This window comes from Xiphias gladius, chromosome 23 (assembly GCF_016859285.1).
Source record: "Xiphias gladius isolate SHS-SW01 ecotype Sanya breed wild chromosome 23, ASM1685928v1, whole genome shotgun sequence".
NCBI lineage: Eukaryota > Metazoa > Chordata > Actinopteri > Istiophoriformes > Xiphiidae > Xiphias > Xiphias gladius.
This window is the reverse complement of record NC_053422.1, coordinates 18601566-18745744: the sequence shown is the minus strand read 5'-3', so window position 1 is coordinate 18745744 and position 144179 is coordinate 18601566. Positions and strand designations below refer to the sequence as shown.

The 144179-nt window shown below is 41.2% G+C and overlaps 1 protein-coding gene across 6 annotated transcripts; it reads left to right on the top strand.

Annotated features, from left to right (window-relative positions):
- The first annotated feature begins 49877 nt into the window (after positions 1-49877).
- On the top strand, positions 49878-140711 carry nlgn3a (neuroligin 3a). 6 transcript variants are annotated; one of them, XM_040119943.1, is made up of 8 exons: positions 50007-50349; positions 60847-60906; positions 68642-68791; positions 101777-101962; positions 107856-107875; positions 117579-117585; positions 129915-130704; positions 139853-140711. In XM_040119943.1, the coding sequence occupies exons 1-8, from the start codon at positions 50145-50147 to the stop codon at positions 140709-140711; spliced, it is 2277 nt and encodes a 758-aa protein (XP_039975877.1). In that variant the 5' UTR covers positions 50007-50144. The 6 variants fall into 6 exon arrangements, with proteins under 6 accessions (XP_039975874.1, XP_039975875.1, XP_039975876.1 ...); XM_040119944.1 differs by lacking the exon at positions 60847-60906 and adding an exon at positions 51424-51483; XM_040119940.1 differs by lacking the exons at positions 107856-107875; positions 117579-117585 and adding an exon at positions 51424-51483 and having other exon boundaries at positions 49878-50349.
- Positions 140712-144179: the final 3468 nt, after the last annotated feature.

Genomic DNA, 144179 nt, shown 5'->3' with positions numbered 1-144179 from the left:
GTACATTATAGTCACTTTAAATGATCTACTGTGCTTCGTTAACCCATAGTACAATGAAGAGCAGCATGCCTCAAAGATGTATCAAGCTGTATCGGTGTTATACCTGTCCCCTGTAGGTTGATTTTTAAAAATAAGCTTATTGTTAATATAAGACAAAACATGTTTTATAGTAGGTCATAGTACCATATAAGCAATAATGCTTGGGGTCAGTGCTCTGGTGATGTAGGTGTTTTAGAGGATCCTACTCCTTCTGCCATTATCTCTGCGTAGATGTGAAATAACTGGCTTGGCATTGCTTCATGACGCTCTGGATCTGTGAACTCAGGAAACCACTGAGCCATTCACTGTTCATCAGAGTAATTATGTTTTGTTGTGCCCACAGAAGTGAGTCACAAAAGAACAGCTGCACATGTTGTTGCAAAATTCAGGCTCACACAAAACAGACGTGCACATCCGTGCTCCATCCAAATAGCATCACATCAAACAATGTGTAAAACCATTAGCAAGCTTAAAGTGCAAATGGAAATTAAAGTTAAGATGTGTGGAGAAATTTATATGAAACTCAAAACAGCTAGATACTCATTCATTGCTGTTAGACTTAAAAAAAGGAAAACGAAATAAGGTTTTGGTCAAAGGTAAGATGAGAACCCAGGTAAGAGCCTCATAGAAATGAGGAAGGCACTGCCAACAGTACACTGACGAATGCAGTATTCATATGCTGTAAGGAAATAATATTAAAGTGTCTAAAAACAACAAACACACATGCGTTGCTTTTGTACACTGAGGAAGGCACTCAAAGAAAACGAGAAGCAATGCATTTTTGCAAAGAAACGACTCATAAATTATACATGACAGGTTATTTCCTTTTATATTTTAACCACTTTGTTGACACTTGACTAGGTACAGTAGCAATGAGTTGCTTCAGTGGCTGGTAACAAAAAATCCCTCAATTCTCATCGTTTGCAAATGTGTTTCATGATTACATTTCCAGCTATTGAGTATTGTTCAGTAAAGTGCATCTTGAAACATCACAAAAATATTTGTCAGCAAAAGCTTAATAAATGGAATCAGCAAATTAGAAACTAAAACTGGTTTATATTTGCTCTCTGACTGAGAAATTAAACTTGCAAATGCATCACTCAGCGGAAGAATTTCTACTGTGAGAGAATTTCTACTGTGAGCAAGGGCAAGGCTTTTGCGTGTTGCTGAGATGAATATTCTAAATGAGGAATTGATTGACTATTATGAGAACCTAGCACTCTTAATTTGTTTGTAGAAATGTGTCAGGAAATAAATTTGCATATATATTACAAAAGCATGAAGATATAAGTAGCTTGGGCCGATTTCAAACCAGTTTAGCTACAAGATTGAATTACATAGTAATTGAATTCATCACTTATTTTTTGAATACATGAAAGATTGAATTGTTTTTCTGAGTGGCCAAAAAGTTTGTCAAAGAGCCAGTTTTAGACATCTTTTAGAAATAATATAGTTCTTATTGTACTAGATGTTGTGGTAATTTTTTTTTTTTTTTAATTTTTATTTATGAGATTACAGCAGAGCTATCAAACATCTGTGATTCTTTAGTTTGGACAGAGACTATCTCACTACCCTCTTTCTCTCCGACGCCATCTCTCTCTCTCGCTTTTCATGTTTCTTATCATACTCTCCACCGCACACTGTATTGTTCAGCTGATGATGAATGACCATGGTGCTGGAAGCCAAAATGAGTTCGTACTGAGACCACACGAATGCCACACTTTCAGTACCTCTCCAGAAAGATTCATTACAGTAATTAAAGTTCTGTTTTCTCACATTCTTCCACAGAAGTCACTCCTCGCAATCATTCCAGACTCTCAACAGAAACAAAGCCCGCTGTAGTTCTGTTGGCATTAGAAGTGGTTGGCTAGACTGGTTTTCTATTTTTATCGAGGTGGACATCACCAGCTTGGATAATCAACTCCAACAGATTGCACTCTGAGAAACAAATTGCTTCATTTAAGCATGAAAATGATTGAGCAAAAGGATGACAAACACAGCGGAGTGCATTTATCAAAGCTGTTTACATGAGACACAAATCCCGGCTGCTGGATCCACTTGAAAAATTGCTTTGTTATAGTTACAATTTATCATTGACATGTTTTATTCACGAAAAACAAATCTGTCAGATGGTAGTCAAGATAGATTTAATATGTCAATTATTATCACTGAATAGAATTACAGAGAGATATCATGTCTGTGCTGCACAAACTGAAGCATTGTAGCTAGAGGCATATGTTCCCCACATGTTATTGTCTAAAATTTGAGGAGGAAAAGTTTTGAGAGAAAGCAGACTTGCACTTGTGCCCATGTCCAGCTGGATATCCATTTAATTTGACATGTTCTGTGTTTGCATACAGATGGGTGACAAATTAAAGGAAGAACCTGAATACTTGAGTGGAGAAACAGAACGAAAGCAGCTGCACCCATGCGGGGCATGACAGGTCACTGTATGGTTTGACGAGTATGAAAAAATACATGACTCATTTGCTGTGGCCTTCACAGTCACCAGGTCTCAGCTGAGCGATAATGGAAGATTGTGGAGTGACGTGTAAGACAGCGCTCTCCACCACTATCAAAACACCAAATGAGGGATTAGCTTTTGTAAGAAGGTTGTGCATCCCTCCAGTAGAGGTCTAGACCTGTAGAGTCAATGGCGAGAAGAGAACTGAAAGTGTTTTGGAAATCCGTTTGGAGACCCCATCCCTACATAAGGATATTATCACATTATTAATGTGTTAGTAAATTGGGAATTCTGCAATACATTATATAGAATTCATACATATATTATTCTACCAAGCAATATTTGCTACGAATCTGAATTTATATTTAGTAACTGAAAATGAAGAGAAAAACGAAAGAGAAAGCCTGTAGCCAAATACAAGGAAATTGCAAATGTATTTTGACTATATCGTTAATAAACTGCCTCTCTGAAATCCACCGAGGAAACTGTGAGTTGATTTTGAAGTCAGAGCTTGTACAGCCATTGTGTCGCTGTTAAGCTATGGCTTTTTTTGTTTTTCTTTGCGTTTTTTGGGGGGGAAAAGCAAATAAAAATTCAAATTTTTCATCTTTTATAACTCACAGCATTCAGTTTAACAAGCCTGTTAGTCAGACTGAATTGCTGTTCTTTTAATGTATCCATTCCTTCACTGTCATTTTCAGTTGACATGGTGATAGCGGTTGCCAGGAAGATGAGCATTTTTCACGATGATTGAAGAAATTCTAGAGTTTAAAGGTCAATCCACGTATAAAGCGTTTTTGACATCTGTCCACTTGCCCGTCTCACGAAACAGATATGCTTCCATTTTATCAAAGCCAGTCCACACTGATTCCCAGGTATGACCGCATGTGTCTTCTGGCATTCCAGGTCTGTTTTTTCTTTTTTTTTTTCCTATGGTGCGCTTTGTGAAGCGCGATCTCCACAGCCAGAAACTCACACAAATGTTGGTATATGTAATGACTGATCAAGGCTCCCAGTGTTGCTAACGTATGAGCCTGCTGGTGTCACTGTAGGCAGAAATAAATATGCTAACATAACCAGTACATAAAGTTAAAGCCGATTTCTTGCTATGGAGTCTACATGAAAACTACTTTTGTTTTGTTTAATAAATTTCTTCTGTTAGTCAGCCTGGTGAAGACAATTTGGCCAATCACTTTCCTCTCAGCTCCTCAGGCCACAGTTTCACTTCTGTCCATTCAAATTTCAAGAGTAACTTAACACCAGGCAAATAAGTAGCATTTCAATGCCTTTTCCCCCCGACCACAAACAGCATCACTGTTGGGTGTGTGTGGTCAGAAGTGTTGGGTGTGTGTGGTCAGAAGTGTGCCTTTTTACACCTGTAATCACACCCAGCAGTGATTTCATAGGTCCTGGAGAACACCTGTACACCACCGCAGCAAGGCGAGGAGTTAAAACCACTAGAGGTCAGCAAAAACAAGGTTTTCAGGGGTTGTTCAGAAACTCTACAAAGAGATCGTCTTCAGACAACATTGGTCTTTCGTTCAAATGCTGAAAAACCACATATGTTTGCACTTTCTTGGAAATTGATTTTTTGCAGATAGTGACTGTTGCAACTATGAATTATTGAAATATGTTTGCTAAAGTAACAAAGGCAGAAGTGGTATGACCACAAATCTGTGGAAGAGGTTAGGGTTGGTGGTTTGGTTAACAATGCATGTGATTTTGATTAAACTGTGTTTTCCACAGTGGATGTTTTTAACTGTGAGCATATTTCTCAAACCTTTAGCATAAATCTTTAGTTGTCTAAATTACACGATAGAGTTAACAGATCAGAAAACACTCTTTCCAGTGAGTCAATTTTTGTAAACGTCTTAAACTGTAGGTCATTTTGGAAGACACTCATTATAGGTTTGTTTTAGGCACAAAAACTGGGTAAATCTAAAACACAAAATTCAAATATCAAAAAAATGTTCAAACTCAGAACATACAGTACCACAGCTCTTATAACATGAAAGAAAAGCTACTGAAACAAACCCTTGCACAGAGAAACAAAGCTGGAGAGATCATTGATCTATTCCCTTGCTTTGAAAAGAGGCTTAACACCATGAAAGCCCAATGTCATCATTTTCCCATTATGGCTGCATTAAGTATCATTAACCACACAGAATTCTACTCACACAGTATACAGTAACCATAACAATTGCTGGGGGCCATTTCAAATCAGAGATGATGGTTTAATCAGAGGAGAGTTTAGCCTGCTGCTCTCCGATTGTCTTCGACCTGATCTTCACGCCACACAAATTTTCCCTCCACACTGGGCAGCCTCCAGAGATGATTATTGATATGTGTGAGAGGTCTCGGTTTCTTCTACCTGCCTTTGTCCTTGAGTTTTTCCAAAGGTTTTAACGCCAGCCCACATAGGCAGGAACCCCAGGACCCCGAATCCATCAGAATTTACATGCCAGGCTTAGGTGGCTATAGAGACACTGATGAAAAGAGACTGACGTTTGAATTAGATCTGTGCTGTAGTAAATTCGCTTCAAGGGCTGAGTTGCCGGATAGTTTGAAACATTTCACCCAACAGTGAGATCTGCAGTTTGCAACAGCACCAATTTGCGGTCAGACAAGGCTAAAACTCTTCTGTCTGATAATTAGCTCATCCTTTGGGACAGGAGATAAGGGCTTGGGGGAAAGAGTATCTGGCTCCAAGATTGTAAGAAAACTTATTTAGGATTATAATGTATACATTGTACTGTACAATATTGTCCCAAAATTCAGTTTTCTGTATTTCTCAGTAATAAAAATCCACATCTTCACCAAGGTTTTGCTAAGAGAACCATACTACAAGGTCCACAAACTTGAAAATTGACATTGGTTTGATGCAGTTAACTTTTCTTGTTTATCAGAGCTTTCTTGAGAGTTTACTACCATCCTCTGCTCGAGTGAGATTTCATGAAACACTGTCTGTTTTCAAAACAAAAGCTTAGGAAATTGGCAAGGAGATCAAAGAATGAAGTCTGTGATTTACAGAGTGGTGTGTATGCTTGAGAGATTTCCACACAAGTCTCTTCATTTCCCTGGAAGCAACATTAAATCCTATTCAGCCAGGCCAGCCATATTTTTTGGATTTTGGTCCAAACAAGAATTTGGAAAGAGCCCAGTTGTAACCCTCATCCGGATTAATTGGCTAACTGCCAGATAGTTTAAGGTGAAAGTTGGTAATCTTCTCATCAAAATTAGATTCATCGTTCCAGCCACCCCAGATGGCACTAAATGCATACAGTGCTAGTTTCTTACATTAGAAATGCGTAGCGTTTTCCTACAGCCTGTTTTGCCTTTTGGGGTGATTTAGGATGCGGATTAATTCATGAGATATTCATACTTAATGGCACTCTGGTTAAATTAACTTTCCTGTAATGTTTTTGCAACTGCAGAACAGAGCAGTAATACTGTATGATAGCAGCCACTCTATGATTAATGAACTTGTGGAGAAGAGTGATTAATAGAGTCTGCAGGAATATTGACTGCGGAGAAATATCTTGGTCTTCAAGCATTTGTTTACTGCTCTTTTCCTGCTTTTAAGCTTCTACCAACCTGAATTTCTTATGCAAGCAGCATATTTTTTTCTTAGCAGAGAGTGTTATGGGCCTCAGGTAGAAATCTACAGGCCTGACACAGCACAAGTCGTTGCAGAAAATATTTGACACTCATGCCGAGACTCTGTATCCCTCAGACCTCAGTGGGCTTAGCTATAAATTGCTTTTTGTGAGACAAGACCCAAGCTCCATTACCCTCAGTGGAAAACCATCTCATGGAAGGAGTTGTCACCTTGAGGCCGATCTCTTCTCGAGACTGACTGACAGCGCTCCCCCTCTCCGTTTGTCTCTTTTTCCTCTATCTCCCTTTTCTATCCCTCCAACGCTTGCAGTCTGTTTGGATCAAACTCCTCCTGCAAAAAAACTCTGATTTTCAATCAATTTCAGTAACTGCACCTTTCATTGTTTCACTGCACCCACTGCTGGAGGGAGTGGAAGCTGAATCCATCAGGGACATAAACTGATAGCATTAGCATTTACATTTAAGTCTGAATAACACTTCAGGACCAGTGCCATCACTCCTCCCCCTCAATACTATTTTAAGTACACTGTATATCAAGCTTGGTTGTATGCTTGAAAAACCACCTAAAAAGCAAAGCAAGTAATATCAGGCTGTTCATTTTATAAGAGGTATTCATCCTACTGTGTCTTCAGCACACATGTGGTATGACGTTACAGCAGTGTCCAGCTCTGTCTGCTTAGTAATCACATCTCTCCTGCAGTGTGATTAGATGCCATGTGAGCAGCACAGTGGCCCTTGATTTATTCATGCATTCTGTTCATCCTGACCAATTATAACAGATCACCTGCTGGAATCGCTGGGGCAGCAATGCCAAACAAACAAACAAACAAACAATCCCTGATTATACCTAAAAAGCATTGACAATTTAAAAAAAAAATGACTTATACATACACTTATACAGTCATAAATGCATGTATTAGTGATTACTGTGCAAAGAATCAGTTTTCTCAGAGTAACAATGTGTTCTTTTATAGGGCTGCAACTAACGATTATTTTTATCATTGATTAATCTGCCTTATTTTTTTCAGTGGGATTGATTAATGGTTTAATCTATGAAATATCAAACAGAAGCACAAAAAAAAGGAACTTTCTGTGCCCCCATGCCTGTCCAAAGTGACATCTCCAAATGTCTTGTTTTGTTAGACTGTACAGTCTAAAACCCAATGATATTCAGTTTGCAATAATAGAAAACAGAGAAAATCAGAAAATCCTCACAATTGAGAAGCAGAAACCCAGAGAATATCGGGCGTTCTTTCCCTAATTTTGCTTGAAAAATGACTGAGATGATTAGTCAATTATCAAAATAATTGCTTTTTTCTGTTCATCAACTAATCAATTAATCATTTAATCACTTCAGCATTTTACTTAGGATGGAGGAAAACCTTTACCTTCAACACTTAATATATTTTAAGATTGTATCCACTAACAGAAGTCTACAGTCCTGTCAGCAGGACTGTGTGTCTGTACTTGGGCAGAGTGCTGCTTTGAGCTAAATGGAAATGGTCATAATGGTAATGCTAACATGCTGCTGTTTAGCAGGTTTATTGTTTATCAGGTTCATCAGTTTAGCATGTTAGCAGGCTAAGGTTTAGTAATTAGCACTAAACACAAAGCACAGCAGAGGCTGATGGGAATGTCATTAGTTTCGCAGGTATTCCATCATAAACGCGCTAGAGGAGAAGTCAGGGGATCCCCAAAGATATCACAATTTACCCTGAGAGGGACATGAATGGCTGGACCAACATTTATGTCAATCCACCTGGTGTATGTTGAGATATTTCACTGGATAAGTGGACACGACCTGCTGGTGGCAATAACTGTCACCAAATTCATTACCCTTCATCCTCTGTGGCCAATGAATATCTGTACAAAATATCATGGCAATCAAGACATTATACCCCAAACCACAAATGTGAACCTCATGGTGGTGTTAGAGGAAAAGTCAGGGGCTCACCAAAGTCAGAAGAATTCATCAGCTGATGACCATGAATGTGTGTGCAAATGACTATCTCTCCAATAGCTGAAATATTGGACCACAGTGGTGAACCAACATTGCCACCCATAGAACCATACTGCTAACATGGCTAAAAAGGCCTATCCAAACAGATAGAGTGACAGACAGGTATTGAATGACAAGTGTTGAAATGCAGATTAAAATAACAGAAAAAATAAAATTTGAACAAGTTGTTGCAATTTGTATTATGGATTAGCTTCGCCAACTGTGTGAGAGTAGGCAAGAGCATGCAAAGTGATAAGTAAATGCACACCTGTTCACACAGGACGTGAACATCATGCAATGTAAATTTATTAAATCCAAAACTGAATCACACAGTTAAATATCACTGTGCTCATGTAATTGGGGGCATTTTTATATGTTGCTTTTAGGTAATGTCAGAGTAGTTAGCTATTTAATCAACCAGGCTCTGTGTCACATTAATAAAGCCCCAGAGAAGTAAACAAATATGTTTTCCACTCTCATTAGGACTATTTCCACGCTGGTGGAGCAGGAGGAAGCTGCTGGGTAATGATGTGTATATCACACGGTAATAAATTAGACACAACCTAGAGTTAACAAACCTTGATATTTCATGAACAGTATATTATGACTTAAGGGTGAATGCATATCCCAGTCTCATCAGGGTACTTAAGGAAAAGCACTTTGTGTGTAACAAGGAATGAGCAAGAAGAATGGCGATATGGGCTTGGGTAACAGATGAGTAATCACTAGTAAAAAAATACATTGAATGTCCTCTGAGGTTGGAGAAAGGAAAATGTAAAATATAACAAATAAGAGGTGTGTTGCGGTTGTCGTCGGCATTTGATAAAAGCCGGAGAAAGCACTGTAGCGAGAAGGTTGGAGAGGAATATATGGTCACATACCATCCATTTGTTAAATTGGTACACAGTAGCTAACGATTTTCAGTTTTTATTAGAGGCTTATAACTAGATGAAGGGGATTACGAACTGAATCCTTTGTAATTAGGTCCACTGGGTGAAAGTCTTAGAAACAATAAACTTCAGAAGAAGCAAAAGTCAAGGTGATTGGATGTGGAGGTAAGGCAGAGGAAGAAAACATGTTTACATGATGGAGAGATGAGTCTGTATTTCACATGTAATCTGTATTGTTGGCCTTGTTACAGCAATACCCTAGAGTATTACAAGTTTATCTTTATAGTATCTTGTAATGGAGAGGAAAATCAGTCCTCCTCTCTACCTTTGCAGACATCATCGTCTTTATTACTTGTCTGACATGAATGAGACGTCTTCCTCCCTGTGCGCGGTCTCCGTCTACCTGAACCTTTGTGCCTCCTCTAAAGTCTTCCTTCTGGTCCCTGGCTTTGGCTTGAATATCTTCATCCTGGTCTCCATGATATCCTGTTTGCTCAGCCGGCAGAGCAAGATAAGGAGCAATGTGGCCATGTTCATCCTCGGAAGCACCAGCTGCAACCTCGTCAACCTGAGCCTGTGGCCCATGACCATTCACTGGAGGCAGCATGGCCGCTGGCTGCTGGGCTCTCACTTGTGCGAAGTCATGGTGAGCGCCAAACACCTGACAAGTTCTGCTTCCTTCCACTACGTCTCCTTCATTACCCTCTCTATTTACCTGACAGTGGTATGTGGCTGCAGGCACCTGGTAAACAGCAGGGTTTTCCTGGCTCTGCAGCTTCTCTTCCCTTTCCTTCCAGTCGGGCTGAAGGAGCTCAGCCTGTGGCTCTTAGGTGGCCGTGTGGATCACCTGGATCCTGTCAACCTCACTTGCTTCTCCTTCATTAATGATAAAGTCATGAGAGTCCTCTTGCTGGTAAAGACTGTCGTGTTTCTGCCGTTAAGCCTGTATTTCTATGCTCACGTTCTGCACACCATTGTCCGGAGCGCTAAGCTGATGCATAGGAGCCAGAGAGTCAACGTTCACCTGGCAAAGGTGTTCAGCCTCATATCTCTCATTACCTTCACAGCACATATACCTGGTAAGTACAGTACATCACCTTACGGGCTTTTAGGGTTGCTTTGACTCACTGTATTCACTTAAGTTTACTCACACTGCTGAAACCTCATATTAGGTTCAGTAAACTTCTGGAAGTATTTTTACACAGATGGAGAACTGTGGATGTGTATGTACTTAGCATGTACTTTATACATATAAATGCTGTACTATATACAGTACAGTGCCCATTTTGTAGCAACACAACTGCGCAAACAGAGCTTTTTATGTATAATTTAGATTATTTAACTGACCGGCATAGGAAGTAACTGAACAGTATGTCTAGTAATGAGCTTCAGGGCTTTGTGTGTACAGTAGTTTCATTTCAAAGGTATAAACGATTGCATTTTGAGACATGAGTTATAACTTTTATTTCTATAAATGCAGATTTTGAAGAATGACAAATAAATACAATGAATAAATAAAGAAGCTGTCCTTAGCGTAAAAACATCCAGGACATAAATAATACTGCATAAGGTCAATTTTACTCTTCACAGAACACAATTATTTATTATTTGAAATAAATACAATTTCTGCCTCTTTTTGCTGACTGGATCATACTAAAGAAAACCAAACTTTTTGGCTAAAACAAAACCTAACTTTTATTTGTTTCTTTTTTTTAATCATAGAGGGTGTTAAATAGTTAAATTATACACTTTAGGGAATGTGATACAGGCCGTTATGATGTATTAATGTGTATTTGAAAATAAAAATAGTTTTAAAAGATGTCTTCTTGGTTCATCATTTTTAAAGCATTGCAGTAATTCTTAGCCATTCTTACACTATTCTTTATGTACTATAGGTGCTGTATTTGCACTGATGGAGCACCCCTCCGTGTGTCAGGAGATGGTCAGAGATTTGCTGCTGGACCTGCCTTTGCTCTTCAGCCCTGTAATTCTGCTCTGTATGAATAAAGAGCTTAGGAACCAGTGTCTGTTACTGCTGCAGCGAAACCCCACCAACCACTATATGGAAAAAAAATCTATCAGCAAGACAGACGAGCAGCACAAGAACCTGACTACCGGAGAAACATACACACTTCACCTTTAATTTATAAGATTATGATTTATACGTTTATAAAGTCAAACATAATATGATATGCTTACATTGTACGTCTATGAGATCAACCTCAAAGATCTCACACTGCGGTGTATTTCAGAAAGCGATACAGACATGAGCTGGAGCTGAATTTAAAAAGAAAAAAGATTGAGACTTTGTTGACTCTAATTTGTCACTGAGGTTGATAAATGGTCAAGTAGAAAGGACAAGCAAACAGCAAATAAATGTATCAAAGAACAAGTAAACACAAGGTTTTGTTTTGTGGTGTGTTTTTTATGCCTACACATGCACATGTGGGTGTGTTTGCTGTGGGGTGAATGTAGGTCAGATTGTAAATTTATTTCCTTCAAAGTCGCAGTGAGACCAACATCACAGTCCACAAGTCTGGGATCAATATGTCTGAGTTGCACTGTTTCATATGCAGCCGTACATTATTATTTACTCATAATTTACATCCACTGGGTTTTGCAGCCATCCAACTGAAACTCCGCTCAGACTTGACTAATGGTTATGCAGTGGCATCTAGTGGTGAATCACTAGACTGTAGATAATTCAACACTGGAGGTGTTTGATCTAAATATTAGGTGGAATTCACAAAATCCATTTTAGTCACTCATCCATTTTTTTTAAATCACATCTATTTTGCATGTATTTCTGATATTTACGGTTGTTGTAGCAGCTTGAACTGTAAATTGAAATTAAATAAAAATGATGAGATATAGAAGTTGCAGCTAAAGCTACTATTGCAGAAACAGGAACGTTTGCTTTAAACATTCATTAAAGAACTTTTAGGCCTGATACTTGCAATTGAAATGGAATGAAAGATTCCTTCAGTAAGCAAGCAGATTTCGGCTGCTGAGTACCGCTTAAAGTCAGTAGGTGGTGCTCTCTCCCCACATTTGAAACTGCTGCTTACAGTAAGTCATGAATGACTGAATAATATTCATTAATCTTCATGATAGATTCAGTGAGAGGGATGCAGCTCTGATAATGAATATGCATATTTATGAGCTTCTTCACTCATGACTTAGATAATCCAAGCACACACAAACTACGTATTTCCCTGCAGCCAGTTTGCCTTCGTTTCCTAGAGGCATCTCTAGGTCACCCACAGCATGAAGCTCCCACCGCTCGACCTTTAACCCTGGTAATTTCCCATGGGTCTCAGCATCTCGGAGAAGCATATAGAAAATGGTAATTACTGGTGTCTCAGACTACCCACATATTATGTTAACTAGATGAACCACAATTAACATATTACAGGAATGGTCTTGTGTTTTGCACAGTGGATCACTGGTGCAGTGCAGCATTGCAGCATTTGTTAACACAAGAAAACTAACATGACAAGAAGTGACAGCTTGTGTATCAAATATTTTTAAATGTATGGAAATGTGAATGTATGGAAACATGGGGGATCGTTAGAAACGCACATTTACATAAAAACATAAGGGTTGTGTCCTCACAGTGCTTTGATTTTTCTCTGGCCTTAAACAATGCCACCATCTGCACATATGAACTAATTATTATGTGTTTTCCTTTGCTTGTATTAACATCTCCTATTCAAGTCATATGTTAATTGCTCCTCTAGTTAGCACAGTATTCGGTGAATCATTATCATGAACTGTGTATGTGTTTTCTGCAATTCCCATTCCTAATGGTGGGAGTACTTCATATAAAGCAACTAACTTGAAGGGGAATACATTTCAGTGAAGACTGTTTCAAGTGGAGTGAGCTCATGTTGTTACTCTGTATGTTGTGCCAACTGACATAATGTTACATTCATTCTAATTACAAAGACAATGTTTATGCAATTATATAAAATTTCTCCCCTGTAAGGCATTATATAAGATCTTTCCTTGAATCAAAGAATCATTTCAGTCTGCAGCAAGTGTCTTCAGTTGCCTAGCAACTCCAGCCCTGCTGCGGACTAATGCTGTCTGGTGTGTGGAGGTAAATCGGGGGGCAATCTGATTTCAAAATACGTTGCATGTGGGCGGGGGTCAAACTTTGCTGTTGCTCTAGGACAGTTTTCCCATTGGGTTGCTGGATTCTTGTTGTGCTGGTTGTCTTAAAAAACAAAAGAGCAATGCAGCTCACAATGGGGGAAGTGTGCTGCAATTAAAATAAGATTAAGAGACTATAGTCCAAGGCTAACAAAATAAGATAGTATCTGGTGATGGGAAAGTAACATTTAGCTGCTGACCATGTAGGCTAAAGCTTACAAGTTCTCCCAAATGGTGAAATTAACCATGCCTGCCACCTGAGCTGCCAAGTCCCCAGGCAAGCTGTGGCTCTGTTCAAAGCATGGAAATTTGCTCCGTGGATTGCAGCCATGTCCTTACTCAGTGGTATGTATAATTGCAGTGGTGGCTCTTACATCCACATGTGAAATGCAAATGCCTATAGCGATTGTACCTCTTCTCCCAGGTTTCTTGCTTCTTGTCCGTTACGCTTCACTAAAACAATTCCACATTGCCTTCAGCAGATCAGCTTCTCTTTTGCACTGCTCCCTTTATTCCTCTTGTCATTAAAGTTTCATGCCAGATTTTTACTTTGATAACATATGCATATTGTATGTGATGCTGCTTGATGCAGGTAGCATCACAGGGGCTGAAACAGTCTGAAAGAAGTCCACAGCCTTTATACTGAGGCATTGTTAACTGTCATATGCTTTTGCTGTTTTCTTCATAACTGTACAGATGTGTCACTGAAAGTTAGGAAACATTGTGACAGCAAGAAAGGACATTTTATTGTGATGTTAAAACTCATCCATCCAAGTGATCAGACAGTTATGAAAGAGCCTGCGCGCGTTATCAGGTATGCTATTTGAATTTCCATAGGTTGTCATGCTTCCCGTCCTGTCCGGTGATGACAGGCTGCATTTCCGGAGCACATGCAATCTTTGATATGCCATCTCAGAGTTTTGATGAAGAGAATAAAGAAAGAGGAATTCTATATTCAGACAGATGGGAAATGCCATTTCCACACTCAGCAACCATAGGTTCAGCGTTTTCCATGTTGATCTCTGGCTGAAGTTTAATTTTGTTGGTAAAAGACCATCTCGTGAAACTGGTTGCACCTTCGAGATCATTTTGAGGACAGTTAAGATAGTTCAGGATAGTATTTCACTGTATGGTCACCCACCCCAACCCACCTGCTTCAGAAAACAAATTAATACAAAAAATAAAAGCAGAACAAAAACTTTAGAAATCTGCAGTAAGAGCCAGGGATCTCACAGGGCTCTAGATTTCCCATCGTAAAGAGAAAGTAGAGTAGCATAGAAATTATTTATAGCACCTGTAATGTTAAACAGTTGGTTAAAATATATTGTTGTGTACCAGCATATCAGGCAAGACCTGACAGGTTAGGTCATTTGATGCTGTCAAACTCAGTGGGAAAAGCCCCAGCCTCTATCTTTCTCTCGCTCTTCTCTCAGTCTCAGTTTTTTGTCCTAAAGCTTTCTGATGCATTTGCACTACTCTCTCCTTGCCCCGAAAAATCACTTTGTCACATAGGGACGCATCATTTCACATGCTAAATTTTTAAAAACTGGAACTGGAAATCCTTTCTCAGCATGCAATATCCATTAGAGAGAAAATTATTCATATGATTCCCCTACATTATTTATCACTTAATGAAGAGAAATATGTGCCCCTCACGCTCTCACCATTGTTACCCGCCAATACTTTACTTCTCAGGATTTCAGGTTCGTCTTTACAGGATCCCACTGTGCCTTCGCTGGATAATCTAGAGTGAGAAATGACTTTTGATCACATAGTAATGGGATTTAAAGTGCCCTCATTCCTCCATCACCTCTGGAAGATTCACTTCATGGAGGTCCCATAAATCTCCTCTCTGGAGGTTGTTGGGGTCCACATTGCTGCTTTTTACTACACATTTGCTTTATTGTGGGATTGTGAGGAAGGTTTTTTGGTCTTTAGGGCAGACATACATGAATAACTAATACCGTACCAAAACCTACACTCACCCTCTTTCCTCTCCAGCTCTGTGTGCTGCACCATCTCTTACTGATGCACTGCAACCCAGCAGCTTGAGAAGTTAAGATACAATATAAAACAGGGGCAGAATGTAATTTGGAAAGACAGAAAAATATCTTAGAGCGCCATTGAATGCATTTATTCTGGAGACAATTGTAGCCGCTGAAAATAACTGCAAAGCATCAGGCAGATATGCCTGTGTCAAATACAAACTGTCAAAGGATATTACAGTCGAGGTTGGCTTGACTGTGCATTGGGTTATGGAGCTTTTTGTTGTTCTGCTGTGCAGGGGGAGCAGATGGAGACTTTGCAGGTGGGAGAATCAGGCTTCTGTTCTCGGTAGAAGCAGGGAGAGGAGGATGTCTGTTGCTTATATCCCAGCCTCTCTGGGGTTCCTCATATCACAGTATTGAGGGTGATAAATGGACCTGCAAGGGTGACACTAACCAAGTTCATGGTTCAACGATTTGGTCACTTAGTTTTCCTTTTTTTTTTTCTTCTTGTACACATTCAAACAGAATAGATAATAACTGTCGAAGGGATCCATATCAGACTGGAGCAAATTTCAGTATATGTGCGTGCGTACACACACAAGTGTTAGTATATGAATCTTGTCTCAATTAAATTTTATGGATGCAAACACAGGACTGTATATGTTTATAATACATAACAGTAAATGTAATAAAGTTTGGCTGCATGGTGCGTATATGCTTACATGTTTGCAAATTGAGGTAAATACCAGAGACATTGTAAATGTTGGATGCTGACCTTTTACCCCAAATAAGCAATGCTACTGATGCTACTGGTTCTCTACGCCCTACAGCTTTTGTGGTTCACAATGAACACTCAAAACTGTATACGCGTGTAGAAGCACCGATGCTTTTGGCAGTAGCGTGTGGTTAAACAATCAAAAGAAAGATGAATAATTTAAACGAGGTTACAGAATGACTTGAAATTTGATTTTGTGTCACTTTTAATATATATAGGATATTATATATATTCGTATTGTTCTGGTGTGATCTGTAGACCCTTACCTATGTTTATGCATCTGCCCCTGTGGATTTTCCTCACATTGATAAATAATTGACATGCTCTTCTCCTTTGATATGTACTTTAATGCTTTTTTCACCAATCTTGTGATAGTCTACTCTCATAGTGCTCTTTTCCTGCTGAGTTTAGAGTGCACCTCAGCATAGTCAGTAATTTCATGGTGACGGCCTCTTTAATTTAATATTCACATATAGTTCAATCCATTTTTCATTTTCAGAGAGAAAAAGATAAACATGGAAACACCAATTGTGTGACACGAGTATTGCTAATTTACAAAAAAACTGGATAACTGCTTTTCTCTGAACTTCTTTTTGTACCTGGTACATTGCATTGTTGTCAGTACAAAGGCTTTTTATGTGTTTCGTGGGATGTTGTTAAACTACATACTGCACATCTACAGCTCATAACATTTAGTGTATTGTTGACAAAAGTTATATGCTCCAGGCAAGAAACATTTCAAAGTGAGAAATTGTCTTTGAGAAACATTTTTTTTTTTTTTCTGGCAAGTGCTGTGTTTTTAATAGAATTGCTTGACATACACACTGCATACCCTCAAAACAATGTCAAAACAGTTTGAGTGCAGCCTTTAAAATGTTTAGGTTGTGTGATTTATAATCACATTAAGGTATCAAAGTCTGGGGAAGAACCCTCTCTATCTTTTATTCAATTAATTTCGCGCCGCAGAATGATTCAGTATTACACTGTGGCTCCATCTATATACACGGGTATTGGTATATTTGTACATGTTTATTGTTCTCTTATTTGCATTTAACTGTTCAAAGGATAGTAACACCTTACGCTTTTTAGCAAGCAGACCATTTAAATGAGCACATGATTGAGATAAACACAGAAGCTCAGAAAGCAAAACTGTGAGGGACCAATAAAGAAAAAGTACAATTCTTTGCTTTCTTCTCAGACTGTGAGACCTTGTTTATGCTCATCTGGTGGCAACGATGACAGGAGGAAACCTGCTAATTAGTTCCTCCTGTAAAGAGGTGGGATGCCAAGAGACCCCCCCCCCCATCATTACTACCAATTATAAAGGGGGGAAAGATGGCCGCACAAGGGATATGATGCTCTAATTTGTCCTTTTATAATAGGAGAGAGCAGAATCCATTTGGAATGGTTCATCTCTGTGAAACATATGATTGAGCTCTAAAATGACTCCTTGTACAGCACAATGAGACCTACCTTTAAGTCTGGACAGCAACGAAAATCGCCTATTCATTCTTGTTACCTTGTGTTTAATGAGGAATATAATTCATAAAAAAACCACATCATACACTCAAGGAAATCCCCAAAAGAAACAAGAACACCAACTCTCAGCAAAATTCTAGGAAGTAGGATGGAGGAAAACTGTTCTCCACTGGCATCTTTTTCTGCTTATTACGACACAATGAAGACAATTTGACACAAAAGTGATTATGCATCCAGGTTAGGAAATGTGAAATAGGAGCACCACTGGGACGCAGATTCATAAACAGGCAGTGAAAAGTGATATTCTGTTGAAATGCAAATTCTTTGAGGGTTTTGTTCCAGAGGCATGCAGGGTGAAATTGGCCTTTAAACACATTGGCATACTAATGTCTTGAGGTGCCTTCACCTTCAGCCTGTTCAGAATAAGCATGGCAATATAATTGACTCATAGTTCACAATGGCAAAGCATACATTTGCATCAGATAGAATTAGACATCTCTGTGCTCTAAGGGGTGTCTGTGTGTGTTGAGTGTGCCTACATGTGACTGTGTCTGGAGGTGTGGAGACAACAGAGGGACTTGACGCATCCTTCATGCTGTGTTAAGGGCGGAAATAAGTTTGCTTTGAGGATCTAAGTACGGTGGCGCTGCTAACCCCGGCGATGTTCAGCAGGTTAGTTTGCTTTGCCTGCAGCTGTTTGATTTACTACACGTGCCATTTTTCCCTGCTCGATCTGCTCCTCTCTTTGTTTTTCTTGACAGATTAAGAGCTATATATTAAATGAAACTGAACACAGAAAAAAAACATACGTTGTCCATAAACATACATTCTTGACACAGAAGCTAAACCACTTATGGTATAGTATAGGGCAGACACTCCTGGTCACTCTTGTATTTCAGTGGTTTCCAACCTTTTTGGCATGTGACCCAATAAAACAAAACAATGTCTACTTGTGTACCCTTACCCTCAGTGTCGTTCCACCAGTTGTAACCAATTCAGCCAAAGACATGTATTTTTTTTTCCTTTTTGGAGTCCAGAAGATTTAAAAAAGCTTTAAAAATTTAAAAGAAAAAGAAAATATAAGTGGGAAGTAAAAAAAAAAAGTGTAACCTTAGCTTTGTTAGCATACTGTCACTATATACATTTTTTTTTTTTGCTGCTGGTAATTACTTCATGACGCCAGGTGTTCTGATCACTGATCTCACATCAACCATCTAAGGAAATAAGGCAGGCTAAGTCAATACTATCTTTGAAATCTCTTATCTCTTAAAGCATGCTTTAATCTGAGATTTCATCCTGATTTCACTTGATTTATTTTGTCTTACATTACTGAAATTTGTTTTATCTGTTTTATTACCTCCACCAAGGATGTTATGTTTTCATCTGTGTCTGTTTGTTTGTCAGCAGCATTACACAAAAAGTACTGAACCCATTTGCACCAAATTTGGTGGGGGGATGGTGCATAGGCCAGGGAAGAACCCATTAAATTTTGGGGCAGATCCAAATCATTTTCTATGAATTTTAATTTTTTTTTCCTCTGTAGTCTGTTGTAGGTTGTTTGACATTGGCATTGGCGGAGGTCTGTGCTCTACTGAGTGCCATTCTAGTTATAAAACACAATGATTTTATGATTAGATTTTAATTTGCTGCTTTGTGTGAAGCACTTTTTAACTTTGCTTCTGAAATGAGCTCTATAAATAGAGAATATTATTACCATTGTTGTTGTTGCTGCTTGTCGTTGTTGCAGCATTGAAAGATCACAGCAGCCACTGAGCTGTATCGCCATTTCAGCGCTGACACAGTGAGTTACTTATACTATAACATTGAACTTGAAAAGGTGGATTTTAATCAATCAAGTGTCATACAGTATGGGGTCCGTGTTGTAGTGCGCAGGCTGCAGATGCACATTTGTCTCAGTGAGTCAGCTCTACGATTGGCATTCAGTTGAACTCCCTGCAGGATCTCAAGCAATAAATATGGAAATCTGAGCATGAGAGCCAAGCTCTTGTCTAGCTGCTTTTTGCCTATTGCACAGTTTAGTCAAGTATCGCTTCAGCATAAACAGACTGATAGCAAACAGTAACATTGGAGCTGTCTCAACTGGCAACTATTTACTTCAACATGATCACTCGGAGAAGATTTTACACATAAAAATTAAACATTCCCAATTGGCACATTCCTGGTTACTTCCACTACTTTCTTTTTTTAGTAATTATATGTAAGCGATATGACGATAGGTAGAGGAGACGGTGAAATCATCTTTCCACAATAGATTTTGCAGGTTTGATTTAGCTTTTTTAAAGACTTGTATAAGGGAAAGACCCACACAGCCCTGGGTGCTTGGCACAAAAATATCCCTAAATCCCCTCTCCCACCCTGGCCAGTGACACATGCTGTGACTAACCCTTTTCCTTGATAATGCCTCTAAGATTCTTCTACAGAAAAGCATGTCCTAATGAATACAGTGTGGTAGTAAACATTAAACAAGTGAAAAGTGTTTCTGATGAAAACATTAGTATTAAGAGCATGCATCAACAGCTTAATTAAAACTCTTTATTTCCTTGACTACTGGGTTCCTGGGGAGATCTCCTGATTTTCGAGGCTACCTGGGAAGTGTCTGATGTGGGATGCTGTAATCAGCCTCTGCCTGAGACCCAATCACTGCAAGAGAAGAGTGTCTCAAAATACCATCAGTGTGCTCTGAAACCACAAAAAGCAGTTCAACGAAGCTGAAAATGGATGTTTACGAGGAGAAAAGATGAAAAGGTATATACAATTTACAGGGGGATTAACGTGAGTTGACTGTGGACATGTGCTGTGAGTAAGACCATGAAAGCATTACAACACCATCAAAATTCCCTGGAAGTCTGAAGACTAAAAAGCTGAATTTTCTAACTTGCAAAACAAACTTTTTATGTCAGCTTGGAAGGGGGGAAATAACCATCTTTGTGGTTGTAGTCACTTTGTTGACCAGCTGCTGCATCACCATATTTTAATTTATACACTTGCCCTGGTAGATCCTGAACATGTTGAAAAAAATGTGTTTGACTGTGTGTTTACCCTGGGCTGTTTGACTTCCACTGAGGCAAATATACAGAAACATCAGCATCATTCGATCACATTTTCAGCCCTAAGATGAAAAGATTGTGTGTTAAAGTGGAAATCATACATTTCAATAGTTGTCCATATATACAGCTAGCATATTTTCACAGCGAGATAAGTACATAATATGGCTTCAATTCTCTGGGTTCAAATCCATGCCACAGTTACATCTGCCCGCTCTTCACATTCTAATTTTAATATTCAGTCTGCAAATCAAAGGTTGAAGGGCATGAAAGGTGCTGAGTAAGTTGGTAAAGCTCTGACATTGATTACTGTGCTGGCCTCTGGGGTAAAGCTACAATAAAAGAAATAAACAGTTTTCAAATTACTCAAAATAAAGCAAGAAGTATTTTATAGTGCCCATATGAGAGCTGCATAATTCTCTGCACTGGACATCTGTTACAGATAGAACTGACAGAATCACTCAGTTTATCCGACTGTGAACAACAGAAAAGAACAGAAGATACTGATTAATCTGTAAAAGGTTCAGATAAAATACACGTTGTCTACTTAAACTGTCAACAAGAGTTAAATTTCTCTTGGGATAGATTTCATATTATAGTTTTGTGCATTGTTTGATCCTGTAAAATACCACACAGTACACACAGCGTGTAATTGTATCATTGTATCATCATCATATTTATAATTGTATCTGTTATTCGTGTTTTAGATGTTCGTTTATATGGTGTGGAACTGTGCAGAGAGCATATTGTTGGGTGATCTTTGTTGTTCTCCTGCCGCAGATAAATATCTGCAAACCCTGTATCGATGCATGTAGATGCTGTATTTATGTCTACAATGTACAGCACATACACTGCAGCCATGTATTACTACTGTCTGTATGAAAGTATAGAAATCATATCAGAAATGTTAGTAGTTTTTCTAGGTGTCAGACTTGATTCTGATGAGCCACCCGAATCCCTCAAAGAGGCTGGAGCACCATCATTGACAAGGTTTCATTTCGTTTGTTAACATCATACAAGAAGCCTATACATACCCCAGGCCGCTGCATCCATACTTTTTTCAGAGGATTGCCCATGCAGGACTGTAAAAATAATGCTGAATGTTCTGGAAGTAAATGAAAGTGGGGTTCAGAGCCCTTAATGAACAGAAAGTCATGGGTCAAAGATTTCTCTTTACGACAATGTGCCCCACAGGCTCTATGCGGCCCATCTGCACTCGGCTCGCCTTGCCTTGTTTTTGCCTATTACTGTTATCCAATCATTTGGGGCTTACATCTGGGATCAAAGAAATCACATGTGCTGATGAAACAAGGCAGTGTGACCATACCATGCTGAGGAAGTATTGGGCCGGGGATCCATTTTACTCATAAACTACAGGCTACAAGTGACAATAAGTCAACATAATATACAGTAAAAGAAGTAAAGAAGTGCAATGACCAGGTTATGATCACATCTCTCCTTGGTGCTTTCATCCATACACAGAGTCTCCTCATCTTTGGGGGATCCCCAATATATTACTTAATTTTTGAGAACACATTTGTCCAAGTCCATTGAAAGTACCTGACCACACAACAGCAAGAGCCCAGAGCTTTATCTGTGATTACAAGAAATTTGAAGCTGCGTTATCCTGCTCATTATGTAGCCACTTACATTAATCATTCCACACGAGATATTGATTTTAATTATTTTATTATAAGATGAAGTAAATTACGAGCTTCTGGGGAAAAGGGAGTCTCACAGAACTGAAACCAGAGAAAAACCAGAGGCTACCATCCATTTTTTTTTTTTACAGTTTATTAGATTGTTTTCTCACAGTCCCTGTAAAAGCCATTTCTGAATGGTTGTGCGTGAAAATTGATACATTTATTAGTCCTTTCAAGGCAAGCACGTCTGTATTAACTATTCAAATAAATGTCAAGAATGTAGAGTGAGGACACTAACACAGAGAGACACACAGAGACAGATAGATGTTTAAAAGTAAAAGGTTAACTGAATCCAAAGACATCACAAGACCCAGGCACAAGGCTGAGCTTCAAACAATAAGGTCTATTGCTAGATTAGCAGGTTAAACTCATCATAAACTCCCTACAGGCCTATAAACACAACAAAATAACACAAGTGTACACTAACAGCGATTCTATGACCAAGTCAAGTAATAAACAGAAGGGCTGAAATAGTTTGTAAAACAGTTGAAAAATAAGAACCAATCACTAAATTAACACAAAGAGGCTGACTCATGAAATGGCATTAGCTGGTTAAATTTTTGTTTTATTTGGGCATCACAATGATGGTTCACCTTTAACTTCGGTCGATCACCATGGTGATCTGCTGCTGGTTAAGTTCGGAGCAGATGTCAAAATATAGGAAAAAAGCCTGCTTTCCAACCAACCAGTTCTCTAGAAAAAAACATCATAATTCCTGCAGGACTTTGATCTGGATGAAGGCACTGCATTCACATTATAGTGACAAGAAGCCCAGAGCAGTGGGTATTGTAAATCAAAAATTGTAAAATCACTTTGAGTTGGAATCACTTTGCTTTCCATGATAATTCATCAGGAATGTAATAAATGTCAGATGAACAGGCCCACTCTTACTATAAAACACGCTTCTAGCAAATAGCAGATAGTTGACCAAAGCCTTTTAAGATTCCACTGAAGTTTTCTCGGCAGTGATTAGTTCACTGTAGCTGTTGCCCTCGTGCTCCATCACTGTGCAACATGAGGCAACTTTTTCAAAGAAATCTCTTTCTAGACAGCTGATGATTGTGCTATGCCCAATGTGTCCTAATGATAGGCGGCAATAAAGGGGGAAATAATCAGCAGGCTACAGTGTTTTGATCACATAGATGCCTTTTTGAAGTGAATTATGATTTTGTTCATTAGGGATTTTCACAGTCGCAGAATGTTTGTTCTGGGTTTTTGCAATACGTACCTTTTGTAGTGTCGTTTTTCCTCCTGGGGCCTAAATTCAACACAGACTGTCTCTGCATTACCTAGCTTCATTAAGGCCAAATCTGTGAACCCAACGCTGGTTTACAGCTAGCTTTTTTCATGCAGAATTTTCAGTTCAAGGTCACCGTTGAATGATATGCAACAAACTACTGATCACCTTGATGGAGTCATGTTTCGGCAGCGAACGAAATTAACCCTGGTTGCAGACAAACACACTGTAACTGAACATTACAATAGTTAGAAGTAAAAAAATATTGCTACAAAAGCAGCCACTGACTGAAGAACTCAACTGCAGACAGAGTAAATATGTGGCCTAAATTTACCAGCTTGATGTTTTGTGCAATACTGGGCAATTTATATCACATTTTCAGGTTTCCAGTTTCTTCTAATCTGAGCGTCAGAAGTGTTGAGAATGTCTGTGGGGGTTAAGACATTCAAAAGAGGCATTTACTAACTAAAACATTAGAAGGCTGGTTAAGAGAAAGTGGTATGATTTAAGTAACATAGTGATATTACTGGATATCATGTTATTGCCCAGGTACAGTTTTTTTTTTTCTTCCTGTGGAGGACAAAGTAAGGGCACGGCCCCCATTAGAAGACACTATCAAGGTGCCATACAAATGGAATTAATAGTCTTAGTGCTAAAACAGCAAATTCTTAATACTCTAAATATGTACTATTCCTTTATAGTGTAGCTGAAATGATTATTGATATACAGTTGTGGTCATCAGAATGTCAGTTGTCCTCTTCACTGTTCTGCTGACTCTTTGGTCCTGCTAGCCTGTCTTGTTTATTTATCTTTTCCCTCTTGCGTTTCCTGCTTGACATTTTTCCTTAATCTTGACTGTACAGTATTTGACAGATCTGAGCTATGATGTTCCATGTATGGCTTTTCTTGGTGCTCTACTTTTTTAGTGCTCTGTGCATCCTGTAGTTTGTGTTGCTGTGTACCTTTGTGCTACATGACTAGAGTTATAATTTCTAACGCACATTATTTTAATTTCCTTTTTAACATCTGGCCACAGACAACTGAAAAGATGTGCCACTTAGATCTTATGTAACTCCGACTCATTTTCATTTTCGTTTTTCATTAATGGCCATTGTCCCCCGTAAACAAGCTCAGAAATTATAATAAATATTATCCATAATATGGAATTCTTCTTTAGCTAACAAAATTATTTTCCTGGTAGTTTATCCTTGTTTACCATGTTATTTATAAATTGTAATGTGATAAAAGCACTTAAAAGTAAGAGCATCTTCACCATCAATCAACCAAAAAACAAAATAATTTCCAAATATATCCAGTATTGCACCGTAGAAAGTATTTTGCATGTTTAATCAGTTCCACCTGTTTTAAATGTTCTACCCTTGTGGGTGTTGTGTTGATTGCTTGAACATTATGAAACAAGCTATTTTTTTTAGTTATATTTTTTATGATTTATTATTAAGGTTTTTTTCTTGTTTGAGCTCATAGATCCCTGTTCTCATTTTCCTCATGGGCAAATTAATTTGGGATTCGTGTACAGCAAATTTAAACTTTGAAAAAACAGTATTTTAGACACCATTCAACGTATATTCTGAAATATTAGATTTCAGAGAGGTTGTAGGACAGTGAATGGAGAGCTGACGCGCCTTCATTTTGACATTGTAATGCACACACTGACCCCTGAGGCATAAATATTATTAACCCATCTAGTTGCCTCAGGCACGGTATTCATCTGTTTGCGACTGAGCTGCCTCTCTCCTTGGGAGAAAAATTGTCCTTGTGAGTATGAACGACTGTACCCACCTGTAAAACCTGAGCCTTGACACGTCCCACATGCTGCTTCTTTACCCCTCAACATTAGGCATCAATGGGAAAAACCACTGCTGGGACATCCTCACAATGTTGGTTTTTCTTTTTTGTTTGTTTTGTTTTGTTTCTTTTGTTATTGACAGTCAATAACTCCTAAAGAATATGACTAAACTTGCTGCTTTAAGTCAAAGTTTGCTTTTGGCCGACTAGTTTGTAAAAATAATTGTGTGCCATGATTGCGAGTCTGGCTGCATTGCATCCTGGCCCGTTTGATATCAGTATCTCTGACTTCTTTATGATATATGTTCCGCTGTATGAGTTTTGGGTGTTGGTAAGACAAATTGCAGCTCTAGCATCAATCCCTTACACTTCGGCTGTGACACATGTTAACATTTCTTTGTATAAGTAAGTAGTCTCTACACAGAGTGCAATTAACAGTCATAGAGATTTTAATGTGTATAATGACCCAAACACTATTGATTTCAGTGATTGACACCTTTAAAGGAGGAGCAAGCGCTTACGGCGAAAGCCTGTTGATATTTGAATTCAACAGCAAAACAAAAACACCCCTCCCTTCAGTGCTCCTTCAGCTGTTAAGATTGTTTTTATAGTATATATAGCATTTGGAATTATGCATCCAACCCAAATAATCCCACTGTGCTAGCAAACATGTTTTTTTAGGTCTTTGTGGTTATAAAACACCTTGTATGTTGTACGGACAAATACCATAACATAGAGCGAACAACATGACAGCAAGTAATGTAACTAATGTTAGCTAGGTTGTGGGTCGGCAAACTGTCTCTGAAGTGTCCCAGAGCTAACGCACCAGCTGCAGTATATTTTTATATAAAGTTTAGTGTGTCCAAACCTTAAAGCAGTGCTGTTATTTGCATTTAAAGAACTTTATTTTATTCAGATCTTGATAAAGAACTCATTTTCGTGCTGCAGGTAATTTGAAAGGCTGCTGTGTAAATTCACAGCAAAATTGATATCATCTTTATACATAGAGGACATTGAAAAACAATGTCAACGAAAATGTTGACCAAATTGCTGACAACTTCAGTAAACAGATAAAAAAAAAATAAAACACATACCAAAAATATATTAACATTGACAGAGCATACATGAAGACAACAGCGGGATGAATCAGAAAGACAAAACATTAATGATACAGTATTGATCTCAATTGTATTTAAAGGCCAAGGGGAAAAGATGGGTTTTCAACCAAGATTCCAAAATGCCGCTTGAGGAAGCAGACCTATATGGAGGGATATGTTCCATAGCCTCATATGACTCCTACAGGTCTAAAACTCCAAGTTACATCATAGAAATTGTTACTTTTTTGTGTCATATGAGTATTTCCATAATGCAACACAGTTCCACAGAGCTATGTTCACAAATATTTGAGAGCTGTTTACAGAAAAATTACTTAAGATGTTTCTTTACTCTGTATATAATATGTCTCTTGCAAATCTGGCTCTTCTGAAAGAGGAATCCTTTTTCCCCCGTTCAAGTTTTTTTTTGTTGTGAAGTTTTTCCATATCTGAATCAGGGGTCAAACGGACAGAGGGTGCCATTTATTGTACAGACTGTAAAGGTCTCTGAGGCCAAACTGTGACATGCGATTTTGTTATATAGATAAAATTGACTTGGCTTGAATATTTCAGCTAGAAATAGCTGGTTTGAGGAAGTTTGGCTGACCCTGTTGCCAGGCATGAGGCATGAGGAATTTAAAGACATGAAGAACAGTTTACTAGTCATGTGGAGTAGCACTCACTGTATGAAAACAAGTGTATAATGACGTCTGTGGCTCTGGGGAAGCTATGTCAAGTCTGAGAAAATTACTCTGATGATTTGTTGCACTGTGGGAAATGTAGGGTCCAGTTTTTTTGGTGCCTGACCCCTACAAGGGACTAGAATTCACAGTATCTCGGCCTCCGCTGCTTCGACTTCGACTGCTCTTTTCCTAATATGTCTCTCACAAGTCCCCCCAACTTTATGGAGGGAAAATACTAAAACGGACGTGTAAGATGGGATGAAAATGCCTTTGAAATAAAAACTCCTTTCTATTTTTCTCACCTGTACTGTTGAGCCTTATGTCGCTGATGAGGAGTGGACTGTTGTGAACCATCAGGCAAACCTCTGGTAACTTTACATTTCTTTACTGGTGCACGAGGTGCACATGAACATGGAAAATAAAAGTCGTGGAGTAGCTTTAATAGTGCGGAATTAATTTGTTGAGTAAAGAATGCCACATCAACCTCAAACTTAATTCTTGCAAAAACTGCTCTGTAGCTTATTAGGCTTCTAAATGGCTTATTCAGCATCTATGGAACTATTCCATTGCCTCTTTTTAATTCATTAATTTTCTCAAGCCTCATAAAACTCCTCCTCTCCGCTCCACCTTGTGTCATCTTTGTAAATAGCTTATCTTCAGTAGAATTTATTAATGGGAATTCTTAGAAAATTTGGTACCTGAGAATTTCAGAATTTCCCCAAAAGACCAACTGTCGTCCTCGAAAGGAATGATGCCTTTAATAGGATAATATTGTTTCGTTTTTGTGTGTGTGTGTGCTATAGACACTAAAGCGAGGCCCATCATTGAAATATCAAAAACGCCCATTGTTGATGAGCTGTCAAAGAAGGCAGAGGAGAAGGGCAGAGCATAGTCGGAAGGCATAAATCCTCCGCTCCTTCTCATGTATGATGCGTGTGCCCTTGGTTACCTAGTAACTCTCTTCTCCATCTCAAAAGGGCGCTCCCGACTGCACAGCCGGGATCGCGCCGCGCGCTCCCGCGAAGCTCGTGTGGAGCTCAAGAGTCACGGCAGAAGCATCCAAACGCACCAGGACTAAGAGGAGAGCTTCCCGCTGAGAGAGAGAGAAAAAGAAAAAGAAAAAAAAAGACAACAACACGGGAGAAATCCAGTGAAATGACAGCGGAGCGAGGATAATGAGAGCCGTTATCGCTTCACAGGAAGGTCGTCCCCGAAAAACATAAGCAGTGCGCATACTATACGGATATTTGGAGTACATACCCGACTGCAAGTCAAGACCCCGAAACAGTGAAACGTTGTCCCGGCTTTTTATTTTCAGAACACAAGGCATGGGGGGAATTACATCTCGACAGGGCAGGTGAGTCATTTCACGATACTTGATGAGCAGCTGGGGGGGAAATCTTAAGGCTGGCTGCGTGGTGAGTGATTTAGGAGGTTGCGGGATAAATGGGCACATCGGGCTACTTGGATTAAAATTACGAGACTTGTATTTCTGTTTTCCTTTTTTTTTTTCTTTTTTTGCGGCGCTAGAATCGACGCAGCGCTGTAAACCGGCACGAAGCACGTATACTTCCAAAACGCATTTGGATGTTGTGACTTGTATTTTATTAGAGGCAAGGATTTGGATGCTGGATAACTGTGTGTGTGTGTGTGTGTGTGTGTGTGTGTGTGTGCGCGTGTGGCTTTTGCCCACACTGGCATATACAACACGTTACAACACAACCGCACTGCAAACGTCGGTGTAGAAAATAAAAGCTTATGATAATTGTTCAGGGCACTTGTTACTTGGGCATAAAGACATCCTGTGTGCGAGATGGAGCAGTGACGCGCAAGCTCTCTCTCTCTCTCTCTCTCTCTCTCTCTCTCTCTCACTCTCTCTCTCTCCCTCTCTCTCTCTCTCTCTCTCTCTCTCTCTCGTTGCCCTCCCTAGATCAAAAATGAAATCGCCCGTGGAGTCGCTTTTGGGCAAATGAAACTGCAAGCTCTAAAGTTTATCGGAAATGAAAGGACGAATGGCTGAATCAAATCGGCAGGGATGACACCATGATCTTAGACTTTTTTCTTTCTTTTTTTTTCTTTCTTTTTTTTTAATACGAGTGGGATCTGCTGCCAGTTTGTAGCAATATATACCTCCATCTGTTGTGGTGAGGAGGATAATAATAATCTGCCACAGGCAAACGTGGGAATCCCCATTTTTCTTCAAAATGTATATTTTGCTCATGAATTAATTTCTTTCGAAGTTCATGGGTGAATGAAATGGCTCGCTCAATGTAAACGCCTCATCGTAAGGTATGAGCCTCAATGAGGGTTTGCCTGGTTAATTTGAGGATATTTTTTCCTGTCATTTAGAGTGACAAAAAGAGTAAACCCAACAGAATATATTTATTAATCCGGTGCATGTAGGTATTATTTCCATTTGCATCACTGAAATTGTTTATTACGCAGTAGCCTATAAATCTCTTTTCATTACATGATGGCATTTATCTTTTAGACTTATTCCCTGATTCCGCTAAAAAAAAATTTTTTAGTAAACAGCCTCACTTTTCCATCTTTATAATTCCTATGAAAGCTGTGAAAACCACATGCAGAAATGGCTTGTGAAAGAAGAGAGTTCAGCGCTAAATTTAAAACACTGTAATCATCCCGCAGGCCACTCGTGTCTACTTTCTCGCGTTATGAAATGGACACATGGCACAAGCTTAGAGATAAATAGTCTCATTGTAGTCAATGTTAGAAAGAATAATGAACTTTGAGAGTTGAATTTAAAAAGGGAAGAGGGTCTAAAAATGTAAAGCTGTTGTCATGGTGATTGGTGGAATAAGCAATGTGTCCCCAAAACCTAAGCACTTAGGAAATGTGCCAGCGTTTTATTTGGCATGCATACCACACAATTGATGAAAGAAGTCCGTAATGGGTTCTAATAACGCAGACACATAGAATTCCTAGTTTTTGTTCCATTAAACTCAATGGAATTTTGATTAGGACTCTTTGGATTTTGAGTTGATTTGAAGGCAAACTCTGTTCATTTATATTGTATGTGTGTCTTCGATATCATGTGAAGGATTATGCATGCTGCTGCTGCTGCTTGTGAATTCTCTCTCCGGCCCTTCAGTGTTTGCATTCCAGTCCAGCAAAGTGATATTTTTCAAGTTCCCCGCTGTTTTAATATCCATTCTTCACTCTTTTTTTCCTGCAGTTTTCTGGGTTGCGCTTGAGCTGTCTAACAATCATGGCAGCTTAATTTACGATAAAAACGCTGTTTGAGAGTAATTACAGAGAATGCTGCCTACTGACTGTGTTCATTTGCAAGCCAGATTAGATTGTAGGGGTTGGGCCATTAAAGAGGTGGTCAACACACGGTCACTGACAGGCACCACATGCTAACACACTCCCAAACACACACACGTTTCAAAGTGCAGCATTGAGTCTGTTGTTTACCCTGTGAGTCTCAGCACTGCTCAAGAAAAGCTCCATGAGACTCCCTGTCCGCTGCAAAGGTCAGCAAGGCTTCTTCCTGACCTAATGTGAATTCACCTGAGTACGTCTTGGCCTGACTTAACATGGATGAGCCAGTCATTGGTCTCTGGCCCAAGAGGCCTCTTGTTCTTTAGCCTTCAGTTCCTCTTCCAGCGTGCCCTCGTTATTGCTCTCACATCCAGATGCATGGGCCGAGGTGTGTGAGAGTGTGTGCTCCTCTGTGTATACGCAGAGGTGTATTGTTGCTTTGGAAGGTTATTTATGTTTTATAATATTCTTCATTGTGTTTGACACGATGTCTTGAAGCAGCAGGAGCGGGAGCTGAATAATTTCCCAAATGGATACCTCTGACCTTCTGAAAATACGTCCTATCACTGCCTATCCTACAACTGAGGAAAAGCCTGTCATTGTTCTAGCATTTTTCACAACTTTGCAATGTCATACACACAAAAAGAAAAAGGCAGTTGTGGAGAATTTTGGATTTAATGTGGATAAGTTTTCACCACATTACCAAACAAACAAGATGATTGCACTGGCAGTGATGGCTAATGTTAAAAAAAAAAAAAACACAGTTTAGAAATGTTTTACCGAACAGCCATATACGGTAGTTCACAGACTTGTTTTTAACTATCACTGCCTCTGTTAGCACAAGAGAAGAGATTAATTTAGAAAGAGAATTCAGTCTTCTTGTTATTACCACTTACAGCGCAAATGATTCAAAGTCCTTCAGGTTTTTAATTGCCGTACACAATAGCAGCAGTGCAGAGAGCTCTGGAAAACTGATGAGGCAACAGACAGCAAAATCTTTTAAACCCAAGTCAAACTGTGTTTCATGATGTGTCAGCTGAGCTCTTTCATAATCCAGCCATCCACAGACATAGATGTACAGTGACTAATGAAGGAGGATAAACTTGTCTCTTAATTTACACAGGAGGACGTGCTTTCATCATCATTAAATCACACCTTCGCTGAAAGAATTGCTGAAAAATACCTTGATTGTTTTGGAGTTTTTTTTAATATTATTAGACGAGCGACAATTCACTAGATACACTTCTGTCATATTCGTTTTAATAATGAATAAGAAATATTTGTTAATTTTGTGAAAGGATGAAAGTGTCTTTGTTTGACTAACAAAATAGTTTTGGCCTGAGGCACAAAAATATGCCTCAAGTCTACTGCACATAACATATTTAACAGAGATTTTACATTGTTCATGGCCCAAAAACATCTCCCCTGACTAACAGGTTTCCCTGCCAAAGACCAATGTCTGCTTAGTAAACAAGCTTCTTTTGGACATCACCATTCTAACTACAAAGCAGATGTCACACAGTATGTCTCCATTCAATGTCTGCCAGAAGTTATATATTTGTCATTTATTTATTAATTAGACAATTTACATTCATTAACTCAGAGACCGAGGACACAGCCAACTGAGTTTAAATCAGGGACGTAACCAAATATGCAGCAGCAGTCAGGAGCTATTTTTGATTGTTTTCCTCTTTAAGGGAGAATTTTTAAAAATGCATCACATGAAGAGAAACGGTGAGAGGTGGGGATGGGAGACTGCCATGACAGGGAGAGAGAGCGCCTCTCAGATGCAAAGCTGTACTTTAGACTTACATAAGCTTAGACTGGGATAAAACTCAACATTCATGTGCAACATATAAACGACATGAATGACCTTATTAACTCTGGCATACAGAAATCAATTTACTCAAGCAGTGTGTGCTAGTTTATTTACATTTATTGATTTTTATTTTGTGAAACCGTTGCCGATATTTGTACACCATGGCTATGAGTTGCATACCTTGGTATTACTTGCTTTGCACTTTCACATGCAGTATGTAATGACAAACAGATAACTCTCCAATTTATGTACAGATTTCTGTGGATTTGACAAAGTCCTGTACTTTCTGTCCTCTAAAAGTCCATATCTGTGGCTTGCCAGCGCATTTAAATTTTAAAATGTCTGTCAAAAAAATATTTAAGGGAAGTCTGACATGAACAAAGAAACAGTAATTCTGTCCTTACTTTGTGGCTGACAAGGGGTGAAGCCCTGTCTGTTTGTTTTTGAAAAGTTCACCTTAATCCGCATGATTCAAATTGCATTTTATTCCACCTAATCCACCCTGAAAATATACAGACAAGTGACAGGGAAGCCACACTTTTTAAATCCTGGGGATGAACGTTACTGTCCAGTTAAAGTTGACATGGCAGAGTGTGCCTTTCGCCCGTCAATTCTCCAGCTCCTTATCCAACTAAGCAATCGCAAAGCCCTTTTCTCTCCTCATTTTCTTAACATGGAGTGAGTATTGTGTGGGTCTGGCAGGACACAGAAGGGAAGGCCCGTCTAATTCATGGGGTAAATTAGTGGAGATAAGGCCTGAGTCAGTACCTCCAGCCTACCATAGATCCCCTGGGGCAGGCTCTTAAGGAGCTTAGTAAAAGCCTGTCGTATGAAGACATGACATGGAGCTGGCTAAATGGGCTACGTTGGAGTGTCTTCCATCAACCTAATATTCATATATGGGTCACTGTCGTTCAGGCTTTAATCCCATTCAATTTATTCATTCTTGGTTATTAATTCAGAGTTTTAGGAAAATATGGCACTATGTGTAAGAAAGGTGAATGAAAGGTGTATTAGTGAGGCTCTAATGCAGCTGTGCACCAAACTGACAAAACACTTAGGCCCACTCATAAGACCATGTTGTGTAAGACTATGAGTCTGTGCCACCAAATCAATAATGAATGTTAGTTTACCGTAGTAAAAGAACAAGGAAGAACTCCTCCAGAGTCACTGGGTCACATACACAGGGGAAACAATTAGAAGCTTCCTTGTGCTTCACAGTGCCAAAGCTTTTTTTCTCTTTTTCAGCTCCACACATTTCCCATAATTTTTCTCTTGGGTCCACCAACATGTCTCTGCCACTGCTGAGAAATTACAGACACCAGCCGCAAAGTCTTTTCCAGCCAGAACCACAAAAGGCCATGTCAGGTCCTCGTGATATATGAGGGGCCATGTGAAGTGGAAAGCATAGTGACGGATAGGACACCAGTCTTGCGGGAGTGTGTTAACCTCATAATGCTGACAGATTACAGATTTAAATATTTTAAATCTCGCAGAGCACACGCTACTGGTGGTAAAGAGAGTGGAAATGACTGCAGTAATGCAAGAGATTAGTAGAGATCCATCCTCTCTTTCCCACACACACACACACACACACACACACACACAAACTCCACCAGCTGGCCATCGTATACTCATAGACACTTGTGCCACAAGTAGACCCTTGTCTTGAATTACAGTTGCTCCTTTTTGTATGGTCTCTTCTTTCCTTTGTCTTCTTCTTTTCTCTATGACCTTACCTGTATGTCTTTGTGTTTGCACACAGACACACACATCCACCACCCTGTTAAACAAATACTGAAAATTGTTTATATTTAAAATTTAGCCAAATGAGTGCTGACATTGAGTCCAGCGTCAGTGCCATGCTGCTTCATCTTTCTTTCAACCTCAAGGAGAGTTGTGAATAATGTAGAGGCATTTATTTATAACCTTTTTTTAAATCTGTTTTTAGGTAGACTGGCAAAACACTTTTCACCTGTATCTGTGAAAATGCGTACACAGATAAGGCATTAGGTACAGTCGTAAATTGTTCAAGGCTCTGGCTGACTGAGGTATTGCCTAGCATTTTTTATTTTATTTTATTATTTTGGCCACTGAGGATCCTGGAGATCAAATAAAATATTATGTGTATCATAAATGTAAAGCACAGTATTACGATGGTTCAGTCATTTTTTGCCTCTATGCAAAAGGGCCTTTGGTTTGTCCCTGTGTGGATTACACTCTTTTTTTATTCTGGGCTGTACCCAGATTTTCAGAAATACCCTATCCCCTAAGAACTTTTGGACGAGCCCCCTAAAAAAGTGAATAATGTTTTTCTTTTGTTCATTAAATGTTAGTAGTTTTAGAACCTTTTCCTAATGCCAGGGATAAAATTCTTGCAGAAAAATACTAAAACCCTTAACTTTAGCTTTTATTTTTTGGCCTAAAACAACAAATTCTAGACTCATTCGGGAATGTAGACCCCTCCTCAGGACATTAACTCTCCCAACTTCCCAAAAACAATAGTGCGGACATGTCCTTCGTGTCTTCATTGGCACTTGCGGCTCTACTGTCTACTACATCTCTACTAGTGCTCACATTTCCTCCCACATTCCACATACGTGCAAATCAGGTTGAGTGGAGACTCTGAATTGCCTGGAGGTATGAATGTGAGTGTAAGTGGATGTCTGCATGTTGGCCCTTTGATGGGTGTGCACTCTTTCCTGTTATAGTTGTAATCAGCAACCTGAATAGGAATACATGTTACATACATTCAACATATGAATCAGCAAATAGTAAGCAAACAAATTTAATCAGATTCTCTTAATAGCGTTACTGTGTTTTACTCTGTGAATGTTTTTTATTTGTGCCTTACTGACATCGTAGACCCTCTGGTGCTTACATGTAGACCTGCTCCTGACTGCAATCTATTTATGTCTTTTGCCAATTTGCCAAAGTTTCCTGATAGCCTTTGGGGACAGAGAAATTCCTCCATCAAGCTCAGGGTCCATCTGTGCCCATATTCTTCCCAAAAGGAGCCATCATCCACAATTATAGCTTTCTTCCAGTAATACCATCATCATGCCATCACTCTCTGTAAGAACAGGCTCCAGGAAATTGACTTGATATTAATCAGACAAAATTACCAAGAAAGGAAATTAGACTGGGGAATTTTCCCTGGCATTGATTGTGTTTTAAAGGCGGGATGCACACTCTGCATGGCTGCTGGATTAACAATAGAACATTTTGCGTATTGATTATTTGAAATTTTCTGTGACAGTGCACGTCAAGCTTTAAAACCCATGCTAAATTGTTCATTTGACCCAATATGTTCTCTTTGACTTGCTGCAGCTCATTACATTGATACGGATCCAGATTCACCTGAAAATCTGGGTCATTACAGAAATAGCCTTGTTGCTTACTGTCCCAAGATGGCAGCTCTGATGAATTGGTGGCTGTGGGTCACTATGACAATGGACTGAGTGGAAGAAAAAAAATGAGCGTGAAGGGAGCAGCTCAAGGTTATGTTGAGTTCCCTTGTCGGTTTGAGGTCTTTAATCTAGAAAAAGTTTGGTTTCTGGGAAGCTGGGAGGTGATGTGGGTGAACACATAAGACTAGAGTGATCCTCTAGGCGTTTTTCTGATCCTTTAAGTAGCATAGATTTGAGGGGTTTGCTAATACTGCCCAAATTCTGTGGCGAAAATCCGTAATCGCGTATTATTTGTGGAAAGCTGTAACTACGTGGGATGCTATTTGACCCATTATCATTAATATACTGTAATTTCATGCGCTAAAAGTGACATTTTTAATTCAACTTGATGTATTTCTTATCCATTTGAATCCAGGAATGTGACACATTTTGTCTCTTGAGTCTAAACAACAGGAAGATAGATTCGGGAAGAGAGACTCCAGAGTTGTAGTTCCTCTCATACGTCCTTTCGGCCTGCGATCACTGTGAATTTCAACTGAGTTTAAGAACAAGTGTTGAATGACATAATAGTGGTGGGCAGTTCAGTCCTGAAGCTGAAGAGTGAAATGATACTGTTAGATAGGAATGGTTCTCTGAGAGCAGCAGGAATGGAGAAGGGATCAGAGAGGATAAGAGCAAGGACAGAAGGAAGAGGTGAGATTGAAAAGAAACAAGAGGAAAATGGTTAGGCTGGAGAAAGGTAAGCCTGAATAAGCCATTTCACAAGTGAGCTCTGGGTTGGAGAAAGCCAGTCAAACAAAAGTCTGCCAAGTTTGTTTTATTCATGCTGTGGACAACTACAGCTTTACTATTACTTTACTACTACATATTTCTTACAGCGAAACACAAACAACAAGCAGAATACAAATGCCACTGAATTGTATACTGGGGTTTTCTGCGCTCCCTCTTTTATGTGAAGATTTTTGATTTAGGCAGATCTCCATGCCATGTTGAAAATTACTAAATGATTCAACGTTTTCTGACACCACAGACTTTACTGGCATTCTCATCTCTTATTCTCTTTAATCAAATCCTCTTTCAATCCAAACCTGCTTCACACACATTTCATGCATTTAAAATTCTACAGAAGCCCTAACTCCAAAGCAAACAGCGACAATAAGCATTTATTGTTGAAGCTTTTTGGTAGCCTGGCACCCAGTAATATGTTAACTAATGGGTTGTCGAATGGAGTTATTTGCTATTGCTGCTGAAGAATAACAATTCATAAAACAGGATATTGAATTTACATTCTTTGAGCCTTTTCTAGATTTGTATGACCATGCTATCTCCCAATACTACATCTAAGATAAATGATTGAAAGGAAGAAGTATTGTGTATTTTGCAGTCCAAAAGGCATCAGAACTACTAAAATATATTTCAGTAGGACTGATAAACTGCTGCATTACACATTATTTGATTGGCTGTTGAAAAAGTACCTGAGGAAAGTCATTAGCCAGGGTACACACACACTTGCGAGCTGCACCCGAAGACTCCTTGGGGTTGAGTCTAATGATATCCATGTGATTTATGCAGCAGATCCATGATCAGCGTGTAAAAAAAGGAATCCAGAACTGACCTAATAAGCCGTATCTTTGTCTTTGTTTCCCATTGTGCTTTTTGAAAGGAGACGTTGGGAAGCACAAATGAGGAAACCTTATCACAAAAGACGTCAGAAATGTGACATATTTCCTCAGGGATAATTGTGCTTTGTGTCTCAGTGGCCCACTTTTCCTTCATATTGATGCTTTGCTGCACACGAATGACAAACAGCTGCATCACATGTAAAGGTCTTTCTAGTCAAATCCATTAGCAAAGGTCCAGAGCAGAGGCCTTGAGAGCAGAGTATCCTCCATTGAGGAAATGTTTACCCTTTGCTTTTAATTGTTGAGCACAGTGTGAAAGGACTTGTCAAATTGGGTTAAATGAGGATCCTCAGTTTCCCTTTTAATCTGAGAATTGCACCCCATACCCACGCAAAAACAAAACGCTGCTAAAGATAAAAAGCAACCAAAACAGTAGAGAGTAGAACAGCTTGGATATAGTGGTGAATGGTTCATAGAGGATATTTATATAATCTTGGGGCACCAGGGCTGACTCAAACCCGACTCAGAGCCCCTGTTGCAGGGAGAGGACAGTAGCAAATTTTCTAAATCCCTGGTAGACACGGAAAGTTAAGACAAGCAGTGTTGCAATTAAACAAAGCCCAACCCATTTATCGGAGCATCCCACACAACCCCTGCACCAGATTTACAGCCCCGGGCGTCCAGAGCTACCAAATCTTCTGGCAGCCACTGCTGCAGATATTGATAGGAAGAGCGAGAATCCCAACAAGGAATTTTGAGCTGGAGGGGCCAACTTCCCAAAACGCGAGCTGTCCCTTAATGATCCAGAATCACACACCAAAAGAGTATGATATAAAACATTATATACTATGATCATACTGTAAATTGGAATAAATTGTTCCTCATTGATTTTTGCTCCTCTCCGAACTTGTCTAGCAAGTATCTCATGCGATGTGGCATTAAGAGTTTATGGCTTGTTTGACAAAGCCAGATCTTTGATGAGCATTTGTACCCTCCGGAGACAGAAAACAGCCGCTATTCCATCAAGAGCAAAATGCCTGTTTGAAAACAAATAAAAACAGGCCCTCTCTCATCATTAGATCTAAAGCACTTAATCCTGCACAGAGGCGGCTCCCCTCCTCCACTGAAAACCTTTTCTTTGTATCTATCACATATGGATTTCCTTGCTGGAGTATGTCTGCATACCAAGTTGCTGATGCTAACGAGGTTGAGAGCAGTCCCTGCCATCATGGCCCTCTTTAGGTTGTCCCCAGGGTGCAGCTACAGATACTTCTTAAAATATTCACAGGATTGAAAAAAAAGTGCCCTATGGATTACAGTGGTGAAAACGATACTAGCACTGAGATAGCACTGAGATAGAAAGCATTCGTTGGAGTAACAAATGCTTTTGTTCCTGAAAACGTAAAGGATGGCAGCTTGGTAGAGGCATACTGTATGTACCAGCTTTGAATAAAGGCTGGATTTTATCACTGCTGAGTGAAAATTTTCTCTTGAATTATCTCATCATTTTTTCATTAAAAGTGTATAAAATACAGAAATGATCATAAAAATCACCTACACACACATAGGCACAAACTGAGACACACTAACAAAGGCCAGTATTTATCCTAGCCATTCTTTCTGTTCACCACAGGGGTAAAAGTTGGCAATAGGTGATGTGCCATATTGGGTCTGAAGGCTTTAATTTTAGTGTCTATGAAAATTGTGGGAAGGCCTTGTTGTCACATGAAATTTTACAGCAGGCATAGAGGCACTTTTATTGTTGTGTTTGCTCCTCGCAGTAGCTCCAAGGCTCTTCAGCCAGAAAAAAAAGAGAAAAAAAACAATGGCCCCGTTGTTCCATCTCCTCTACATTCATGCCTGGTAAAAGGAACATAAAATTCTCTTCCCTCTGCTAGTTGCACTCGTATCGGCACAGTTCAGACACAGAGGAATAGTTTTCAAAGTGTCACCATTTAGGGCATGGTTTGGATGTCAGCAGTTAAATGAATAAATAATGTGCCTTCAAGTTGCATTTGATGTAGCGCGATCTGATCTGATATGACTATTCACTCAAGCTAGCTAACATCCAGATGTTAGACGAAAACCCTTTTTTCCCCCTCAGGTCGCTAATGAAACATGGAACAGGGAGGATGTTTGTAGTTGTCCCACCGACAAAAACATTAAGAGGAAGGATGAAAAAAGGCAAATAAGAGCAAAATTGATTTGGAAATGTTGCACTGCGTGCATGTGTAGATGCACGATCACAGTTACACTGCAGAGTATGAGTGCATGTATAGTATCTACAGTATGTGTTGTCATTGCTCTGGGCTTCTGCGGTGCAAAGTAGGCACAGAATAGGAAGACAGATACGGTAGTAGCTCGCAATGCGTGCTGTGTGCAGTTTTTGAGGAAGTGCAGACAACCGGGGGCCACATTTGCCTGCAGTGGTTGGACATGGCCTACTTCTAAGCATGCAGTTATTAATGTGGTCTTCTACTCTGTTTAAAGTACACAAATGGGATTTTAATTCACACCCAGAGATCCATATGCAGAGTGTCTGTACAGTGCCTTTTTATTCCGTTAAATTCAGTGCTGTAGTTTAAGATAGTGTATATAGATATGATTTGGATAAAATATTATGGATTTCAGAAAGCGGTGACATCCTGTATGTGTGGGGCCTCACTGTATGACCTTGAATGCTCACGGAAAGCTGCAGTGTCTGAGGATGTGTGTGTTCGGTGTCGTAGTGGCCTACTCTTGTCTCATGGACTTTGTAGTGCCTGCGTGTGTTTGAATAATGTCCTGCAGGAGACACTCTAAGTGCAACGTCTAGGTCTCAGGCGTCAGCAGTAATATCAGGGCAACCTCTCCCCTCTTCTCCTCTGTGTGCAATGGCATGGGGGATATTACAGCATTAGAACACATGAATTATGGCCAAATTGTTAGCTCAGCGTCAGGTTTCCGATACCACCATGGCATCAGTCAAAAGATAGAAAAGGAGAAATGGAGATTATGAAATGTGTTTTAAAGTAACTATATCCCTGTGCACACTGTTTTGGGCTGTGTTGATAAATTTAAGCCAATTTCACTGAAAAATGCTGTATTGAATTAGAATGCCACATTTGTCACAAACTGTTGTGAGCTCCCTATTTGATCCGAAGGCTGCTGTGCTTCCATAACACCAGGTGTGACTGAGAATTCTATATCATAGTAAATGGATCTATGCGTTTCCCAAAGACGGGCAGGGGGAGAAAAAAACCAACTGGTGCAATAACAAAGGATGCATTACCTAATAGATTTGGCAGAAATACAGAGTTCAGGGCGGTCTGATAAAGCTGGGTTACACTACTTTAATCAATCACTAAGAACACGAGCCAATTTAGGAAGAAGCCTGACATTCAAGATAGGCTTTCAGACAGGATTAGAAATAGTGAATGGAGAGTAGACGTATCCGCCAGGGCAAGCCAAAAGGACTGCTGTCAGGGGACAGTGTTTCCTCCTCCATGTGTGATATTGAGGCATGTCTCTGCCGCCATCCACACACCCAACCAATCCGCCCCACCCCCACCCCCAACCCCTTTATATTTGAAAAGTCACACTCTGTCTTCCCATCCCTGCCCCTCAGTTACACTTGTTTTTTTTTCCACGAATGCAGATGAGTATTAGTAACAAGACAGCGTTGGTCGCCTCTGTTGTTTACTCTCTCCCTTCAAGAAAGGGCACTGTCATTTAAAATGTCCCTTGGAGCTCATCATCAGCTGGATTCTGTGGCCTGACTAATAATATCTAGAATATCAATGTGAACATGCAATGAGCAGAGTAAGACGGCTGCTTTACTAAACAGACAACTGGGAGATGCACTGCAGGAAAAACAGCTGCTTTCTTTCCCTCCAGGACATCTTTCTGGTGTCTCTTTTACCTAGTCACACACAATCCAGCCTGTTTATCTAGTCTCTAGCACTTTCAAATAACTGGACACCAGCATTTTATCTGAATTTCTGATTAGTTGTTTTCAGGATGTAAGGATAACCCTGACTCTATCCTCCAATTTTGAAATGAAATTAGTTATTTTCTGAAGCTTAAGGATCCCCTGAAGGGAAATCCTAGCCTTTTGCTCCACCTCCAGCCCCATACCCTGCGCTGGATCAATGGGGAAAGCAGCCAGGGACTGTGATGGTACTGGATAAGGGAATGGTTCAGCTGTGGTGATTGATATCACCTCACTAATCCCTCTACATCTCTTCTAAATCCACCCGGCTGTAGCTTTGAATCAGCATGTAATGTGATAAATTAAGATTTAAATGCTCAAAACCACATTTACATTTTTGATTGTCATATTTATAAATGTAGATTATTTATTATTGAATTGAAATGAAAGAAGTCAGAATTGTTTCTGATATCTAGTAGATTTTTATTTACATTCACACATATGGATTCAGGCTCTCCTGATGCTAAGTACAATGCACCTTTTTTCAAGATCTGAATGCATTCCCCAGCAAATCAGGCCTTCTCTGAAATGTCAAAGACTGAATGTCATATAGTCCTTCTCAATATTACAGGACTATTAATTTCTTAAACACCTCTTATTAATGGCTGATAGAGGCCATGTGGTGCAGCATGTGTTTGTTTCGTCTTTGTTTACACTGAAGATGAAGGTCACCCCCTCATTACTGCAGCAGCATCTTTTTTTGATGTTGTGATATACACAGTAATCAAGAGTGGCTCACATGGCTGTTTACTGTTGACCTTTAGTTAAAAGCACATCACTGTTGGGTCGGTTTGAAACTTAATTATGCACCCATAAAACTCCAGGCATCATGTACAGTGGACAGACCTCATTTACTCTGTTGTCATTAGGCTACAATAACCCCGTGCTCCCTCTTTAAATAGGGCCCACACCATAATGCTCATGAATCCATTATGTCTTTTTTTGTATAAAAAATAGATGATGTGGGTTTTGCTGTGTCAAATGCACTCGTGTACATCTCGGCTTTCAGCTATGTATTCAGAAATCCTGCTTGTCACACAACAATACACTTTGGCACCTCTCACTTCTCTGCAACTAGCAGGCATTTGCATGTCAAAAGCATCATTCTACCACTGTGCTTTTGGCATTTGTGAATTCTCTGCAAGGAAGCCAAGTAGTCGACGTTTTTGAAAAGAAACGTCAGAATAATGTGCAATGCTGCGTTCTTTAACATGTTGTTTTCTCAAAATCCAGCTCCGCTTAATTGATCATCAATTACAATTAAGGACTCTTACACGTACGATTCGGACCTGTTTTAAATGTACATGCAACATTTAAGCGCATGCCTCAAGGAAAAAGGCGAAGCTACAAATCTGCTGTATGGGATGCATGAAAGTTCTGTTACAGAAAAGACACGCTGTGATACTTTTAGATCAGAACAAATTAATTAATTTGTGTTCTTACATGAAGTCTAGAGTCTCACACTATATTTTACCTGAATGTGGAAAATCTCTGTTTGCACATTAGTGTAACTGCTAAGGCACCAAATGCATTATTAGCTCATTAATTTTACAAGCAGCATCTGGGTCAAGTCTCTGCTTGCTATATGTATGCTTCTGTGGAGCCCTTTCACACCGAATGATAAAGCTGATCTTTCAGTTTTCAATGAAATCTGCAGCCTACTTACCGTAAATTAGAGATGTTATTTAGCTTATTAGGCCATGGAAAAATAATTTTCTCAGCATACTTACAGTATATATTGTACATGCCCACACATACACATGCACAAAGCTATTACATTTCAAGTACAGCCCCATCAGCTTTAATTTTATTGTAAAAAATTTAATTAATTTCACATTCCTCTGGACAAGTTGATCTAAATTTTTAATCTTTGTCTGCAGAAAACGTAATTCAAAATGCAGTGGATGAAAGTGGTGAATTACATGCACTCAGTGCAGGGCTCCACTGCTTTTTGAAATGATGCATAGTTAAGTGTTGTCCTCAGGATGATCAGCTCTTCAAAGGTCTGGCTTTGTATGGTTTATGAGGCTACTTCTGTTTGTGTTTTACTCTCTGTAATGGGTGTGGTGTGTGGTAAGGACATCATAACTGCAAGAATTAATTTTCTCTGTTCGTAACAGGAAATCTCCACCAAATTGTGGATATTACTGTATCTTAAATTACCCACATGATTCCAGTTATAGATGTATATTGTATGCTATTCATTGCAAACAGAATCTAAATCATGATATCATAAGAACCATTCTACAGGCCCAGAGGAACTGTTTTACCTCTTTGATATAATTCCTTACCAGTTTGGGGTACTCTTAGTTGCATATCTGCATTTGATGCTGGCTCTGCAAATGGTTATTCAGGCCAAGGACAACTGCATGGTCCCTTTAACCCAGAGTAAAAGAGTCAATACTAGCCATAGGAGCTGATCCATCGAAGATTTTATAATCCAGTGCCAACGAACTTGGAACCCTGATTGTGAGAGATCAAATCCCAGTTGTAATTACCAGCCAGACCTCAATTAACTTACAGCAAACCTTCAGCTCAACTCTATATGTTTGTGATGTTTTAATAGCTGCTTTAAGAAAAATGTTTCCCCCACTCCCATCCCTGTCAGTTCTTTGGTATTTGTGATCCACTTGGATCAATGTTCAATGCACTGCACATTGTTAGATACATTACTTAAATTTGCATACTTTAAGCATTCAATACAGAGTTTAAATTGGAAATAACCCAGTTATCCCAAATAATATCCTCATTAATCTCAAACTATAATGATTCAGTGTAATTGTAAGTGAGTTTCTTTTCAAGCAGTAACTCTGATAACTGGCAGGGAACTCGATGACAAGCAGCATTTAGACCAAAGAGTCCAGCAGGAATAGTACACAGCAATTCATATTTGAATTGATTGTCATAAAGTTAGATTTGCTTTATATACATAGTTCCATGCCAGTGCGGGTCAGGTTCCTTGCCCTTGCACCTGAATTATATTAGGGATGTATCCCAGAAGGCTAAAAATCCATCCTCCTTTCCACTGCAAGCCAGAAATTGATGTTAGTGCTGCCACGTTATACGTGCTGTCCTCACAGTGGAGGAGATGAGAGGAGCTGCTTGAAATATTTACTGAATTCTCCTTGGTGGGCTCGAGTCGATCCTCTCTAGGAATTCAATCATGTTTCACATGTGCTCACCAAGTCCGATCAAATATGTTGCCACTTCATAGATGTAGGATGATTTGACCGACAACGCAGCTTTCAGAAAGGGATCTATGTTAGTTGTCCATACATCCAAGATCTGATTCAGCTGATAATTGACACGCGTGGCAATACATCTGATAAATATGCTCTTTTAGTGGATATTTATGCAGTCATAATGCTGAATATAAACCATGCAGAAGCCATAGAAATCATTGTCTTCTCTTCTTTTCTTTTGATCTTTCTTTCTTTTTCCTCTAATTTGTCATGAGCAATATTCTTAAGTCTAAAGCCACGCTACTAGCTCTCTGAGGCTACACTTAAGCATGACAGTGCCTTAAGGTAAATGCTACAGTCAGCTTGCTAATGTGCTCATGATGACAATGTTACTATGGCAATGTTAAGCGGGTGTAATGTTTATCATATTCACCATCTTAGGCTGTTGGAAACTGTTCATTAGTTTTGGATTCATTACGACTCAAATTTGATGACAATCCATACAGAAGTTGTCATGACGTTTCATGAAATAACAAAAAAGTCAACCGAGGAACATTAATAGCTGTACAAAATTTCACCGCAATCCATCCGGTAGTTGTCGAGGTATATCAATCTGGACCAAAGTAGTGGACCAACCATCAGATCAACAGACAGACATTGCCGCTCTAGGCTACAAATTCTGCTGTAATGGATGATGTAAAATGTGTAATATAAACAAATTTACCAGACTTTAATTAGCTTTGTTTAGGGTGAATGATTTGGCTGTTTCTGAAGACAGATGCCATTATCGTCCTGTGCTCTTTGGTTAGCAGCTCTTTGGATGTGTTGGCAGGGTGATATAAATTACACACAAAACACTTCGTCAAGAGAACAGATCCCACCCTGCAAACGGCATCTGTGGGAGCCTGGATAATGAGTATATCATGTGTAAAGCCTTAATGTGTTTACATACGGCTGGATTAGAGACGGACCCAATACTTGCCCCTGCGGTTTCTCAAAGAATCCCTGTGGGCTACTTGAGTGATTAGCTACTTTGAGTTTTTTCAGTAGGATTGCCTGGTGGGACTCTGTAGTGAATCAATAGGAGTTTGGATGATGAAGTGTTGGGGAAATTTCTTTTATTCATCATTTTTTAAATGTAAGCTCCTCAGTATTTTTCCATCTAATTGAGTCAGTTAGCTTTGATTAAGATGCCTGTACCCCCACATATTGTTGTACGTATCATATTACTGCCGAAACTGTATCTGACACTCAGAGGCGTACACGCTCAGTCATGAGAAAGAGAGGCAATATACTGTAGATTTAGAAATGGGCCCATTGCCTCGACTTGCAGGTTTAGACTTCTAGATCAAATCTGTCCCTATCATTTTAGTCAAGAAGAGCAAACAGTTGTTTCAAGCACCGTCAGCAGTTAGCAGAACGGCCATTATTTATTTACTGTGCAGTCACAGAATTCATCTCAACATGTGCTCACCTGGAATCTGTCTTTATTTGGCCTGCCAAGCGCACCTCTCCATGTTTCCTCGGCCGTTTGGCTGGTAATGATACTCATGGCAGCCTTTATCCAGCAGCCAGGAAAAGAGGTCGAGACACAGCTTAGCAGGCAGCCACAGCAGGAGTGCCGTCATTCCTCGCCATCTCCCTTTCGCTTCTTTAAAAATATGTCAGCATCACCACGGTGATTAGCAGTCAGAATATGCTGCGTCTTTGTCCTTGATTTAATGCCAAATCTCCTAAGTAATAATGACTGCAGAGGATCTGAGCCTTACGAAAAAGGCAAAGAAAAAGGAAAACTGGGCCCTCACCCCTCAATGTTATAGTGGCGCTGGTTCCCAGCAGGAGCCTTATGAAGCCGCCGTTTAGTTTTGACATTTTGTGAATGTTGTTTCTGAAACATGCCAATCTCCTTGATTTGATATGGTGTGCTTTTCTTCATCAATCCCAGGAGCTTATATAAAGAGTGTTCCTGCGAGAGGAGACGTGCAGTATATGTGTACATTCATTATTGATTTTTTAATGTGCTGAAATCCATGTTTGCCTTTTTTAAATAAACACGTGTAAGCACACAATTTACCACATTATTTACACAGAAACCAAAGAGCAAGCCTATCATAAGTTGAGCTTGTCTCAAATTGGAGTCTTCGTACTGATTATAGATTGGAGTCTTTCTGGAGCACAAATGGAAGGCGAAGACACTAAATTAAGTTTTTGTCTTTTGCCTCTCACATTTTAATGAGTTCAGCAGAGGTTACTGCCCGAGTACATAGGTTTCTGTTTTTTGGTTCCCGTCTTGTTGCCTGTCTCTTATCATCTCTATAATGGTGCATTCAGCCTTGGTTATAATGTAACAGCACTAGAGGCATTTGTAATCAGTGATTACACTCTCTCAGGTCAGGATAGCTCACTTCATTTGAAGTTAGATGTTCTAGAGGACTAATGCAGCTTTGTGAATGCTTTTGTTGCAGACTAGCTACTATAATAACAGCGTGGGGAGAGGCAGAAGCTCCATCTACTCAGAACTCTTATTGGTTCCTTTTTTATCAGAGTCCATTCAGCCTCTCTCTAAGGGATGTCGGGGTGTAGGAGTACATTTGGCTCTGTGCTCAGACTTTTATTGCGATGCAGAGATCTCTCCGCTGTAGGAGAACAAAGGGTCTTCTACACTATGTTTACACGGCTGTGGGCTCGGACCAAAATAATGAGGAAGAGAGTCTATGTATTTTCTTCTAAATATGGGATTTTTTGGGGATGAATCACGTATTCTATGACTGGGGGGGCTTTTGAATGATGATGAAGAGGGATTGGACTTTCAGAATTTAACATACATGTCCAATGAATCAGGGACCAGGGAAATGATGAGGACGGTGTTTAACAGCGTGTACTTGGTGAAGCCCCCCCACACACACACACACACACACACCCAATCCCCGTCTTTCTCCTCATCCCTCCCTGCCTGCACCACCCCAGTTGTATTTATTACAGGCTGCAAGGCCACGGTGATGAGACGATCAATATTTCTGAGATGATGAGGGAGAACTCATGCAATCTCTCTCTCTCCTTTTCTCTCTCTGTTCCTCCCTTGGCAGCGCTTCAGCAGGTAGAAAGATCAAAGCAGAGAGGACCTCTGAGATGGTGTTGGAGGGGAGACTGATGAAGTCTTCTGTGCTGAGTGTCCTCTAAACACACACACTCCATCACACTTTCCTATGTCCTTGCTATGTCCTGATTAAAAAGTTTGACCTGATGTATTTTATCTTGACTAGAATTAGTGTTATCACATTTATTCTAATGCTGTCTTCACAGATGTAAACAGAAATGGCTTCAGTTAAAATTGAAATGGAAAATCATGTATATATGTATCTAGACGGGGAATTGTAAGGTGCCCTTTTGAAAACCTCCATCGAACAGACATCTTTCTCTGATAAGGGAATCAATATGTGGAACTCTTGAACCATAGAACTCATAATGGATCAATTGCAATTCAAGATGTAACTGTTTTTGAAGAGGGCATGGGCTTTCATTAGATTTTAATGGTACTTTTGCACTCATGTAGTTAAAACCAATGCAGTCCAATACCACAGTTCTGCGAAATATCCCACCTTTATGAAGGTTATAATATAAAGGTCAGTTTTTGCTAAATATTAGAATAATATTTAGTTACCGTTATACTATAAAGGGGATGATATAAATAGGGCGGACAAAACATTAAAAACACCTGTTAGTATAACACAATACAATTCAACGGCATCCAAACTACAGCCTCTAAAATTATCAAAGTTGAATCAATATCTACCAGTTTCAAGAAAACTGAAAATTAAAACCCTTATGATAGTAGTACAGAGTGCAGGGCTGTTGTATTAAACTGAATTCGTTTTTATTGTATTTTTTTATTATGGGTGCTGGATGTTTTGTGTTATTTGTAGGTGGTTTCTTGTTGAGCTGGATGGATTCTTGTAAAGGACTATTTAGGTTCCAGTGTTTCACACTAGCTGAGGCTTTAAATTTTTCTGGTATGTTGCACTGGTGGATGCTATGTAATTGTCCTGTATAAAAAACTATCAGAAACAAAATATTTTCTAACACTATATATGGCAGTAAGGTGTGCTAGGTTTTTTCTGCGTCTGCTAAAGGGATCCTAGTGAGCAAGGAAGGGACTTTGTCAGTGTGACTTTTTTAGCATAGTGAAGCCTTTGCCAGCCCTTGGCCCCCAGCAATGCATGCCTTTTAGTCTCCAGATTGGATATAGATGGCTTTTCGTGTATTATCACTTAGCAGGTGCTCAGTGTGCCAGAATCCCTGAGCAGAATTGTCCACCACACACGTTCCCATTTGCACACGTATTTGCAAAGGTGGGCTCGTCTGCAGTATTTACAAAATGTATGTATGTGTTTTTGATATGAAGTAAGGGCCTCTGTGTACACATATGGATTCCACCAGCATGCTTTCCGCTGATCCACGGCTGTAGCAGATGGGAATAGCTGCCTAGCGATAACAGCACCTTGAGGAACATCAGGATTGCTTTCTCTCAGTGGTTAGTAGCCCTCCAACGGCTGCAGATACATTATAAATCATTTACACAGTCATTTTGGATTGCAATATCCTCCTCTAAATGCTGGCTTTTCTTCTCCATTGTTATTAGGCGCACACGGCTGAGGGGGCCCCTAAGCCACAGAAATTGAAAATTGATCAGGCAGTGTGGGAAGGTGTTGTTGCTGGCACCACTGGCTCACCCAGGGACTGTTGATTAGCATTTATAGCAGTGTCACTGGAGGCACCTGTTCTGATTGTAGCTACATCCTCCTCTGCCCCTTCTTCTGTTGATCTCAAAAAGTTATCCCTTCCCTTGTAAACAACGGAGTTGAAATTTAAATTCTACTTTGTTCATATCGCTACCAAAGGGAGATGTAGGGAAAATGCTGCATGATATTAAGCAGGACATTAAACTTTAATAATGTTATTATGTTCTTGTGTATAACTCCTGTCGCTGTTTTAGCAGTGCTATTCCTGTAAACTTTGCTATTCTTTAACTATTAATGTAAACATTGGCCTTTGAAGTAGAGAGTAATTTCCTACTGACAGTTGATGCCTTTCACATTTCCACTTTCCTATTAGCATTATTAGGTACATCTTGACAAGTTGACCAACAGTTGATTGCAATATCCAAGTCAGAGGCAGGTTCTAGATTATGTGGATTGATGATAGGACTAAGAGCTCTGTAATATTTATGTGAGCTGTTTTATTTCATGTCAGAAAAGGACTCTACAAGTCAATAAAAATGAATGACTAAAAAAGGGTGTAAACTGGTGTGCCGTCAGGGAACTGTCATTAATTTTCCTGTCCTCTTCTGTTGCAGCACAGGCTAGAAGATCTGACGAGCGGAAAGAGGACTGCGAATAAGGACCTCGCTGCGGAGAGGAACTGCATAGCTGTGACTGTTTGTCTTCGTCTGTAAGCCGGCAGGCTCCATTATCGCAGCTGATGACTGTCCCTCAGGTGGCTGGACTGCAGGGCTGAGTGGGAAGCCTGTGTGTTTGCTGAGGGGGTGCCCCGGCTTGTATGTTGGTCACTTGCAGTTGCACTCGCTCACAAGGACCATGTGGTTTTCTCCAAGGAGAAGTCGTCTCCCCTCGCAGAACTGGAATGGTGCCCACAGTTGCACCGATGTCAGCGTGTCCTTGTGGGTAATAAGTTTTTGTTGGTGCTTTGCAGCTGTGAGAGGTCAGAACTACCACCCCACTGTGAACACGCAGTATGGGAAACTCAGAGGGGTGAGGGTGCCACTGCCTAGTGAGATTCTGGGGCCGGTGGACCAGTATCTGGGGGTTCCATACGCCGCCTCCCCAGTGGGAGAAAAACGCTTCATGCCCCCAGAGCCTCCTTCTTCCTGGTCAGGTATCAAAAATGCCACCCACTTTGCTCCTGTCTGCCCCCAAAATATTCACAATGCTGTGCCAGAGATCATGATGCCAATATGGTTCACCTTCAACCTGGATATAGTTACCACGTATATACAGGATCAACACGAGGATTGTCTTTATCTAAACATCTATGTTCCAACAGAGGATGGTGAGTGTGTCGAGTATCCAGGATGAAACCAAACTTCTCCTCCTCCTCTTCTCTGTCTCTGCCTCCTTCTCTTTCTGTCTTTTCTCTAAAATTTTGTGTCACCTCTGTATTTTGCGCGGAGCATGACCTGTTGTCTGGCGCATGCTGTGTCCGTGTCCATTATCTCAACCTCCCCATCTTGACTTGATCTTTCATTTAGTCTTTTCATCAACTCTCCCCTTCCATGCCACTGTTAGAGGTTCCTCTTTTGATGACTAAATGACTTATTGATATGAAGGGAATAAAAAAGAAAAAAGAAATCTAATCGTACAAGAAACAGATTGGAAATACTTGGTGCACCTTCCTACCCTCACTGTCTTGACTGTTCTGGGAATATTAGCCATTAGTGATTAGTAGCTTGCCTCATAAGTGATTGATCTATTTTAGGGTTGGTGAAATATTCTGTCTGGTACACGAGAGGCCTGTGGCATCAGCCTGACCTATGTAAGACCCTTTACTCTCCTGGCTTTATCCAATTTGTCCTTGCACAAAGCTGAATACAACAGTAGGTTTTGTGCGAAAGGCAAACATAAATTGGGCTCTACCTGACTAAAAGTTTTAGATTTTTAGATGTTGAGTCTCTTAAATCACCCCCAATTTTTTTTCACCTCTTGAAGGAGACCCACACAGGAAAATGGGCCTTGAAATGTTCAGTGCTCTGAGAATCAGATGGGCAATGTCAAATAACACTTCCACTTATCAGATAAGAATTTGAACTGCAAAACTCTGGAACTCTAGCCCCTATGCCTTTTGTGTGGCTGTAATGGGTCTTAAATAGAAGTGCATGTGAATATGGGCTTCCTGTGTCCCAGGATGCAGCAAATTCATTCCACCTTTTTGGAATATTTCTGCAGCAACACCCCAGTTACTTTCTCAGCAGGTCCTCTGTTGTTCTTGTTGTTGATGACTGGGAGGGTGGGAGGAGGAGGGAAAGAGGGTGAAGAGGGGGTCTGACTCAGTCTGGGATGTTGCATGTCACATGCGATCTTTTCCAGAGCTCTCTGTTATTTTGTAGTTTTTCCATTCATTTTACAGTCAAAAGAATATCCAAGGAATGTGCCAGGAAACCCAACAAGAAAATGTGTAGAAAAGGAGGTATGTAAAAAGAAAGAAAAGAAAAAAGCCAACAACAAACAAACAAGCCAACGAAAGAGAGGAATTGAAAGAGTGAAAAAGAGAGGAGAGTGATGGGGGCATCCTCCCAAAGCCGCCAATATCACCACCTATCAACTCCCAAATCAAAGTGCTAATTGGGATGAACATGGGACTTGTGACTCAGATCAACCTTGACATGAGTGTGAGAGATGAGTGAGTGGTTGTGCTCTGTTGCGTGTGTGTGCCTGTGTGTGTGTGTGTGTGTGTGTGTGTGTATGTGCCTGTGTGTGTGTGCGTGCTGTAGTGTGATTTGACTATGAGAGTGAGTGAGTGTCAAGGAGTGAAAATCCAGGTCCCTAAATCATGATGGAGCTTTGTAAAGCAAAAGATCATCATGTTTAATAATAACATGTATTCTATTAATTTTTCTATTTTATTGTATGCCTTGTTCATGTTTATGTGTAAGATTCTAAATTCAAATACAACTGTTGATTAAATCAGAGGCATGAGCACTACATTGAAATGCTAGAACATAAAATTTGACTTGTTATGCAAAGAACTTAAGTCATGTTTCAGACTGCTCTGACAGCACTTAAGACACCAGCTTATTGGAGGTATTTGTCAACCACGATACCTGAAAGCGTCAGAGCCTTAGTTGTTGTTTAAATTTACACTAAAAGTGGAGGGCCACCTTTCTCTTAAATTTATTAATCACAATTGTTCAAATACGGGGTTTTGGGGGTATTTTTTGGGGGATGACAGCTTTCATCTATCCATGTGGGAAATGCTCAAACACACTGTAATGGAGAAACATAGTCCAATTTCATTAGCAACAGCTAAAATCTCACAGTTGGTAACAACAGAGGACTAATTTTCTAAGCCTGCAAGGCACTCGAAGACTTTCTGAGTAGCCTTAAGACTGTGATGCTGAGCATATCTCGCTCCACAGCAAAGATTCAGTTTCAGCTGGGACACCTCTGCTGTTAATTTCCACAGAGGCAGGAGACAGCTATTGGCCTCACTCTGTGTGCTCGTACATTCTGCTTTGGTAAACCAATTTTGTTAGAGACAGACTGGCCCTCCAGGCACTTCTGCTTCTGAATTAGTCCCAGTTGTAGAATATACACAGAGATATCTCTTTAATATTCCTCTTCCACTTGGAATTTTTCAATTATCTTCCCCATGTTTGGTAATGAGAAAATGGTTTATCATGAGTTTCATATGTTAGTTTTGTGACACATTATTGTGCAGCAAGGTGATCGTTGCATAGTTCCTCTGTTGCTATAAACATGAAGGTTGTAATTTTCAGTGGAAACTCTCTTTTTCTCTCAGTTGCACCTTTTTTTTGAAAACTGTTCGTACTATTCTTGGCTTATGTTGAATTAGCAGTGCAAACGAAGCATGATTTATCCTTCTTAGGCAATGTAGAAAACAACCTCTGCAGTATACTTTGGTTCTGGTTAAATGTTTCTAACAAAGAAGTTAAAGTCTCATTTGACAAATTCAGAGTGAATTGGGAAACAGTTTAACAGTCATCAGTCCCCTCATTAAATATTGTAATTGGCATCATTTCAATTGTTAGATCTGTTCCATGGAGTTGTAAATACTAATGGGGTTATATGTTTTCTACTTACAAATTTGCAAAGCTTTCAACAGAGACCTGTTTAATGCAGTAGAGTCATACACACTGTGCATATTCAGTACTAATAATATCTCCACTACCAAATTTAAAATCTTTATGAATGCGGTTCCTCTGGAGGAAAGAGTGATTATTTAAAAAAAAAAAAAAAAAGTAAGGTATTTGACTCTTGATAAGATGGTTGTGTGATTGTTGCCAAGCAACAGTAGGCAGTTGTGACAGGGGCAGAGAAAATGGCCCTCTTACCTAGTGTGAAGCACATTTGTTGCAAGGGTTTGGCCGATCAAGTGAGAAAAATACATCACCCATAACCCTGTAAAATGCATCACATGTGATCTTTCTCAAATTCCTGTGTTTTTATAGGGCAAGAAGTTAGTATAATGATTTGTACAGTGTAGAGCATATGTAAATACAGAAGACAATCTTGAAGTTAGAAGAGTGGTAGTAAGAAAATATTTATAGAATTGGGTTTTAAAGGATTCATTCTCCTCTTTCAACTGAGAAAGTCTCTCCTATAGTTCTTGTGCTAATAGCATCCTACTGGGCATTGTGCAGGGAAACCACTTGATTAACTGATATCAAAGATGTGGCTCATTTTCCTCCATTAAACAGGAGGAAAGCATCACAGGCCTAAAACCACACAGCAGGGTCCTGGCAAAAGATCAAAGACAAGAAAAAAGGTTCAAGACAAAATTGTAATAGAGTTACATTTTTTTCCGTATGGTTGGTTGTCATTTAGAGTTAGTGTTGATGTGTATTGTTGGTAATTTTGACTGTGCCAAATCAACAGAACATTGGTCGTTGTTGAGCAACAATTTGCTGTTTACACTGACTAAAATGTAATTTGGAAAATGGCTGTACCTTTCTTTGGCTAGACGAGTGCAACACTGCTTGTCCAAGATGTCCGAGCAGGTAGTGGCCGAGGTCATGGGGAGGTGATCTAATGTGCAAGATCAGCACTGTAGCCCACTGCTCTCTCTGGAGGGGCCTCATAGGGTGCACACATAGCACAGAGCAGTGACAGAGTTAGAGACAGTTTGAGCCATGGTTATATCACTCAGTCATTCTCTCTGCCCTGAGTCAGAGTGAATGGAGTGAAGAGAGAGGTAATGATGTGCAGGGACACAGCTAAGCACTGTTCAGCCTCAGAGTGCTAGATTGGCTTGAGATGGGTCAATTTTCGTGAGGACAAACCCTGATGAGGTCAATCTTATCTTTAAAAGCGGTTTACATTGTTTAATTGATTGACAAACTTTAAAAGAGGTCTATAAAATCACATGCTTTTGATGAGATCCTCATTGAGGAGTTCTGATAATAAGGTGGACTCACTGTGCTGCATGCTGCCTGTTTATACAATATGTGCATTATTTTCGATGCGGTTTTATAGCATTTCTCTTTCACTGCTCGTAACCTGCTTGTAAAACCTGTCCTTAGAGTCCTTCACACTGGTTTCTCTGAATAACACAGCTTCTGAGCGACACTCTGAGATCAACCTTCCTAACTCCTAAATTCATCCCTCATCATGAGTCTATTTGAGATAAGTGCAGCGAAATCTGTTGTGCGTTTTGGCTTGATTGGGACCACTCATCTATCATTCCTATGCAACCCTCACAGCCAGCGGGCTGCCATGTGTTATGCAGCCCAGTGCCAGTAGCGAACAGCCCGTGATCAGTTGCCAAACCTGTAGATTAACTACCCCAGCAGAAACACTGGTCATTTTTTCCTCTTACCAGATGACCTCCAGATTCTAGAGAGCTGTGAAATCTGCGAAAGAGCCCCAATCCTGGTTAGACTGCGTCTGGGCCGTGGCAGACAGTAACACACCATGGTAATCCCGTTGGTTGGCCGACTCAACACTGCCTCAGGGTAGGTGGGGCTACTCCCTGAGCGCTGCTGAGGAAATCTGTACACCAAGCAGACAGGGCAGAAACTTTCCAAGACGAGCAAATATTGGCTTATGCGATTATAAAACAGAACAGATGTCCACCTTTGTTTGATAGAAAATTACTTGTATGATCTTCCGTGATCTGGGACAGTTGATGACCCCCGTGAGTGAAGGCCGGTCAGCAGTGGATCCAGTCACACTGAGTTGAGATGCAAGACGCAACCCAAGCAGGAAGTTCCTATTCAGAGGCCTCAGGCTGCAGCGCTGTCCAGCTTCCACAGTCAATTCAAGGCTCAATATCTCTGTTCTGTTCTTTGTTTATCGCAAACTAAAAAGGAATAGAGGACACGGCCTGTGGAGTCCTAAAGCCCATTTTAAGGGGAGAACGCAATTTGATGCATCTAATATCTCTTGTTAGTTTAGACCAAGCCTCTTTAGCCCCGTAAATTTGCCTAAAGTGGGATGAATTATTAGTAAGTATCATTTTATACACATTTTCTTATTATTCAGCCTGACATACTATATTCTGTATTTTATAAAGGATTAAGATTTTCAATCTGTGGTTTTAAACAGTGCTCTGTCACACATAATGCATTTGTAATGATACACTTGTCAGTGCATTTGGCAGGCATCAAGAGGTTAAAGGTGTCCTGTGAAGTTTTCTTGCAAACAATCAAAAAAGATGTTTTCATTCAGTATTTCTCACCAAAAGGCACTGCTTGTGTTCTTGAGGTCTAACAAACGTGTTTAGTGCATTTTATTCCCCGTAAAATATTTTCAGAGATTATTTTTCAAAATATTTTAAATATATTCATGTTTGCTTGCTTGCAGTCTACTTCTTCACTGCCTTTGTTGGCGCTTTGCCACATTTCTTGGTGTGTAATTGCCACCAATGTAGAGCAGCATGTCTGTCCTCATGCACTTGCAGGATGCAAACAAAATGGGGACCCACTCATAAAAACATGGCTGCATAGCACTAATAGTGGTAAAAAAAAAAAAATCCACATGATACCTTTTAACCACATCGGTGCACTATTGTCAATTTGAACTTTAAAGCATTTATGTTTTAAAGATTTAGGTTCTTGAAATAGTTCTGCTGGTTTAAGAATTAAAGGCTACATACCTGCATCGTTCTGGCTTTCAAAGGCTTTGAATGAGTCTGAAATCAGCAATGATGCATATTCAGCTGTGGTGCAGCACTTATTTAAATAACTGTTGTGTCTGAAAGATGCCTAAGAAGCTTAAAGCCTGGTGAGTCTTGATTGTTTTTGTAAGATATTTGTGCAGTGTAGGCTTTTTCACTTAATATGGGGAATTAATGGTTCATTACGGATCAAGAATAGGGGTAAGAGGCCCCAGTGTGAAGCCTGTGGTCTCTGTTAAACATGTCTCTTTCCATTATCGAGCCGTAGACAGGCAGAAAGACAACTTGGCTGCCTTTTATTTGTTTTTTTTTTATTTTGGGAACAGCTGAAGCGCAGTGTGAGTTTTGGCTGTCCTTTACTGCAGGATTACAGCCTCCTTAACCTTTTAGCTGCATTCTCCATCATTCTCTCTTATGTGTCCCTCCCAAGCTGTTCCTTAACCTCTACACTGGTAGACAGATTGAGAGAGATGGAGATAGACAGAGAAAGAAGACATGGAGAGCAGAAAGACAGGGGGAGAGACAGATCCAGGCACTCTGAAAGAGAAAAATGGCCACCTGAGGATTAGAGACTGAATATAACTGCTCTAAATTGTCAAGGCTGCAACATTTCACATTTCACTAAGTCCCTTTCCACATTCTGACCTTTCTGATATTTAACTCCAAGGCCCATCTATTGTCAGCGAACCTTTTTCCAGCAAAGGAAAGGCAGTTAACATTCAGACCATCCACAATGTATTTAGTGAATTGTGGATTCAGTCAAGAAGTCTCTAGAGTCTGAGGGCAATCTATATCTGTACGCATGTGTGTGTGAGTGTGTGCACGTGTTTACATATGTGTGCCTAGTTGGGTTTATTCATGTAAAACTCTACAGCCAACTACTAGACTGTCTTTTGTTTGCAATTTCATCCTGTTGAAATGTAAAATGTCAATACCCTTTATGTAATGAGTAAGCCCATCAAATGCGGTTTCTTTGAACCCGATTTGATAAATGCGGCAGGTTTCTCTTTTGCTTGTAAAGGAACACAAATAATAGCTGCTATTGTAGATGCCGTCTGTTTTGATGCAAATGTCGACACCTGGAAGCCAGCTTTGCAAAAAGAAACTCGTTAGTTCACTGTAGTTTTATTTTAATGTCACGCTCTTTTGCTGCAGCATCACTTTAAAAGATTCAAGGTCAAATATAGGCTGGCTTGCTGAGTCACTGTAGATGTCACATTTGCAGTTCCCATTATAGATCCAACGTTTGACACACACAGGCTCACAGACAACACGATTCAAAGTGACAGAGCTTCCCTGTCGACACCTGCCATCCAATCTATGGCTGTCTGAAGCACTATCACTCAATAACCTCAATGTTTTACCATGTCAACAGCACAGTGAATGCTAGAATAACCGTAATCGCTAACAAGCCATAAAGAGGGCTGTTGAAGCAGGTGAAACCCTTTTGTCTGGGCGCTGGTATTTATTCTGCTGAAATATTTTTGTTGGTTCCCATGAAGCCTACATGAGAGAGATGTGAAGGAAAATGTCTGTCACTGACCTGGTGCTGCAATGAAATTTGTTCAGCTATAAAGTGCTATACCTGCTAAACTCTTATGGGCTCTAAACTCTGCAAGAATAACTGGAGTCCCTTCATTCACTTCAATGAGTTTGTTGTGTTGGCATCCTTGCTATGCCAACACAGAAGGCTCCCACGAAAAGGATGCTCTGGCCATGATAATTTTCCAGAACTGGAAAAGGCATCCTCAAACTATTATAAACCACTTTGCAGTGTTTTGGCATCTGATAAGCCTTCATATTCTTTCATCTTTCACTCAAACTGGTCTTGATGAATAATTTTTCATTTTAGCCCCTTGCATTGTTTTAAACAGGGGTTGTTTTCAGATTAAATTTACAAGGTACTACAACACAACAACACAGCAGAACCAATTTACCCACTAATTTCAACATGATGGATATCTACTATTTTTAAAATATTTGGAAAATACATTTTTTAGCTTGCCATTTAGCCAAGACAATATCTGTAAACAAAATGTTTTGTACTATATGTTGTTGATGGTTTCGAACATTTCTTTTTTTTAGAAATTTCGATTACATTAGCCAATGACTTTGCAAGAAAGTGTGGCCTACCCCACCTGGCAAGCCTATCACTTTGCCCTATCCAATAGCTACCAAGTCCACTCCCATTTCTGCATAACCCTACACAACAGCTTCCACAGCTGTATTTCAACATAGGTGCCATAACCTCTTATTGAAGAACAGTGATACAAAAGTTATGCTTTTAAGCTTGAAGTTGTTATAGTCATAAGATTATGTTTGCATATCTAAAGCTCATATAGCAGCCCAGCTCATACAGACTGCATTATTCTTTGTATGCCATAATGCCAACATGATGGACAAACCAAAGGCTGTGGAAATAACAAAATCAAATGGCCTCTCCACTTTAGAGCTTGAATGTTCTTAGTAAATGTCATGACACACAGGCTATTACATTATGTAATATATTGCATCTATCAGTTAACAATGGATGAGGTTTTCAAACATTCATTCGATGCATTCATTCAAATAAAAGCTTTTTAACTGGCGCCTAGGCTAAAGAGATAATTAATGCTTCTGACTTCTGTGTAGGTACTGTATGTGTGTTATAGTGTCCTTCTCTGACTCTACCCGACTGACTGGTTTGCCCACTTGAACGACAGAAAGAATTTCTTAACAAGAGTCTTTTTGACCTCTTAGCAAATTTTGGATGTTGAGGTTGATATTGTGATCTTTTGAACTGAGCGCATAATGTGACTTCCGGTCCGGAATTTGGCCACTACACCAAAAATTACAGCCCTGTTTGTGGACACTTGAATCATCCTCTAGGGACCATGAACATCCAGTATTTCCCACACATTTACTTGGGCGGGTATATTAACGGCTGGCAAGGTATATCTGATGACCCATTTTAGCATTTATTATTTTTATTTTTTATCTATCCGAGAGAACAACGCCATCCACAATCAGTTAACCAGTGGACAATCTCCCCTTGCTCCACCCCTCTCATAAATATTATGAGATTACATATTTTGTAATGATTAAAGTGGAGAGAACCCAGGAAACTGTTTAGCCATGGAGGCAACTCACCCAGATCCTGATGTACCTTGTCTCATGATCAATTGAGTAAGTAGATGACGACTTAAAACAACAGCCACATTCATGATGTGTTCGGCATGCGCTGCGTGAATCAGCAGCTCTGCTCTTTTCCCTTGAAAGATTACTGCTTTATTTCATAAAAAGTAATAATGATAAGTTATGACGTCAGCAGAGGTGGTGTTTGTTTCAGGTAAGGGTCAGGCTTCGCTCTGCTATAAAACACCCGTTAGATTTTGATATTAATTTGTATTCATACTGGCCTAGTGATTGCACTAAAGGAAAAGCCCAAGGTCACCAGAAACATTAGGGTTTACTGTATCGAGCACTGCTCAAGAGGAAAATCTGAACTGACAGTGGCACTATATGAAAGGTCAGGGTATCACCAAAATTGTGAAAATCTTCAAAAGATAACATATTTCTGTAAAATCTTGTCAGAAGATGATGGACTATTGAATGGACGGACTGCTGGATAGACCAACTTACTAACCATCATTAATGGCCTTAGGCCCTGGTGCTGGTGGGCAACAAAAATGATTTTACATGGAGATCAAACTCTAGCTGTTTTGAGTACCTCTGTGTAAGTGGTAGGTCAAGATAGGGCTTGTACACTATATTTGTACATGGTGTTTAGCTGCCCTAGGGGGCTAGATTTTCATATTAACGTGTAGCACAAGGACAACAGCACATTACCTCTCTGTTTAGGGCAAAGAAACATGCTGAAGTAACTGCACAAATCACTGAGTCTACGATACATGTAATCTTGCTATTTATTCAAATCTCACAACCTCTAGGGAAGTTGCAATTCTACACATTTATTCATTTTACTTGTAGTTTAATACCTGTCCTTTCAACAGTTTTCTGCATCCTGATTTTTATATTCTTTCGTTTGCCAGTAACCACATTTTCTGTTAATTTCATTTTTATTTGCCTTGTTATGGTCTCTTTAAGTGGATGCCCAAGTTAGAAATTGAGGTTAGGTGCATCTTCCAGAAAAAAAATACAATAAAAAAAAAAGTCAGAATCATATGCTGTACAGCAGCTGTTCTTTTCTGGAACAATCCTTTAAGCTATCGTTACCAAAACATATAGGACTGAATTCAGAGGGTTTTCCTGCTCGATCTAAAGGTTTTTTTCTGAAAATGCCAGTGGTGTATGACTCTGCTCCAGATGATAACACTGGAATTTTAGTAACTTACCTTCTGCAAGGTATGCTTTGATTTTTGTTACTTAGTGTAGTGTTTTGTGTATGTGTGTGTGTGTGTGTGTGTGTGTGTGTGTGTGTGTGTGTGTGTGTGTGTGTGTGTGTGTGTGTGTGTGTGTGTGTGTGTGTGTGTGTACATTAATTTAAAATGTTTATTTTACTTTTATTGTACGTGCTTTCTGTGTTTATATTATTTTTTTTAACAGAAATTATGTATTTAAATTAACGTTGTTATTCACATGTGGTCTCAAATACTGCTTTTTATTGAATTGCCTCTTTTCCCTTCTCTGTGTTGCCAAACATGCTATTTTGAATTTCCTTGTGCCTCTTTATGTCTCTCCCTGCTTCAATAACAGGGGCCCATGCAAAAAAACAGGGCGAGGATTTATCGGATAACGACGGTGATGAAGATGAAGGTACTTTCCATGGTGAAAAAAGATGGTGCATGATTTTTTTTCTTAAAATGTCACTGTTTTCTGATCACTTATGTTTTTTGTTCAATTTAGTTTTGTTTCTAATTGCAAATGCAATCATCACGCACCCCTGTCACGTTACAATGTGTACAACAATGTTGTTATTGATCAAATGTAGAGTGTGTGTGAGTGAATGTACGGTCTCCTGTTCCCAAGCATCGAAATTCAAGCGATGAGTAGAGCGTTTGGCTTAGGAGTCAGATGGGATCTAGGAGCTGTCTAGATAACCAAGCCTGGGTTGGGTCATTTTAATATCTCACACAGTGATTGGAGAAACTGTTATTACAAGGGCAGAAGCAGTGGTGAGAGCCACTTCTTAAGGTTCGGCCAGCAGCTGTATTGGTGGCGATAATGGCAGAGGGAAAGTGAAGCAGCAGTGTAATATGAGGCTGTTCACCGAGCCTGCCAGCAGATTTAGATGAGGAGCGGCAGTTCAGGAGTGCTGCTGGAGAGGATTAGAGGCAAGAGGTGTAGAAAATGGGAAGTTGCTGCTCAGCAATCGCATTGTTCACTTTCCATATTTATCTTGGGATATTCCCGGCTCAGGGTGGATCTCTGCCGAGATTAGAATGAGAGATGATTCTTGTGCTGCAACAGAAACAGCTAAAGTCTCTGAATTTAAATCAAACCCCTGATATTGCTCCGCCCTTGTCTTCCTTCACCAATACAGGTCAGGTGATGCAAGCATGATGTTGGGTATCAAGGTAAAGCCCCTGATTTATACTCCATTCGTTTGTTATCGATAGATTGTATTTTTGCTCATTATATGTGCATTTGATGAACAATTTTTAACTGTATGTCTGGAGCGAAACTGTTTGGGACAGCACGTGTTCAGGGCATAGGGCCTTCTGTTTGGCAAGAAAACTGAGACGTCACACCTAACTGCCATATCCTTTCACTTATTTGTCTTGAATGTTGGCACAATGAACGGCAGCTTTGCAGATGGTCATGTGTTGGGTTTTAAACAAAGCTGAGGCCAGCTGGCCAGGGTTCTTCCCAGATGTTTAAGGGTTTGTAGGGAAGGTCCTTCCTCATTGCCAGTAGAGAAGCCTCACGCTGGCCTCTATCACAGAATAGGAAGCATTGCCATGGCACCACTTTGACACACAGGTGTTTCCTCATTCAAGCCCGGAGCGAGCTGTTGCAACTGAAGCAAAACTGCTTTCAGTCTTCGGCTTTACTGTGTGTGTATACATGCACATATGTGTATGTTTTTCTCTTTCTTCAAGCAAGCCCACATGTGTCAGTGTATGTATCCCTAAGTCTGTTCAGAATTGCTGACAAGCGCCAATCCCTTTGTCTGGCAAGTCTTTGCATGCGTACACAGTGGCTTGGTCTCCAAGCTGTTGTGCAAGACTAGACTCACTGAAAATGTGACAAGTCTATTCTTTACTGAGCGCAACTAATGCTATTTACAGAGCATCACCGTAGAAGCACAATGCGGTCCCAGCAGAATCTCTGCCACAGCACTATAACTAATGCATGTGTGACAGAGTTGGCCATCAATCCCTAAACATGATCCAGAAGATTTTCATTGTTCTGGTGAATGTGTCTGTTTTGAACTTTCATGGCCTGACATGCGAAATCAATGTTCAGGGACACCCCTCTGTTTTTCTGTAATTCCCACCAAAGAGAAAGACTACCTCTGTGAAAACAAGACTTTACACACTGAAAGATGGTTGAGTACAGTGCACAAACCAGAAAGTCCTTGTAAGCTGTCTTACATACTACTGCTCTCACAAGTGGCTGTACTATTAGTGCAGGTAATAGCAATCCTTTGTCTACAGTAAATGTACTGCATGCATTACCAATGAAAATCAAACATTTGTAATCAAGTTAAAGGGCACGTAGAACCGGAACACAAGCAGAACTCCCACTCTCTCACTCTTTAGCTGATGCACCTCTTATCCACATATTCTCATTCAGTTCAGAGAGTTGCTGTCTTGTCTGGTTTTTCTGTCTAACCCCCTCCATCTCTCAGTCTGTTCATCCCGGCATTACCATGCTGTCTCAGTTGGCAGTCTGTCTATCCTGGGCTAATTCCCTTCCTCCCTCCACCATATTTGAGCTGCCCTCCTCCCTGTTATAACCCTCCAGACACGCTCTTACATTTTAATTAAAATAAGTTTTATTGGAACAACAAAGGATTTCTCACATTGCCAAAGAAAATGCAAGTAACATGTGTAATGGAATAGTAATATATACATTTACAATAAAAAAGGCTGTGAAACAGCCAATAAAAACATTCAACTGAGACGAGGAAATGAGCAAAATGAAATATGCCAGAAGAATATAATGACCTTTTTATCATGTATTTCTCTTTCTGTCCGAAGGCTTTCCCTGAGGCTCTCCCTCTTTGCCTGTCTGCCTGTTTCTCTCTTCCTGTGTCTTGCTGTCTTTCCTTTTGTGTGTCCACCTGTCTGACTGCGCAACAGTCAACCCCCTGGAACCCCCAAAGTGCATTCAAATTCTACGCAACACTCCCTCCAGCAACAGGAGTGTGTGGGCCAAGTTGCTGTGATTTACGCCGGCGCACAATCAAGACTTAATTTTACAGAGGCTGTTACTGCACTGTAAAAGGGAGCGCAAGCTTTCAATCACCTACCTGCTGTTGTTAGATAAAGGTGGGCATGTAAATAGAGGAAGTGAGGCTGTGTAGGGGCTAAATCTCCCAGGTGGAACATGGCAGTGGTGCTGAGCTACTGTGCCCAGTGATAGGCAGAGAGAGGCAGCCATCCCCACTCTACCTCTAGAGTGTCTTGCGCCACTGCTGCCTCTGTCCTCTCCCACTGATGAAAAATAGATGTGTGTGTGTGTGTGTGTGTGTGTCTGTCATTTGGCACTTTGAGACTCTAGCTCTAATCAGGAGGAATGCTTCCACCCAGTGTGAGTGTGCACACACTCAGACATGTACACCCACATCCATTAAATCAGTCAAGCATGCACACATGCACACACTTGTACACATAAACAATGCTTGCTTCCAAGCTCTAGAAGCAAGCACTGAAGAAGACACACATTTACACAAACACACACACACACACACACACTCACACACACACGCACACCCAGAGAAGCTCTCCAACGTTGCTGTGCTAGGGAGCAGAGCTGAGCTCCACCTGCCTGGGCATTACCATTAATTCCATAGCAGAGGCCTGACTGGATCCCCATCCAGCAAAGCCCCTCAGCTCTTCTCAGGCAGCTTGGAGAGTGGTGAATCGACAGTGGGGGCAATTCACACACCATTCTCTCCCTTCTGCCACTATCCTACTCTCTCTGATGTGGCATGGATGAGGAATCATGCCCCTTGAAGCCCATTTATGTAGGGATATTTGGAATGCTGCTGCTCAGCCTCTTTCCAAAATAAGCATTGCTGTTAATGGCTGATCTATCCAAGGGTTATCATTTGAGCCATTTCAGATGATGAGAGAGTCGGACTGCTCCTGTCATCAATTTTTTTCTTTGTCCTTAACTCTTGATAATTGGCAAAGCAAAACATGTAAAACCATCCTGTTGAAAAATATGGAGAATGGAACAAGATTGTATATAGGCTTTGAATTAGTTCACTGAGACACTTTGACAATTTCCTTATGAAATGCCACAGCAGGTCTGATGAATTTTTAGCTTTGTGCACCTTTTTAAAGTGTTTATTGGTGTGCTGTCGCCAGCCCTTCAGTGTATTTGTACAGTATACCGTCGGCTTATGTAGCTTGCTCCAAGGACAGCAGGCTTTCCTGAAAGACAAAAGGGTCAGTCCTCTTCCACTCTTAAGCATGACAGCACCTCTACAGCTTCCTCCCCCTTCCCTTTTATTTTACTCATCCGACGTCTATTCCCGTCTCTCTTTTCTCTTTATCCTCCACATATACACAGCGCTCTACGGCTGCTCTGTTGTCGACATCATATTAAACACACAAACACACCAGCAAGGTCATTCCTCCCATTTCATTTACTTTAGCAATGTCAAGATTCATTGTATAGGCACACACTTCTTTTCATATACAGAATGCTATGTTCAGATTTTCTTTATATATAAAAAGACATATCTCAGTTATTCTCATAAATGTCAAGTTTTGTGGCAAACACTGTGGACTCTGACATACTCAGACTATAAGTGCTCTTTTCCTACCCATCCCATCACTCCTGATGATGAGCAGGCTCTGAAAGTCCACTGGCTTAAAATAGCAACAGCTATACAACAACTTTTTTTTTTTTTCATGGTCCTCCTTCCACTGTCTTTTGTGAGTCCAAAATAGAAAATGTCTTACTGTGTCTTCCTTCACTTCAGCCTTTTTCCCTCAAAGGCCTAGTCTCACATACAGTGCCTGTTCATTTGATTCCTTGCAAAGGGAATATTAAGCAGACATCCGGTGACATTCAGAATACTGTCACTGACTTGTACAACGGCACAAGTTGCTGTATAATTTGGTGTAATTACACTGACTGTTTTGCAAAGAACTCCCCAGATAAATTATATGCAGTTCTTAAACATGAACATGGCCAGTAATGGACTTGTCAGGAGTGAAGCGTTAAGCTTGGCCTGACAAGAGCACTACAGTGGGGTGCATGTCATGTCCTGCCACATCAAGACATTGTCACCCATTCCCCCCCACCTCAGACCTCACTGATAGCCACTGACAGCCACCATGTTTCACCAAGTGTTGACACAGTGAATGCAGACACTTATCTCCACTCGCCTTTGTCCTGTCCCACTCTGGAGTGTCAAGGCCGGTTCTGGGGGCGCTTAACGTCAGATATATGACTGACTGTTTTCAATGGAGTGAGAGGCAAAGGACAAAAAGGTTGAGGTACAGGGGGGAGAGAAAATAAAATAGAGGAGGAAGGAACAAGTGCTCCTAGCCCGCCTGGTGGGTTTAACTTGCAGCAGCAACACTTAGAGGCTCAGCTCAGACCTGAGTTATGCCTCCCACTGATACTCCAATCAGTCTAGAGCCACTGCGATGCACCTATGAGAGGTTGTAGCTCCTTAGAACCTGCTAAAATTCGTACCGTCTGATGTATTTGTAGGTGTGACCATCCACAGCCCTTCTATTTAGCCGGAGTGAAGTGCAGCAAACTGAAAACCGTTGATTTACTGTATTTATTCCACGGGCAATTTTCAATTTATTTTCTCTACTGTGATATAATTATTTGCTGTTTGGTAGAGTATATGCTGGGAGTGTACGAGTGTATGTCACTGTATAGTAGATGCTGCATGTTCTCGTTGTCTGGGTGAGACAAATATGTGAGAAAATGAAGTGCTACTGTGCATAAATTATGTTTCTGTTCAGCTCACTTTTCATCACCCTTCATCTAAATTTCTATCATGCCCTTTTTTTTTTTGTTCATCTCCCAAACATTTATTTTCACATCATTGTGCATGGAGTTCTACTGTGAATATACTTGTATGTGCATTAATAAACATGTCTCTGTTTCTTTTCTAGCACAGAGCTCTGTGCTACATTTTGATGCTATGAACATGTGTGTTGATATAACAATATGTTTGCCTCGGAGAAGCAGTGAATCAGGAAGCAGCTTTTTGAGGTAGCCACTTAGTCACCTGTTTCACCAGATTAGGCCATCCACAGCAACTGACAAAGTTCTGATCTGATTGGTTATGAAGAGCTACTCACCTCATTACTTCCAAGTCATGCCATGCTGCAGCCCAGATGTGGATGTATCCAGAAAGGATTATTATTTCGCACTGTAAACCAAAGTCCAATTGGGGTCTGCTGCATGCATGTTTTCCTCCGACACAAACCATCGTAAGTGAGAACTGTATATCACATCTGTGTGACACCTCCCACATCAGATCAAGTCAATAAATAGATTAGAACAAGTGGAGCTTCGATGTCTTGTATCGCTCTCCCAAAGGGATTTAACTGTTGTCATGGAGACACGTTGTGAATCAACAAAAGAGGTGACTGATAACATTGACATGACTAATCTCTTTTTCTTATTTCTGCCCCTGTTCCTCTTTGTCATTCTCTTTGTATCTGTGGCCCATTTGTTTCAGTAGTTTGTGAAGGATATCATTTTGCTGTTTTTCTCCCTTTAGCCCCCCTTTCCCTCTCTGACCGTACCTTTCATGCTTCCTCACCCCATGCATCCCCTCTTCCTCTTGTCTAAGATAAGTGTGTGCATAGAGAAGTGTCAGCTATAAATCACATTTCACTGTGTAGCCTTCTCAGATACCAGCAAGATGAACAAAGCCATAAATAAGGGCACATCATATAGAAGTTATTGCTTTGCTTTTAAACGTAACGGGGCCATGAATAACCAAGGGAATAATGAAAAAAAACTGTGAATCAAGGCTGAGCTCTGCTATAGGGGTTACAGAAAAAACGTGTCTCTACAAAATGCATCTAAGTAGTTGTCCTCGGTGTTGAGCATGCTAATGTGATTGGGTGCATAACGATGAGCAGCGCCTGCAGATGGATGCAGATTGGGCTGTGCAGGATGTGGTCTGCGATTAGCTGTTCTTGAGGATTTTGAATTTTGGCTCTCAGTCACCATAGCAACCAGAATACAATACCTTCCTTTTAAATCTGAGCCAATTGCTTTCTCTTTTCTTTCTTTCTTCGTTTCTTTCTTTTTATTTTTTTTATTCCTTTTATTCCTTTTTATTTTCTTCCTCTCTTTCTGTCTTTCTTCCCTCTCTCCTTCCTTCCGGTCTGTCTTTGTGTCTCTCTCCCCCTGTCTTCCTCACTCTTTGCCCTCCCACCCCCTCTCATTCTCACCATTCTCAGGGCACAAGGGAAAAAAAGAGAGGCAGGGAGTTGGACAGAAATTGAGGGAAGGCGGGAGAGAAACAGGGAGAGACAGGGGAGAGTCTGTGAGGGAAAGAGACACAAAGTGAGGGAGGGGAAGGCGAAAAAGTTACACAGAACGCGGGGGGAGCAGGAGTGAAAATGAGAGAGAGTTTCTTGTCTTGTCTCCCAGCTCTAGCTAGCCAGTCAGTAATTCAGTCTATTCCTCAGACAGAGGCTTTTTTCTTCCCTCTACCTCTGGATGTGCTTTATCTGGCTGGAGAGTCGCTCCAGCTGGGTATCAAGCCCTGGTCCGGGAATAAAATAAACAACATTTTACCAAAACTGAAGCACAAATTTAACTGCCTGCAATGCCAAGCAAGATCGTGCAAATAAATTGTTGCACAGAGATAGGCCTGTGTAAAAAGGAGGCTCATGGTAGCATTGTGTAATTAGCCGGTGCGTTTTCCCTATCACTGTCGAGCCAGATTAGTCGTCTCCCTGGTTGGGAGATGTGTCAGAGTACCTCTCTCTTTATTCTCTCTAATAGCTTCCTGTGTGTCTATATTGGGAAGTGGGTCTGCCTTCCGGAAGGCAACACAAAACCAAATACAACCCTAATAGTTGGGTTGATATGAGGTAAATGACAAGCAACATTTTCAGCTGAGATGACCAATTACTATAATAGAGTTGAACTCTAAATCATGAGTGGACATTAATTGGTTTCTCATAATGCAGAATTGATAGAGTACTGCTTCCATTTCCAATAGTAGGCCAGCAGACCTTACAGCTGGTATCTGGGAGGTGACCGTCAGCTTGTCTGTTTGTGGCCACCATGTGCTGTATCTGCTGTATCTCAATCTGAGCTGACCCTTGATCGGAGTGGGTGGACGAAATTGTGAATGTGTTAATGATGGCCGCTCTTGCAGACATACGAGATACCGGAGCCAAGCCTGTGATGGTCTACATCCACGGAGGATCCTACATGGAGGGGACGGGCAACATGATCGATGGGAGCGTCCTTGCCAGCTACGGAAATGTCATCGTTATCACTCTCAACTACCGCGTTGGAGTCCTCGGTAAGCATCTTTTCCTCTCTTTTTTCCCCCCTCACCTCCTCCTTCAAGGAAATTTTTCTCTGGCATCTTTGTAGGGCGGCAAGGTGTAATGAGCACTGCTGATTGCCACATGCACTCCAGATAAGACAGAGGGAAAAACACAGTGCTGTAAATACATGGACTGGTTCCTCTGCTTCTCATTGATGTGGTGCTTGTGTATCAAAATCACAGTAATTGAGTGTGCTGAGTGTGGGTTTGTTGTTGTGACTGGGGTTTTGAATAAATGAAGAAATTATTGTAATGAGATTGAAAAAAATGATGAGATGGGCGTGATGCTGGAAAGATGGAGGAGAGGAGTCTCTTAGATAGAACGAGGGGTTCTCTCTCTGAGTTGCGGTTGGTTGCAGATTGGCTCACACAGCTGAATCCTCTTTCAGACACTTGCGTGTGTGTGTGTGTGTGTGTGGGGTGCTGAGAAAGAGAGGGAGAGTGAGCTCCATGGAAACAGCTGCAGCAACACAAAATGGAGTTTGTTAGCACACTACCCAAGCTTTGTACCTTTTCCATCCATCTCTCTGACACAGCTGATTTCCCTCAAACACTTTTTTACATTTAGAGTGGTTGTGTACCGACTACAAACACATTGAATATAAAATGAAATTTCCATGTTGTTGCTTGCATTTATATTCATTTGTTTTCATCCAAATTGTTGGCAGCTGTTAACTTACAGGACGCTTAGGTTATTCTAAATGTTTCTTACTGTCAACAAATCCCTTGATAGACCAAAACCAACAATTTCTAAGTTTGATTCTCAATACTTTCAGACTTCCCTACTTTCTCAGTGGCACTTATCCCAAAGGTCATTGGTTCCAACTGATGATATACTGTTAATGCTTAAAAACCGGTCAGCAATATATATGCAACTATTTTACCTTAAAACAGCTTCAAAATCAATTTGATTGTAGACTGACTTGTAATAGGAAGAATGCTTGCACTATGTAACTTGGGTTGAATGGGTACAATCTTCCGTGAGAAGCGCTTTATGGCACTACATCACAACCACCAACTATGGGTCTTCAGCTAGCTATAAGGAGAAGCTAGCTCGGCATTTTAGCCCGTAACTGCTGTGTGTTCCGATGTTTTCGGTCAATCAAATTAGCAGAATGGTGACATGACATGAGTGGACAACATGATTGCTGGTTTGTACTGAAATGATGATTTTTTTTACTTTAGAAATTGATCGGCTTTGTTTTCTGTACATGACCTGTTAGCTTCTAGGGGTACACTGCTTCTAGTACCCTTTACCGCTCGCACTCAGATATCAACAGAATTTAATGTACCTGCGACCTGTAATTAAGTTTTGTGGCTTTAGAGGCTTCTGTTTGCACTGCTCCGCAAAAGTTAATCTTGATTTAAAAGCTCAAGTGATTAACCATAAAAACCAGGTACTGTAGTTTTTAATACGGCTGATCCGAATGCCTCGAAGCTTCGAAGCTTATACCATGGTAATCGATGTCCAAATCAATATTCAAGAGGTGTGTTTTTTTGGAGGGTTTTTTTTAATTATTATTATCATATATATGCATAACCACAAAAATCCCAAATAGCCCATGAAGTAAGAATTAGTAATAAATTAAACGTTAGGCATCAATATCAGTTATTATTAGCTATTTTCAGACAAGAACATTTGATCTTAGTGACAGTTTTGTGCATCACAGCTCTCATCTAACGTTATCGGCACTGACACCAGGATAGCAACACGTGACCACGCGAAAACTGTGGCTTACAAGTTAGGGCTTCATTAGCAAGACGTTGAAAAAGTCAAGCATCTGGAAGAACTTCCAAACTTGTGAAAATGACCCCCAAAAAGTTGAGTGCCAGATATGAGAAAAGGAAACTGGCATATCACAAATCTACAACTGCATGCTAACAAAGCACAATGTTGAAGTCCGATTTTGTGATGGGGTGTCATAACTAGACATGGCTTTGTTTTAAGGGGTCAAAAGTAAAAAAGATTTGGAACCACTAAGCTATATCAGGCTTTGTTTGGTCTTTTCATGGCTACTGTTGATGGTAAGAAAAATACAGAATTTAACAAGCGTTATCCTTCAAAGAGCAGTGTGCCTCAGCTTGCTGCTCTGAGAGCTCCACATGTCAAGAGCAGGGGGTGACGGCGGAGTGGTGCTGTTCTATCCTCCAGGACATTGAGATGACTGGTGTGGTTGAATCATGGAGCCACAACTACATTCATCCTGAGATTCTCTTTTTGATGGAGATGAGAGCGCTACGGCCTATCGATTTTGTCATCAGGATCACTCGCCGTGAATGCGCTGTGTTTTCCTCTGTCATTTCTGTGGAGTATCATTTTGAGCGTCGTAATCAGCCTTCAGGGTGGTAAGGTAGTTGGAGTACTGGCTGGGCATGCTACCTCGTGCTCCTGCAGCTGGTTTAAAGCTGAGCACGTAAGCCTAATACAGATTCATGATCATATTTCTTTCATGGCACTTCAATTATGAGTCAGATGTTTCTTCTCTCGCTGCCACATTTCACTAAATGTCATTCTACATGCATGCACACACACCCCCAAACGCCACATATGAGTACTCTGAGCATTGGCACACTCACACACATGCTAGTATTCACACACACAAACGCACTTTGATTACAGACAGTGAAGCACAAGCAAAAACAAACCACACTTACACGTACAGATATGGTTTGCTGACATGCACAAACACACACGCATACAAGTGCCCACACACTCAAAAACAGCTACACACATACGCACAAATACAGTTCACACAGCCGCTCTCTTGGTGAGCTCCCTAGCAGCCATTCTGAGAAATGAGCAGAGAAAAAGAGATGCATGTAGTTGAGCGATAATGTCCATCGCTGTAGCATGGTCTGATAATCTCCCCATGGTACGGCTTTAAACTGTTATTACAGACACACTCGTATAAACCAAATAAAACCAAGGCCAGAGAGAAATCAGACCATGATGGGCCAATTAACACTAAGCTGTCTGAAGATTTTCAGTCATAAACTGTGAATTGCAGTACTCAGAACATGAGTAATTATAATTACATGTCTTCATTTCATTTTTGTTTGCAGTTTTTTATTGAATATGGTGGTCGCTAACAGTTTCAGCATTAATCTAGTCTAAACAGCATTAAGTGGAGTAGATTAACTGTTTGTATTGTACATTAGCCACTGCACTCATACAGTAGTTGAAAGCCATACACTTGCAGTGTAATATCAGGTCATCTGACAGCAAGATGAGAGAAAATACTCCAGTTTTCCTCTTGTTCTCTGGCTTCAATTCAAGTGCTGTGCAGCAGGAATCCCTTCATTTAAATAATGAAAAAATCTCTGATTTAGATTCTACACAGGGTGACGCAGTTTCATGTAGAAATGCAGAATAAATAAATAAATAATAATGAAAAAATGAAAGCTCTTTTAATTAGGCTGCTTAAAGGGATGAGGGAATAATGGAGGCAGAGAGAATTAGACAAGATAATGAGTTTAAAGTGAAAGCAGACAAGGCAACTCAAACTACGCTTTCTGACACTAATATAGCTCTCCCACCATCCCTGGGCCATCTGAATATGGCATTAATAATGCACTAAACACCTTTGAAATACACACAACAATCTGAATATTTAACTCATTTCACAGAAACAATAGCCCTCACTAACAAATCTGTACATTTTTAATGTGGAGAAAGAAAAACATTTTCACCGGCAAATTTCAACAAATTGGACAGCAGCAAACCTCAGTAAATGTCAGTGATGAATGTTTTATTTATATGTTGCGTTAATCTAATTTTCGCTACACCATTTTTGCAGTAAAATTATTTCCATTTATATGGAGCTTTTGAACATTTCACTCAAATGGAGCAAAATTATTGAAAGATGGTGCTCGGTGTGTTATGAAATATAGATTTAGAATTTGTTGGGTGCTTTCCAAAAGCCAGGCCGCAGTGGATTTAATCTATATTTCAGTGTGGTTTTATAATATGTGCACGGCAGCTGCAGATCCTACAGTGAAACACAAACTGAGAATACACTCACAGAGAGAGAAAAAAAAAAAAGAAATAGACTGAGGAGAGAGGAGAAATACTGAAGATAAGAAGAGGTAACACGGAGGAGAGTTGTACAAATTCTATTTTGGAGACACTGTGAGTCGAGTCGCAGCCACTCCTGTTCCAGTTAAAGAGGAGTCCACTAAGTTTCTAGTGCTGTTCTATCATCCCCCTGCAGCTCTTAGCCGTACGCTGCTGTAATGGTAATTATTGCTTCAAAGGGTGGACCACAATCCTCCTGAGGCCCCATTTGGAAACTTTCATATCTCAACCTTTGACTATTTAGATGAATGAGAATTCATTTCAGATTTAATCTCTAATTACATATTGACCCACCGCAATATGATTATCAGCAGATGAGCTATGGAGAATAGAGTCTCACACCGTCCAGACTGTCCTGTCAGGACTCGTCACACACTGCTCAGGTCAGGGACATGAAGAGCAGAGTATGTTTACCAAAGAGAAACAGTGTTTGGATTTCTGCTCATGGATCTGTATGTGTGTGACAGAGAGAAAGAGACAATGTGTATGTTGTGTGTGTCTCAAAGTGTGTGACTTGTCTGCCCACGTGCATGCGGGGGTGTGCGTGTAGTCGGTGCACGTGGTGCGCGTGCATGTGCCTAGTTGCCGCGCCTCTCTAATGATGTGTAATGAGTCCCAGTCAGAGGGGAGTATCTTGTATCACTGCTCTTTACAAATATAATTACTCACTGGCTCTCCAGAGCATGTCAATTTCCCAGTCCATTGGGGGGGGGGACTTAATTACTAGTTTCCAAATGCATTAAAAATTAACAAAGGCTGCCTCTCTTGCCAAAACCCAAGGTGAGACTCTTCCTCTCAGCCAACTGCTCTAAAAAAGAGAATGGTCAAGTACAGTCTGTACTTGTGCAGAGTTTTCACCTCTGACAGGGTTTATTTGTGACCTTTGATGTCTATCTCCCATATCGCTCTGATCACAGCCATTTTGTAGTGGGGCCGTCGCAGCTGTGGACTGTCACCTCCGTCTCCCCAAGTTATTCAGGTTCTCAAAAGAATAGTTTTAGATCCAATCAAAATAACCTCAACCTACTTTATGAGTGTACGAGAATGCAGCACTGAAGCAGCAGAACGGGTGATTTAGCATTGATTTGTTGAGCTGCCAGAGTTATTCTGTGCGCGGTAAGTGACTCTGCCTTTCTCTGTTATGTCCTTCTCCTAAACTAAAGATGGTGGCGGTTGGTAATTTAGCCAGGGATTTGGGGAGCAGTGGACATTTGTGGCTGTGTGTGCACAATATTGTAGGGCGAAATACAGTATCGTCTATCATGCATGTTTGTATAGTGATTTTCACTACAGAACAACTGCTGAGCTCCTCTGAAAGCTGAGCAGCACCCAGTGTGCTCATGGCCTCATGACCTAGACGCTGTACTCTGCTGGATGTTGTAGTAACAGTAAGTAGTAACATGCTGTCATCTGGACACTTCTTTCTGAGGACATGTGCTAAAAAAGCATTAGGTCCATATATACTTGTCATTTCAAGTGTCTTGTGTGAATAAAATCTAGACTATATACACTAGACTATATACAGTTTTTGCAAAAGTCTTACGCATTTTAGATGTTTAGATTCTTATCCATTACACAGTACCATCAAGGAGGCCTCTGATCAGTCCCAAATTCATTCTGCAGCATGGCAACGTGCCCAAATGTACACCCAGAGTTATAAAGAACTATCTTCAGAGACAGGAAGAACAAGGGGCCCTGCAACAGATGGTCTGGTCCCCACAGAGCCCTGATCTCAACATCATGGAGTCAGTCTGGGATTACATGAAAAGACAGAAGACACCGAGACAGACTAAATCCACAGAAAAACTCCGGCAAGTTCCCCCAAGATGCTTGGAACAACCTACGCACACAGTTCTGTATGTTTCCACGCTCAACTCACAAATTTGATTGCAATCCATCCTGGTTTTCCCAGGCTACCGGCAAATCTGGATCGACCCTCCTCCAGTCCAGAGGGTGGTGTTAATGCACCTGGAGCTGTTTGATAACTGTGAAAAAACAGTAGAGGAAGAATGACTTCTGCACTGTAGCAATTTAGCTACAGAGGTCAGCAGTTAGCAGAAACAACAAATGGATGAATTGCATTTATGAACTACAAGCAACACAAAAGTTTTATGGTCTTCACAGGCTCTCACTCACGGCATTCTGTCACCCATAAAGATCAATGCTCTATCACCCACACAGATCATTCATTGGTCAAACTGATCAGAGATCAGATAGATGCTACAACAGCTCAGTGCACCTCCTGTATGATTGTCAGTGAAGTGTATAACAATGCACTAGGCCTAGTAACCACAGCTGCAAAATATTTGTAGTGAAGTGAAAGTATGAAATTTAAATACTCAGATAATGTACAAGTAACTCAGAATTGTACTTAAGTATAATAGTTGAGTAAATGTTCACTGTCAGGGTCAATGTACAGGGGACAGACCCCATGTGTGGCTATTTCCACAGAGCTTAAGATTTACAATAGTTATACTTAAAGATGACATTTGTCTTACAGAGACAGATACATATAGAGCTTTTCAACATCCGGCCAGAAAGGTCTCAAATTAATCCATCTTGAATACTTCTTGGTTGACTTTATAGTTAATGCCCAAGACCCAAGACAGGTGTAAACAGGGTCCATGGGATTGTTGTGGCATATTCGTCTTTGATCATCTATGATTTTATTATATTCTTGCAGCGCTTTTATAAAATGATGAGCATGAAAATGACATTTTTTACAACAAGTTCATGTGCGGTATATATTGTAGTCTGACTGGGTGCATCTCATTTGTCACATCGGACGTCTGGGATCACAACAATCACTCTCTGAGTTACTACGGAATAAAATTTGATATGACAACCTCCTGTGTGGCGAGGGTGAATCGACTTAAAATAAACCCTTCCTATAACACGAGCCTCCCTCAGTAAGTGTTCCCAGTCTCAGTCATTTCAGTTATCATCTGATATATGAGCTCAGCATCGAGCAGAGGAATTCTCAAACAGTAGGTGGAAGAAAAAGCGAAGGCAGAGTGAGTTCTCTTTGTCTTCTATTATCAGGAGGGGGGCTGAGATGGATATTTACTTGTTTTCATTGCCATTTGGATGGATTCATCCAAATTAAGCAGAGAACAAAAACATTTATTCATCCTATTAATGTCAGGGAGTGAGGGATTGAAGTAATGGTTTTCATGCTCCAGTCTGCAGCAGCTTGTTGATGCTGCTCTCCTACAAATCACTGCCAGGAAATTAACTCTTAAGCCGCTCTTGCCAGACACACTGCAACAAACGTCTGGCTCTGCAAAACAGGGCCGAGAGGGGGCCTATTGTTTCTCAGTGCTCAGCTTTTCACTGTCCCAGGAAGATGTTTCCTTTCCAGCTTAAAACTCTTGAAAAGTATTGATAAAAACTGAAAGGGGATAATGCTGACAAAGACTGAGCAAAGAAGAATAATGATGTAATTGACGTCAAAAGGCACTTACAGAGCAGGACCGAGAATATTCTTCATGTATGATGATTTTAAATATAGCACAGCTCAAATACTTAAAGGTTCCATGTTGTTAACTTTTCATGATTGTTTTTAATTATGTTGTTTCTGGGGGGGTTTAATGTTTTTATAATTAATTATTCCTGTATTTCTTCATCACATTTGAAAAGTTCTCAGTTGCAGCCTGGCATTGGGTTTCGATAGGCACAAAGTACAATCTCCACCTCATTCAGAGTGTGTCATTTCAAATGCTGGAGACCTCCCTGATAGAAAGAATTTAGTCAGTTGTTAAGGGAGGGGAACCAATCAAGACCAATTTTGCTTTCACATACTGATGGGAAAGTCCAAAATCTCGAACCTCCAACTGTGTTGCCTAGCAGCATTGCCTTCGTGCAGTATTTTGTTGGAAAATAAAACCCAGGGAGAAATGAAACAACATCCATAGACTGACATTTTGAAGCTTAACAGGCCAATATAGTTAAAGTTCTAATCCTTAAGATTTTTCATGAAATCCTACCCTGTTTTTGATGCTATGTATGATTTTGCTTTTTTTCAGCAATAGTCATTCAGTGTATTTATATTCTGTAATTATCTCGCTATATAGTAGTTTACATTGTTAGTGGCACGGTGCGGCATTCAAATTACCTGCCCACGCAAAAGATACACGGGAAACAATTCAGGCAAGTAATCCCGCATTATTGTTTTTAAATGCAAACTAAACATTTTCTACTGCCACTAGCTCTCATTAAAGGCATCTAACGGGAAAACCCGGGGGTGGCTTTTACGTGAAGCAGTCACAGGAATTGCAATATATTTGTCACCTAGATTAGCGTTGACAGTGATCACTTATCAAAAGTGCACCTACATAACAAGACACTTTTGATAGGGGATCAGTTTCAAATATGGTCAGGTAACATGACAATCTGCATATTGGTTATTCTAGGTTATTTTTCCACAAACAGTTACCATTTGATCATTTTGAGAACAGCTGTTGAAAATTCATTTGCTTCATTTGGTCTCATTTGCTACATCTGCTGAAAACTCACAGTTACTAAATTAGAAAGTGGAATATGGATAAAGCAAGACAGCAGAATTAAAGCAGTCTTTTAGATAACTTCTTTTTTTTTCACCTTTGATCACACAGGATCAACGGTTTGGGCTGAGTTTATGGATTCTGACTCACTTCCAAATTTGACGCGGTCAGCCCAGCCCCACTGCTCACAGATACAATACTTAATTCATTTTTTCCGTTTTCCATTCTCTCCAACTTTCAGATTCTGCTTATGTCCATTTCAAATCAGGAATCTATTTTTTTTAGATATATCCAGGTGCTATGAATCAGAACCAGCTATCATAACCATATACCAGCTCTTAAATGGCTGGTATATGAAATACCTTCAAGATGTTTTGAGGTACTGCTACCTGAAGCCTAACCACCACCTCAGAATCATCATAGCGGCATTGTATTAAGATGTTCTACACTGAATGAACAACAAATTCCCCCCTCGCTGTTGTGACTTGAACTCAGATCGCTGGTGTATTGTTAATGAGAATTTTCATCTTAACAGCAAATGGAAAAAGGGACAAAGCTCATTATCTTTCATAAGCATGACATTTCAGAAAACTGTGACATTAAGAAATCAATTTCTTCGGTACAGTAGTGCTGTTCAGTATGCAGAACAAGCTTTGCTGTAGCACTGCCCTGAGATGAAAACATGTTTAGATGATCGCAGTACTTTCACCAAAACAGTAAATATGCATTACAAAGACATCAAAGAGCTAACCTGACAATTGCTTTCATCTGGTCAAGGGGTCCTCTGCAGCTTCTCATGTAAAAATGGAACACTTCATCCAAAGATGGCAATATGAAGTACATAGATGGCACGGTGGTTCACTAAAAGAAAATGTCAACCTTGTGTCAGTGTTTGTGGTTGAGATGCTTTATTGCTGGATGTTTGACCTTTAGTGTTAGTGATGGAGGATGTGCATCTTGTGAAGCTCTACATCATTTCTATTCAGTCTAGTGGTTAAGAAAAAAATTAGAGTTCTGCTGGTAGAGATTTGAGTGGCTCCTCAAAGACAAAAGACTAATATTTACCAAGCCGCTATCTCGCCCACACTGACGTGGCATTGTACAGAAACAAGAGATGGCATTTCCAATTCCACCTCAGCACAATCTGACCTAATCCTGATTCAGGGCTAGAGCTGCAATTTCCAGGTATGCAATTCGCTGCCAAATCTTTTTTCATATTTTCAAGTGGCCCTTAAATTGAGTTTATTTGAGTGTGAGACTCCTAAGTATCCAACAGGCAATTCACAATGCAGTGCATGCACAGTGGTAGGTGTTCCCAATGCAGGGATGAAGCTGCTCTTTCACCTTTGGTTTTTGTGGCAGAGGCTATTATCTTGCACAAATAGATGTTGCAGAGTTTTGTATGAATCCCTGGTCGGCCTGTGGCCTTTGCTTTCAGAGCCAGATGTCCTTTTAATAGCCACAATAGTAAATCCCAAACTATATTCACACCAACAGGGGCTTTTGTGTGACCCTCTATACTTAGTCTTGTGTGGACTGGTGTATTGCCCAGCAACTGCAAAATGACCTTGGTTTCTCAAGGATATAAATTGAAGGTCCCCTCAACCTTTAGTGCGTCATTGCATAACATATCAAACATCACATCTGTGGAACATGTAGCTGTTATAATAGATGTGTTATCGTCTAGTAAGTCCCCCTGGGTCATACTACACGAACTACATGAAAACTGAACTAAGATTTCTGCACGTCTGAAAGGTCTAGATGCAGATAAAAGAGTAAATGGATCAAACTGTAGCACTAAATAATGCAAAATCATTAACATTACCAAACTAAAGTACATTGAGGGGCACAAAATGCCATAGAAAAAAACAGCGCAGTCTGGGTAATGGGAACTGCAAATTACTGTTTGTTTCTCCTCTGAGATATTGACACAAGGACCGAAAATCAATTAAATGAAAACAGTACATATCGCAGTAAGAAGTCTTTGAACAAATATCACTCTGTCAGAAGATGGCATGGGCAAGATATATTGTATACCCAAAGGTGAATATTTGTATTTCTGAGACTTTTATAACTTCTGTCTATTCCCAACTCGTATTGAGCTTCTTGTTTATGGTGCCTGAAAGATCTATCTGTGGTGATACATTGCTTGAATGCTTTGTTATGCTTTATACTCTGCTCTAGGAGGGAATATGGGCTCCTAATGGCAGCACAGCTTTTCTTCTTAGTGCATTTGTCCTTGAGGGATTTTTAACTTCACAACGCAAAAACACGCAGGTGCTTCTTCTTCCTCAGGGCAAAATACATACAGGTAACAGCCTTATCGAATGGAAGTCAGCATGTACACCTTCCAGATGAGCCCAGTGCAGCATGTTTGATCATTCAGAGAAAAAAAAAAAAACTATGCAAATCTAAAACTCCATCCTTTCCAGTTTTTTGAAGGGGGGGGGTTAAAGTGCAGGTACAGCAAGAGGGAGGACTGAGGTTAAGATTTGTCCATCATCAGGTGTGTCTTGAGACAGGAATGATGTGTGTAAGGAGATATATATTGGCCAGGCAGGTAGAGGTACTTGCTTCTTGTCTTGTAGAGGCATTAATCATAGCAGCGGCCAAGTCTAACCACCAAGGTCAGCAGTCTTCGTGTGTGTGGGAGGCAAATTCCACAGCTGCCACCACAAAGAACTGCTGCAGAGAGGCTAACTGAGGCAGGAGGCAGGAGTCCGAGGAGGGTGAGGAACAGGACAGTGAATTGACAAGGTGAAAGTAGGAGGAGAAGAGTGGGGAGGAGAATAAGGTTGGATTAGTGACCACCTCGATGGGCGTGGTTGGTAAAGAGTGGCACTTGAGGTGGTAGTGAAGGGGATTGCTAAGAAAAAGTAGGTGGACATTTTGGAATAATGGATTAAAGTAGGCAGCAGGGCAAGGGGGGGGTAACAGCATGTAATGCATTGATACAGTGGGTGGAACTGCACCAGTCTGAGGGAGGAAGGTTGGGAGGGACAGCATGTGAACAAGATCTGGTCACAATTCTTTTAATCACACTTTTCGAGTAGGAGTTTGGTATTATTAAAATAGGACAGAAGTGAGAGTTAAGCCCGTTCTGGAGGAATTGTGACTGCTTGGAGCTTTGAGAAAGATGCCAGATGATAAAGGTGCTTTTAAATTAGCAGAATACAGAGCCAGATATCCAGTGTAGTTCTAAAACTTAAAACAAAGTACCCACAGAAGGACGATAGTAAGCAAATCTGTGGCAATATATCCATGACAGGTTATATTACACATCAAGCAAGTACCATCTTTCTCCTGTGAGAGCTAATTTTATAGGGTCATATGTGGTTTTGAATGTGTTGTAACCCCAAGGAGTCTATTGAACGTGTGGGAGGGCATTTCCACTCAACCACTATGAGGAAAATACAATAATTTTCTTCAGTGTGAAACAGAGGTGCAATATATCCTCGTGGCTGCAGTCCAACTGAGTCCAACTTCATCTCCCTCACTATTTTTGTGCCCAAATTGGTATAAAATTGATCCAAGTCGGAATTTCCATCGTCTCCTTTGCCCGTCCATTATTTTCAACCCCATGAAGGAGGAGATACTCTGGAAGGAAATATAGAGAATTAGAACACACTGGAAGGACTTTGTTGTACTAAGCAAGTGTACAAGGTATTCTGCGGGCCACACCTTTGCCTGACTGTCTTCCGCTTATGTAACTTTAATACAATTTTAAGGGGTCAGAACTTCAACCCTTACTTTGTTAGCATGCAGGTCGCACTAACATTAGCCATGGTAGAAAAAAGACAATTTTAGCAGTTGCAAGACGGCTAAGCTGTTACTCACAGCTTTCAGGTGATTTGCCAAACTCGTTGTAGATTTGTTATATGCCAGTTTCCTTTAACATATCTGGCACTCGACTTTTTGGGGGTCATTTTCTCAAATTTGGAAGTTCTTCCAGACGCTTGACTTTTTCAACATCTTGCTAAAGTAGCTGTAACTTGTAAGCCACAGTCACGTGGTCACTTGTCACTGTCCATGTGTCAGTGCTGGTAACGTTAGATGAGAGCTGTGACACACAAAACTATAAGATTAAATGTCCTTGTCTGAGAATAACTAATAATAATTGATGTTGTTGCATAATGAATAATGTTGGATTACTATTTCTTATTTCATAGGATATTTGGGATTTTTGTGGTAATGCATAAATAATTATAAGGGAAAAAAAGACAGCATTCAAATACCGATTTGGATGTTGACTACCCTCGCAACAGTAGAAGCGCTGAAGCTTGGAGGCATTTGGGTCAGCACTACCTACAGTATTATTTGCCTGAACTTTCCAGTGGAAAAAGTGGATAGAAACTCTGAATCTGGCTTCCAAAAAAGTCCTCATGCCTGAATGACAAAATAGGTTGTCTGTCAGTGCAAAATGAACCATATGAGCATTTAAATGACCTGGCATCACCATTGGTAAGACAAAGCCACACTAAACTGCCAAGTTAAGGTTAGGGACAGATTGTGGTTATAGCTGATACATTATGATTGAGGTATAGTTACCTTTAGACAAATAAAACTACGTGGTTAGGGTTAAGGAAAGATAGTAATCATGGTTAAAAGAGACCAACATTGACTACTGATATGAGACAGGACATGAACCATGGTGTCCAGTGTTAAAATCACGCGTTTTGTGGTCCAACCATCCACCTTCTCATCTCAGACTTATTGCTGGAATATAACAAGATGACAGTATTTCTACTTTTGCTATTGAGAGAGGTTATTGACCAATGTGCTCTTTTTTAAGGTGAGGACTGCCTCCTTTCGATGTACGCCTACACTCTATAAGGCTCGGAGGTCAATGTGTAAAATTATGAGGGGGGTCTTGGCTGCTGAGGGGAAATTACTGTAAGAAAAAAAATCCCAGACAATCAGACACAGCAATCCTTTGGGTACAATTCAAAATTACCATGTGAAAAGGACCAAAAAAACATGTAGATAAAAACGGACTTACTACGTTTCAAATTTTAGTGGTTTAATGTGGCACCAGATTTACATAAATTATGATTATGGATATACAATAGAGAAACAGAGATACAGACAGACAAAAATGTACTTGCATTTGATGCTTTGAAAAGGTCAGTGTTAAATTTTTTTGAGATAGTTTGAATTATTTTAAGTTTTAAATATGCAATAATCATGAACAAGAGTCAAACTGTAATTTCTTTCATTTCAGAAGATTTGAAAGATAAAAAAATGTTGATTTGGAAACACAGCACTAGTGTCCATTTTCAACTACAGTAGAAAATCCTTGTGTTTGATAGCAGTGCACAGCTACACACCTGAAACTCATCCTGCCCGTGGTGCTGCGTGACCGGAATTCAAAATTTCTCATCAGTGTATTGCTGAGGATTGATTTGTTTTGATTCTAATGTAAGCAAACAACAACAAAAGAAAGTTATGTATCAACAGCAGCCTGGAGGCGCGAAATGAAATTACAGCATAACAAAGCAGCTTACAGAGGAGGGGAAGTAGTGCAGATGGTTGATATCTAACAGTTCATTTGAAAATTACATATTTGCAGAGTAAGTCTGACATGGTTTGCCTGTAAATAACCTGGGAAAAAAATAAAGAGAAATGAATTAAAATGCCATCAAAACATGCAAAGGGAATCAGGTTAAACTAAGGAAGCATTTTTCATAAAGTATTTGTACGTGTGCATGTGTGTGTGTGAGTGTATGTAGGGAAAGTAAAGACATACCTATAATAAAATGGAAATTTTCCCTTTTTTCATTGAAGTGAAATGCACACAAGCTGCACAGTTCTACATTTTTAGCCTTTATCACTTAATTTGATTCATGCTTATCAAGGGTTTGGGTCTCCAGCAAAAGAGGCTAAAGGGTTGTTCACCACAAATACAACTTTCCGTTTCATATATCAAACTATCACAATAAAGGAAAAAAGTTTGTTGATGAAATTATACTTATTGAACCAGATATTCAATTTCAAATAAAAATAAAATGCACAAAGCAATTTAAAACAGTGAATTACAGAAGTACGATTCAACTTAACGGAAAAAAGAAAGACAGGTATGAAAAATAATTTCATTCAGACCTTTCTGTGCACAAGGTACCTAATCAAAAACAAAGCTTAATTGAGATTAGTCTACTGAACAGAGAGAGGCTTTGTTCCTCACAGGCAAAAGAAGTTCAAGAGATTCTTGTAAATATCATGCGGGACTGATGTGAGCGTCAGGTGCTGCCGAATGCCAGTTTCCTCATGAATAATAGCAGTGAAATGTGTTGATAAATCCTGAATGTCTGGTTGGAGTTGCATAGCTTCAGGTGTTGGCTGACATTCTCTCTGTGGAGCTGCCTGTCAAAACCAATGCTGGGCCTGTGGAGCACCGTCTGTGTCTCTTTACCTGATATTTCTCAATAGCACAGTCGCTGCGCTTGAATATCCTGCCTCTCTTCTGCAATGTGAGTGTAATACTAAAAATCCACATCCTCACAAGCATACTGTACCAAGATTGCTCTCCTCATATTCTGAGGTCTCATCTGTTCCTGTTTTGTTTACACAGATATGAGCCTTGCTGTGTTTTCCCATATCAAACTGTATTAGTTTCTGTCATTGCAAACAGGGCTTGGCAGGCTAATAAAAACATCAGTGAATTGTGCAGCACATGGCTGCCGCTCTGGGAACGGTCGCTGTAGAGTAGCAGCTCTCATCTGGTTTTGGAGATCTGTGGGTCCCGCACCCATATATTGGCCAGGAGCCCATGTGAGTTGTGACCCCATGCCACTTGTCCTTTACACTCACTGACTGCATGCTGGCAAGTTGACCTTTATCATAACCCTGCTGTGTGACTGTCATTTGAAGTCTTTATTATTCATGCCTCCCTTTGGGTATATTGTATATGGGATCAAGAAGCAGGGATGCAGAGCTAGTTAGCACATTTACACTCAGCAATTACAGCACTTAGCTGCTGCTGAGAAAAATCAACACACGCTTTTCAACACATAAACATGAGGTACAAAAGCAGTGCATTTTCTACCCAGTTACAGCCACCTTTTACATGTGACAACACACCAGGACAAAAACATGCTCACTTTACTTTATCTTGTTTGCCACTATACACACCCACATGCATTGGCTTGAGCACAAGATTGCAGCATGCTTTGAAAAGAATACAAAAGTACAAACAAACTGAACCATCAACTGAGTATTTTTTTTATTTTATTGATTAGCTTCATCTCTTTATTATAGTCACAGTTTCTTTCATACAACATTTGTTCCTTTTTTTGTCTTTGATGTTTATAGCTCAGCCAGACGAGAGGCAAACACTGAGACTGAGACACTGTTGATATTCTTTGGACACTCGTCTTTATCCGCAGCAGCGTTAATCAGCAGCCATTCTAATTAAACTCAGTTTGCACTTGAAATGCTTTAAAACATGTTCAAACACTTCTGAACGGCAACTGTTCAATAGGACACATCGCTGCCTCCGTCCTGTTCGCAGGCGATAAGAGCAACGTGTGCAAAAGGAGTCGGCAGGGATGTATTATTAAAGTGCAGATTGTCTGTGCGTAATCAGACCAAGTCAATCCACATCACACACCTTCCCTATGATATTACTCATAAATGTTTCTTACCCCAATCCGACATCCATTACATCTTTATCACAACTATTTTCATTATCATCCAGCTCTGCCACTTGCCTTCACTCAGCCTCATTCTGCAGGCGTGCTAAGTCAGCAGCCTCCTACAAAAAGTAATCCACTGCCTTTACTGATGGGCAGTGATATAGCTCTCATCGTTTCAGTGCTGCAGCGACGGCTGCAGAACGTGGCAATCAGACAGTTGACACCCCACTTCTGCTCTGTCAACTGTTCAATTTGAAGAGACCACTATCAAAATGAATCCTATCAAATTACCTGATTACATTATACATCCAATTACAGTGTTTTGGTGCAGCTATCACCAAAGCATTTCCCTTTGTAAGGGAGGTGAAATATCAACTTTGTACTCGGAGCCAAAAGACTAGTTGTGCATACTGTTTGCATGTGTACTTTTAGTCCTGTCAAAGCCCTAACAGTCCTGCGCACCATATAACATAAACGTTAGCCAGAGGACAAAGTACAAAATACTTTCGCCTCGCAGAATTTTCTATCATTAAAAACAGGGCCGGAGAATGCTATTCGGATTACAAATGGGAAAATTTCAAATGCATGGTTTTTTCCCCCTCCCTTACCCTGTCTGAATCAATTGTACAAACCGGCATGATATTTGATGGCCTGTGAGCACCAATTATTAGAACAATATTATGGCTGGGGTAAATCAGGGGCACTCCAGTGGAATTCCAATAGTGTTTGGAAGCTATTTGTATTGGTGCTAGTCCTTTGGGGCACGGAGAAGGGCATACAGCTCAATAACTCAATTCTTAACAATTAGCCCCTGACATGTCCCCCAGAAAACATATACAGGGGACTCTAGTGGATAATATTTTCAAAAGTGTTGAGATTATTGTTTCAAAAGCCCAAACAGCATTGCAAAAGAAGTTGTGGCTCTGTTATCAAATCATGCATGCCACCTGATAAGATCAGAGTTGATAAGTTCGTAATTCTTCATCTCTAAACAGTTTAGGTGGCTAGTATTTCGTCAGCATCAGCATGGATCTCTGCACAAGCACCACCGCCTCCTGCTGTACTGTGAAAAAAGGCTGCCTGGTCTCCTGGGTCAGTAATTATCAACAGCACACTGGCAACATTTTATATGGCACAGTCCTTATCACACTCAATTATAAACATATTATACTGTAATCGGAGGGGCTCGGGGATCTGGGATCCCATCTCATCTAACAGGCCGTGTGCTCGCCACTCCCCTACCCTCCTCCTCTGAGCACACCTCCTCAGCAGTGGACCCAGCAGAGAGTGACCTTGGACAAGGGCCGACCTTGCTGCATCACCGCAGTCTGATGTTATTAGATTGTCGAGGAAGGAGAAAGGTTGAAAAAGCATACGCAGTCCATCTCGCCTGCGTTTGGTCTCCGGTGCACTTTCAAGGGGATAGGGAGAACAAATAGAGCAGTCTGAGGGTGTTTGACTTTCGTGTGTGTGGGTGTGTTTGTGTCTCTGATGTTTGATTGAATCAAGCGCTTGTGTCTGTGCAACCACATAAAGCATGACTCGCAGACAGACACAGAGCTGGCATTTGGAGTCGTCTGCTCAAGGGAGAGCTCCCATGCCTGAGGGGACCATGCTCACTCGGGCTCTCCTTTGGGTTCTGATGGGCCGTGTGCCGAGGTCTGATTGTAAAGAGGTCATAGCTTTGTGAAGGAAGCCCCTGAGGCCAGCTAGAACAATTAGAAATATGTGTTTCTGGGTCACTAGAGCACAGTTACAAGTCTCTTAATAGTTTTTCTATCTCCTGACAGTGGAGGCAGAGGAAGTGGCTTTACTCGGGCTGTAGTCTGATTCATGGTGCGATATCTCTGCGCTGGAAACACCAGGCACGCTACTGCTGTGTTTGAACTGGTTTACACTTGCAACAATACCGTAGATTTTCAGGGTTTTACTCTATACTGTAAATTCTAATCTTTCTCTCCTAAACTCAGTAGTCCTTAAGTCAACACCAAGCTGTGCTGCAAACACAGCAGTGACGAAACCAATGCAGAAGCAGTAACCCAGCTACAACTGAGCTAGGCCTAACATAGAAATGGCCATTTTTCCACATATGCACAGTAAAGGATGTACCAATGTAAGTAATATATCCATGAAAATAAACCTCAGTATCCCTTAAATATTTGATGAAATCAAAAATACAGGGTCTGCAGACTACTACAGAAGAACATGTGTAATTTAATTCATTTTTCCTGTAACACTGCTGTGAGCCTAATGCTTTCATTGGAAGTAAATTGCCATGGGCAACATACCTCTCTCTGAGCTGCATATCTGGTGCTTAATATAGCAGTAAACAAGTTAACAATGCTTGACAGGGATTAAATGGATATGGATTCCTAAGTGGCAGAAACTCAATGACACAGATCATATTAGTTGAACTGTTAAAAGTGTCAGACCCTGCAAGTTGAATTCAGATTTTAAGTTGCATTTCACTGCTGTTACTGACTCATGCAGGAACCTAATCCTTTGACTTGAAAAGTCAAGATCACCAGACCTGGATTTACAAGGTTTTCACCTGACATCAACAATATATGGAGAATGTTTCATCTTTAGATTTTCAAAGGGCATTGGCAGCACGACTCAAGTTGTGCCTGCGATCAGTTTATCCAGCTGTAATGTGCGTGTGAGAATATGGAACGATAGGAATTATCATAAGTGGTATAAGGGCTGCATCAAAACAGATTATTTCCCCCGACTCAATAATTTTGCAGGGTTGTATCACATCAGTCTAACTTGATCATCGAGCCCCTTCATTGTAGACATGACGTATGTATCAATCATCTACCCAGCTCATGCAGACTGGCATCTGAGTACATCCGAGTATGATTTGGTATCCTAGTTCTGGCATCTAAATTCTGAATGCCTCGAAAGGTAACATTTTTCATGCAGGATTATGAAATGGTTACTGTTTGCTCTGCATACTGCACGCTTCATTTGCATTTTAATGTAAACCCCCATTTACATTTACTAACAATACCACTGTGGTCAAAATTGTGGTTAAATTTATTATTAACAGTAATACCAGCAATTGGGTGAGAGTAAATTTTTTTTTTTTTTTTTTTTTTTTTAAATGCCCATAAGGCTTTTAAGAACAGGGGGATGTGCAGGTTTTTGAGATAGAAACCTAACACATTTTTCTGTGCAAACAAGTCAGGGTCTAGTGGCATTTGCTGGTGGCACCACTGCTCTAATGCCCATTTCCCCCCATGTTGTAAAAGGCTAAATTAGCCTCCTCTGGAGCCAATTTAGCCGAATTAAGGAGCTTAGAAAGGTCATACTTACATTTCATTTGAACTTAATAGACATTACAATAAGACTGCTTTTCTGTGTTTGCCTACATCACCAGCACACACTTTCAAATTTGATAAGACCAAATATCCAGGCATTATTCCTGATCCCTCATCATCCAGAAGTTTTACAGGTGGCTAGGGCAAAAACCTCAGGTATCCAATATCGTTATGGCATTTTCCCAAATTAGGCCTCCAATTCACTGTATGTTTGGCCACCGAGCTACCTCGTTAAGTTAAATAATGAATGAATTGCATGGGTAATTATGAAAACTGCTCACAAGCGGGACTAATGCTTCTGCCGGTTTAATTAGAGCAGGAGCCTGCCACTCAGGCTGTTCCCCATGCCAGTCCGAAGGACAGAATCACGGATTCTCAGGCTGGGGGAGATAAGGCTCAACTCAGGAGCTCAGTATGGTACAAATCTGCCACCATTGCACAGGCTGTGCAAGATTTGCAGCCACAGGTAGGAATGTTACCGACAGTGAGCCACAGCACATAACCTGGTCCAGTTATCCTAAGAGCAGTTAACCACCTGTTTCCAACATGGGAGCTATTGCAGCGTGGTTAACCTGTCAAAGACAAGAGGAAAGTATTGTCATCAGCATATGTCTTGAGAGCACACCAGAGAGCGTTAAGAGGCATTATCCATAGCACAGCCAGTTAGTGAACACTCAAGTGAAGGAATAGATGTGGGGTGGTAGGACGGGGGGTGATGCGATGAACACAATTGGCTTTATTTTTGTTCTGCACCTGCTAGCTGTTTGCTGCTGATGCTATCATAGAGCCAGAGGGGCTGCTGGAGCATTGACTGAAACAAGATGTCCTGCTAATAAGATTCAGAATCTTTCCTTCCATTAGAACGTGTCTGTTTCCCTCCCATTATTGGCATTGTTGTTGGGTCAGCAATCCACCCTTGTAACCTCTAGGCAAACTGACTCTGAAGGATACAAAGTTAACAACAAAGTGCATCAGCTCGGCAATAGTGAGCAGGGGCTGCAAGATAGGCAGCGATGCCCGTTCACTGAGGCCAGACTGAGGAGAGGTGACATTGGCCTTGACTGCCCAGAACCACCACAAAGCAATCTGTATAATGAGTGGTTTCCCCTCTGACTGAGATGACTTGTCATTTCATTCATACATCGTAGCTCGATACATCCTTCCCAACTCTAGTCAGCCCTCTCAGCCTGAGGGGAGAGGAGAAGTCAGTGGGGATGACATAAACACAGAAAGAAGATGAAGAGTTCACCAGGGGGAAAGAGAATATACATTGTATGTTGAATGAAATAAATTACCACAGTGATTCAGTTTCTTTGATTGCAGTTACAGAGTAAACGTGTTAACTTAAATATGAGAATTTAGCGTTGGAATCCTTGTATTAAGTTTTTTCTCTAAAATGCTAATACAATTCCTTTGGCACATTTGGCAGAAATTGGTTACACTGATTTACATCTTTGCTGTGTAACAAATGTCTGAGCTCATGTTGTTGTTTACATTATGTCTGTTTTGAAAAGTAGGAGCATGCGCCCCAGATAAGCCCCTAGGCTTATGCAGCACACAGCCACGGTTCAAACATATGAACTCTGCTATCAAATAAAGCAAAAGAAACTCAATTAAGGGAAGAGATCTGGTGGGAATTGCATCAAATTAGGTGACTGACAAGCCCAGTAATCTGGAGCGTATAGCATTTCTCATCTAATAACACTCAGAGATGTCCTTGGAAAACGGAGAATGTGGCGATGCTCAGCTGATAGAGAGGGAGGACAGCAGAGCTGCCGGGGCAGGGGTCATGTTTGAGTAGAGTGACAATTTCTTCCAACAACGTACCATCATATTTTTTGCTTCGTCAGCACACTCTTTAAAGCAAGGATGTCGTATTTAATCAAATTACCTGCGATAGCTGCTCCTTCTTTTATTAATTTATTGAGGGAGGGGGTGAGGGGAGTCGGGGTGGGTGAAGGAGCACAGATGAGCTCCTTTGGGATGGGTGTGTTTGTGCTTTCTGAAACGTGAACCAGAGAGGGCTGAGCTAACAGGAGCTGACAGTGGCAACCGCCCTAGTGCTCGGCTGTGAGAGGACCAGTTGGCTTTATCGCTCGAGCCTCGTTAGGGAAACAGCGAAAAGAGTCATCTGAGGCTCAGAGACAAGAGCTGGGTCTGGTGCTGCTGCTGTTCAGAGGAAAATGGGTCAGGTTTGACTCTTGATTTCAAGAGTTTGAGGCTGAAAAGCTGTTATGTTAAGCGATGGCAACCATTTCTTGTCCAATCACATCTCCTTGTAACTTAGAAAGATGCTGAATTAGCACTGCTGATGAACCATACATGATTTATTTGAAGTTTAATCATATAGCTCTGAGGTTAAAATCTCTAATCTAATTGTTCCATCAAACCTGATTTTGTCAATGAAGATAAAACGCAACCAGTTAACAAAATGTGGTGACAGCATAGGCAGCAAAATTAATAAGACTGGATGCTGTTCAGTCTCCAAGCCACCTCTTTCACCCTACTCTCACTCTCTGCTTTGGCCTTCGGGCGCTCAGGTGTACAGTGCGTCTGGCCAGCCTATAGGGCCCGTGGAACAAAGCCATAGTGACATTTTATCTGACGGTAGCTCCTGTGGGGCCTGAGCCATGCTGCCGAACTGTCAGGCAGATTTTAGCGCGATGAGGAAGGGGGAAAAAAGCCAAACAAACAGTGGCCTGGCACAATCTCCCATCACCAAGCAGAGCAGATGAGCACAGAGAGACATCCCTGGGGATCGCAGGAGACCGAGATGAAACAGAAAGCGAGGTCTCACCTTTTTGTTGTTGCTGGAACCTATAGTGCAGCTAGATTAAAAGGAAGAACAGCGAAGTGAAATGAAAAAGGAATCACTTCAGCTGTTTGAACGTGAAGACCCTTACTGGAAACAGGACTTCAATATCAATGGAAAGTGAAGAAAATAAAGCAAATATTGTCGTCCTTTGTAGGACATGGGTACAAGTGTCTTTTGTATAGTGCATGCCCTTTGTTTTACATGCAACAATACATGACAGGCACACCCCCTCTATTGCAGAAGTGTTATGGTAATCATACGCAATATTTCAAAAGCTTTTCATCCATTTTTCATTTCCCACTGTTCTCGGGGTGAGAGAACAGGCATGTTTCATCAACAAAGGAATATGTGAAGCCAAGCAAGCCAAGCACCCTCACAAGGTTGAAGGTAATAAATTCTGCATATGTAGAAACCTGGTGGCTTCAGTTTCTATGAGCCGGAAAGTTATCCAACTGCCGAAGTGGACACATTAACTATGTTAGGTGTTTGTTATCATTGTTGACAAACCACACAACCCCAGATTCACATTCCCATGTCACCAAATTTGATTGCTTAGTAGGTGGCACTCCAGTCATACATCTTCTTTCGATTATATAATGAAAACATGTCCTCTTGATAGTTCACAGAAAGGCTGCTCCATTGACACACAACTGTCTCACACAACAGCAGCAATTATGGAACTTTGAACATGCTTTGTTGTTTTTCTCCAGCTTCAGACTTTGAGGAACCTTCAAAGTAGTTTTAATGTGCTAAATGCTGGTGTGGAGGGGTCTAATTAAATATGTGGCACAAATAAGCCCCCCCTCTCGTTGATCTCTATAGGGTTGGTATTAACCTCCTGATTCTTTCACGGGCAGATGAGGAGATACCCACCACTGATGTTAAGCTGGAACTGGAGCGGGAGCCCCAGGCGGCTCTGATCAAATCTCCAACTAAGCGCTCCACTGTGCGTTGCACAGCCCAGTTCAGCCTCACATGGCCCGGGCTGCCCTAGCTTATACCAAAGTGATCCTCTTGCACCATCCCCCTGGTGTGAAAAAGAGGAGGATCGCAGTGGAGAGAGACAGAGATCAGATGGAGACGAAAGGAGGAGGAAGCAGAAACTGAAAAGGTGCAGGAGGAGTAAGATGGTGATGGAAAAATACTTCAGCATGGATGGCTTGGAGGAAGGAGGTCCATAGTATAGTGAAGTCCTTCAATGCCAAAGTTCACTCAAGTCAGGCAGAAGTTTCAAACAAGGCTTAATGCCTCTGCTTAGCAGCATCCGTTCTCTGAAAAGAGGGTTTAACACTTCTATAATAGGTGACAGACACTTTAAAATCAACCCTAGTTCCATTAGTGAGTGGTGTCAGGCTTTTAAGAACAAGGTTATAAACAGTTAGTGAGGAGCTTTTATACCTGAACCCACTTTGTCAGAACTGCTGCTCACTGTGATGGCTGATACGGATCTTGTAGCTTTTTCCACATCAGAGAGTAAATGCAAAGTATTACCATTGGCCCTCGCAGCTGCTCACATTGCCATCGTTCCGGCACTTCATTAAATCGATATTGTGGGAAAACACGCGGGCAGTGCCCAGTCTTTACATCGTAAACATACCCAGACTCATGGCCAGGTCCCACTGGTTAGTGTGCTGGCCGTACACCTAGTCAGTGCGCTTTGCTGATAATATGAATGGTAATGAGTGACTGGCTGCTAGTATTGAAAGCAAAAGTGCTGTCATAATTGAGTTAGATTAATTAAAGGAGCTCAGCTGTATTCTTACAGATCAGTGCATCTTATTAGAGAGCTGTTCTATGGGTTGAGGCACCGGAGGGGGTGTGTTTGTGGCTAAAGTGTATGTGTTTGTGTAAGTGTAACCTGCAGATTGTGGGTTAGGTGGGTTGTTGTGTGAGGAACTAATTGAAATGAGAGGCGATGTGCGAGTCTCAGCCAACATGGCCGGTCCATTTGTCAGGGTGACATCACTGCACTCACACCCCATCCATCTCCGCCCAGCACCACAGAACCATGCTCCTCCTGGTGATTAATATCCATACCTCCCTCACCGCACTGCCTACCCCCCCCTCTCCCCTCACACACCCACCCCACCCTCTCCGAGCTCTTGCTGCTCCACACCTGCACACCGACAAACAAACAAATACTCACACACACTCTGTTGGAAGCCCACCTCTTCACTTATGCACACAGTGGCTGCGTACTCACCCACACTCAGTGCCATGGCACTCCCATTTACTCTCTCATGCACATATGGCCAGAGCCAAACCAGTTACCCACATAAACTTCCTAATTGTTCCAAAGACAAACTGTCTTTGCTCTTTGGTAGGTTTGGGTATAGATTGTACTGTTTCAAATTATTCCTCCTGGTTCAGATATTTTTAGCTCAATAGAAACCAAAATATTTAGAAAACAAAAACCATTATTATTTGATTTATTTGCTGCTGTCATTACTTATGAGGTTTTAGGTGATTCTTTTTAGTTTCCTGCATTAAATAATTTTTAAGCAGTAATTACATTTTGCTGTATCAGTGTACTGTCTATGAGGAGCTTAAAGGATAAGGCTGGTGATATTCTGTATTTATGCTATTGACAACAAATCCTATGAAAATGCCAAAATCAACAATGTGTTAGTTTATTTCCCAATACTTTGTCAAGACTTTCCATCCCCGTCTGTGGCATAAGCCTGTTCGTTCCTACTGAAGATGTAACTCTTTAAGAAGAGGTCACTCGTACAGTATATACTTTCCTTTTTTTAAAAGGCTAAATAATTTCCTAAAACAGCTGGACACTAGTTTTTAGCAAACGTTACTCAAACAAGAGTATTGTATTTGTAGGGGTCTATTTTCTGCTGCGGATTTGGTACACTAGTGAATATTATTGTCAGTGTTCATTGTAATGAAGGAACATGTATCCCAGTGCCACATTGTGACTGGTTTATGAGTTTTTCATAGTTTTTGAACAACAATGGAGGTCATTGGCAAAAAAAATTTGCTATAACCAGCTTTGGCCCCATAGGAAATACATAGAATCAATTTAATGCTGATTTTGGTCTTTCCGTGGCATTTGTTGACAGACAGAATATCATCGGACTTATCCTTGACACTTTTTGAGTGTTTATTATGGTCTGCCATATTAAACAGGTACATTGACATATGCGTGACCAGCAATGTAGGCAAAAGTGGAGCAGGTCCAAACGTTTCTTTCAGTATGTGATAAGCAGAATCAAAAAGCAGGTTTCCTAACAAATCCTTGCTTCTCGTAGATTTGGAGCCAGTTCCTAATCACAGCACAACCCCACTGGCAGCTGCTATACTTTTTGTGGCCAAAAATATTATACCCTTCTGCAGACAAATAAAAAATCACTCATACAGTACACACCACAGTGCTAAACCTGAGGAAAATAGGTCTTAATTTAAATTGCTGCTGTTGATGTACAACCAAAGTTGGCAGAGTTTTACAAATCAATATTAAAGAAGACTACAGTATCAGGAATAAAAGGTGTAGACTTGGATGCCTGGGCTTATTTCACAAGTTCTCATTAGGAAGGGTCAACCAAAACTAAGCTCATTATGGCCAACTATCAGAGCTCCTCCAACCTGAGGAGAAGAGGAGTTGGGCTTTGAAGAACCTTTAAATGATGACCTTTCTCTCCTTCTCTGCTCCATTGATGTGCTTTGATAAGGGGGGCTCTGATCTCTTCTGTGGTATCACAGCGCATCACACCAGCACACTTCCCCATCCTCCCTGAGCTGGGTGGTGCTAAACTTTCTCACCACGCCCTCAAATTACATCACCCAGGCTCAAATTCATGTTTCACACCATGCCTTTGAACTTGTGCAGCCACGGGCCAAAAAGGGAGACAGAACACCCTGCATGCAATGTTGTTGTTTTTTGTTGTTTTTTTTTTAACAAAGGATGGTGAATATACTGTAAGAATAGGTATTTCTAAAATATCAGACTAAAGTAAAGGCAAATTATTATTCATGAAATTTCTCCCTACGATGCATGTTCCTCCAAGTGGAAACAAAGTGCTGCTTAACCTCACAGTTGGGACTCTCCAACACCAGTCTCTCCCTCTCCTTCTGTGAGAGCATGCAGGTTCGCCTCCGCACCAGCTGTGAGATGCAAAGCTTCCCTTAATGTGAAAGCATTTTGCTGTCTTTGAGAATCCACTGTCTTTGGATATACACTGAAAGGAAAAATGTTGAGAGATACGGAGAAGAAAGAAGGTGATAGGTAGTGGAAAAAACGATGGAGAACAGAGAAAGACACTGATAGCACAGGGAGACAGGAAACATGACAGGGAGAACCAGCAGAGAGAGAGATAGTAAAGGGAGGGTGGGAGAGAGGCAAAGGGGAGCAACAAAGCCGAAAGCCAGCAGCGGCTATAGCCGATATGTGATTGATTGAGTGGCGTTCAGATGCCAGGGGTCATACATATGCAAACTGCTCATTTGTAGTCGCTGCCAGGGCTGCTGTTCGCCAGAGCCCTTGAATAGTGTCGCCTGACCACCGGGACACATCACACAATCAGATTAAGCATCCCCGAAGTCACATGCAGGACGACCAACAGCTGCAACGTGCACCACCAGCTCTGACTTACAGTGTCTGTTTTTCATCCCTGTCTGCTATAATAAGGCCCTTGTCTATCTGTTAGAGATCTGGGTTTTAGGGCCTCAGATATGTGTCAGATGGGTTTCGGTGTTTGTGTGGCGCAGATTTTCCCTCTTGCCATTTTGTTTCTTTTTTTGTTAGTTTGTTTTTTTCAGTGCTTTGTGGCACACAAACCACATTTTCCATTTGAGTGGCTCAGTCCGTATAAAGCAGCACAGTATGCATGATGCTCTATCTTCAGCATCATGCACCAGACTATTCAACCACCCTTCAGCGCACAATATAGTAGCAGTGTTGGTTCATGCTGCACACTCTGCATCTATCTGTGTCATGATAGATGCAGAGTGTCTGAGACTAATACTTGAGCCAAAGCATTTAGGTTTCTGTTAGTCATCGGTCTGTTCACATTTTCAGCAAAGACCTGCAGTTTAGTGAGCGTGTCATTATTCAGTTTGAACTCTCCCAGAGTCGAGGAGCAGGCCCCTGAAACATCAGGTGACTTTGTTGTAATTCTAGGCGATCTGATATTTTCTTTAATTATTGATTTGTGATGAGGCCAGCAGGAATCAGGGGCTCATACATAAAGTCCTTTTCCCGATTTGAATCTACAATCATATTATATTCATTCATATGGAACCAGTCATTTGTAGGGGTGACAATCAAAAAGTTTTTTTTCCCCAAGTCTTTATTTTCTTTTCCACCGGAAACAAGGATATGGTGTTGGGTAAATGGCCTTCAGTGTTCAGGCTGCCATAACGACGCTTTCTTGCGCTTGTCTGCACTTCTCGCTTGCTCTCTCGCTCTCTCTCTCTGTTTCTCTATCTCTCTCGACCTCCTGCTCTCAGATCAGAGCTCCAGCCATACTATTGGCCAGTGAGCTGTAAACAGGAGCTGTACACTGATCCAAGCGGCAATCACCTTCATTCAGGTCCACACACATGCCCCCTTCTGCCCCGATCCCTTCACCCAGCTTTTCATTTTTTATTTTTATTTTGAGTATGTCAGTGAGCTGACCCGGACCCCCCCCCCCGATTAAAAAAAAAACGGGAAAATGATAAATCTTGTGGGACTGACTTGCTGTGCAGAGGATGGACGCGCTTGGGTATGTCTCTTGCTCATCATGAGCCTGACACACAGGCCCTTTATGTGGCTGTGTGGAGGGTGGCCCCTTTCCTCCTCTGCTTCTCATCCACACCCCAGAGGCTCCCATTCAGCCCAGGCCTGGCTGGGGGGAAGTTTGAGCTCTTTTGTAGTGGGGGATTCTTAGGGGAGGCTGTCAAGGCTGCGACTGTGTGGGCCTTTATTTCCCCAGAGAAGAGAAGAGGGGAGAAAAGACAGAGGGAGAAGGCAAGAGGGAGACGGGGGGAGTACCAAAGGAGAGTTTGGACACAGACGGCCTTGTTAACCGGCAGCCCCAAAGAGAGAGAGGATGAGAGGGAGAAAGGGATAGGGAAAAGGCGAAGTAAAAGCAAGAACAAATCCAACAGAAAACCAAAAATCTTTCCCTCTGTTACGTCACCGATGTTATTTCCATCCTCCTTCTGCTCCTCCTCCTTCTCTTTTCCACTACACCTCCCTATTTGTTCCCTCCATCTGTCCATGTGTAAGCTCACTCTTCAGCTCAATAACGAGTTTTTGCCCTCCCCCTCACCCTTCCTCGCCCCGTTCTCACCCTCCGCCATTACTTTACACACATTCCATTATCTGGGAGACCAGGCTAAGAGAGATGTCTGGGGTCGGAGCGATCATTATCATCACCTCTTTCCGCTAGACTGTGAGTTATAGTCCAGCGTATAAGAAACAGACATTTAAATCATAATCAATAGAGCAATAGCAATGCTGAGAGGCATGGCTAAAGGAAATCACTGCCGCGGCTCAGGAGGAAACAGACACACTCAGTTTAGACTGAGATAGTGGCGTGTGCTTATTGACAAAATATTATCAAGCCACAGAATGCAGAATGTGGCAACACGCTCAGCGCTGGCTTTTTTTGGGAAATTTGGATATTCAAGTGATGCAATAATTGTGGCTGGTGTGGGAAAATGTGTGGAAATGGAGAGGTCCTAGATTTAAGCAGTGATCTCCTGGTCTCGCGTACTGCTTCCGGCAGGATGGCTGAAGCTCAAACGCCGCAGAGGGGGGACACTGTCATGCTGTATACATTAACGGACCCTCTGATCCTGTTAAGGTGACAAGGGCAGCAAAGTTTCTCACAGAGGGAGCTGTACTACACACACACACACAATGTTTCATCCTGCAAGGACGATGCAAGGTGACAGGTGCGAGCTGACCCGGCTGCGACCAGACCATGGTCACCGCTGCCACTCCGACTGAGATCAGAACTGAATCTCTGACTCTGTGCTGCCACAAAGAGAAAATACCAGTCCTTCATACAGCAGAAGTTCACCACATCACTGTCAAGGAAGAACAGCTTTGAGACACAATACAAAAACACACCATGTAATCAGTCAGGATAAATTAAAGTTCTAACATGCAGAGAAAGAGCACAGAATCACTGTTATCAATCCAAACAGCCTGGTTGCTGTGAATAAAAAATACTCATGCAGATTCCACATCTAATTCACCCAGCATGTGTAGACAGGTTAGATTCCATATTTGGATTTTTTTTTTTTAACCGTGACACGACCTATCACAAGTGATGCTTATATATCCCGTTTCCTAAACAGATCTTAAATAAATACAAAAATCAAATCAGTTATATGATTCCTTTTCTCCAGCGTAGTTCAATTTCAGGGCATTTCTATTAATTCAAGGTGACAGAAAGTATTTTCTTTGGAAAGCAATTAAGATAGAAAAATAATTGCTTTTATGCATAGTTATTTCTATATTTATATTTGTATTTTATAGTCTGTTGTCTTTATAAATGTACTCTGAAGGTGTTTGGACTTTTTTGTTTTATGGATATTTCTTTACGTCACCTATGTTTGTTTTCAATCTGTAGATATAAGGCTTAGGCTTCGCCCCAGTTATGGAGAATGAATTGAAAAATATCCCACATCTAATCTACAGTTTGTTACAGAACTCACAACAGGCAAGATTAATAATGTCACAGAGAAAATTAAAGTACTTCAAATTAATTTGTACGCACTTTACTTTCAAAGTATCGGATCAACTTGAGCTATTTACCATTTAATGATTATTTTATGAATGTTGAATTAACTTGACTGGGAGACTGTAATTGTGTATACTGTTTGTGCCAAAGTTAATTGTTCAGATCATTTAAAAGCAAATTTGCATATTGATTTGAATTCAGTTAACAAAGATGGATATTATGTGATTACCGTTCATAATTAAATGCTTATTGTAAAACAGCACCTAGTTTGTATTAAGAATCTCAGTTGAATGTTAGGTTGAGCAGCACTGTCAAGCACATAACCGGCTTGACCAAATAGTTCTGAAGCACAGAGCTGCAGCCCAGAATCCCAAGGTCCTGTGTAGGTGTGAGCTGTGAACAGATAGTGCACTGCACTTCACGGTTCATGTGCAGCCAAAGCCCACGCAGTTCTGATCAGATGGGGATCATCTGCTAGATCTGAAAATCTATAACCCAATCCCTGGTTAGGAGGGAGAAATTTACATAACTCAAACCAAAGATAGAGCAAAATACTAATATTTATTCTATGGCATTTTTTAGGTAATCAGAGTGTGTGTTAGGTTGATGTTTATGTATGTTTTTCTTTACATTGTTTAAGTCGAACCAAAGGCCAGAGGTGATGCATAGGTGATGGACGCAAAGAAATATCCATAAAACGAAAAAGTCCAAACTCCTTCAGAGCACATTTATAAAGACAACAGACTGCTATAAATATAAATATAGAAATAACTATGCATAAAAGCAATTATTTTGCTATCTTAATTGCTTTCCAAAGAAAATACTTTCTGTCACCTTTCCAATTAAAACATAACCAGCAGCTATATTAGATGTACTGTATTTTTAAATGCTGCCTGCAGCATGTCTTGTCTGAGATATTGGATTCCTCGTCTACATTTTAATGACCAGTTTCATTTATAGATGCAGAGGATTCAATGTGGATAAACAAAAAGTCACAAAAGACTCGAGCACTGAGCAGTGTTTTATTCTGCTAGCTGGGGATCCAACTCTAATGATTTACATTTTGTCATAAGTAAGGCTTCATATTACAGTGCCCAATGGATAATGTTTACTATATCTTTTCAATTAGGCCAACAGTTGAACAGAATCCCTTTTACATGCCAGTGTACTGACATTTCTTAACCCATCTGACATACACTTGGTGAAGTGTGAACCATTTCACAAATGAGGGTTATTCTGGGAGAGTCACGTCTCCTCTCTCCCCACAGCACCCGGGCGAGGGTTGTAAAAGCTGTTGTCCTTTAGTTGTGTTGGAACACGAGGTTCAGCCCTCAAGAGAAAAAGGAAAAGAGGAAAAGCTCTCCAACTGGAGTCTTCCTTTCTCCTCTCTGTCTGTGTCTGTCTCTGTTCCTCTGCCTGTCTCTTTCGCTCTCTCTCTGCATGTGCCCTGCTGCTCTGTCATCCTCAGGGATGCGTCTGAAGGAGACCATCTGTTGATCCATTTGTCTCCTGCTTTGCTTCCTGTGCCACCGCCTCTCTCCTATCGATGATCAGGCCTGGCCTTTCCCCTGCCCACCCTCTTTATTGCTGCCAACAAGCACCCAGGGCGAGGCGGGTGTGCTGTTGGGGGTGGGGCAAGAGGTTGTGCCCTCTATAGTCTCTAGTCGTACAAAGTCGTACAAAGAGGAAATAATAGGCATTGGCAGACATGCATCCTTTTTTGTACATACATACCATAAAGTTAATGAGCCTGGAGCAACTGCTTTCTAATCTTTGTATCTACAGAGAGCATCGCTGTGCTGACCAGAGTAAAAAAAAACACAGATTTGATTTTTTTTTTCTTTTTTTTTTTCCCATTGCTGATATCAAAACTATTCCCTTTCCCCCCTTAGGACTTAAACACAGAGAGCTCATCATTACATGGAGGCATAGACCATGAAATAGATGTTAGAACAATGCTGAAAGACCAGCACTGGAGGCTTGCGAACATTCACCAAAAACACATTTCTTGCTTGTGAAGTGTTTGCCGAAATTGCCGCTAAAGAGAGAAGGGTCTTGGTTTCCACGCATGTCTCCTAGCTGTCACCTCATATGCATGTGCAGGGGTTTGATGGACACTGAGTCCACCATGGGGACTTCAGGGATTGCTTGCCTTTGATCTGCTCCCGCGACTCTCGATTACCCATCATTCAGCAGGGCTTAGGCCCTGGAGAGCACCTGGGAGAGGGTGGTGTGTTAAACATGAGCTCTGATGTACCCAGGAGAGGCTCACTGTCCAATTCAGGCATCATATAGCAGATTACACAGGCACAGAGGAATAGGTGCCCGGATACTGCCTGTTGTGAATGTTTAGACTGAAAGTATGTGGAACTACAGAGTGTGAGAGAGAATCCAGACACTGTCAGAGTAAGATCATTACTCTGATAGGAAATATAATGAGGTCGCAATCCATATAGAGGTGTTTGCAGCGTCAAAATGATTGTAAATCTTATTATTACGTCTTTTTCTCTCTCTAACTGTGGAGCTTACACAGATTCGTAAGGTTTTCATCAAGACTGCTCAATATATCTGATGATAGGTGTACACCTGGGGAGACATGCCATTGATTTCCCATGAGGGGCAGATGATATGTGGTCACACACACTCCTATTTTACCAACAACTCCGTCATCTAATAAGTCATGATTTAACCTGTTGTGATGGTTCATCTGACAAAATCCGGGTGGGGTTAGCCATTGCAGATCATATTTTGTGTTACAGGTGCACGTGGAAAATAAATAGCTGTATACATACTGCATGTGCAAGTTGCAGACTACCTACTTATCTATTTTGGTCCGAGGCTCATTTCACTATGTAAAACGATATTATATATTTGATTAGCTTTCTCTGTGTGAGTTTTTAATCTCTTAATCCCTGTATGTGTTGCAGGCTTCCTCAGTACTGGTGATCAGGCTGCTAAAGGGAACTATGGGCTCCTGGACCAGATCCAGGCTTTAAGGTGGATCAGCGAGAACATCGGCTTCTTCGGCGGAGACTCCAACCGCATCACTGTGTTCGGTTCTGGGATCGGAGCCTCCTGCGTCAGCCTGCTCACCCTCTCCCACCACTCTGAAGGTACAGCACAGCATGGAAGGGGGGATGGGTGATACAGTTGTGGATCTCATGCCTGCTGGTGTGCAGGCTGCTTGATATTAGAAACTGGCGAGGCAGGTCACAAGTTATTGAGTAATGTATTCCACTGTACTGTGCAGCATGGTGAATGTTTAACAGGCAGGTGTTTGCCTTTAAATTACTGTGACGTTCATTCCCATTGGGAAATTGAAACTCCACAGCAGATTTCAAACCACATATGAGTCTCGACGCACTCTGCTGGTTTGCTATAGTCATTTTAGTCGGAAATAAACACGCAGGTATAATGTGTCTTTGTAAGCAAGATAAAAGGGACAGGGTGTACCAGGGAGAGCTTTTTAGCGGCAGCCACAGTCATGCTAAATGACACATACGCACTCACACTGTTCTCTTTGTACGCACTGTTGTTTATCTGCTGGCTACCTTAATGCTACTTCATGATGATTTACTACCCATGTTTTCCATGTCTTTAATACTAAATGCAGCGTCCACGCTTACCCTGGACATGCTATAAACATTCCTCATACTCATGCTCCTCTAATGTATCATTGAATGCAGATGGAGCCCCACTGCTTATACATAAGTTCTTGCAGGAAGTGCTTTGGCTCATGCGACTGAACTGTTGCTTTGAGCACCAGCCATGAATGTCAGCCTCCAACGGCAGCCTGCAGAGCCAATGGGACACTTGCATAATCCATAACCTGGAATTATCACAGTCATTCATGTTTTTGTCCATCCATTTAAAAGCTGGCTGTTTTCTTGCATGTAATTGATAGCAGCGTTGTGTACACAACAGGCTATCAGGATATTGCGATGTTCTTGTATAGCAATGTTGATGTTTTTCCACATTGCTTATGTCGTGGTAATTTTCCAAATGAGAAATCTTTACATTCACAACTCACATAACCTGCTTGTGAACATGTCAACAAGCCACAAACATTCTGCTTTGGACACACATGGCTGGAAATATTTTACAGGGCTTTTACTGTACATTACATGGAAGTGAACTGCATTAAAGAAATCACTCTTGCGTTAAGAAAGAATTGGTCTTAGGCAATGTCTTGGTCAGGAAACTATTAAGTAGCATAGCCGCAAACACCACACACACTAACACTCACTAATACAAACACACAATTCTTCTTCTTGACACTAGGCTGAGTAAAATCTTTGTTCTTGTTTTTTTGATTAGTAGATCAACGTGCATTTGAAAGAGGTCATTTGAGCTGCTCTTCCCTGGGCTCCATTACAGCAACAGGGATTTGTGATTTGTTTTGCGTTCTCCAATTTGCATTAAAGTGTTACTAATTGCCTTGATTTCCTCCAATGACTGATGACTGCTTTTCAATTGAATTTTTATCATAAATGGCGTTTTTATTCATACTCCATAATGCTACACTCCATGTAGCATGTTATTATACTGCCAGTGAAAACTATCTCCTCTGCCTCCAGTAAATTGGATATTACCAGGTCTGTTTTTTCCCCTGAATGGAAATGTATGCCCCACTGATGGGATAAAAAAAAAAAAGAGTAAAACTTGAGGGATCCTAGGAAATTGAAACAGGAAGCCTTCTATCACGCCAGGATTCTTGCTGTGAATGTTACCAATGGCAATCAGATTTCACACAGTCTCTCTCGAAGCGCAGATTGTTGTAATTATATAAAGTTTAGGACTGGAGTGGGCTGCAGGATGTGACAGGAAATTCAAGTGAAGAAATGTCTTTTTGCACCTGCTTTCACAACCTCCTCTGTACTCTGCCCCTCCTCTCCTATAGTCTGAACTGTTGGAGTGAAAGCTGGTAGCATGTTCTTGTTGCCAAGATAACACAGTAAACAAGAAAGGAATCAAAGTGTCTAGATCCGCATAGCGGTGAAAATTGAAGTAAAAATCTATAATCAAATGAATTATACACTGTGGCATGTACACACCTGGTTTCAGGTGGCCTCTAGTAATGGATTTGTGTAATGATTTCCTATCCATGTTAGCAGACTGCATCTCAGGAAAACCGCCTTATATTGAGTTTCCTACTCTGCACCCTGAATGGAAATTAAGCCAGGAAACAAAATTGTAAACAATTTATCATGGCTCCTCCCTCATCTCCTGATTTGACTTTTTCACAAAAACAAATGCTCACAAATGCTCACAAATGAACATTAAATTGAAAATGAAATCACATTGAATGTGGCGTGCGTGAACTCTGGTGTCGAATAAGGTGGGCTATTATAACATGGGATGGAGTTCACATTTCTACATGTACACAGATGCAAAAACATTTTCCTTCACCTGCTGCTCAGATGTAGGAAAGCGAGGCCCAGGTAAAAAAGAGAAAGTAAATCAACAATGACACACTGTTCTGGAGCTCCCTGGTGTGTCTGTGTATTTAATGACAGTATTCCCTCTCTTACTGTACACAGACTGTCATCACTGCCTACAGTGCATAGACTTTCCATCTAACAGAGACTCCTTTTATGCCTGTTGGTGGCAGAGTGACAACTTACTTCAGATGCTCCAGGCTCCTCTCGAAGCCTATTTAATAAGCTGGATCCTCCTATATCATCCTAGCCCTTCGGCCTCTCTCTTTGATTGCCTGCTCCTCTGGCCTGGCCTTGGTGGCGTCTCCATGTGGGCGTGCTGAGGGCTCCAGTCACAGGGTACATCCATCACTGAGCCTCCCCCTTCTGCCCTGCGTGGAGGCTAGCCTGGACGCCCTCTCGTGAGGGCTGGATTTTTTAGAGCCCGGTCCGTGCCCTGCCTCCTCCATCTAATCTCCTCCTCACTGCACCCATCTGTCTCCCTGCCTTCACAGACAGTAAAAGGATGCAAGGGACACATGCTTTTTCTCCACGTGCCAGTGTGTCTCTCTCCCTCTCTGCCTCTCTGGGTTTCTGCTCCCTAGTCTGCAGCATGTGTGGTGCGTTGCTATTAATAAGATGGCTGCCTTGTCTGCTATGTGGCAAGCAATCTAGCCGCACATCTGAGACTTTGGAAGCAGAATGGTCATTAAAAGCACAGTCTCTCTCGGCAGGAGAGTGTTTTTGACCAGCTTATTAAATGTAGCTCAACAGTTGTGTTCCCACAGAGGGAAATCTCTGTCCCCATCTTCTTTTTCTCCAGCTTCAAACAGAGAACGGCACAAGAAGTTCAGAAGCAAGGACATTAGCCAGTCCCACGTATTATCTATCTGGCATCGCAGAGGCATTAATTGAACATGCAGATTTGGCTTTTCCCCTATCTCCTAATAATCATTATGATATAAAAAGTGCTATGGCTTTCTCTGTGCGTCAACAGAATAGCAAGTAGCCAATGATTCACATGTATTTGTACATATGTGTATAGGAGAGTTTATGTGTGTTTCACAGTACGCAACCTAGAGCAATACTGTGTCTACACACGGACCTGCATCAGTGTGCGTCTCCCAGCTGTCCATGTATGTGCAAGTAGGGATGTCTATCCAGGAAGCACACATGAGGGAAGGGCTAGTTGTAGAGGCGCTGAAGGTCATTCGGTTTCCTTTTTTTCCCCTCTCTTCCTGTAAGCAATCAGGATAAAAGCTCCGCTTCTGAGGAAGTGCTCCCCTTTTAATGGAACGTCTTGGACATTAAAGACAGCTAGTGTGGAGGATCCTTCATGCCAATGTCAGCTTTCATTTTTATTAAGACTTCTGGGTTATTGAGGACCATAAATGTGCATGTTAAATGCTTGGGTTTTATTACAGCGGTGCAATGAGTACCAAGGCTTTTTAATGCAAGACACCATCTAGCAAACACTGAAACCCCTTGAACCATGAGTATGAAGAGGGCAGTGTGACAGTTACTCAGTTTTCAGGAAGGGGTAACAAGTTTTTGAATCCATTTAGTGTGAAGGATGGCATAGAAGGTGATTAAGTGAAGGAAGGCATTGTGGTATGTGTAGACATAGAGGATCTGAGAGATTGAAAAAAATCACATGGCGTGGCAGGACTTTTTTCTCAAATCAAATCTGAAATATTAACTTTATTAATGGCTGCTCTTCATAGTGAAGTACGTGCTGTGGATTTCCTGACGAGAATTTATGATTCATGTAGTCTTGGAAAGGATGTGACTTAAAAGTCATAGTAGCTGATGTATTACTGTCCCATTTCCTTCAGCTGATTGGGTGACAAACTAGGGCTTCTGTTAGAGTGACTTGATTGTGATGTAATGATTACGCCGAGACACAAACTACCAACAGTCTTTTATGATCAAGTAAGGTCAAGTATGTACAGTCGGTGAATCATCTGAGGGCGAAGAAATGGCTGGCAAAGAAATACTTTAATAACCTAAAGTAAAATGACACACACATCTTCGTGAATGTAGCAGTAACTTATTACTGTACATTATAACACAGAAATTTACATCCGTGCTTATTAGAGGATTAGTAAATTAAATGATAAAATGACTTGATGAAAATGTGATCCATTGGATACATTTGGTCTAACATTTTAACTTGATAAATACTTAATTTAATAAACAGACAATGTTTAGATGGATTTGATTAACCTTATAATATGTATCACAAATACATCAACATTTATCACTGAATTTGGGCTGGTCTGAGTTTGTTTTGTGTTTTTTGTTTTTCGAAACATCTGTACTGGTCAGTCTTTCAATCATAAGCTACACCAAGTAACACTCATTACAGTTTTGTTATTTCTGTTAAAACACCTTTTATCCCCACCACCACCCTCCCCGTGTAAGACACCAGACTCCCTCCTGTGTCTATCTAGAAATGATAATGATACACAGAGGCAACAAGTAAGTAGCAGCAACAACAACAACAACAATAAAAAATGATAATAATAATAAATTGTAACAAATTAAATAGTGGCTTTTGGTTAAAAATTTTATAATATGAACATCTCTAACTGGACTTCAAAAAAAATTAATTAAAAAAAATCATGCTGATTAAATTGTGAAATATGATTTTTTTTTTCATCATATCGTATCAATTGCTTCATTAATCCAAAATTTGCTTCACTATCACATTGACCTGCGAAACACATTTGTGTAAAAACACCAGAGAAGCAGTTTTCAGATACAGCCAAGTCTGATGGATCTGGTTCAGCAGGTGAAAGTCATGCATCAAAGAAGGATTAATAAACACATTTCTATGTTTCATCCCTCATACCTCGATTACTGGGGAAGATAAAGTAGAGTGTATTTAACTTGGTCATTTTTTATTTATTTTAGTCTGTTGTTATTTTTTGGTAAGTTATGTCCTTTTTCTCCATAGTTTCATAAGTAGGATACTGTAGACACACATGATTCTGTATATACATACAGTACATTGTTTCATACAAAGCAGTGTTAGTGCACATTACTGTGAGCACTGCAGTACCGATAATGTTTAAAGCACTATGTACATATAATGTTTACAACATGTGTGTAGAGCTGAAATGTCAAGAACTGACACAATTAGCCATTTTTTTAAGCAAAAATTACAAATAGATTCACTGATCCCAGGTGTAGAAATGGTTATTCAGACAAAAAACGAGCAATCTGAATATGTCAACTTTTTTTTTTTAGTATTTTCTTATATTTGATGGACAGATTAATCAATAATAATAATAAGGATTAGTTGGAGTCCTAAACATGTGTTACTTTCTACACTACATCCTTCATGCAGGGGTAAGTTATTCTTAATCATTGAAATAATTATATTGGAAATGCTCAACATTTGGAGGATTAATGACATTCAGAGTGACTCCACCTGCATGACTTCACCTACAGCAGAGGAAGGTTAGGGAGCAGACCGCCTTGTAAGGTCTTGTCTGGGCCCTCTGGTGATGTCACTGCACAATCTGTGCAAATGAGTACTGTGCTGTCTCTGGCATTTATTTAACTCGTGGACCTATAGAGGAAGGAAATAAGACTGACAACACTGTTTATTGGAGCTGGAATCAATCTGCCTCTGTCAATCTTGCTGATACAGTGCCCCCGTTGTGGGATTCAAAGCCTGCATTGCCATGAGCACCTAACCTCTAGTCTGACAATCACTTACCATGTACATGCAGGCTTGTAGTTATCCTTAGAGGGAACGACACAGAGTCTGTTGTACTGCTGCTGCTGGGAATTGCAAAGATTTGTTTCACTTGAGAACTTGTGCACTCATTCGTTGCTGTATCTTCAAATATTGAAACATATTCTAAGGCTAATACAAATGCTGCTCCAAATGACCCTATCTTAGAGATTGGAGAAAGAGGCCAACGGGCCATATAGATGAAGAGTCTGTGAGTGTTACACTACATTACTGCTTTAGCTGTAATTTTACATCTGGCTATGACCTTTGAAAATAACGTGTGGGTTTCCTCGCTGAAACGAGACCCATGGGAGATTTTCCTTGTGGAATGGCCTTACAGGCCTGCATACCCCAACTCCATAATGTCCCTGTACTGAGCTCTCACTGTGCAGATCTTCAGATGCAATCCAGCCATCGTCAGTGTCAACCTCATTTTTGTGGGCTCAGGCATCCTTTCATCCATCGCCTCTGGAGTTTAAGCATTGAATAAAGGCACCTTGCAAGAGCTGGAATATGAATTGGAGTCACTGGGAAAGATAGCTGCATAACCACATCCCGGGGATGTTATTCATACAAGAAGCAGCTGTCATTGTTGTGCAAATGCCTTGTGCTTGAGAAAAACCAGGGACAATTGTCGAAGTTGAATAGACCCCATTTCTGAGGTGTCAAAGGCATTCAGCAACTCGACACTGTAAAGTTACCTGGGTGTTTGGGGCAGGTGCCTCCATCTCAGGGTTTGATTTGGCTCTTTGCTGAAGGGTGTCGGTGCATCTCAGGGTGTGAGAAAGGCCCATGCGAGATGAGAGAATGGGGACGCGCCTTGTCAGGTGCCATATTCTTCCACCTCGATTGACAAGAGCGATAATTAAACCAGGGGGATGCTATCTCTGTGGAGAAAGAATGCTTGTATTTATTTAGGCTGCCTACTCAGCTTTGTTGTTTGCCATATACTGTGGCCTTCATTGTGTGGGAAAAGCAAAGTGATTTTAAAAAAAGGCCTATGTGGCATTTTTTCGTCATTCTTTCAATGGCAGTATCTTTGGCTTGTATAGCAGAGGACAATTGCTTTATTTTTGCAAAACAAAGATAGAGGATTACCCACCAACTAAAAGGTAATACTCTCTTTTGAACTTGGATATGGCCTATTTTAGGCAGGAAATAGGTTTTTTCTCTTCACTTCTCAGCGATGGGAAGAGAAAATGAAGCCAAAGTTGTATTAAGGAGAAGAAAAAAGGAGGCCATGCAGAATAATTTGAGCTGGGAGGGGTGTTATTAGGGTAAAGATGACTCCACTGAGGTCAGATAGCAAGTTTGAGGTAACACTCTAGAAAATAATATCCAGCTGGGCTGTCCATCAGAGGGAAACAGCTTTACCTATCCCTAGCCAGAAGAGAGCGGAGGAATGAGGAATTGACAAATGGCCTGAAAACAGCAAAGGCAGTTCATTCAGGTAGTCCAGCCATCAGTCTGTCTCTGCTTGCAGCAGGTAGTTGAGCCTATAAAGCATGGAGTTATAGGTGGTAAAGAGCCAAACAGCAGGTCGGAGAAAGACGCAGGGGATAATTGAGTACTTTAGTAAATCCATGCCTCCATCAACGAGGGTAATAGCTCAGTGCGTTGCATATACCTGTAGCCCCAGATCCACAACTGTACCAATGGGCCTCGACAGCTTGAGCGACATGTGGCACACATGGGCTGTCTCAGCAATATTCTCCAAGACAATACAATGAGACCCATCTGGTGATGTATCGCTGAGATTGCTTTTGGAATCTAATCGTAGCTGATGAACGAGGTGACTACGGAATATGTCATCTGTTGATGGCCCACAATCCCCAGTAAAGACGCTGGCAAGGCATTAGTTCAGGTAGATGCTGTCTATGAATCCTTCTTGATAAATCATTGTCAAGGGCACACTCATACACCTCCTAATGGACAGTGACAGTCAGTTATGGTGGACAGGGAACGGTGGGTGCAGCTCCTGGCTGTGCCCTGCCATTGTTTGATCATGTTGGACTTTAGATCAATTAAACCCATAGCTGCATCATATTGCTCCCAGACTGTCTGGTCCGTTTCCTCTCTTGATTACTATAATGACTTAATGGAAGTTTCTGTCTGTCTGTCTGTCTGTCTGTCTCTCTGTCTGTCCATTTCCCCACTACACTTGCCTCGACTCCGCTGCCTTAATCTCTTAAGCATTTTCTACAGCTCCTTTTCCCTGTCCCTCATAGCAGTTTCTTTCTTTTTCCAATACCCGCCCTCCCCCATGTCTCTCTTTCGTCTTCTCACCATGTCTCCCTCTCTCTGCCTCACTCTTTCTCTCTCTGGCACCAATGTAAAGCATCCATTATAAAGTGATGCATGGGTGTCTGTGTGAGTGGGAGAGAGGGACTTGGCACTCCTCCTGCCCCACCTGCAGAGGAAGCACTGACAGCTGAGCACTGGGGGCTCATCTCTCCCCCTCCTCCTCCGCCCATCTCCACATCTCCACTGACCTCCCTCCTCTTCTCACACCTTCTCTGTCTCTCTCTTCCTCTCACCCTCCCTTTATTTCCTCTTGTTCCACACATATTGGCCCAAATTCTGCCACAACTCACTAGTTTGCCTTACACTATTTTCACATTTCAGTATGTCCATCCATCTTTTCTTTTGCAGTCTTTTCTCTCTTATTGTCTTCGTCACTGCACATTTTTATTTATTTTAATTATTTTTTTTTACCCGTCACTGCGTAAGTTTTTATTCATTAGGCATTCCAAACCAGGCAACACGGCAGGCTAGATGTTGAACCGTGTGTTGTTAAATAGATTGTTGTTTCCGTGTTTGTCTGCCAGATGAACAACTAGGGTGTAATTAGCTGAACTTTGCCCTTTAGTGATGACCACAAGCACTCTCTGTTCGCTTGTTGTTGCTGACAGCTCACCTCTGCGGCTAGCTAGGTCAGCCCTTCAGTGTCCGTACATCTGTTTATCTCTGCTGAGAGAAAAGCACTCAATGTCTCTGCATGAATAACAAACAAATACTGTGGAGCTGCTTTGAAGCCACGCCATGATTGAGAGCACCATCGCATTCCTCATCCATTTCACAGGTTTGCATAACCCGTGATTTCCAGAATATACTACATCTTCTGCAGCGGGAAGGGGACATTACCAGGTGTTTCAAACTTTATCGGGTGATGTTTTTGAAACTTCCAAATTCTTTTTGAAACAGGAAATGTATAACTTTGTATAACACCAAATTCTGGTATAACCACTTTCCACAAATTCTTGTTTACTGCATGATTATAGGCATTCAAGGTACTGTATGCTTCTCTTTATATAGAGCCTGTTTGCTACAGTCTGTGTTTACCGACGGAATTATTTGGAATGGAAATAGTTTTTTTTTCAATGTGTGATAAGAAGTGTTGCATTTGAAAAAAATCAGTCCAATTACTTTTGCTGTAGGACTAAGCTACTGTGATTTGCTTGCTGAGAGCCTATGACAATGTGATACAGAGAATGGTATTCAACTAAGCCATCTGGATCCCTATCACTAACAAAATGCATTGTAAGTGTATATTTTAACTGTCTGAACGGTGTGTGTGTGTGTGTGTGTGTGTGTGTGTGTGTGTGTGTGTGTGTGTGTGTGTGTGTGTGTGTGTGTGTGTGTGTGTGTGTGTGTGTGTGTGTGTGTGTGTGCAAACATGTGCACATGTAGTCACAAGCTGTAGCGTGCCTACCAAGACGTTCAAATCTGGGCAGTGCAAATGCATTAGCCTTAGCTGTGAAAATTTGCATAGTCTGAGCACAATGAAATCCCCAATGAGAGGAACTTCAGCAAACATGCTGACAAGTAGAAACCTCTACTATAAAGGGCCAACATTGTGTAACCTGACAAAAAGACCAAATCTATAGCTCTCAGGCCTGCAAGACTGCAATAGATTTTTAGCTTAGAGATGTAACATACAGTAAAGCTATAGATCCTTTTCAGTGGTAAAAGAGAGTGACTCACCAAATCGAATGCAACTGTTAGAGAACAATATGTGCATTTTCACAACTTGATGCATTTACCTATTGCTACAGACTAGCATCTGCATGTTACAAATTAAGTATTAATCGCAGGCTTCTTCATGCTTTTAACAAACTAGCTTGTACAACATATCATCCAACCACATGTTACAGCAAGTCATTCAGATCTAGCTAAATTGAAGGTGGGGTGAGAAGCTGTCTGACATAGAGAGGTGTGGGATTATAAACAGGAAAAATAATGTGCTGCTCTGGGGTTACTGTTTTTCCCTTCAAATAAAAAAATTCACTATCATCTGTCTACAAAGAAATAAACCAAAAATGCCCAATGTGTACAGCATTAACAATATTACAAGATCAGTCCAAAGTGGCCAACCTCTCCACCACAATTTTATTTCTTTCAGCGGGGAGAGGGCTTTGAAACAGCCCTTTCCTGCTGGAAAACCCCTTATTTTCCAGAAACTTTCATGGAAAGAATTATGTCATTTTGTAATAATTATTGCGAAAATAGAGAATGTTTGCAGAAAGTTATTTTAGTTTGAGTTTAGTTAATTGAGTTAGTCAGCATATACTGTAAGTGTTTTGGTCATGATTTCATCACATGATTTCAGAAGAAAACAGACTCATGAGATTGATACAGATTGATACAGCAATCAAGCAACCAAAAAAGGGTTTCGGCTAGAAAATTGAATTTGATCCCTGAGCAGCTGGAAGGCTTTTATTGTGAAGCAGTTGCAGGAAGTGCTGAGGAAGTGATGAGCAGCAATGTAGTGTATCAGAAACCAGTGAGGCTTCTATCTGTTAGATGAAAAGACGAAACTCCCAGTGCAACACCTACGTTATCCATGAGCAAACAAATGCAGATCAAAGCAAACACTAAAACGAAAGTTTTTCCTCAAAGCTGTTCATGATGAGCAGTTTAGTATTCAACACAGTGGCAGAAGTAGCTGTATAAAGAAGGAACAGAAAAGAAATTGCACAGTGCTCAAAAATCTGCCCTTTTTTTTTTACACCTAATCACACCTGGCTAATAGCTGCAAAATATATGTGTAGACTTTGAGAATCTGGACACCTCCCACCTGAGCTTGCTTTCCATTTAAAGCAAGCAGCAACCTGGAGAGCTAAAGTGACTGCTCAACAAAGGAAAAAACAGAATACATGCAGAGTAAATCTTAACCCATGTATCATTAGAAGGTGACCCAGGATTCAGCAGACAGTCAAGACTTTGACAGACTCAGTGTTTAACTGAAAAAATACTGCTTTTATAGCCAAACATAATGCAACGTCGTGTTTTTATAAAAATGAAAATTAGGCATCACTCCTGAATCATTTGTCCTTGTTTAAGTGAAGGCTGTTTGGAGAACATGCATCCTCCACAGTAATTCAGATGTTCACAAATCCATATGGCATGCCACTAATCTTGATCGATGTGCAACACTGTTAACACTACTCACACTGTAGTGGATAATGATATATAGCAATGCAACATTTCACAAAAATCCTTGCAGTGATTTGTTTATTACCCATTATGAAAGGCATCATGCAGGTTTCCACTTGGGAAAACAATGCAAAGGCATGTTTACTTTCCAAACTCAGAGCAGCACAGACTGCTCATAAAAATGCCTGTGCTTGCCCAGTGTGCTATTCTTAGGGTTCTCCTTAGAGCCATTATCTAATTGGAGCCTTGCTTGTCCTATCGGTGAAGCTATCTTCCACACAGACTTTTTATGAGGCCTGTGAGTAACTGAGAATCCTTGTCTGGGTATCTGTGGCTTTCTCCAGCATGTCCCGGGACTCCTGCTCATCGGTGGGGGCTTCATTAGCCAGAGATGGGAGGTGGCAGCAGAGAGAGAACAGCTGTTTAGCTAACCACTTGCATTGTTAGCCAGCCCTCTCCGTATGCCTAACTGCCTAAATCCATCCCCTAGCTGCTAATAGAATGCTCATTAGGAGAGCAGAGGCAGACTCGATGGGAAACAGCGCCACTGTGCTACAGCCCTACCAGCCTCTGCTACCCCTCCTCTCCCTCTGGTCCCTATTAAAGAGCTCTATGGAATAAACCTTCCCTCTGTGGATCAACTACCTATCCAGCCCATCTTGACCTCTGACCCTGAGCTCCTGGGAAAGACAGGGGGTGTATGGGTACCTTAGGTCTACATTGTGACAGCCACAAGACTCAGTGATACCAAAACATGCTCCTCACTTGAGATACAGAAAGATACGAGATTACAAAATCCCAGAGGACAGATGGATGATGCCTTATGCTTCAAACCCTGAAGAGAGAAAGGGTTAGTCTGGTTTCTTAGTTTTTTCTTTATTTTGTTTTGTTTTTTCTTTTTCGTTTTCTTTTTTGTTGTTGTTTCTTTTTTTTTCCAAATTTCCCCCAAGCAGTATGGTGTTAAATTATTCGAACAGTGTAGATTGTGCTGCCGTAATTTGTCAGGGACCCAAAGCACAAGTCTGTTACTCTGTGTCAAAACTGATGAAGCTGGCGAGGAGGATGGAAAGCTGCGACATCAGAGATGGCACTGTGAATATCTGATGGTGTTCATGGGAACAGCTACAGATCAGAGCCAAAAACAGTGCACCCCCGTCAAAAGCCAAAACGCATCCCTGGCTGAAAAAGGGTGGCCCATGTTTGATTAAAATGCAAACAGGAAAACATGTTGCCATGGAAGTACTTCATTGAATTAACGCAGGCCAATTGCAAACGTTCGCCATGCAGAAATGCAGGCAAACAAAGTGCACTGCGACATGGGGGGAGACTGACAGAAATCAATGTGTGGTAGAACTGATATGCTCCAAGCTATTTACAGTAAATGACAACAACTGTAGACACTGCTGTCATGTGGAAATGTACTCGGGAGTAGTGTACACAGAATACGAAAAAATGCACACTTGAATAATAATACTTTATTGGCCAAATATAAGACGACCATGACAATAAGTCAGTGCCCCCATGTGCAAAACCTTTTTTAAAGATAAGAAGCCTTCTGAATAAGACAAGGTAGACACATTTATATGTCTTGCATCTTTTAAATTAGGGATGGGGAATATAATGATAGACAAACTGAGAGACAAACTGTCAGAGATGCAATTTTGCAATTCAAAAAAGCAGGGTAACTTTCTGTCCAATTCGATTTTTATATAATTTTTGCATCCATTTGATGAAGTACCTTGATTTGTCAGGTATTTAATTTGCTACATAACAAATATTCATGTCTGGCTCTTTTATTTCTAAACAGTGTCTCAGTGTAGTCTTTCAATGTACTATATCACAATTAATATCAATATGACCAATAATTACATACTGTAATAGCTGATTTTATTATCCACTGCTATTTTTCACATTTAAATGAAAATAAAATATTGCATATCAGTAGAAATACATTAAAATTGAGTTTTTTTAAATTAAGTTATTGAAATCAAATGCAATAAATATAAAAAACTATAGCCTACTGGCTGACAAAACAACCCCAACTCAGGGTCCCCTTACTAGCTCTTTCTGAATCTATCAATTGTTTTCATCAGTATTTGTCAGTGGACATGGATTTTTTGATATGTTTACTTCAGTAACTGTTAAGGGCTCATCCATAGCACTTTAAGGACGTCTCATCTGCCCGTCAATGAAGACAGTTGGCCTGTATGTCATCAATGGCCCATATACTGTCAGTACAAATTAGGTAAAATAAAGGATATTTGCAAGTATTTATATAAAGAGTGAGCACTTTATAATTAAATAGCTCCATACATTTTCATTAAAACTAAACAAAATATGCAAACATCTTGTTTGTAGACCTTTGCTATAGGAAAACCAACACCCGACAATAGGCCTATTTACAGCAGTGTGACAGTGGGCCAGTATGCATAATACCAGGACTCTGAAACCGAAGCAGCTAAATTAATTCAGTCATCATTAAATTTGTTATTTACAAGTGTTTTTCCTACTGTTTTGTGTCAAAATGTCTGCTGTGAAAAAAGCCTATCGCAATAAATTGTATAAGACCCAATGTCAGTACCCACCTAACCCACATGCCCTATATACCTACCAGTATAATGCAATGACAGCAGAAAAGAAAGAATAAGATAATGCTCAGATCGTGAATGTTGTCAAACAATTTTCATTCCCCTCTAATAATTTCAAACATTTAAAAAATATAAAAGTAATTGAAATTAAAATAATTTTTGTGGAAAAAATGTTACCTTTGACCTTTAAGGCCCAAGTGAGTTGTTGGTATTTTGCAGCTAATATAAATTAATAGTTCCAGACCAGATGGGAGGTGATGGGACCTGACAAAAGACATATGACAATGACGTATTCTATAGTAATGACAGTAAGTTTACCAATGCCACTGTGAATGTGAGCTGGAAATTAATGTCTCTGGGTGAGTTGTGTGTCAAGTGTTGTGACATTAGCTGCTGTTGAATATGTGTTAGCTTGACATTGAGAAAGTGGAGCGTGCCAGCATGCAGCCCAACTGATAGACGAGCACACTGAGTCGCGCGCACACGCCCGTATACATATAAGTCATCTCAACAGACTCACATCAATACTTCTCAAACATGAACCTACGTGCACAAATACTGGCATACAGAGTCCGAACACACAACAAGCACACACACACACACACACACACGAGCTTTGGCTATAGTAGGTCCAGACCCATGGGATTGACTATCGTTAAAGGTTGGCCTGTGTAAATATTCCTCCCCATGCTCAGCTCACCTCAGCTCAGCTCCACACACATGCACACATACACACACAAATACACACACAGGCACACACACACACACACACACACACACACACACACACACACACACACACACACACACACACACACAGAGTCCATGTGTACATGTAAGTCCACAAACTCTCCCACTCCAGGGGATTTCATGTGGTTACAGCTGTGTGCCTACTGGCACTGGCAGCAAGAGACACAACAGAGAGAAGAGAATATAGGGGAAGATATGAGAACAGACAGATTGCAGTGAAAGGCATGTTACCATGAAAAAGAGGACAAAAACAGGAGAAAGAAAACTGTGCACTCTCTCACACGACCATAATATTATTTCTTTCCTTTTTTATTTTCTCTCCTCCACTGCCTACAGCTTGGTTTGAATGTAAAAGACTGATAATCTGAAGTGTGACTGCCGAGGCGGAAAGGCAACTATTGAATGCCTTTCTTACCTCTGTGAGGCAGTCACACGGCTCCACAAGCAGCACGAAAAGTTCACCGGGATGCCGGCGTGTGTATGCGCACAAGGACCCACACAGCATAAGCGAAATAGAATGGCGATGGCGAGCATGGGCAGCATGCTCACACACACACACACACACACACACAAATAAATAGTGAATGAGGCAGCCAGGGCGGGGACGCACTGTTTCTCACCAAAGCTCAGCTCACAGCTCTCTGCCCTTGTGCCGAGACCTCGGCTTGTCGCTCTGTATTTTACTCCCTGCACCACCACTCCACTGTAAGCAGCCAACACAATTTTGGGTGCTGAGGTGGTGAAGAAACTGTCCACCACTACCCATTTGGCCTTTTCAGAGCTTGACAGGAAGACCAGAGGTAAAAATACACTGCAATCTGCCCTGCCAAAATTGAAAACTGGCTGGACTGCTGCTGTGATAGGGAAATGCACTGTGTATAGCCCTTGTTATTAGACCAGCCAGTCTGAAATGAGGTTGACATGGTGCCAGACATTGAGATGTTTTCTGTCACTTCGTCTTTTTGTTTCATCTGAAATTCAATATGATACATTAGTGTTCCAAATGGAGACTGTGCAATAGATATTAATTACTTGTCCATTACGGTTTGTGACACTATCAATCTGTTATCAGCTGGCTACACCAATGACTGAAATTAACTGTCACTTCTCAATATCAGCCAAGTCATCTCCATGCTTTATTGCCTTCATTACAATATTCAGTTCTTAAATGGTATCCTCATGAGATTGGACAGTAACCAAGGCGTTGGCAAACACTAATACAAAAGATGGATGTCACGCCATGTTTATCTGCGCAAAGTGAGTAAGTAATAAAAGTAAATGTCATTGTCAGTATCAAACACCTTACAAGGAACAAAAATGTGTTGTGGACTTAAGGAAATAATGGGAGTGCAGCCATATCATGATCTTCTTGAGGTTCATGTATATTTGATAGGGCCTGCCAGATGTGGATGTGTGGATGTGTATCAGCAAGCAATCTCTCTCACTGAGCTCACAGAAATTAGATTTCATCTCGGGCCCCAAATCTAATACGCAGGCTTATATTTACTCTCAGTTGCAGAGCATCATAAGCCAATATGACCCTATAGAACGATGGCAGAGCTGCGCAAAATACAGTTAAATGAAAATGCTTTGAGCAAACTGTTCCGAAAGCTATCAAATCTTCGTAGCTGTGGACTAGCTCAGAATGTAGTTGTTTCTCCACCACATGGGCTTAAATGCTCATCAAAATAAACTGCCGAAAGCCTATTGATAAATAAAATAACACAGTTATTTTAGATTTTCTTACTGTCTTAAGCTCAATAGAAATCAGATTGCTGTTGAATATATCCGACAAATCTACACCAGGAAGAAAACAGTTGTGTTCAATTGCAGTGATGAATGTTAAGTATTTTTCCAACCTATATAGAAATATCTTAGTGTTAAGTAATTTAACTCAACCAAATCACACTCTGAAATCATTTCACAGCCCTAGTATTGAGCTCAAGAACAGCGCACATTGGAGATGAAATTGTTGCATGAGTCATCTAGTGCATTGAGATGCCTGTGTCTTCCTCACAATGAATGCAAAGTCACAGTTAGCATGCGGAGTGCCATTTTCCTAAGCAGAGAGCCTTTGCCTGCCTTGAATACTCTCCAGGGACAATAGCACCCACCGAGGAATTTTAAGAGTCTTCTTGCTTTTTTCCTTTCTTTCCCCTCCTCTCTTATCCTCCCATGACCTCCCCTTTTTTCCTCCCTCCTTTCTCCATCTGTGACACAATGAGAATGGATGTCGGCAGCTTAGTTCATCCATATGTCTGTCTGTTTGTCTTGCTAAGATATATTTTCTAGTTTGTAACACAGATAAATGGTGTAGTCAGTGCGCTTTTGTTCAGAGGAGGCAGAAATGAAGGGTCTCAGATTGATGAACCCTTTGGTCACCACATTTTTAATCTCTATTACTAATTCAACATCTCAGCAACTCATTGTATTCCCTAATCAAAATAAAAACATTTGAATGGATTGATTTAGATCACTTTTGCAGCAGATCGATGCCCAGTGGCCGAACGCTGAGTCCAGATAGGCTGCACAAATGGCTCTTAATTGTTGGGATTTCCAGCTGACTTGATTTGTTCAAGTAGATATTCAGGCAGCTGCTTCTGCCAGTGGAACTTTTCCAAGCCTTTTTTAAGGCAAGACATGTCGTAACCCAATTGTCTCAACGTCCACTTACAGTAAATGGCCATGGTGGCTAAAGAGTCTGCCACAGCAATTGACTCGATGGGAGTTTACACTATGAAGCACGAGGCAGAGAAGGCAGACATAGTGCTCTCCAGGGACGGGCTGTTGTGACAATGCTGCTCTCTCTACACTGTGTTTCTCTCAATTCACAGCATACAGGCCACTCATACAAAGCAGGCACAGATGCACATATAGAAGCATACACAAGCACACACACTCAATAAATGCACAAACACAGAAGCCTTCCTCAGAGCAGGTAATTCCACAGTCGTTTGTTGGGATCACGTTCGTAGCGTCGTCTTATCCCGGACCCGAGTTTTGCTCTCAATCTTTGATGTGCGCCCAAGAATGAGGGTGAGGCGAGGGCGACGCATATCCATCCTATTTTAGTCTACTGTTTGCATGGTGTGCCGCCTTGAATTAGACTGAGCTTGTGAGGCTCCTGGCTGCAGGGCTACTGGCACAATGGGCAGAGCAGGGAACAGTGGTGTCAGATTCTGTGAGAGAGGAACACACAGAGTGACATAGGCACAGCTAGAAGAATATGTTTACGCTGTCGGAGCCCGCGCCCAGCCTGGCACATTCATGCCTGGTACAATAGTTAATCAGCTCGGATGCTGCTGCTGGTGTAACCACTGACCCTAAAAGGCATCAGTAATAGGGGGAGTCTTTCTAATAGGAAGAGCACTATAATTTAAAGTGGGGCGCAGGAATTACAGCGCATCCAGGGGAGTATTTTTTTTCTAACATCTCCTCTGGTTCTGGTTCATTAATGGTGGTTTAGATTAAAAGAGTTGTTGATGTTCTTGGTCAGAGAATAAAGCTTGCTGCCTACTAGGTGCTCTGTGTGTGGTGCCTAATGAGCTTCCTGAATTATATGAGTGTGTTTATGCGTGTGTGCGTGTGTGTGTGTGTGTGTGTGTGTGTGTGTGTGTGTGTGTGTGTGTGTGTGTGTGTGTGTGTGTGTGTGTGTGTGTGTGTGTGTGTACATGCACACTGGTAGCATTTATGTAGGTTGGTTGTATAGTATACATACATTATACATTGCCTGTAGGTATTTTCTGTGTAAGCCGTTGTAGGATTGGATTTCCCTGAAGAAACAGTTGATATTTAAAGGATGCACATGTGTAGCTAAGCCAACGTGTTTATGCTCTGTGTCTGCATGAATACCATGCACATTGTTTGCCTTTGTGTGTGAGCTACAATCAGATGTAATCGGGGGCATATCCTTTACTGAACCAGACTCAAAGGCTTGTAAGCTAGTGATCTGCTGTTCTGGAAGACTGTGAAAAGGGCTAGGGTAAGTAGTAAGCTTCCAGCCATCTCCTGCGTTTAGCCGGGATGTGCATATCCATCTCAGTTTCACCTCCCATACCCCTACAGCTCACAGCTAATTTGTTTCTGCAAGACTTAGGCACTTATACTGAGGTCTCTCTCTCTCTCTCTCTCTCTCTCTCTCTCTCTCCCTCTGTCACTCTTTCTCTCCCTCTGTCAGTCTTTCTTTCCTTCTTTGCTCTGAATCCCTCTGATTCCCCTCAGGGGGGTGTACACCCCTTGCAATAATTTGTCTGTCACAAATGCAACTGCGCCCTCTCCATGGCTTTCCTTAGCCCAAAAATGAGTTTCAGCCATCCCATCTGGCTGTCACAGGCAAGATGTCGCCAAGAATAGAAGCTTCCCATCCTTCCACATTTCATGGCTGAATTGTCATATTTGTGTGTGACTTATATCTTTGACCCTCCCATGCTAGACGTATTTTACATCTGATCTGTACTTATGGAGCTTTGCCTCCTTGAAGTCAGTGCGTTTTTTGTCTCCTGCTGTCACTTCTTGCTGCCTATATAAGAATGAATCAAGCTTTTGGGCCACATATATTGCAGATAGGGTGTAAAACATGGTGCATATATTTAGAAACAACAGGAGTCAGATGTTTTTCACTGGTACTACACAACAGCCACTTTTACAGTTCTCCCATGAAAACCAGTTTCTATGGGAGCTAAAAGCACTAATCATTTCCTCTCAGCACACTGATCTGAAATCTATTTGTGGACGCAGTAGGAGAAGAGAGAGGAAATCAGAAAACATCTTTAACAACTTGTCTCATCTAATGAGATTAGCAGAGCCGCTTACACAGTCATGACATGGAGATACACACAGATAACCCTGTAATAACTCATTATTCTTCCCATTTCCACATCGACGCCTAGTCAAGGCTCGCTGACAGTGCGTGTTGTTGTTGTGCGTACACAGCTATCAGGCCAATCTAGGCACTGCAGCAGTGTGGAGGGAGCTGGGTGAATGCCGCCTTGAATGCCAGGGCACAAAGAGAGCTAGCAATAGAAGGACACGGAGATAGCATTCTCTGCTTTTCAGAGGCTGCAGCATTAGTGACACATGCATGAGTGCAAATGGAAAAATTCACCGTGCAGGCTGTCTGTTTCTCTTGGTTTGGTAGGGAGGCTGCAAGGGGAGAGAAGGACAGAAATCAATTCAGTGTGTGTGCATGCATGCATGTGTAGTCATGGGAATGCACAGATAACGTCCCAAAAAATACAAATACAGGAAACAGCCGAATGAATAGTAAGTGCAGTAAGGGCATTTTTTTGGCCATGGTTTAAGTGCATGTAAGACACGGATGCTGCCAGTAGGGGTGCTGCAGCAACCCCTACTGGCAGCAGGGTGTAATTGTCAGTCCAAAAAGTTTACTAAACAAATCAATAGAAGACTTTTTATTTTTTTGTAGCGCAAGCAGTCTATAAAACATTGTTGTTCAATAAATGGTTGAAATCCACCCTTTGTTGTTGTTTTTATTATATTTGTTTTTATTTTAGAACATTCAGTGTATATTCCGTGTATCTGATGCACAAACGCAGAGCAGCACGTAGCTAGGCCTGAAGGGTCATGGATATTAGTGACCGGTAATGGTGGGTTAGGTATCAATACTGCACTTGATAATGTTTTCAGTTGATGTGTTTGTGTGGTCCGGGCCTGTCCTACGAGTCATGAACAGATAGATTGTCCCCCTCACAGGGGGAATCTGAATGAATCTGGAGTTAAATACGATATTGAAATTGATTTAATTAAAAAATATAACAAACTTAACGCAAAATTTAATATTCTGTTTACCATATCATCACCATCATGGCTTGCCAATTTAGTGAGAGGTTTTTTTAGATTTTGGTATTTTTACTGGCAAATTTTGTCACATCAGCTTCTATATTTCAGTAGTTGACAGGAAAATTCTCTCACTCCTCTCGCTGCCTCAGGGTCTTTAAGCAGATTGCTGTCCGGTATCATCACCTACTGTAGGCTGTAATATTCTGTCATCTAATATCTCAGTGATTGTTGTACCCTTGACTGCCTCGCATGTTAGCCGTGGACAGCCTTGCTTTAGAAAGATGTTTTTAGCGTCTAACTTAAAGATGCCTAAACCATTCCATCTTTATTTCTGTCACTGTGCAGCACTGCTCCAATTACACATCATTAACAGATGCACTATTAACATTTTCTCGTTTTTTTGGGGTCCTCTAATACGACTACAGACTGTTAAATTGTGACGTGGCAATTTTAGGGGTGTTGATTATGCTAATGATCAAACCTCGTGAACGTGCACCCCCCCCCCCCCTTGAACAGGTGGTATTCATCAGTTTGAAAGGAGCTATTCAGGACAAGTTTGTGCAGTTAAGAGAGTTTGGTGAGTCCGACATGAAACACTCACAAGAACAATGTCTCTATGTAGAGACATTGCGTGAATTTGTATTTCTTTTATAGACTTTTCAAAGAACATAAAGCATGACTTTTTCAGTCACTAAATGTCAGCCAAAGAAAAGAGAGCCTACTTTCAACCCTGTGGTTGTTTCATCCATCAAACACTCGTCCATACACTTATCTGGCAATGGCTAAGTACTTAAAAGCTGCCCTAACCTTCAATTAAGTGTCATAAAATGGTTTTTAGTAAGTGAGTGGGTATATGCCTATTTATGCTTGTGCTTCTGTCTGTGGGCACTATAACTGGATCACATAGGATTTTCAAATAAATGGCAGTGTTATCCTGCTAAGAGAGCCGGATCCAATTTGTAGTGTTGGACAATACAGCACAGAAGCATCAAAAACTTAAGATAATCGCAGTGAAGTATTTGAAATTCGGGGTTAATCTGCTTTACTACAAATGACAACATTTACTAATCTGAAATGTACCGATGCAGTAAACCCCACCCATGCCCAATCCTAGGCAGAAAGAAGTTTGGAGAATTACTCCACAAATGCTGTTTGACTCAGGTGTGTTGTGCATGCCTGTGATTAGCAGCCAGATTGATGACTTAAAGGAGGAGCGGTGGCCCCGCTGTGTTGTGCGTGCAGGCGGAGAGAAGCCAGTGTGCGTGTGATGATGAGGCCAGGATCGTGCGGTATTGACCAGTGGATGTCACGTCGTGATTAGTAGGAGATATCACACTTGCCGGGCTCAGATGCACATCGATCCTGGAACCTGGGCATACCCTGTCAATGGGGAAATTTTTATCCTCATCTCCTCTCCTCTCCTCTCCTCTCTTTTCCTCTCCTCCCCTTGCCTCCTGCTATGTCTCATTTCCTATCCCCCTTCCTTCACTCATACCTTTATCTTTCCTCTGCTCCCCTCTTGTCTCTCCTCCTCGCCAATCCTTTTTTGTCTTTTTTTCCCTCTCTTCTGTGTCTCCTCTGTTCTGCTTTCCCATTCCCTCTCTCCTCCCTCCATCCACCCTCATGGATCAAACTCTTTATCTGGCCTAAGTCACAGCCTGCAGGCAAGCAGGCAGTCTCTACAGAGGCTGGAGCAAAAGACCAACAGCTTCAAACATCATTATATTGGGCTGGCATGACGCATGTCTCACACTGATAGATGAAAACACTGGCCCCTCAGACACCGCCTCTGTATGGACATGATGAAACACAAGCAGGGCAGTCCTTCTGTTTCAAAGCCCACTGCTCATCATGTAAATATTGCTAGAACACCTCCTGGTGTTGTAAAGTTTTGTAGAAATTAGGAGTACTTTTGCGTTCTGATCCATGCAAAACAAAGCAGTCGGTTTCTCTGAGGGAAATGTATTTTCTTTGGCAGCTATCCTGTTGGATCATCTGTTATAAAATCAGTCCAGAGTAAATCTGGCTTAGAGGAAACATGTGAAGCCAGGTAACAAGAATACTTGCAGCCATAACAGAGCAGGAAAACAAATCATGCAGGCAATGAATCATAAGTAGTAAGTCTTATTTGGGCTGTTTCATGTCATGTTTCATTTTTATATGTTTCAGTGCTACACATGACAGTCTTACTTGGATTAATGCTCACACACACACACACACACACACACACACACACACACACACACACTCACATACTGCCTTGATGCTTTTGTGCTTTAACTTACAGTATCTCCCTGTAGCCAAAGACACTACGTCTGTCTCAGAAATCTGCGACTTGCCCTTTTCCTGATTCTGTCAGCGTTTATCATTTTTTAGTTGACAAGTTAGCCAGAAATTTGAATGGAACAGAACAAAAATGTAGGTGTTGTTTCAGGGCTGCCAGACCAATGTGGAATTATCCATGGACTAATGTATGATCAGTCTAGAGGCACTTGTGTCCCTGCATCCAGCCTGTGGTACTGTAGGCTGTAGCCATGGAGACAGCAGCTTTAACCCTGTCTTATGTGACTGCAAGTGGCCAAGGATGTACAATTAAGCAAATGTTATAAGTATTCATCTCCCAGCTGGCTTTAAATATTTCAGAAGGGAATAAACTACTTCATATATATTTATCATTGAGAAAAACATTAACCCTGTGGATTCATGGAAGTAGATGAGTGTTAAGAAAAAAGCAGCACTGAGAGAGAAAGGAAATAGCAGCCTGAGAGAAATGCAGCAAGGGAGGCAGCACAACATCTATTGAGTGTGTCCAACTGAGTGCTAGCCTAGTTTGACTGTAGACAGAGAGAAATGTTCGCAACAGAGGGGGCTCCGCATAGTCCACGGGTCTGTGGAGATTTGCTTACAGTGAGGAGATGGTGGAGGTAAGATGGCTCAGAGGATTCAGGCTCCACTGAACGCAGGCTTATGTCTAATAATCAGCAGGGAGGGACTCAGCATGGTCCCTCGGAAAAAAAGACAGGGGGAGTGTGATAGAGAGAGACAGAGAAAAACAGAGCAGAGGAGAGATTGAAGGCAAGGAAAAAGCAAGTACAAGATCTAGAAGGAGTTGTGGGAGTGAAAAAAGAGAGAAATAGACATGTCCCCGTGGCCACGTTACTTCTCTCTTGCGATGGCTTTTATGCATATGAGAAGAATTTAGATAAGATTTTGCTGCTTTACATATTTTCACCCCTATTAAGTCTTAAAGTCATGTGGAATATTGTTAAGAAAATGAATTATTGACCTATAAAATGAGACTTGGCCAATCCAAACTTTCAAGGTTATCTGATAGAAATCTCATTAATGTTGTCTTAGTTAAGTTTTTTTTTTTCTTCTTCTTCTTTTTAAATTTGGATGACATTGTTAAGGTTGTAGTAGTTTTGCAGAATGCATTTTACAGTCACATATATCTCAGGGCCAGACTGATAAAACCCGCCACTGATGCTTCAGTGATTTTTGCCAGCTGTTCCAGATTACAAAGTACAGTCATTTATGGCGCTTACTGGCATCATCATCAACAGAACATCCTTGTCCATTAACACGGACTGAACGCTCACACATGCCCACATTTGCCTCGTAATACATCAGCAGTGATCCAAAGCACAGCCACGTCATGTTACTCTCACTCCAGTGATGCAGCATTGGCTCGTTAATACCAGCATTTCATCCATATTGCGGTTGTCAAAACATGGCCTAAACCTATGTGTGTTTGTTTGAGCCTGTGGGTGTGTTTGACTGTGTGAATAGTGGCTCTCTAACCTATGCGGTGGTCATCATACCCCCAAGGTCAAGCTTTTTTTTTTTTTTCTATCAGCCGTGAATTATCTCCACAAGCCACTCCACCATTCCGAGGGCCTGAACCGCATGCTCATTTAACAGGTGTCTAGTGAGGGGGCAGCGCGGTCGAGGTCGGCAAACAGCAGCGCAGAGGCGGCTGCAGAGGGACGCAACAGCATTTTAGCAGGGGCCCAATGAGTGATTACCTCGGAGCCCCAGTCATAATTCAGCGTGACCTCAATCTGCCAGCAACACTATGGTTTGATGGATCTGCTCACAGTTTTGGTGTCGGGTTTTCGCATGTCAAACACAGGCGGATAATGATAGGGCTATCTGTTGCTTTTACATAGTAAAACATGGTAGATATGAATGTGACACACGTGTCGATTGTGTTGCATCCTGCTCCTTCTCTTTAACTCATCTGGATGTTGAGTGAGGAATTGTTCACGACGTAGATGTCAGGGTAGATACTGAAGACAAAACAATGTGACAAATGGTTAACCTCCATCATGATGATAGCTGTCATCTGTTGGTCTTCTCATTATTGCCGCAGCTTATCAATCAGAGTCAACACAAATACACAGCACTTACAGACACACACGTATGCGCCTCCCAGTGTGGATAATTAGTGGATTCCCTCAGTGGGGGATAGAGCCTGTGCTCTTCCCTCCTCTCTTTCTGACCTTCCCCAGCGAGCTTCCTACCACATGGGGGCTCATCACACACAGCTCTAATACATATTTATCGGTCCGGTGACAGCTCATGTGCGCTGGATTTATATGTTTCTCGACGAACAACAGTAAAGCCTCAGTCACTCTTCCTCCCTTTCATCCACCAAAGCGGGAGATAAATCCAGTAATGCCGACCTGGCTGCAGCGTCCTCAGCAGTTGGCCATCTGTAGGTTTGGGTGTGAAAACAGAAACGGGGCCAAGTCTAGTTGCATTCAAGCTGCTCTCCTCAATTACGACAAACGGATTCGATATAGGTATGTCTGTCAAATCACCTTGGCAATCACAGGAACTGCTCTGCTAGCAAACGTTTTCCTACAGCAACTTCTGATCGAAGACAATTAGAAACTGGCTTTGGCATGGCTGGCAGCATTGGGATTCAGGACAGACTCCCTGCGCCATGACTGGCTCTGTTTGTACAGCGCAATGTGAGTTGTGAAGAGAGGCCATCCCTCCCTTTCCTTCCCCACTAAAGAGTGAGGGGAGGGAAAGGGAGGGATGGCAGGATTAAGCCCCAGCCCCCCTCTCTGTGTCAGACCAGCCATCTTTCATCTTGCGGCTGCCCCTCTAATGCTTTCAAGTGGGCGAAACCCTTGACATCTGCTTCCACTCCCTGGGACACGGCACAGGCCACCGTCCTGCAGAGACACACAAGCACAGGAGAGCTCGAAGGGCAGCATCAGCAAGGCCACAGAAAGCTGATAGTCTCATCCACGTAGAACGAGACACATGAAGCAGAAACACAGAAAACAAACATGATTTCTTTCGCTGAGGTTACATTAAAAACTTATATTCAGACATATATTGAAATCTACACTGTCAACAGCCACTTTAAGACCCAAAAATCATTGTTCAAATATACAAATTGTGGCTTATACCATTAAGCACACTCACCACAGAAACATTTCACAGTTCACTCACCCAGACACATTAATTCCACTTACTACTCGCGAACAAATAAATGTAAATAGCTCTGTAAATAAACACTTCATCTTCGCCAAGAAGAAATAAGCCCCCCGCCGCCTCTGATTAAGACTACCAAAGTGATATATCTGGCACTTAACTCTGCTGTTTACCTCATAAACACAAAGACTTCAACACAGCCACCCACACTGACGCTGAAATATCACAAACTGAGAATGTGTGCCTGTGCGTTTCTCTGCTGGTCTTTGCGGCTTCAATGTAGAATCGTCTAATGACATGTTTTTTTATGCGTACCATTTCGGGAGCGTTTCATCCGCTGTGGTTTTCAATATCGTGAGTTCAGTGGAATCCCTTGACTCTGGCAGTGATAGTGCCATGAGCAATAAAGTAGCATGGTCAAGTGACAGGGGCATCGCCTCTGATTTTCTCTGAGATTGGTAAAACAGCACTTGTGAATTTGAAAAACCGTTTCAGGGGGACAGACGAGTGGTGCTGTCAGCACAGAGATAGCAAAGTAGTGGCGGTGATGTGAAGAAAGCCTGCCCAAGACAGAGAAAATGTCGTGTCACCTCCACTTTAACGTCTGTAAGGAGAAATTTTTCAAAAGTTGACACAATTCAATTATATCTGAGGAAATTTGTGTTATTTGGGATCTGTTTCTTGTGGTTAAAATTCATTTTAGATTTCCCTCATATCGCACTGCAACCGAAATGAAATTTCATTTGTGAGAGCACCCCATGAGACTCGAGATTTGTTCGCCTTGGTTTCTGTAACCCCTCCACCCCCCACCCACACACAAACACCAAACACCTATGTAGATTCAGATGGTCCGTTGACTCTTAGTGCAACATGTGTCTATTTCTGTATACCATAAGCAGGAGACTGCGGTGTTCTGTTTAGTTTGGTCTTCTTTCATTGTGTGCAGTGTATTGTGGGGTGAATATGTGCAGCTCCATTACTTCCGCAAATGTAAGGAGTGGGAGTCTAGTTTTATTTATAGCTATACACCCACAAACTCCTTTCGAATTTAGTGATCTTTCAAGTTAAAAAAAATGACTTTTAACTTACAAGGCATAACTGATGTAGAAGTACTCTATGTGCGCGCGCATGTGTGTGTGTGTGTGTGTGTGTGTGTGTGTGTGTGTGTGTGTGTGTGTGTGTGTGTGTGTGTGTGTGTGTGTGTGTGTGTGTGTGTGTGTGTGTGTGTGTGTGTGTGTGTGTGTGTGTGTATGTGTGTGTGTGTAATGACTGCAGAGAGGAGCATCTGGGTCTATAATTGCTGTGTTTGAGGTTCATCCAATTTCAGCTACCTTGAAAAGTACATTAACAGGAGGAGGGCATGGTCACAGAGTTCATATATTCAAGAGCACTTGAATTGAACTCTTTCTGCATTTCATACAAGGAAAGGAATTAATGTTTGGTACTGTATAGTCTGTTTTGCCAGTTTTGATGCATCCACTATTTTTCAACAAAGCCTACAGAGCCACATGGGCAGCATCTGCTCCGGATGAACATACAGGGACTATTACCGAGTGAGCGTATAGAGATGGATGGAAGAAGGGAAGATGACAGACAGAGTGCTGATTCCCTTCTCTGTCTGCGAGCTGTCTGTGAGACAAGGCCATCTGCACATTCATTATCACAGCCATGATTCCATTATTGTTCTGTTTGGCAACAAGGACTTGTTCTGTCTGGCCTTTGTTATTCTTATCAACTGTGTAGCTGACAGCCCCCTTTTGATCACGGCAGCAACGGAATTAACAACTATCATGTATAATAGCACATAACTGAATTATCCTCTGTAATACAACGACACACTAAATATCATCCTGTCTCTTCTTCCTGTGTCCTTGTGCAGGTCTGTTCCACAGGGCCATCATTCAGAGCGGGTCAGCCCTCTCCAGCTGGGCGGTGAACTACCAGCCGGTCAAGTATACACGTCTCCTGGCGGAGAAGGTGGGCTGCAACGTCCTGGACACCTTAGACATGGTGGACTGTCTGAGGAAGAAGAGCTCCAGGGAGCTGGTGGAGCAGGACATACAACCAGCGAGGTACCACGTGGCCTTTGGACCTGTAATCGATGGCGATGTTATCCCCGATGACCCCGAGATCCTGATGGAACAGGGCGAGTTCCTCAACTACGACATCATGCTGGGGGTAAACCAGGGTGAAGGGCTGCGGTTTGTCGAGAACGTGGTGGATTCAGAGGACGGCGTGTCTGGGAATGACTTTGATTTCTCCGTCTCAGACTTTGTGGACAGTCTGTACGGGTACCCGGAGGGCAAGGACACACTGAGGGAGACCATTAAGTTCATGTACACAGACTGGGCAGACAGAGACAATCCAGAGACCAGGCGCAAGACGCTCGTGGCTCTGTTCACCGATCACCAGTGGGTAGAGCCATCGGTAGTGACAGCTGATCTCCACGCTCGCTATGGTTCACCCACCTACTTCTACGCCTTCTACCACCACTGCCAGAGCCTGATGAAGCCTGCCTGGTCAGACGCCGCCCACGGGGACGAGGTGCCCTATGTTTTCGGAATTCCTATGATTGGTCCCACTGACCTTTTCCCCTGTAACTTTTCGAAGAACGATGTCATGCTCAGTGCTGTGGTAATGACTTACTGGACCAACTTTGCCAAGACTGGGTGAGTAAAATTAAATCTTATTTTTCATCAGTTATACTAATTGGGAATGGGTATCATTAGGATTTTATTAAAACCGGTACTTCGTATACTAATTGGTATTCTTAAGCTAAAGTTAACACCAGTATTGAAACTGTTTGTTTAAACTGTTGGTACACCTGATATTCAGTGTTATCTTGACTTGAGGTCGACCTGGTGAGTTATTCTGGGCAATGGTGCTGCTTGTTAACTCCAGCTGAGGGGGGGTTGACTGGCTGCTGTGATCGTAGGTGCACACAGCTGTTATAAACACAGGGTTTCTTTATTTTCTTTTGGTTTGCTACAGTTAGCTCACTCTTCAGAGTACTTTAACCTGTCCACTACACAGTCCACAGAGTGTAAATTCATGAGCAACGTAGTCTCGCAGTGGTAACACTACGAAAAATGAAAAGGCCAAACATTAAACAAATAAATGAATGCCGTTCATATACTGATAGCAGTACTGACTGCTGCTGGATCTGATCAGTATTTTGGTTCTGACCAATCAGGAACCAGTACCAATGTAAAACTGGTCCTTGGTATCCATCCCTAATCCTCATTTAGATCAGACAGGTGTATGATGCAACTAATGATAGTAGCAACACAACATATTCACACATATCACTTGTTAATCTTATAAATGAGTTAAACACCAGTACTTTAACATTAGTAAAACCAGTGATCACACGATTACAAACTTGCTAAGTTATTAATAGTAAGTAACATAGAGACGTCCTATCTCAGTCCTATTAAAAGCACTTTTGTGCCACAGAAAAGAAGCTGCATGAAAAAGGAAGCCCTACAATAGATAGTACTGGACAGAAAAGACATTTTTCAACAGAAATTTTTTCCAGAGGTGTTTTTTGCCTGGACTTCCTGGGTCTCAGTCTGAAAACCTGAGACATATTGAATCTGAAGAAGATTAAATGTTCCTCCAGAATGTGTGCTGTGCTATTCATGCTTTACTGAAAGTTTGGGCTGGGGATGTGTGCATAGCTGTCTGCTTTTCTATATACTTCTGTGTGTATATGTATGTTTGTGTTTGTGTGTGTGCATGTGCGCTGGGCTAGAAATACTATCTATGCTCTATTGTACCGAGGCCCAAAAGACACAGAGAATTATCAGGGAGGCATATCAAACTCTTGCCTTTGGTGGTATTGATTCCTTCAGCCTGGACCCAGTCGATCACTCGTGGCCTGGGTGACTCCCGCTCCCCCCCATGCTCAATTTCACCCCCACCCATAACAAAGCCTGGCCCTTTTGTATGACTACTAGTAATCATTTCTAACAACTGAAATTTAATTTGACAATCCCTGTTACCAAAGAGGTATTGATCCTATCCTGAATGGGATGCAGTCTGAAATCTTGTTCTGTTTTTTATCTGTCTCTATATCATCTGCTATCCAATCAGGTGGCATTTACATCCAGTCGTCTGGCTGATAGGATGAGCCCCGGGCTGCCGCCTGTGCTAGATCCTTGAACTGCTAATGGCATACTAGTGCAGATGGACTGATGTAGGCTATTTTGGCTCCTCAAGGAAAGCACTGAGGTCCATCAGTGTTGCTTGGACTAAACAGCTGTCTCCTCTGCCTGGCAGCCATCTTGTGTCAACACATACAAAGCTGCAATTTGTAGATACAGATGGAATTTATTGCTTTTTCTTCCAATAATATTATCTGCTAAAAAGAGAGAATGTGTTTAATTTTAATGAAAAAGTTTGAGGCCTTAAGGTAACAATGCACAGCATGTACGTACTGAATCACTCTGAACTTGGATCTCGCCATGTCAGTGAAATAAATTCTGATGGACAATGACAGCTTTCCCATCTTACCTACAGCCATTCAGATTCAACACAGTGCCATGAGCAGTGAGCTTGCTGTATCCCTAACCTGGCCATCACCCTCGGAAGCAGCTGAAGTCAAAACAACAAATTGCACTTTACTGCTGACCCCATATCAGTTTTGTAGATTTCCACGACACTGATTCATCAAGATTTGAAGCAGAACGGCGGGAGGGTAAACTGGCTCTATGTACATGTTCGCCATGTTGCCAGTAGTATCCACCCTGTAGTGTCACCTTGGCATTTCTCCAGACAAGGGGATTATAGACAGACCACAATTAGGCACTCAGATGGTTAAGAGTCTGGGATTAGATCCCAGGATAATAAAAAAAAGTGTGCTGTTCCAAAGGGTAATTTTACTCAAGCCCAATTAAAGGAATCTACCATAAACTCTTCAGGGCTTCAGGGTTGAGGATGTGAGATATTTCCCATAGATTCTGAAGTTCATCCTTCTCATCCAGACCACACTAGGGGATATGGATCTTTCCTCCAACACCACCCAACCCAGTCTGGCTCTAGAGGACAACCTTTTAATTAAGACCCAGTTGAATTCCATTTGCCTTCGTGGCCCATCCTATATCTGTAAAGCAGCTCTCACTCAGCTTCCAGATGTTCGGAATGAACTGACCCAGCCTGTGATTCCTGCCCCTATCTCTAAGTCGGTTGTAGAAACATGTGTGACATGTTGTTGGGACACTTGTCCTGCATGTCTACAGTGTGTATCATAGCAGCACCATCACCCCAGCCCTCCTCCCAAAAGCTCTTCCTGTCCCTGGCTCTCATGTGTCATCTTTACAGGGTAAATCCCTACCCATGCGTTTTTTTTTCCTCCATCAGTGTCAGTGAAGCATAAAAGCATACACAGAGTGCAGGCTGTCAGATCTTCTTAGTGTGTGTGTCCTCATGTGTGTGTGATTGCGATTGTGAGAGTGTGTGTTTACATTACGAGGTTGTTCTTTCCTGAGAGTTAGGGATGTTTCGGAGCCGCGGAAGTACTCATCTCAGAGATATTTTTCTGGCTGCAACATTTGTTTTACTATTTACAGGCAAAATTGTCCATGTTTTTATTTCTACGACAACTTCTTCCGCACAGTTTCTCAAAACTTTTGCCGCAAGTCCACATACTACGACTTCTACACCTACTCTAACACGAATGCAAGCACAGCAACGGCATACACAAACACACTGGCAGACCAAAAGACAGAATGATGAAAAGCTCAGAAAAGATCAATCATTCTATATCATTAGTGCTATAAATATGTTGGTCCATCTTCTCTCTTTTTTCCTGCTGGCTGGTGCTTATTTCCCCTGTTCTGTGTGTGAGCTGTGCCACATGCTGTGCTGGGCCTTGCTTGGTAGTTAAAGGAGCAGAGCGCTGTCATGTGCTGAATTTTTTCCCTCATTCTCCTCCACTGCTCCTCCATCCTCCTCTCTCTCATTATTCTATACCCGAAAAGAAAGTCTACTCATGTATTACATTCACAACAGGAGCTAAAATATGCGTTATTGATTGCTTTGTCTTTAGTGACAACGGCTGCCGACCAAACAAATTTAGATAGAAATAACTACAGTGTGTCTATAGTGAAGTTTAACAGCCAGCAATTTGATTTACAACCCTGTTAGTTAATTTTTTTTTTTGTTTTCCTCCCACTTGGCAATCGAACAACCCTCCTCTGTAGCGTTAACGACAAGTATACATCAACTGTCTCTCCCTTCTGAACTCATTCACACACTGCTTGAGCTTTTTTTTTTACCCCAGCTGTCTAGCAGTTACATCACTCATCCCTGATCCCCCTCCTTGCCCTTTCTGCAGATTATCCCCCGTTCCCTTTAGCTTCCTCAACTCAACCTTTATCAGGAATCTGTGAATGCTCGGCATTGTGGAACAGTACAGCCCCAAACAGCCACCTACCTACTCCATTAAATAGACACTCACTTGATAGGAGATTTGTAGCCAATATCCTGATTTGCATTAGAGAAGGTAAGGAAGTGGTGTGGCTTGTTAAGGGGCCTAGGTGCCATTGATCGGTGTCCATGCTGTGCACTGAATGTAATGAGGACAGCAGGGAGAGGAGGTGAAGAGGAAGTAGATCTGCATGTGTACACCCATAAGTGAGTGGCTGTTGGATTAAAACTGGCTTTAATACTAATGATATTAATGTTGAGTAATCAAAAAAAGCAATTTAGAAGTGGTCGGAAGCTGCTAATTGGTTAAAAGAGAGAGAAAGGGAATGTAGGGAAGGTGTTGGAAGAGGGGGAGGTGTTTTGTTTGCTGCCACTCATCTGATCAAACAAATCAATAGCATCCATAATAAGGAGTGGTGGGGGAGCTGTGTCCTCCAACACGTCTGCACGCTCCAAAGTCACAGCGCCTCACCCTGCATCATTTAGCCTGCTGAACTGAAGGCTGCCATTAAATATGAACCACGCATCACTCAGCCCTCTGCCCCAGCATGCAGCAACATGAAGGGTAAAAGAGCACAGCCTGATAATTTGCCCACTCAGTGCTGAAGTTGCCCCCTACGCTGTGCCAAGACAGAGTCTACAAACAGAATTAGATTGAGTGTATTTATTAAAAATGTACACAGAATGTAATGAAAAGGTGTTGGGAACCTTCTGTTGGAGTGAAAATTACAATTAGCTGCTTACTTTTTGTTACCTGGTAAGTAGATAAACAACTGCAGGGGAGGAATTTGTTACACAACAGTAAAAAACAATAACTAAAAAAAAAAAAAAAAAAAAGGGCTTCAACTTTGCATATTTTAGCAGCTTAGCAAAATGAGCATCAGTGCCACTGAATTAATGCGTGTTCCTTGTTTTATATTGAGAAACTACCTCAGCTGAAGATTCAGAGACCTTGAGTGTAGTGAAAATAGATTCTTGTCTTCCGCCTTAGGGCACCTAAACGTGTCTTTTCAGATTTGGTGATGGCTAGGTCTATGATCATTCAAGCGCTTCAAATTACATCAGGATGAAAAGGGGAAGGAGGTACATGGGAAATGAAAAAAGAAAGAAAATGATATTCATTCTTCCCCCTTATCTACCGTTTACATCAGTGCTTGCAGATAGGGCTCGGAATAGGTAATGAGCTCAGGCCCTGTTCTGCCACATGTGTAGGTAGAGCTGAGAGTCGTGTCTGTCATCCAGGAGGCACAGCGTCTTAGAGAAGAGCTGTTTAACACTTACAGAAGGCTTTTTTTCTTAATTCAGTCTGGAGAGGGTCCTTTTGTGAAATGTCACGTCTTGTGTTCAAGTGCTACACTTGTGTGGACCAGAGGTCATTACACCATGATGCATCACGAATACACACACACAAAAAACACGCGCGCCCACACAGACACACACACAAACTCACAGTCTATCGTAGATACAAACACATGGGACCACTTAAACACGCATGGCAGGCCAAGGTTAGCAGAGGTCAGCAGGTCATCATGAGGGGAGGGGGGGGGGCTGAAGAGGAGATGACGGTGATGGTTTATAGTACCACAGCCATATGAACACATCAGAGGTAATCTGAAAGGCCATTAAAACGCCCGCTTTTATGGGTGTAATAATCCCTCTGCTCTGCTTGGGAGTCAAGCCACTGCTCCAATGACCGTCCGGATTAAGAGGGAGGTCTGATAGGAGGCAGGCTATCAGCCGATGCAGGGGAGCTCTGAGAGCCCAGCAGGACCACAAACATCACATTATGCCAGAGCTGTTCATACAAGTGATGACGAGGCGTTTGCTATAGAGCTGAACACATACAGCAAGCTCAGGAAGTGTTTGGACAACGACGTACTGTTCAGCGTTTTATCACTAGACTGTTATAATATTTGAATGTGAAATGATACGATGAGCCCAAGGTTCGAGTGCAGAGTGTCAGCTTTAATTTGAGGCTGTTCAGGCACATCAAATGAACAGACAAAGCAAGTCAGACTTTTTTTTTGTACTTGCACCCCCCCCCCCCCCCTCATTTCAGATTCCCAGGAGTTTTCTGACAGGTTAAGATAATGTTCAATAAGTGTTTTCATTTTTTTTTTAAATCTTTAATGAAAATTGTTTAATTTGCAGGGACTTCTAAAGGTATTTGGCCCATCACAATCAGAAACTGCTGTTATCTTTTCATCAATTTTCTCTTTCCTGCCTATTTGATTTTTTTTCTTTGTCTGTATCTTTGAGTATTCAACTGTGACTAGTCTCAACTGACTTTTTAGTCATTAAATAGTTTCAAATACCAACTAATAGGAGCCTAGAGCCAAAACAAAAGATCTCTGTTCCCACACTCATGGTGCTCACTGTACAGATTAAGACATTCTGGATAGTAAAGGTAGAACAGCTTGAAAGTTTATTTATTTATTTATTATCTACAAAGGGTTGACTGTATTTTTTTGGGATTTTATATTTTTTGTGTTCAAGATTGAGAATATGCTATCAATAGTGTACATTAACAACACACTCAAAAATTGACCGTATTTAGCATGCATTCTGTCCATTTTTAGAATATTATAATTATTTGGTCATTTTTCTAGTGGTTACATACTACATATTAAAAAGCTACTTAGAATCATATGGATTTGGGGCACTGCCTGTGACTGTGGCTGCAAAGATAGACTGTGTACTTTGCTATTGTTTTCTACTGAGTTAGTTTTTCATGTTTTTTTGTCCTCATATTCAAACAGGGGGAAAATGACACTTATCTGTAAGATTTTCAACCAAAAGTGCATATCATTAGCTTCACTCTCGCAGTATTGTATTGGATTAAATTGTACGGGTGTTAAACAGTTAACCACCTGTAATTTCTGCACACAACTGAGACAGATTGCTTCCTGCAGAAAACTGAAGCGACAATTATAGCACTTTTTTACCGTGTGGAAAACACAGCAGCACAGCACTCAGTAAACATTATAAAGTGGATCTGACTGCATTGCATCACACAGCACCCAGCAAGCCTCGCCACATATGGAGAAGGGTTACCTAGTAGCTCTCACCACACTGAATAGCAGAAACTGAGCTCAGATCACTCCCTCTGACTCTACAGCTCAGGGCAGGACTTCAAAGCCAGCATGCAGCCCAAAGTTGAGTAGCAGTGGTAGAAATTGTTCAAAGGAACGTAGCCTGTTTACTATTGACTTTGCAACAATTACCCAAGCATATGTGTGTGTAATTAGATAAGGCAGCCAGTTGTTCTCTAATGCGGCAAATCAAATTAACTAAAGATGCCACATTGATTTCTTTGTGTTCCCTAAATTATTCATCGTCACTTGCACTGAACCAGCCAGCCAGCCACCAAAGAGCTTTTCTAACTCCTCTGCACCATCACTCCTTTGCTCCCTGCACACATGTATTGTTTGTAAGATCTATCCAACTACCTTTCCAATATTTGTGCTATCACAATTCACCAAATTGACCCCTCCTGAATTGAGAGCATTGGCAGGGTTATGGAAATGCCTGGAATTCCCATTAACAGAGATTGCTCTACCTCCATCACTGTTGTCATGTGCGTGTATTTATATATGTGTGTGAGAGGCGGGGGGGGGGGGGGTTGCTTGCACGTGTGTGTGACAGCACGCGCAGGACTGCTGTGAGGATTCATGAAGCACGGAGACTGCAGACAACCAAGTCTCAGGCTGCTTCATTGACGTCCTGTTCTCTGGCATGTTGCACACAGGGAGATCAATATGACCTTACCTCCACCACCCGCTCCTTTGAAACTTAATTACTGATATTCAGCTACAAAGTCATCATAGTCTGGCTGTCAATATTCATTGGGGGTCATTACGGGCCTAATAAAAGAGGTTATTTACGGGCTGCTCTGCTGACACCGGCCCAGGTCCAGGGATTCAGCTCCAGCCATCTCAATTTGCTTTACCTCTCTCTCTCTCTCACTTTCTTTCTCTCTTTCTCTCTCCCTCTCTCACCTCTCCCAGAAGCACTGACCTGAAAAAGAAAAATTGACAGCAGAGAAACGAACAGGAGAGAGGATGAAGGGTGAATTCTTCTGGCGTGGCTTTTAATTCTCTTGGCAGTGTTTGGGGGTTTTTCAGCCTGTGCCAAAAAAACACTGTAGCCGCCATATCCCCAAATCCCCAACTAAATTTGAACTTTGCTTGCCACTGTCATTGCAATCAGACCCGCAAAGGAATATTTCATGACATTTAGAGAAATGTCGCACATTTCCTTGCCTCCTTGCAACAATACAGCTTTAGCTTCTTTCCTCCAACATCAGTTACTGTGTTTTCAAGGCTGCAGCACTATTCTTCAGGTTCTTCCAAAGAAAGTAATTTTATCAGTACCAAAAGCAATACCATGGTATGGCAACAAGGCAGCAAGGAGTTGTGTGATTGTGGGAGATTGCTATATGTTAATTCATTCAATAAATCAATAGCTTCACTGTAATTGAAATGGTCAGCCATCCGATGTTGAAGCAATGTATCGAAAACTGAAAAAGTGGAACAGTGAACTCTGTAGATCAAAAGAGGTACTGCATCCAGGAAAATCTGTCTCTCTCTCTCTCCCTCACACTCAGTGTCACACACTCTCACACATCCCCTTTGTCTATCTAACATCCGTACATCCAAACACACACATGCACACACAGCTCTGCAGTTCCCTCTTAGTCTCTTGATTAATATGGTCCACTTTACATCAGTACACTGGATGCCAATGCACACTGTGCAACCTTCCCTGAGCAATTAGTGGAGGGGCTCCACCAGCATTGGATTATCAACAACAAGATGCCTCCTGACGCGAGCCCTAAAGCCTGCTGACTTATTCATATGTGTTTACTTTAAAAGCCTCTGCCCTGGTTTTTTGTGGGTGGGCTGCATCAGAACAGAAATAAGAACAACATCTGGGGGGGGGGGGGGGGTGTCAGAGAGGCACATTATGCCCACAGGGAGGTGGCTGAGAGGGGAGAGGGAGTAGTTCCTGAGGCATTGAGCTCTTGTGACAGAAATAAAAAATGTGTATGTCTAGCGTTGGGAAAATAAGTTAATGGGAAAAATCAGTGTCAGATGATGCAGTTAAACAAAGTGTAATACATACCACACCTGGATCAATTTTTAACTGTAATCTGGTGGTTGCTGTTGTGGGTTTTTGCATTTGCTGGTGTGGATTTCGCTAAATTCGCTAGTATTGTAAGAACCCCTTTCCCCGCCTAAAAATAAGATGTGACTGATACTGTTGTTTTCTTTTTAGTATTTCTATGTGCTTCCTATCCCCAAATGAATGTCGGAGCATGAAAAATTAAATATATGTGTCTCTCAAAATCATTTAACACTATCACGTCTGTATCTTCTCTGCCTTTAGAGATCCCAACAAACCGGTTCCCCAAGACACCAAGTTCATCCACACAAAGGCCAACCGCTTTGAAGAGGTGGCCTGGTCCAAGTACAACCCCCAGGACCAGCTGTACCTGCATATCGGCCTGAAGCCACGTGTGCGCGACCACTACCGCGCCACCAAAGTGGCCTTCTGGAAACACCTAGTGCCCCATCTATACAACCTCCATGATATGTTTCACTACACCTCCACCACCACCAAAGTGCCCCCGCCAGAGACCACACAGAACACCCTATCCACCAAGAGGCCCAATGGGAAAACCTCCTGGCCATTCAACACCAAGCGGCCTCCCATGTCTCCAGCCTACAACAGCGAGGACAAAGACTCTTGGAGCGACGATGAGGAGACGGGACCGCTGGTAGTGGAGAATCCACGGGACTATTCCACAGAGCTCAGTGTCACCATCGCTGTTGGAGCCTCGTTGCTTTTCCTCAATGTGCTGGCTTTCGCAGCTCTCTACTACCGCAAGGACAAGCGGCGGCAGGACTCTGGCCATGGGCAGCCCAGCCCACAGCGCCAGACCACCTCCAACGACATTGGCCACCACGCGCCTGAGGAGGAGATCATGTCACTGCAGATGAACCAGACGCACCATGAGTGCGAGGCGGGGAACAGCAACGAGGGGGCACTTCGCCTGGCCTCACTGCCTGACTACACGCTCACTCTGCGACGCTCTCCGGACGACATCCCCCTTATGACCCCCAACACCATCACCATGATCCCCAATTCCCTGGTGGGCATGCCCAACCTGCACCCCTACAACACCTTCACAACCGGCTTCAACTCCACCGGCCTGCCGCACTCCCACTCAACCACCCGCGTATAGCTTTAAGAAGGCCAGGGGCAGCCGGCGCAGGCGGGAGGTGGGGGAGGTTTGGGGGGATGGTGGGGGAGGAGGAGGAGCAGGAGGACGAACGAACGGAGGAGAGGATTGTGTTTTATAAATATCACAGGGAGGGGGAGGGCTGCGAAGGGGAGGGGAGGGGAAGGGCAGGAGTCGGATTAAAACGTGAAGAGATTTAACTAGACTTTTAAAACGAGGAGAGTTGCTGAGAGCTCTCTATGGATGTCAAGTTGTGCAGAGCTGCCAAAATCAAACTGCTTCCCTTCTCCTGATCAGAGGAGGGGGTCTTTCTGCAGTGTTTTTTTCTAAAATAATCATTTTAAAAGCCTTTTTAAGCAGACTGAGGAGATATCAACACTTTTTTTCTTGAATTCATAACAAAAACAAAGAAAAGTGCTTTTTATTTCCCATCCCTTCCTCCTGCGGGAGACACATCTAGAACAATGGCCTCTACGTCGATATTTGCGAAATGTTTTTAATTGCTTATTTGTTTTGTTTTACGTTTCAATGCCTTACAAAGCTTGTTCTTTTTTGTCATTATTTCTATTCCCTGTGACTATTCCAAGTGGAGTGTGTTACAAGCAGATGAGACTCAAAGATGAGAGACTGAACCCAGGACGGGAACCTAGAGGATATGCAGATGTAGAGATTTTACAACCATTTTGGGCAACTCATTTTTTTCTTTCTGTTGCGTACCAACACAACAACAGCCACACAAATGGTGTTATCTTTTTTTTAGCTCGTATAGAAATGATTTGTCTGGGACAGCTCTTGCTGGGAGATGAGAAGGCAGAGATAAATACTATGTTACTGTGATTGTTTTGTTAAGAAAAAAGTGCATCTTTTACAGCCAATTTATCTGTTAAGCTATCTGATATTATCTCCACAGAGTGTGCACGTACACATGCTGCTTAGAGCACCTGTGTGTTTGTGTGCATGTGAAAATGATTTCTGATTCCTTGCGTGCAAGTGTGGTTAAGAGGCTGAGATAAAGGAGGAGACACATTGTCGGAACTTGCAAGTGCAAGAGTGTTGAGTGAGTGAGTCTGTATGTGTGTGAGAGTAAGACAGTGACAGAGAGAGAGAGTGCGTGTGTGTGTGTGTGTGTGTGTGTGTGTGTGTGTGTCCGTGCACCTGTTTTTTTTGTTTGTAGGTTGTATAATGTGGATTTGGGGGGTGGAGGGGGGGTTGGGGGGAGGGGGGCTGAGTACTTTCTCATGTTGTTGATTTTGGTTCACCACCAGTAGTGTTTCTGCTGCGTCTCTGGGTGTCTGTCTTTGCAAAATAGCACTTTTGTTATTTTCAAAGTTATATATGTCTAATTTTGCTTAAAGATTACAGAATAAATCTATTATTTTATGTGTAAGAGAAAAAAATAGCTAAAGATTCAACTGAACTAACTGACATGATTCCATTGACTTTGTAAGAGTTCCTCTTCGAAAGCAGACAGTGGCCTGTTTGCACTGAATAAACCTACATCAGTGCACACTTGTATTTCTTTGAATATATATATAAATATGGGCATACATACATATATGTATAGGGCTTCTATGGAGATATCGCTCCCACTTACAAAAGAAAACACTGTTCAGACTGAAGAGCACCAACACAAATAATTTCTATGTATTGTTGTTGTCATTTAAAACATCCCAAGCCAAGACAGCTCTAGGTGTCTTTGTAAGAGCTCTATATGTATATTTATGTATAAAATATTTAATATTTATTTATGTATACCAGATGCATACATGCTGATTGTGCCATGTGCCAAATTAAAACTGTAAAAAATGAATATAAAGTTTCACTAAACTTTTTTTTCTCTCTTTAGTTTTTTTCCTCCCTTTTATGACTTTTTATTATTTCCATTTTGAATGAGTTAAAAAAGAAATATTGTTGCAGCGAGTGCAAGTCTCCCCCAAGGACTTCCTCTTTACCTCCTCTCTCTCCTCCTCCTCTTCCTCCTCCCTCTCTCCCTTTCTCTCACTGAAACCTTTGAGAAAAACAGGCTAACAGCTTGGGGCCTATCATGCATAACTCCTGATTTTACTGTAATTCATGCAAAGTAGTGCTGCAGCGATGGGAGACTGTGAAAAGATTGCCTTGATGTACTCACATTGCATCCTATTATATGTTATTCTTGGGGAGAAGCTGGAGTTATTGATTCTGCGAGTAAAACTGACAATTTTCATTAAGTATCTTGACATAGCACAGATTGTCTCCTGCGTTACAGTGAAGTGCAGTAATGCGACCGGGCCAATGGATCCTAGATCAGCTTTGCAATTCATACACATTTCATGCACATAGACTTCAACGTTTTTATGAAGTATCCCATTACAACTTGCCCTGGTATTTAATGATTGGAGACGCAGCAAAGCGAGAAGCACAGCCTGGTCAGCTCATCACCGATCCTGCCAGTGGCAGAAAGAGAGAAGAGGTTATTTGAGGGAAATTGGGTGGAGACTGATCTATATGAGTCATCTTGTTTTTGCTCATCCTGTCTTATATGGGGCTCACCTCCGAATCAGCCACCGTCTTCAAATGAACCGCAGCCGCTAAAGAAACAAGCAGTTGGCTTCTACCTAGAGCTGTCTTATACATACAGAAACATTTAATAATGTCTCTGTGATTGTGCTTACATAAAAAGTAGACTATGCAAATAGTCAAACTTGTTTCAGAAGCAATAATATCAGCAGGACCTTGTTTTCTGGCAGAAAATGAAAAAAAAAGTAGAGCATCAATGGCATTTTGATGAGCAATAATATTTTTTTAAATACTCCTGATTGGAAAATGGATGTGAGCCTCTTTTATTGGAATAAGTCCCTAAAGGATTGATTAAACCAAATTACTGCATACCTATTTTGGCATCTAACCTTGCTAAGGTTTGGTTTTGAGAAACAGAGATTTCTGCAACCATCCAAATATTATAGAGGTTAATGGAATTCATTTGCAGTGTTCACAGCATGACATTTTAAAAAATAATAAAATGTGAAATCTATTTCTGGATTTTTTTTTTTTTTTTTTTTTTTTTTAAAGGTCCTTGTTACATTTATTTGGACTATTTCTTAAGTAGAAAGTAGTTCCAATAAAAACTGTTTACAGTGAGGTCTGTGGATTATTTATAATAACTGGGACTCTGTTTCAGAAAGGACAAGTAGCTGTTTTAAAGCTGCTATAGTCAATGTTTTTATACTAACAATGGATCAAATGACTACTCGTATGTGAAAGTGGGTCACTCAAAGGACAAACCCACAGATAATTATCACCCGTTGCTGCAGTCCACCTGAGCTCTATGGAGCATTCTAGCGTCTTTCAGCTAATTGTTTTGGTGTTTGTGCCTACAACTTTAATGTTTTGTTCACTCTCTTCGCTCTCATTGTATTGTTTCCAAATGCAGCAGGCAGCTCTTTTCAGCAAAAAAGCTCTACTCCAAGTGAAATCTAATGTTGCTCTGTG

What these genes read in the sequence shown, in the direction of transcription:
- nlgn3a (XM_040119940.1), top strand. Translation starts at nt 49,878, where the DNA reads ATGTGGTTTTCTCCAAGGAGAAGTCGTCTCCCCTCGCAGAACTGGAAT. An exon ending in CTACCGCGTTGGAGTCCTCG is followed by an intron (nt 68,792 to 101,776) that starts GTAAGCATCTTT and finishes TATGTGTTGCAG; the next exon opens with GCTTCCTCAGTACTGGTGAT. An exon ending in CCTCTCCCACCACTCTGAAG is followed by an intron (nt 101,963 to 129,914) that starts GTACAGCACAGC and finishes GTCCTTGTGCAG; the next exon opens with GTCTGTTCCACAGGGCCATC.